General features: G+C 33.7%; 8 protein-coding genes and 3 pseudogenes across 16 annotated transcripts; 5 read left to right on the forward strand and 6 right to left on the reverse strand.

The window, feature by feature from the left end:
• Positions 1-6,534: 6,534 nt before the first annotated feature.
• Positions 6,535-10,361, forward strand: LOC143576392 (DNA N(6)-methyladenine demethylase ALKBH1A-like). The gene is made up of 7 exons (XM_077060494.1): positions 6,535-6,649; positions 6,771-6,922; positions 8,718-9,049; positions 9,594-9,732; positions 9,819-9,885; positions 9,984-10,105; positions 10,207-10,361. The coding sequence occupies exons 1-7, from the start codon at positions 6,552-6,554 to the stop codon at positions 10,344-10,346; spliced, it is 1,050 nt and encodes a 349-aa protein (XP_076916609.1). The 5' UTR covers positions 6,535-6,551; the 3' UTR covers positions 10,347-10,361.
• A 30,496-nt stretch (positions 10,362-40,857) lies between these two features.
• LOC143576393 (F-box protein At1g67340-like) lies at positions 40,858-42,797 on the forward strand (annotated as a pseudogene). The gene is made up of 3 exons (XR_013142938.1): positions 40,858-41,334; positions 41,434-41,596; positions 41,801-42,797. The product of XR_013142938.1 is annotated as an F-box protein At1g67340-like (transcript).
• Positions 42,798-57,010: 14,213 nt separating this feature from the next.
• Positions 57,011-68,186, reverse strand: LOC143576383 (uncharacterized). The gene is made up of 7 exons (XM_077060487.1): positions 68,094-68,186; positions 67,744-67,974; positions 63,828-64,248; positions 63,409-63,683; positions 60,755-60,985; positions 57,862-58,618; positions 57,011-57,579 (listed from the first exon to the last, which is right to left on the reverse strand). Exons 1-7 carry the CDS (start codon positions 68,106-68,108, stop codon positions 57,299-57,301), a joined length of 2,211 nt encoding a protein of 736 aa, XP_076916602.1. The 5' UTR covers positions 68,109-68,186; the 3' UTR covers positions 57,011-57,298.
• Positions 68,187-71,112: 2,926 nt separating this feature from the next.
• LOC143576384 (meiosis-specific protein ASY1-like) lies at positions 71,113-80,512 on the reverse strand. Its single transcript, XM_077060488.1, has 22 exons — positions 80,501-80,512; positions 78,697-78,753; positions 76,348-76,444; positions 76,189-76,257; positions 76,005-76,097; positions 75,768-75,894; positions 75,608-75,677; positions 75,472-75,513; positions 75,232-75,360; positions 75,006-75,098; positions 74,830-74,869; positions 74,699-74,740; positions 74,476-74,600; positions 74,357-74,369; positions 74,182-74,258; positions 73,990-74,094; positions 73,765-73,915; positions 73,587-73,663; positions 73,425-73,479; positions 72,680-72,849; positions 72,407-72,547; positions 71,113-71,309 (listed from the first exon to the last, which is right to left on the reverse strand). The coding sequence occupies exons 1-22, from the start codon at positions 80,510-80,512 to the stop codon at positions 71,262-71,264; spliced, it is 1,833 nt and encodes a 610-aa protein (XP_076916603.1). The 3' UTR covers positions 71,113-71,261.
• A 1,344-nt stretch (positions 80,513-81,856) lies between these two features.
• LOC143576375 (uncharacterized) lies at positions 81,857-87,931 on the reverse strand. 4 transcript variants are annotated; one of them, XM_077060472.1, is made up of 7 exons: positions 87,695-87,931; positions 86,058-86,300; positions 85,464-85,582; positions 85,138-85,231; positions 84,077-84,349; positions 83,117-83,454; positions 81,857-82,252 (listed from the first exon to the last, which is right to left on the reverse strand). In XM_077060472.1, exons 2-7 carry the CDS (start codon positions 86,212-86,214, stop codon positions 82,049-82,051), a joined length of 1,185 nt encoding a protein of 394 aa, XP_076916587.1. In that variant the 5' UTR covers positions 86,215-86,300; positions 87,695-87,931; the 3' UTR covers positions 81,857-82,048. The 4 variants fall into 4 exon arrangements, with proteins under 4 accessions (XP_076916587.1, XP_076916588.1, XP_076916589.1 ...); XM_077060473.1 differs by having other exon boundaries at positions 86,058-86,319; XM_077060474.1 differs by lacking the exon at positions 87,695-87,931 and adding an exon at positions 87,164-87,183 and having other exon boundaries at positions 86,058-86,319.
• Positions 87,932-88,920: 989 nt separating this feature from the next.
• LOC143576394 (putative arabinosyltransferase ARAD1) lies at positions 88,921-93,064 on the reverse strand. The gene is made up of 5 exons (XM_077060496.1): positions 92,712-93,064; positions 92,397-92,627; positions 90,100-90,396; positions 89,925-90,020; positions 88,921-89,599 (listed from the first exon to the last, which is right to left on the reverse strand). The coding sequence occupies exons 1-5, from the start codon at positions 92,994-92,996 to the stop codon at positions 89,183-89,185; spliced, it is 1,326 nt and encodes a 441-aa protein (XP_076916611.1). The 5' UTR covers positions 92,997-93,064; the 3' UTR covers positions 88,921-89,182.
• Positions 93,065-96,547: 3,483 nt separating this feature from the next.
• LOC143576385 (putative arabinosyltransferase ARAD1) lies at positions 96,548-102,273 on the reverse strand (annotated as a pseudogene). Its single transcript, XR_013142936.1, has 4 exons — positions 102,244-102,273; positions 97,865-98,182; positions 97,630-97,725; positions 96,548-96,974 (listed from the first exon to the last, which is right to left on the reverse strand). The product of XR_013142936.1 is annotated as a putative arabinosyltransferase ARAD1 (transcript).
• Positions 102,274-104,081: 1,808 nt separating this feature from the next.
• LOC143576376 (uncharacterized) lies at positions 104,082-116,239 on the forward strand. 4 transcript variants are annotated; one of them, XM_077060476.1, is made up of 21 exons: positions 104,082-104,424; positions 106,461-106,546; positions 106,658-106,759; positions 106,846-106,952; positions 107,040-107,140; positions 107,241-107,328; positions 107,734-107,822; positions 108,504-108,643; positions 108,748-108,901; positions 109,240-109,375; positions 109,476-109,572; positions 110,437-110,566; positions 110,653-110,712; positions 110,804-110,922; positions 111,515-111,639; positions 112,158-112,382; positions 112,710-112,870; positions 113,582-113,745; positions 114,581-114,663; positions 114,826-114,911; positions 116,016-116,239. In XM_077060476.1, the coding sequence occupies exons 1-21, from the start codon at positions 104,215-104,217 to the stop codon at positions 116,157-116,159; spliced, it is 2,607 nt and encodes an 868-aa protein (XP_076916591.1). In that variant the 5' UTR covers positions 104,082-104,214; the 3' UTR covers positions 116,160-116,239. The 4 variants fall into 4 exon arrangements, with proteins under 4 accessions (XP_076916591.1, XP_076916593.1, XP_076916592.1 ...); XM_077060478.1 differs by lacking the exon at positions 104,082-104,424 and having other exon boundaries at positions 106,711-106,759; XM_077060477.1 differs by lacking the exon at positions 104,082-104,424 and having other exon boundaries at positions 106,461-106,541.
• Positions 116,240-117,942: 1,703 nt separating this feature from the next.
• Positions 117,943-120,985, forward strand: LOC143576395 (large ribosomal subunit protein uL22y-like). Its single transcript, XM_077060497.1, has 7 exons — positions 117,943-118,009; positions 118,115-118,151; positions 119,013-119,053; positions 119,238-119,468; positions 119,972-120,074; positions 120,162-120,229; positions 120,806-120,985. The coding sequence occupies exons 1-7, from the start codon at positions 118,007-118,009 to the stop codon at positions 120,854-120,856; spliced, it is 534 nt and encodes a 177-aa protein (XP_076916612.1). The 5' UTR covers positions 117,943-118,006; the 3' UTR covers positions 120,857-120,985.
• A 4,003-nt stretch (positions 120,986-124,988) lies between these two features.
• LOC143576396 (signal peptidase complex subunit 1 pseudogene) lies at positions 124,989-125,430 on the forward strand (annotated as a pseudogene).
• Positions 125,431-126,405: 975 nt separating this feature from the next.
• On the reverse strand, positions 126,406-130,851 carry LOC143576386 (small ribosomal subunit biogenesis GTPase RsgA 1, mitochondrial-like; the record flags this gene model as incomplete). Its single annotated transcript, XM_077060489.1, has 5 exons — positions 126,406-126,800; positions 127,413-127,606; positions 128,346-128,540; positions 128,630-128,851; positions 130,531-130,851. Coding segments are annotated over 5 exons (1,125 nt in total), but the record flags the coding sequence as incomplete, so codon positions are not given.
• Between the last annotated feature and the right edge of the window lie 2,423 nt (positions 130,852-133,274).

Consider the following 133,274-nt stretch of genomic DNA (forward strand, 5'->3'; position numbering starts at 1 on the left):
CGCTTCGTTATTCGTACTTGGGAAATCCAGCCGAATAGCGTAAGTGTACTCTTGGCCTGCTGGGTTAGTTAGTTTCAACCCTGCGCCTGAACCCTCGTTGTTGGCTGCTCCATCACTATAGAGTCGCCAGACATCATCAATGTCCTGTGCTGGAGAGGGTTGAGCCTCTTCCTGGCACTATTTTTCCCGCGAAGCGGGGACTTCTGCGATAAAGTCGGCCAAGACCTGGCCTTTTATGGCTGGTCTTGGCTTGTACTTTATCGCGTATTCTCCCAATTCAATTGCCCATTTGGCTAGGCGCCCTGACAACTCGGGTTTGCCTAGAACGTTTGCAAGTTTGAAGTTGGTGAGAATGATGATTGGGTGGCCTTGGAAATATCGTCTTAGCCTGCGTGAAGCCTGTACAAGCGCCAAGACTAATTTTTCCAGGGTAGAGTACCGGGTTTCTACGTCTGTTAAAACGCGGCTAACATAGTAGATGGGCATCTGGATGCCTTTTCGTTCTACTAGTAAGACTGCCCCGTTGCTCTGTCTGTGGCGGAGAGGTAGAGAATTAATTCCTCCCCCACTTCTGGTGCTGTGAGTGTTGGGAGTTCGATCAAGCGTGACTGAATCTCTTGAAAAGCTGCTTCCGCTTCTGGTGTCCAGCGGAAGTGCGTTTTCTTTAAGCAGTTTCTAAATGTTGACACGAATGGGAACGACCTATCCGCATGGTTTGCCAAAAAGCGGTTAAGTGCGACTAGTCGTCCATTCAGTGTCTGAGCCTGTTTGATGGTAGTAGGTGATTCCATTTTCATAATGGCTTCGACCTTTTCAGGGTTCGCTCTGAAGCCATCTTTGGTGACGATGACTCCTAAGAACTTCCCTTCTTCCATCCCAAATGAACACTTGCTCGGGTTGAGCTTCATGTTTATCCGTCTGAGCGTGTTGAAAGTTTCTTCGATGTCTTTCAACATCGCTTCTGGCTCAAGGCTTTTAATGACCAAGTCATCCATGTAAACTTCTAAGTTCCTCCCGATTTGGGCATGGAACTCTTTGTCCATCAGGCGTTGGTATGTGGACCCGGCATTCTTAAGTCCGAATGGCATCATTTGATAACAAAATGTGCCATCGAGCGTCCGAAATGCGGTTTTGTCCTGATCGTCAACGGCCATGTGGATTTGATGGTATCCCTTATACGCATCAAGGAAGCATTTAAGGCGAAACAGTGCTAACGAATCTACCTTAAGGTCAATTTCGGGTAACGGGTAACAATCATTGGGGCATGCTTTGTTTAGGTCTTTGAAGTCTATGCACATGCGTCATTGTTTGTTGGATTTCGGTACCATGACGGGATTTGCAACCCATGTTTGATATTTACTAACGCGTACGATGCCTGCGTCAAGGAGTTCCTTGACTTGGGTTCTACACGCGTTAGCCTGTTCCGCACCCATTACGCGACGCTTTTGTATGACTGGCGTAAAAGCCGGGTCACATTTGAGCTTATGCTCCGCCTTACTTCGGGGTACACCAGTCATGTCAGCTGGTGTCCACGCGAAGATGTCAGCATTTTTTTGCAATAAGCGTTTGAGTAAGGTGCGTGTGGGATTAGTGATTGTTGGGCCAATGGTGACGGCCTGGTCAGGGTATTTGCCATTGAAGGCCCATTCTTCTGGCTCGGTAATGGTCGGTTTAGCCATCTTTGGTTTGGGTTTAGATGAGACAGATGCGATGCATACCTGGGGAATACCCGTGATCATCGCGACACCCTCAGCTGTTGGCCATCCCATCATGCCATGGACAGAAGACACCACGGCATTAAATCTTGCCATCCCATCTCTCCCGAAGAGAATGTCGTATGTGTGGTGTGGCTTCCTCATTACGACGAAGTCCACGTCTTCTGTGCGGGAGTATTTCTCGTCCATGAGAGTGACGGGGAAAGATAGGATACCCAAGGGGGTGTTTGTGCTGCCGTCAAACCCTTCCATCGAGGCGTAAACCGTTTCTAGGCGTTCTTTGTCTTCGCCGTCTAGCTTGTCGAAGAACTGCCTATACATGACCGTTGACGAAGCGCCGTTATCAGCAAGAGTGCGGGAGGTGATGTAGTACCCTAGCTGGCTTTTAATGACTATGGGGCCTTCTTTGTTGGGCCCCCCTGGCACACGCGGGAAGCGCACTTCAGCTTCCTTCCATGCACTCGGCTCTGTTGTTCGTCGTTTTCTTCCTCTGACGCTGCCATGAACCATGTGAATGCTGATGTCGACGGGCTTTCGTCCGTTGCCCTTGTACCGATTGTCGTTCCTCCCTCCGTTCTTGATCGACGCCACGAGGTGTGTAAGTTTTCCATCTTTGACAAATGTTTCGACAATATCCTTCAAAGATGTACATTCCTCTGTGGTGTGGCCTTTGGTCCCGTGGAAGTCACAGGATTTGCTCTGATCAGCGTTATGACGCTGTCGGATTATTGGAGCCTTTGGCCATGGGAGTTTCTCGGTGGCAAATATCTCGGTGACGCTTTTGGTGAGTGGCGTCCATCTGGGATTCCTGTTTGATGAGTGCGTGTTGTCCCTTCCGCCTAAGAGAGGGCGAGAGCTGGATGAGGTGTCAAAGTTTATCCTTGACTGCTAAATACCAAGCTTCCTCTTCTTATTTTGTCGGGCGGTACGGACGTTATTTTCTCTTGTCCTCTGCGTGTAGAGGTTTGTGCTCTGGGGAAGATTTCTACCCAGTTGCTTCTCCGTCTCGGCAAAGCGTTTAGCTGCCGTCATGATGGCATCCCACGTGGATGGCATGCCATCTTTACCCGTCAACGTGCGGATAAGCTCTGGGTACTCAGCGCCCTGGATGAAAGCGGCGCGAACAAGATCTTCACTGATGGTGCCCAGACTTAGCTTCTTTGAGTTGAAGCGAGTGATGAAGTCTAGCAAAGATTCGTCTTCCTCTCTGACGTAGTTGAGGATCGTCCACTGCTCTTCAGTATATTTTCTTTGTTGACTGAAGTGCTGGCTGAACTTGTGCTGGAAGTCTGCCCAATCATAGATGTGGTGGACCGGTAGACGATCAAACCACGCTCTGGATGCCCCGATGAGCGTCATCTGGAATATGTAGCACCATGTGGGTTCCGTCCAATTGCTGACGGTTGCCCCTGCTATAAATCTGTTCAAGTGATCGTCCGGGTCAGATACACCGTCGTAAGTGCCTATGTTGGACATCTGTTTGGCACTCTTTGGAGCGATTGCTTCCGCAATGTCTCTTGCAAACTTGGACGTTCCCGCATTTGCAACAGTCGGTCTGAAAGTTTTGGAGAAGTCACGTGGGTTTCCCCCCGTGCTCTTTGGCTTGAAAGTTTCTCCAAAACTTCTTTTCGAGCGGAAGTCTGCTTCTTTACGCTTCCCTTTCGCCTTATGACGAGGGTTTGCGTCACTGTCAGATTCTTCCCAATCGTCATCCGAATACTCGCAATCATTGCTTATGTTGAGCTGTTGTCGAGTGCTTCCGAATTCGTCGTTGGCCTGTTGGAGTGAACGTAAACGTTCATCCAACTCAGCTTGGAATTCTTTCTGACGTGCTTCCGCCCAAGCTTTAACTTGATATAGTGTTTGGCGGGGAAGCCTCGTTTGTTGCTTCTCCACCTGGGTATCAATGAATTCCAGGGGAGGATTGTTTACTGTACTTGCCCCGGCTTGGGTAGCTGGGGTAGTGTTCGTAAAAACCGTGTATTCACCGGTGTTCCCCCCAGTAGCTGGGGTTGTGGTTACCGGAGTTTCTTGGTCACTCGGTGGCCTTGGCATCGGAGTAACCTTAACCATCTTTCCAGAAGTTTGAAAAAACTGAGAAAAAGAATTAGTTCTAGCTTAATGCACGGATGGCGCCAATGAAGAAACACTAAATGTCCCCGGCAGATTACGGATAATCTTAGGGTTAAGTAGATGTTTCCCACGAGGGTTAGGTCTGGCAAAGATGGTTGTTCTTCTCGACCTGCAAAACAGACACCGTGAGCTCGTCACTGAGAAGGTCATTAAAAAAGTATGATAAGATTAAGAAAGTCATTAAAAAATATTAAATACCTTTAATGAACAAACAAACATAATGAACATATACGAACACATATCGAACAAACTTTCTTGTTCATGTTCGTTCACTTAATTAACTAACCAAACGAAATTCCTGGTTTATTAAACAAACATATATAAACAAACTTTTCACCTAACAGTTCGCTGAATGTTCAGTTCATTTACATCCCTATAACTATTGGTACCTTTTCATTAAGAGTGAGCCACTCACTGGTTGAACCATCAATCGCTGTACTTCCATACACCATGTTATTATTATTATTTGTGTCTGAAACAAAATATATGTATACATAAAATTAAGGAACAACAAACACAAACATTTGAGCAATCATATTAAAATTTAAACCTATGGTTAAAAACTTAAATGTCATGAGTCATGACCTGATATAGTCTTCATATTCTCTACATTTTTTTCACAAACACGGTTACTCGAATTATCAATTCGTCTTCCCGAACAGAAATATTTATTGTTGTTGATGATTCTGCGCCTACATGTCGAATTTAATATAGGTGTTTGAACAGACGTGCGATCAAGCGAGATTCGACATGTCTTGTTGAGAATTAGAGCTTCGATTAACGACCTACGCGCCATTTTACAATGGATTTTTTTTAGCAAAATTATGATATTTTGATCAATGTTTTTTCTAACGGTTGATGAACATTTTCGCGCCAAAGAATGGATAAGAGACTTTGCAGGAAGTTTATTAATTGACTTTGAATTAACAAGTTACCAAAATGTTTTTTTCCCTGAAATTGTTAGACCCGTCATGTTTGTATTGTAAGACGTTGTCTTTTTTTAAAAAGTTATATTATGTCACGTGGCACATAAACCGTCAATACTATTTGTTGTGAGATGATGTTACTATCTTGTGTCCGACAATATTTATTGTGAGGCGACATCATTATAAGTGAGATCTGTGATATATATCGTAAGATCTTCTAGTGCTAATTGTGAGATCTGGCGGTATAATATGTGAGAACACACATTATTATTTGTGAGATTCGACGATATTATATGTGAGATCCGACTGTACAATATGTGAGATTAGACGGTATTATTTGTGAGATCCACCAGGTTATATTATGAGATTTGACAATATATGTGAGATTCGACTGTACAATTTGTGAAATCCGACGATTTATCTGTGAGATTCGACATTGTTACCTGTGAGATCCGACAACATAATCTGTGAGATCTTACAGTTTTACCCGTGAAATCCGATGTTTATATGTGATATCTAATGATATTAATTGTGAGTAGGCAGTGATCACTAGTTCAATCCTTGACTTGAACAAATTTTATCACACCATACTCTCATGGCTTCGAGGAAGTAGTCACTGACGTCGACGGCTTAGATAATGGTTTTACCTTGTTAGAAAACAAGTGTATCCTGATGTAATGATTTTCGTCATTAACTCACTTTAAGGATTTGTTAGCCGTTAAAAAAATGATATAATATACATTTTGGAGATTTTCCCTTCATTTTATTATGAAAAGACAATTTTACCCTTCTAGTTTTAGTGATACATTTGGTAACATGAACACAAACCAAATTCCCAAAATCCAAATCATAAACCCTAATTCCTAAATCCCTGAAGAAACACTAAATGTCCCCGGCAGATTACGGATAATTTTAGGGTTAAGTAGATGTTTCCCACGAGGGTTAGGTCTGGCAAAGATGGTTGTTCTTCTCGACCTGCAAAACAGACACCGTGAGCTCGTCACTGAGAAGGGGGGGGGGGGTTCCTCCTTGTGACCACCCTCCGGCGTGAGAATCAGACTAGATTGCACTGAATATAAGTGTATATTGAGAGAAATAGCTAGAGAAGATAAGATGATGATACCGTTCCAAGGTGTTGGAGTATTTATAGCCGAAGGTAGGTTTCCAAGCAGGTACGGCCAGCTGTATATAATATTCCTTTTCCACCAACTACGGGCTACGTACGTGCCACGATGGGAGTTGGTGGGTAGGCAGCGGCTGATAGTGACATTTTGTACTGGAGCGTGCTCCTCCTCGTACTATTGTCGGTGAGTTGTCACCCTGTGATTAGTTCATGGGCTGCTTTTGTCAGATCTTGTCTATTTTGTCCATACCTTGGCAGGTATAGTACAAAAGATCTTCCAGAAGCGTACAGACTAGCTCTTTTAGGCGGGAATATTCCCGCCTTGCTCATTCTTTCCTCAGGTGACATTGCTGAAATATGAGTTAGTGCCTTATGCCTGTAGCCTTACTGTTAGTGCGGGTAGCCTTCCTTCTTGGCTTGTACCAACAGCTGCGGGAACAGGTAGGGTACTGTACCAAGGGAGGCTTTCCTGCGGGAACAGCTGGCTTACTGCGTGTAAGGTCTTCATCTCTGAGCATGGTGGGTCCTGCGGAACCAGCTGGTCTTTGCGCAGACGTACCTCTTCAAGGTGTGTCTTGCGGGTCCAACCGGGCTTTGCAGGACTTACCTCTTCAATCCCCAAATTATTATTAACTCAAATTCAAACCACTTCAAATGTACGGATCCGATACCGTACCCGACGATCCAGACCGAACTGCCTTCCGTAAAACCGAGAAGAAGTACAAATTATATTACGATTCCACTTCAAAAAAGTAAGCAATTACTTGTTTCTTATCCACTAATCATATTATTATTATTATTATTATTATTATTATTATATTGTTGTTGTTATTATTATTATTATTGTGTAATGATGTTTTAATTATATGTTAGGAAGAAGCTACCGAGACCGGTAGATCTATCGGAGGTGATCGATTTCAGATCGGTTTCGGATTCGTTTGCGAGAACCGGTGATATTCGTTCGGGAGTTTCGAAGGTGGAGAATCGGTTCGATAAGCCGGTTTTCGGCTTGGATGACTGTCCTGGTGTGTTGAGATGATTTTATTATTTAGTTTATGTTCGTGAACGTCTGTTTATGTTTATGTTAGCTCAGTAATGTTTCATTTTATAGTTATTAGATGCGTCAGGCGCAGCGCATAGGCGAATGAAAAATTGAAAATATAATATGTATATGAAGAATATAAATACTATTTAAAAAAAAATAATATATGACATTTAATTTCATCTAGTTAGTATAAAAAGTTCTAAAATAGTCAAGATTACTGTTCAAACAAGCCGGAGCTCTATTTTCAAAGTTCGAGTTTGGCACGTGAGTGGATTTTCAAGCTCGAGCTTGGCTCGGCTATTAGTTTTTATATGTTTATAATTACTTTTATGAATTTTTTTTTCAATTATAATTTATGTATAAAATTATATATATTATTTTGTTATTTTCTCATAACATTATATATATTAATTAATAGTTATTAAATATATATATTAAAAAGTTATATAAATGGTTTAGGCTCGCGAGGCGGCTTGAGCTCGATAAGTGAAGCTTGGGCTCGATTGAGCTTTTTCTCGAGCTGATCTTGAGTAGTTCGCGAGCAGCTCGGCTCGTTTGCACCCCTAGTCAAGATTCAAATGTAGTTTCAAAACTTGAATAACAAAATGTATCAATATAATGCCTTTGACTTCTCCTAGATCTAAGCTACAATAGCACCCCTTGTGTTTCTTTTGCTCGGCTTTTATGTTCTCATGTTCTTGGCATAGACATTGCCGAAGCTCTAGCCTAGGCATTAGAAGTGTATTTATGGAGCCTCACCTGAAAAATGGATCTAGGCGCAAGAAGTGAGGGCTTATAATAACTATGGTTCATTTACGTTCCTTAGTTTATGTTTGCTTAAGGTCTTTCAGAATCGTTTGCTACAAACGGTGATCTACTAATTATAATTTTAACCTGATTTTAAAATAATTGTTACTTTTTTTATGTTATATATAAAACTGTAACTTAGACATATATTTATAAAAAATTATGAGTAAACAAAAATTATTTAAAAATAAAAAAAAGAGTCAAGCCCATGCCGAGCTCGAGCTTGACAAACTACTTACGAGCCGAGCTCGGCCATTAGAAGTAGAGCTCGAAACGAACCGAGCTTGGGCAGTCGGGCTCTCAGATATTTCTGGTTTCGGATTACTTGCCTGCTAGAAGCTTATCTGCAGTACTTCATGGTAAGCTTTGTCAAGCTCGGCTTGGGCTTAACTCGTTTTTTATCTATTAAATAATATTTTTAAAATATATTTCAAGTTATAGTTTTATATATCACATAATATATTTTGTAGTTATTTTTCTCATAACTTTATATATAATAGTTATTAAAGATATGTATATTAAATAAAATTATATGCTCTCAAGCTCCTTAAGTAAACCCCAGTCTCGTTTATTAAACAAGCTTTCGAGCTTGTTTAAGCTCGGCTCAGTTAGGCATATTCATGAGCCGAACTCAGGAGCGTTTTGGCTCGTTTACACCTCTACACTCAGTTATATTTTCATGCTCTTTCATCTATGTTTATAGTATTGACGAACGAACATAAACAAACACAAACATAATCATTTTCTTAACAAATGAACGCAAACAAGTACACCCTGTTTGTTTAACTGTTTGTGTCCATAATTTGTTCGGTTAAAGTTAAATGAACGAACATGGACATGCTTCTTTCGTGTTCGTGCGATATATTTACAAGCCTAGATGAAATTGTTATATGCAGCAAACCGACCGGTGATGCGTTTGTAATGTGGAGTATTTGTGCTTATTACGTGGTCTAGAATCTCGATTGCAGGTTTTTATTTCATCCCTGCAGCATTGAGTATTGAGGAACAATGCAGATGGATCAAAGAGAGCTTAGTGAGTTTCCCGCAACCTCCAAACAGAACAAATCACAATGCTGTTTATGGAGGCATACATGATCTGTTCAATGCTGCAAAAAATGGACAAGTGTTAGTTAAAGAAGATTCAGTTGCTGATGATGCCACCTTTCATAATCATAAGTGGGCTAGTTCCGAAGAACTTGATTCATCGGATAATGGAGATAATTGTAAACCGGTTTCAGCATCTGTCTTGCTAAGGAAGTTAAGATGGAGCACTCTCGGTCTGCAGTTTGACTGGTCAAAGGTGAACTTTTGTGTACCATTGGTTCGTAACTGTTAAACGGGTCATATTCACGGGTTGGGGTCCAACATGTTCCAAACCCGAAAATCGTGTCATAGACGTAAACCCGTACATGACACGCATATTCTAAGGATAACCCGAACACGACGCGTTTTACCTGAATGCAATTTGTTTTATTTTTTGTTTTCACATATCAATACTTTAAATCTACATTTTTACCAAAAAAAATTGCTAATTTATGTAAAAATTTACATTCCAATTATAAAATCTAGTGTGAATTTTCTTTTTACCTTTAAATTTTGGTATAAAATACCCAACCAGTTTAATTTTAAATTTAATACACATTTAAAAAAAAAATAAAGTACAAAAATAAAAAGGGATAAATGGGTCCAACCCGAAACCGTTTATACCAAACCCAAACCCGTGAATTTCTTGTTAGGTTCTTGTCGTGTTTTTGGGTCGTGTAAGAATTTAACATCCCTAGTTTGTATTTGCTTATACTTTGTTGATTAACTTAAGTTTGCCGACATTTATATTTTTTTTGTAGAGGAGTTATAATGTTTCTCTCCCACACAACAAAATTCCGGACGCACTTTGTCAACTGGCTAAGAAAATGGCTGCACCTGCCATGGCAGTTGGAGAAGAATTTCAACCAGAAGCTGCAATTGTTAATTACTTCGGGTCAGGTACTATTATTCAATATCACATAATCACTTTGAGAATACGTATTCAAACACGTTATAAATACTATATTAATCTTCTAATATCTCAGGTGATATGCTCGGTGGTCACCTTGATGACATGGAGGCAGATTGGAGTAAACCTATCGTAAGCATGAGGTCGGTATCAGTGTATATTGAATAAAAAGATCAATAATTTTGTCATATAATATATGTTGGTTACCGACATTATGAATGTTAATTTTTTTTAAATCTAGTTTGGGATGCAAAGCTATTTTTCTTCTTGGAGGGAAATCCAGAAATGACGAACCGTTAGCAATGTTCCTCCGTAGTGGCGATATTGTGTTAATGTCTGGGGAAGCAAGGGGGCGTTTTCACGGTCGGTACATAATATTATTTTTATTTTTCTTTTTCTTTTTCCTTTTTATGGTTATTTTTATTTTCAACATTCTAAATTCCTTTTTTGATTTTGTTTTGCAGGCGTGCCTAGGATTTTCACGGATACAGAACACGCAGAGATCGGGTGTTTAGAAAAGCAGTTGTCAGATGAAGATGATATTTTTTACTTGGATTATATTAAAACTTCAAGAATAAACATCAATATAAGGCAAGTTTTCTGATTTATTATTTAGTTAAACCGATAAAAGTAGTTTAGAGAAGTCGCCATAGTTTCATGGTTTTTTTTGCTATTCATTACAGTTTATGATATAACTTAAATATTTTCATTTTTGACTCTTGCAATTTATGTATTTTGTTTTGTATTATGTTCTTTTATTTTCGTTCGTAGGAACAAAAGTTAGAAAAAATGGCTGTCAACAAAATCATGTATGTTATTTTTTCCGATTTAAATGATATCTTATTCGATATTAGATGTTTGGATGAAATTTTTAGGTATATGCAAAAAAAAACTTATTAACCGAATTGAAACCCAAGTAACTGAACCAACATAACAAATGACTTTTTTGTTTCTTAAATAGTTGAAAATTATGTTATGGTTCGTTATACCTCGTTCCACAACTGGAACCAAACCAAGCTGAGCCTAGGAGCTAAATCACACCGAACTTGTTTGAACGTTTGTGTATCAGATTTATATACCTAACTCATTATGCAGGCCAAAAAGTTTTAGGCCTAAATCTATTAATTAGTGGCTAACAAATACCGTGGCAGTGTGGCACAAAAGTTTTCGGGCCTAAATTCAATGCAGATGGCTATTTTTTTATCAGGCTCAAACATTTAAAAACCTAATGTAAAACCGAAAACCAAAGCATAAACAAACAGAAGATTTAAACCAAACGATTTCTTTAGGCTAAAATGCCGATTGTGGTTTGAACCCAAACCGACCCATGCACACCTTTATGTCAATGTGACTTAACGAATGAATAAATATTTATGAGAAGCCGAAGAGAAACTCAATATTGAATGAAATTACGCTAAAGCTTATAAATGTTTTAGTTGTTGATAGAGGATTTTGGCTAAAACAAGGTGTTATGTGGGGTTAGTGGGGTTTTTTTTGGCTGTCTATATAAGCTTGATATGGTAAAATACATGAAGTTAGTTAATAGAGTGAATTAATCTATAAGATTAAGTTGTATATTAAAGTTGGTCAAACAAGAGTCAAAGTCAACTATTCGTGAAAGTCAAAGTTGATCATGATAATATCAAACATGCAATTTCCTATTTTGATTGGAACTTGAATGGTTGCTTACTCCGAGATTGTTTTGTAAAAGTTTAATGATTCCATCAGAAGACTACCTTTGAATCGGTTAGCGTCAAAGTGTGCTTGGTTTACTAAAAGGAAAGCTTTGAATTAATCAGATTTATAACATGCTGAATTGAGCCTCAGCCCTCAGGTGGTGGTGGGTTCCAAACAACCTCTTAGTTTTATTTGTTAAATGTATTAGGTATTTTTTACTCGTTTATCATCAAATGTGAATTTTCAATGGACTGGGCTTGTTTATTGGGTTGGAAATTATCTGTAACATGTGGGCTGGGTCTAATATATTTTAACCAAATTTGATTTTACATGTTCTACTTTTCTAGTGATTACACAGGCCCACTAAAAGGCCTGAATTAGGCTTTTACCATAACATTTTGAGGTGTCAAAAACACCCAAAACCATTTCCTAAAACTGACCCATTGTGGGTGGCCTTAGTGGCTTAGTGTATATTTTGTAGTAAAAGGAAAAAATATACTTGGTATAACATAATAATATATACAGTTTGCAAAATCATGAAAACAAATACAGGTTTTTACATAATTTTTACATTTAAACCATTCTCTCAAAATTTGTAAGTTAGAAAGTAGAGTGTAAGGAGAGGCCAGAGACCAAAGTGGATAAAAATGACATTAAAGCTATTTTTAAGGGGATTATTTGACATTACGTTTTAGGGCTATGTATGAAACGGTCTCTTTATTCAACATGAGTATCTGGCGATAGCCTCTTTGTGTACTGACATCATGTATTTATCCCCATCAAAGTTGTGTTGGTTCAATTCCCATAAAGTGAGCATTCGGTGGATTTTATGAGTAGATTTTAGAGTGTGCGCTTGTGTGTGTGTGTTTGCCATTCATTTTATTTAACATGAGTATTTAACGTTGTCGTTTGTTTTGCAATTTCACATATATATGCTCTCTGCTTTGCGGCATTAGATTATGTATATCTACCAAAATGATGCAAATTCAAATCCCATAAAGTTAGCATGTGGTAGATTTTAGGGCGTGAATGTGTGTCTGCCGATCAAAAAATATATCAACTAACATGAGTGTCCAACGTTGTCGTTTTTTTGCAGTTTGACATCTTAGTTTATCACCAATATGTTAACTAAAGAAAATACACAAAAATCACCACTCCTGGTTAAGAAACTTTAGTTGAGTGACCATGACTAATAATTCCATCAAATTATTTGAACAAGAGCAATCTAGGCATATGATATTTGTATACTTTCTTACAACACAAGATTTGAGCTAAAAATAGAAAATGATGAGTGGAATCATTGAGGTTTTGAAATGAGTAGTAATAACTAATATCAACTTTTGATTATGTTTTCTTGACAGTTATAAGGTTGGAAATAATAAAAAGGTTACGGCACCAATAGGTTGCATAGATCTTGTCTCCCCTTTTTGAATATAGGCAACACAATAATTGTATATTGCAATAAATACATGTTTTCACACTTTAGATATCATTGTTTTTTTACAAACAAACAATATAATGTGTTACAAATCGGACTGTAAATAGTTTTTTTGATTGTGTATTAGCAAGTTAAACGGTTTACGTGGACGTGTTAAACGAGTCGTAACGGATATACACGGTTTTTTATGTAAATGTTGAATTGATACCAGTTTGTTTGAATAGTTTTCATTTTTTCATCGTGAATAGTCCTGGATTGTGATTGGTGGAGGTGAGCGTTGACCAATCAGATGTTATATCGCATTCACTAACTTTCAGTTTTTCGTAAGTTCAAATTTTCAATAAATAAAAGTTTATTTCGAGTTCATTCAGTTGTCTCTTAATAGAATGTGCATTCCTGATTTACTTATTTTTATCTATATTTCAAACCCGTAGCAATACGTAGAGTAAAAACTAGTTTATATAAATAGGAGGTGAGAAATCCCTAATATATTTTAGACAAAATTACAAATTTTGTCCTTTAAACAAAGCCAATTTACGGTTCGTGTCCTTTAGTTAGTTTCTTTGCAGGCGGTGTCCTTTAGACATTTTTTTCTACACGTTATGTCCTTTACGCTAACTGGGTTAGAAAAACTCAGTTAAATACCCTCACGTGAGACGCACGTGAGGCCTTTTTGCAATTACTAATGTTTGAGTTTGTTTAGGTTTGGTTGATTAATATTTAAACATATTTTATTTCCACATATTTGGTACTTCTCATATTTTTAAGAATCTATGATATCATTCACATTTTAAAACTAATTCAATCGATCTGACCAATTAGTCCGTAGGATCATCGGTTCCTGGTCAAGACTTTAAAACATATGTTAAACCTGATTTGCTTAAGTACTCTCCGTATAAAACGTGAATGGATGTACAATGTATATATTCAGTGTTAAAACAACACTTCTTAATGTGGGAAACATGTAAATAACTAGAGTAATTATGTTAAAACTAAACTAACAATTATTATTCCACGATTTTGAATTAAAGTGATTATTATTATTATTATACTTATTTTTTGTAGCGTAACTACTTTAGTTAAAAAATGTTGAGTAATACATAATAATTTAATTACGGTTGTTATATTTACAATTAGTAAGTTAATTTCATTTCTACCGTAACCCACCCCAATATATTCATATAATTAATCAATTTCTAAATTTTGAAATAAATATACATGAAGAAATAGTTTAAAGTAGAATAGAGAGCAGGTAAAGGAGTGCCATGATTTGGTAACATGTTGTTAAGGTTAGATGCCGACCAAACATGAACATGTTGGTTCTATCATAAGTTTAAATTTTATAGAATAAATCATTAATAATGATTAATGTAGTCCTTGCTTGAACTACCTAATCTATTACACCATGTATAGTCGTAAAGCTCCACATCCAGGGGTTATGCGCCACGTGGCGTCCAGTCAGAGTTATGGTTTTGTACAAAAACAGGCTGTGGTCATAACTCTCCACATCCAGGGGTTATGCGCCACGTGGCGCCCAGTCATTATAATTTTATTTGTTTTTTTTTAAATAATGATTCATTTAAAAAAATACATCAAATTAAAATAAAAAAACATAAATAATACTAATAAAACTAAAACTCATTTATATTTTTCTAAAATTTTCGCTCGTCGATTGGCTTTTAGAGATTGGAAACCGGGCACCGCATTTGGCATAGAGTTTTGTAGAAGTGCAAAGTACACGGCCATTTGCGGGTCATACATTTGTGAGACGGGTACGGTTGGCGTCGGGGCTGTAGATTGTTTCGGTTGTGGATTTTGATTGGCTTGACGGGCATATTGACCGAAACCGAGAATATTTTGGTTGTTGTTTGGAAACATGATGGTAGAAATATTAGTGTAAAAGATATAAATATTTGTGTAAATTGGTAGATTGGAAGGAATGTGTTAAAAAATATAAGTTTGGTTTGTTTATATAGTATAAATATAATTATTTTTTTTTTAAAACTCCAACGGCTCCAAACCAACGGTAACTTTTTTGATCCGCGTGCCATTCTCGCGTTTTAGATACAATGCGCAAAAAAAAAATTCAACATGACGCAGGAGGGCGGTGTACCCCCGCGTTATAGCCCATAACGTCCGGCACAACGTGCCACTACACCTGGTCTTATCTTCTAGCAAATAACAAGCCAAACATGTCACTCTTTTGGGCGGCTGTAATTCTACTATTTAATTACTATTGTTAGTTTATAAATTTTAACCAATAATCGTTTCTATTATTCAAAGAGCATATTAACACTTGATTTAACTATCATAAAGTTTTAGTTTATTATGACATATTGGTTGGTTGTGTAATAAGATGTTGAAACTTGAATACATTTGTCCAAATTTAGTAACTTTACAAATATTTCTTCGGGATTGAGTTTGTAAACAACTTACTAGCTTATTGATTTTTTTAAAAAGTAATAAGTTAAAAAAGTGTTTGGTAATCACAAAATATTTCTTATTTTAACTTTTTAAATGGTTAAAAAGTTGTTTTCTGTAAGACACAAATTCTAACCTTTTTAAAATGACTTTTTGGAAAAACCAATAAGTTAATAAGCTGTTTTGAAACTCAATCACAAACATTCTCTACATCTAACCTTGAATTTACGCGTGAACTTTTTACGCCACGTGAAAACATGAAAATATTTAGCTAAATGAGTTGTGTTAAATTTAATATGTCGGATTTAAGGTTTGATCGATATAACTTTATAATTTTCTTATACGTTTATGTGAGTTTAAAAGGGTTGGTTATTTATGGCCAAATGTAAAATACAAAAGAGAATTGGAAATTTAGTTTTATTGTTTAAATATAATTATGTTTTATATGGATTTATATTTTTCTTTATTGGAAGCTTGTAATTTAGAAAATTAACTTCTAAAAAAGAAAATTATATAAATCTGGCTGCAGCTTCATATGTCTGACACGATTTCAGAATCATATCAAAGTTTTTGATTTCGTGTTGGATTCACGAACACAACCCAGTTAACACCCCTAGTTATATATATGATTAAAAAAAGAACCTTTGGTTGTTTGTAAGAAACACATTTATTCTTTTATTATATTATAGATGGTATGTACTAATGGTAGTACTTAGCAAAAGCCCATAGTACTAAAGTTATATCAGTACATTATTAGTCACTTTTTTCAATTGTGAAGTAGGATGTTTACGTATATTAATACACTATAATATACAAATTAGATATCATTTGTCTTTTTAAAATTATATTCATCTCACCTATTAGAAACAAGATAAGGTTGAGGTCCTCAACAATACATGTAATTAATTTTAAGTCAATGAACAAGCCCACCTCATGTTATTCTTGCATTTTATAAGAAAGTCAACCATTAAACTATTGACTTTCAAGTTTTGAGTACTTACAACAATAACCCCTTACCTTACTTTAGGTTTTATTCAACGTTTTAAATGCCGGTTTGTATCGACCAGAATATCGAACCAATAGTTTTTTTTTCTAAAATACCGGTTTAAACCGGCAAAACGGTTTTATGCCCAAGATATTTTTGATATTTTGAGCCCCATATTTTCTGAAAATTACTTTTAATCTAGTGATTAACATTGAAACGAGTAAACTTTTGATTATTTTTTGAAAATCGAGTGCTTTTGTATATGGATTAACTTTTGGACTATATTTTATTACGGAATCATATACTTTTGGGTTATTTTTTAAGTTGAAGTCATATTTATATGAAATTACAATGTAAACTATATAACATGGTTAAACCTCGTGGTACAACTCGGTTCAACCGATTATACCATTTTATATTTCAATCCAGTACAAGCTAAAAACCGGTTTTTAAAATATTGGTCTGTCCATGTTGTACCATTTTATCTTCACTCTATAGCTCTGTCCATGTTGCATTTTGGTGACAATTTAAGCCAATGGACAAGCCTATGTCATGTTATTCTTGCATCTTATAAGAAAGTCAACCATTAAACTATTGACTTTCATGTTTTGTGTACCTACAACTATAGCCCTTTACATTACTTTAGGTTTCATATTCACTCTTTATAGTTCCTAGTTGGCTAAATGCAATGACACCTTGAGAAGTTAACAAATGGTCAAACGTTATTCACACAATCACATAGCAAATGTATATATTCATGTGTAAAGGTAGGTCTAATGGTTTAGAGAAAAAAACAACAAAAAGGGTGGGCTTTAGACTATACCAGGTCCTCATTTTTTTTATCTAGGGCAAGCTCGAGATCGTTTATCGCTGAGTTTTCTAAGAATCTATTGCAAATTTCAAAAAAATGTAAACTACAACAGTCCATTTTGCTTTATCTTGTTCACTTTCACATATCTGATTTAGTCATTCTATAGTATATGTGATCCGAGTTAGACTACTCTTCACACTTTTCTTCTATTGTTCCCATGCACAAATTGGATTTGCCCATTCTTTTAGTTTGCATTCCGATGCTCGTACACCTTCATCATCTCTAAAAACATCATATATAAGTTTCTTGATCATGTACAACTGCGCACACACACACATATATATATAGAAAAGGGTTAAAATAAAAATATGTGTTTGTTTATAATTGTGTCGTAGCTTCTTATTGAGTTATTTCAGGTGTATTAATTATTACGTTGGGTTGACTGACAATGTATTGAACTTATTATTAGAGTATAGATTGTTTGTAGGTTTCTGGCCATGCATATGAAGATTGCTATGTAAAATGATGAATTAGTTGTATCATGCTTTTCATTTAATCATAAAACTATTCTTTTCATTTTATGCCTAGTGGGCTAGTGGACTTATTAATCGTGTTTCCTTTATGCCCAAAATTAGGATTATTGTTTTCTACTTTTAGTTTTCTTAAATCAATTTTGACTTTTCAGTCAAAATGTCTCTTTTATTATTATTATTATTATTATTATTATTTAATATTTTTTATGCAGTAGGAATTTTTGAATCAATAGGACATGAATTTGATGATTTAGATACATGTTTAATGTGATTATTGTTTTGTGTATGATTTATACTTTTTGAAACACACTGATTGATTGTTTAGAATCTCGAATACAATAAACCAATTTGTTTTAGCCATATGCACGTATGAAAAGACCTTAATTTTAACTTTGCAACCTTTGGAAAGTCGAAGTCTCAGGGTTTTCTAGCCTTTAAAAAGAATGAATCGCCTCTGGTGTTTGCATATGTAAATACACGGGTAAAGGATGTTTCGTGTTAGTTGAAACTTGATATGTTATCTCTTGGTTACCTTTGTGTAGTACATTAACTACCCTTTCATTGTCACTCATATAGATGGCGACTAGCATATGCATTTTATACTCACATATTCAACTATGTTATATCTATAAGTTACAAGATGTCATACTTGTTGTCATTATGTAAATACTTTTAAAAGATATCAGTTTTAATAATGTGGATGACTTTAAACAACCAAACCTAAAGAGAGTTTACACACTAAAGTAAAAATGTTTCATAAACATTGTGTGCTTTTATTCTTCTAGGGTGCAAACAAGCCGAGCCCGAGCACGGTTTATTTAACTTATACAGAGTTTGAGATTGGCTCATTTCGATCTCTATTTCTAAAGCTCAAGCTCGGCTCTTGAGTAATTTTTAAAGCTCGAGCTCAGCTCGTTTACAATTTCTTAGTTAACTTTTATATATTTATATTATAAAGGTTCTAATTAAATCAACTAAACTCATGCAAAAATAAATTACTTGAAAAGATAACAAAATAAAAAATATGAAATGTGTTTGAACAATGTCACCATCATTTAGTTTCGACGACGTCAGATGAGAAAATAGGTGAGTAGGTGTAGGGTCGTCTCTAAGGATTTAAATATCTCGACCGAACCGAAATAAAAAGGCTCGTATGTCTTAACGAATAACGAAATATATAAGCTAGTTTTTATAAACGACGATTAATTTTATACAATAAATATAATAAAAATATAAAATGAATGTAATACTCATACGAGTTATTAATACAAAATTTATTAAAATTAATATAGTTATTTTAATATATACTCAATTTTTTAAATTTGTTTAAAGGATTTTAAACGGTATGTTAAAATAAAAGTTAAAGGTGAAGTATAAATAAAACAAAACTAAGAGGGGTGGGTATATAAATAATAAATTTAATTATAAAATAAAGTGCAATACTTTCTGGTAAAGTTATCCGACAAACCTATTTTTCATGTCACTTTTAAATGTCAAAATTAACGACCGATTCGACCAATTGACGATGTCATTTAACTCAAGATCTTTTATATATCAAACATATATATGTATAAAAAAGTTTGGACCCCCCAAAACTTACGTGTCACAGCCTGGGGGTGGCTTGCACACCCCTCGGACTGGCCCTGAGTAGGTGACGTTTGCTGGTTAGATTCTTGAACTGAACGGTTTTATCTCATTGCATCGTCGTCATGCTTTCGGGTAAGTGTTCACGGGCGTTGGCTTTAGGTGAAGATTTTTCCCGGATCGAAAGGCGAGTGTATCCCGATGTGGTGAATTTAGCCGATAACATATTTAGAGGAGTCGTTGGCCATTAATAATAATAATAATAATCTTATTATACTATTTAAACAATACAAAATATCCACATGGCCTTCAACTATCATGTTCACATAGACTTCCAAGTCATCCGATTTCCATTTATTGAATTGGCACATAATTCACTAATTAATGTTTTCTAGAATCATACTTTCACTAATTAATTTTTTCTATAATCATAACTAATCATTTCCTTTCAAATGATGTAAAAACCAATTTTGACCACAATGAATTATTTATAACTGATTTTGTGTACCTTTTTTATTATGAATATTATTTTAGCAATTCAATTATTTGTATAACATTTTCTCATTCCATTATTTTATATATATTTTTCTACATCTTGTGGTTTTACAGAGAATAAGATAAAGAATTTTTAAGATATCTAAATATATATAACGTTTGAAATATTTTCAACCCGTGTGTAACACGGGCCGAAATCCTAGTAGTAGTAGTAGTAATAATAATAATAATAATAATAATAATAAATGTTAAATGTGTTTGAACAATGTTCCAAGCATGCCATGCTCCCTTCGCTTGTCCCTAATTCCTCTTCATGATTCGTTACGCTAAATTCTCGCTAATCCCCATTTTTCTTAAATATCCACCTGCTATTTTGATTCTTTTTTAAGGAATGATTATCTATTCTCTTTATTTTACGTTACTTAATTGGGATTTCTATGATATTCTGAATATATAAATAGATATAAAAGTACATATTTTGCAAGAACATATTCAGCAAAAAATTTATCAATTTTGTGGATATTTAAATTGCTCTTTTTTACTATCTTCTGTTATATTTGGAAGATCCGTAACGAGACGGTTTTCGATAACAAAAACCTTCTCTAACTCACATCAATGAGGAGAGAAAAAAAAAATAAGCGGTTTCCTATTGTTATGTTTTGTTAGATTGAGGTGTGTTTCTTTAGTTAATGCTTAAATAAATTGTTTCACGACCTTGACCATATGTGCTTAAATTGTTATGGGATAAAAATGAGTAGTCCGTGAAATGGAGTTGTTTATGTAACAAAAGTAAGATCAAGTCAAATAGGTAAGATCAGTATATATGTTTTTGTTATTGTGTATATTATTTTATAGGTTTTTTATTTTTGTGTTTTACTTTTTTACGATTTAGGTTATTCGAATCACCTCGAATTCATATAGGGTTTTTTAGCGTTTTGTATTCGATTCTAGTTATTAAGTTTTCAAATTAAAATAACCTGATCCAAATAACTTAAAAACCAACGATAAACACCCTAAATACGCCGTTTTAAAATAAAATAAAAAAACTATACAATTTTATAACTTAAAACACATAAGGAAGTTAACACTTTGAAGATATCAATTCTACCTTTATTAATAGAGTATTATTATTATTATTATTATTATTTACTTTTTAAATAAAAACCAAGAGAAAGAGACAACAGTAGGCACCGCCACTACTTAATTTTGACCCCAAAGACTTGCTCATTGAAAGCCAAAAAAAACAGTTATTTTGTTCAATAATTGTTTTTGATGTCTCAACTTAGGGTTAGTAACCGCCCTTCCAATACAAACCAAACAAAGTCAAAGAAAACCAATAATATCAGTATATCATATGTCCTTTGGTTGTAACTTGTAAATCACTAGCAATCAATAAAGCATACAACCTTATATTGGATGGAGACATTGTTTGGGAATTGTTAATGAAAATTTAAGGATTAATATTGTAGGTACCGTACTTATTTATTTAAGGCGGGTTACGTGTTTAGCGTTTAGCTAATGTTTATCTAAAATATTTATTTGGTCAGTACGTAGTGGCAACATGGTTTAGTAGTGACGAATTGATTGTTAATTGTAATATTACTATCGAGTAGTAGACTTAGTTCAGTAATTACTAATTAGTATAATTGTGAAGTTAATTTAATTCTCTATGAAGGCTTCCTATATATATTTTAAATTTATTCAAGCATATGTTATTAATAATGAAAAAAAGGTATAAGGTGGAGTATAACAAGGGAAAAATAAATGTATTCAGTCATTATTTGATTTATGTCTTTCTGAATTCAGAAAGGCCAACATAAAGTTTAGGTTGAATTTGGTAATTGATTTAAGAAAATATCAATTCATGTCATGATAGATTTTCCTCTTTTAGCTTATTTTATCTACAATGCAAGCAATAATTTAGGGTTTCATTCAAATGAACATAAGTGAGAGTTTTAATTTTAAGCCGGTCTTTAGTTCACTCATTTCAGTAAGACTCGCGTAAGTTAAAAGAGCTAGATTCTAGAACTAAGCTTGTTCCAAACTCTATATCTTAAGATTAAGATAGACTCTTTAATAATTACCGTCCCAGTAATAGAAGTAAATTACCGGACAAGTCCTTGATTACTATCATATTTCCTCTTTTTTCTCTAGGTTTTATAATATACGGGTATGATCCCCATTATATAGATAGATAATCATAAATTCAAACACTTTTGGTCTCTTTGTTAGGACGGTCATTTGTATTTATTAGAAAAGGTTACCTACATGTTTTACATGTGTAGACATTTTAGTCTTTTCAGGTTATTTTTTTTCACATTTTATACATTATATTTTATGTAGTTATATGCATATGTGTACATCATATAAGATTCAAATTATCTAATGTATATGCATATTAATATGTTTATTTATATTCGTTAGTCTAGTCAAGCTCGACATGAAAATTCCGGGCTTGAGTTCGCTTGGTAAATGAGTTATAATTCAAGTTTGAGCTTATTTAAGCTCAAAACAATCATTTGTATATTTGTATTCTAAATAAATTAATATGATTTTTCATACAAAGTGTAAATGACAAAAATGAATAATATCTATGAGACAGAAATATTACTTAGTTTCTTTTCTTTTTTTATCAACTTATGAATTCTTTGGTCCACAAAGACCATATATTACGATATCAAGGAGCAAAAGATATGGATGCCACCCACTTATAATATCTGGATCTTACCTGGTTACTGGCCTCCCATTCACCTTTTAATAAAAAATGAAATTATAATGTAAAAAAAAGAAAAGCAGGGCTTCAAAATAATCCTTGATTCCAAGTGATGTACATAACATATCCGCTCAAGTCAGATATACATGTACATATACACAAATAACACATACATATACATATGCGCATACACATATGTATATGCATATACATAGATAACATATGCATATATAAATAAAAGTTCAAATTAGATATATTAAAAGGATAACAAGAAAGTTTTAGTGAGTTTCCCCCTCTTTCACATATATAAGAGATGAGAAAAATAGAGAAAGCGTGTACACATATCCAACATGTAAGTTTAATAGATACATATCGACATCGCATAAATTGTGGGAACCGTACTGTGAAAATATTGGCAAAACCGCACAACTTATATCGAACAATACATTACACCTTTATGTGTGTGTGGAATGAGGTTCATTACATAAACTAAATTATTGCAAGAACAATAAGAACAAGCTTAAATCGTTTTTTTTTATTAATTGTTCATATTATTAAAAACTTTTACTTCTTATATACAAAATTACAAATATGTATGCTATATAAATAATCAATTAAACTAATTTGTTCATATGTTTTTTCCTCATTTTTAAACGTATGTTTATTTACACATGTATAGGTTCTATAAATAAATAGATTGATAAAACTTTTAGCTATGAAAAATATTGCCTTTTAACCATTATATTGTATAAAAAATTACGTAATTTATTTTGTTAATTATTTTATTCAAAAAACTGTCTTTTGCAATAGAAATATACGTGTGTAATTTTTTTTTTTTTGCTAATTTGCTAAAAGTGATAAAACTATCGATTTTATGTTCTAGTTTTATTCATTTACATAACACAATGGGCAAATTCAATCTTTCTCTCTTTCAGTCATTACTAATTACGAATATTATGTCACAACATTGATCTTAATTAACAGCTAAATTAGTTTAGTTAAAAGGTCACAACAATTTTATCTTTTTTACACTTTTTTTATGAACACACTTTTTTTTATGTTGGATGTACCTTTTATATATTTAGATCGAAAAAACTTAAATTTGTTTTAGAGCAAAGAATGAAAGTGGGGTGAATGATATGCCTACTCCTTGAAGCTCACTTATCATGCAAGTAAAGGTAATTATTAATTATAATATACATGACATGCCTCGTACGTTGGAGCAACAATGCAACATTACTCTTTGCTTAAACGGCCAAACAGTCACAAACTTACTATTTTAACCTATTTCATTATACATCTAGTTTAAGGCAATCATACAATATACTTGTGAAACCATGATGGGGACCTTAATGTATACATCGTATTTGAACATACATCATACATGTGTACACACATTTTTGTCCCAACTTTTTTCATCATATCAATCTACTTTGATTACATAGTACTTGTCGAATGTCTACATTGCCTTTTACTCACTTTCACATTTTGAAGTATTTATTTTTCTTTTTATTTAATGGGTTTGCTTGGTTAAATGATTTAAACGAGACTGTGGCAAAGATTCGTTTGTTATCCGTCGGAGAAGGTAAGAATTGTAGATAATATGTCAGTGGATCGAGTTTCGTAGGGAAAGTAAGTGTGGATAAATACTTCATTGACGGATACAAGTACAGATATTATTGAAGGATCACACGAGGATGTTTCACTACCATATCACTGACAAGGCATACTCTAACGGAATTAACAATATTAACTACGAATCAAAAGCACGGTTTTTGCCACAAGATTACATTCATTTTATTCTGTTGGTGCGAGCTATTTTCAAACAAAAGTACTGACGGTTTCTCCTAGATTGAAATAACATGTTCCAACTCAATAAAAAAATTGTAAATAAAAAATATTTTTAAAGTTTGTAATAATATAACTTAGTCAAAACTCGTAACAATGCATGCATACAATAACTACGTATACGTAAATTTTTATGGAATTACGTGATAGATGCCACAATTATCATATCTGTAGACGCGTAGATAATATGTTGGGTATTCATAAAAGATTATCGAAGAATTTCAAAAGTACAATATTTTCCCACTTTCCGGTTTTGTTTTACCTGTCGATGATATGTGGTGGTCACTTAACAAATTCTATATATCTTTATCCGTAAGTGTTTTTTTTTTCTAGTGGTATTTGTTGTGCTAAATCAGCCTTGTTCCGACGAGCCCATGACCCAAGAAAAGACAAGAAGGTAGACCAACGTAAACAAAACAAGCGAACATGTTGGACAACGACGTTAAGTAGTGATTGCGGTTATTCTCCATCACATCATTTGGTGAAAGCAACACACCTATTGAATCTTGATATAAACATGATTAGAAACATGTAAATGAAAGAAAACACATTTACCGATTTTCATATATATGTAATATGATGATTGGTCTTGAGGTGATATTCGGACTCTTAATCTCTCTGATAATAGTATTTAGTTGGACATTGTTAGATTATTATTGTTGCCAAGATAACTAATAGGTGTGTTGAATCTTGATATAAACATGATTAAAGACGTGTTAGTAAAAAAAAAAGAAAAATTGGTTTTAAATAATTCTAACGGCAAATAAGAATCCCAACTTCGCTCTTGATTGGTGATGGTCCCAATTAATCGTGTATTTTTTACCAATGGTCTGCGACTAACGGAGTTAACTATCTGTTAGTCCGATGCTTACTTGACAATAATCAAATGTTTTTTTTTAAGAAAATTGGTTTTAGATAACCTTAATTATACGCTATTGACAAATACAGTCCCACATAAATGTGTTTTTTTCCCAACGGTCCGCTAGGCGTGCCTCACAAGCAACAAACTAACATAGTTAATCATCTGTTAGTCACAGACTGTTGGACAAAAAATACATTTTTAGTTGGGACCGCTAACAATTAAATATGAAGTTGAGACTGTTATTTACCAATAGAGTAAATTGAGTTTATTTAAAATTAATTTTCCCTAAATAAAAGAAAGAAAAAACTATTTTTGATGTATGATGTATACATAAAAGTTGTGGCTCATGTTGGATAAAATAAAAAAGAGAGGCAGGGTAGATAAACAAAAATATAAAAAAAATAAGTAAAAAAAACAGGCGTGCGGTGGATAGCGTGTGAATGAGAGAAGAAAAAATAAATAAAAAGGTAAAGTAAAGTTGCTTGCATGATAGCCTGCATCATCCATGGTAGCATGTCAAAGACTGGTCAACAACTTTTATTTTGGTCAACCCTTTTCAACTCTCCAAATATACTCACGTGTTACATTTCTTCTTTTTATACGTACTAATTTTTATACCAAAAATTAATAATATATAAGCCATAATTTATGTCTACATACATCTATCTAGGGTTGCAAAAGACAGAACGAGCACAAACAAAGTCTTGTTCATATCCATTTGTTAAGAGAATAATGTGTTTATTAACAGTTAATGAACACTTACCGAACGAGATTTTATGTTTGTGTTCGTTTATTAAGAAATGAATGTGTTCAGATAAATGGTTCACGAACACAAACAAACATAAATAAAATCAACAGTGCCTAAAGAGTGAGATCGATGTATTCATCAATGTAACTAATGAGAAATGAAATAGTAACAATGCAAAAACAATGTAAGAATATGGTTTCTTATTTTATGTTCGAGATAATAAATTAAAAAAATATAAAATGTTTAGATAAAATAAATAATGTACAAAAAACTTTCATGAACAAATATACAAACGAATATTAACGAACATTCATGAACAAAATTACCGAATGTTCACGAATACAATTGGACGAACGGGGGGTTCTGTTCATGTTCGTTTGTTTAACTAATCGAACGAAATTTTTGTTCATGTTTGTTCATTTATTAAACGAACTAACATAAACGAACTTCCCGTTGAATGGTTCACTGTTTAGTTCGTTTGCAGCCCTAAACAAACCATAACCCACAATAAAAAAATTCTAATATGAATATATGTAGGGATGAGCAAAATCGGGACCGGTACCGATTGGTACCGGTACCGAAATCGGTACCGATTCGGTACCGTCGGTACCGAATTGGTACCAAAGTTTTAAGTTTCGGGATCGGTACGGTACGGTACTGGTATTTCCCGGTTTTTTACCTCCGGTACCGGTACCGTACCGATCCCGAACCGAATATTTCGGTACCGGTACCGGTACCAAGAATTAAGGATTTTCGGGATCGGGATCGGGACCGGTCGGTACCATGCTTATCCCTAAATATATGATACATTAAAAATACAATTTCTGTGATTATGTGAGATTATCTAGATGTTTAATTGGTGTTTAATAAATTATTTATTGAGCACGTTATAAATAGATATAAATATATAAAAGTTCATTTCATATTCAATGTATGCTGAGATCGATTCGCGATAACCGTTTGAATAATTATATTGTTTAATTTATAAATTGAGTCATGTAAATTTTAATATGTTTAAAAAGTGACTGAAATATGATAATGACAACTCATTTGCATACATGCATATGTGCACATTACATTATTATAACTTTTTTTATAAAATAAACAAGAGAGGTGAGATAAAATCAAAGAAAAAGGGATCACATTGTGTAAAAAAATGTACCAAGCCAAAAACAAATACAACAAGAAGCCAAGAACCTTTAACAGTTTACATATTCAAAATTCATCAACTAAATCTTTAGATACCACTTAAAGCGTTCGAGAAAGTTTAGTTGTCCGAAATGAATTTCTAAACTCGCGTATTTATCGACATCTAGTTTGTAAAAAGAATCAAGTTCTTTTTGGTAATTATGATATACAAAAAGAAATTATAAAAGCCTTTTTTTATACTATTTTTCTATGAGATGCCGGTAATTTCTTTAACCATATTCCTAGCTATAGTATGTAGATTTTGAAGAAGACTGTATGTATGTACATCACAACAATGAACATTAAAATATATCAACCATACGAAGTAAGTTTTATCAAACGTAACGAAACCCTAAAAGGTCGAAGACGAACAAAAAAACAAGAGATATACCTTAACTCTTATGTTACATATTCACAGATCACAAACAAGAAGTTAGCAAGTTTATGTACTCAACACACTTTGATTAAACTCCACTAGTAGTCCTTAAATTTTCGTCAACTTTCATAACAAACCTTCAAGTTTTCAGTTCTTCAACATATCCAAAAGGTTTTCAAACTTTACGCATTTGACCCTCTACAAACATAATATATACCAGGTTAGACATCAACCACAAAATGCTTGCTATTGAATTAAATATTTTTAACACATTTGATAATTTTTCTTAGCCAGGTTCAAATGGTCATGCATTGTAATGTTATGAATATAAAATCAGTCAATGTAGCTTTTAAAAGATTGAATTTTGTAATTCAAAAAAGGGTAACGGTCGCAACTTGTTACATGCTTATCTTCTGTTTTAATGTAATCACTAATGGGTGTTTAACTAATGTAGGATGTAGGGTGGTAGTAGTAAATACTAAATAGGACACTATGACTTGGTATTTACACTTTGATAGGGTCTAGGTGAAGATATACATATAGTAGAAATATAAATAAATAAATAATCACGTGCTCCGGCGTGTGCCCGTATCCCACATTCCTAACCCTAAGGAACTCATGCAATACCCCTTAAGCAACATCCTCTGTCTCTTATTAATTAATTACTCTCTCTCTCACACACAACATATGTAAGTACATTGCTACATTGATACATATGTATATGGTTATTTACTTATTGACTTTGGGGTTTAAATGTTTAATGCCATGAGAATGATGGTTAGTGTTTGAGATTTTTACAATCATAAATTTGAAGTCTGACTTAATAGATTGATTTTCCCTGTAGTGATATGACCGATGTTATTGGGTGAGTCAGACTACAATACCTTTAAATTACTCTCTCTCTCTCTATCTCTCTCTCTCTCTATATATATATATATCAGCATATATAAATACATTAATATGTGTGGTTATTAACATATTGGCCTTCTGGTCTAATGTCAGAAGATGATGGTTAAGGTTTGAAATTTCTACGTTCTTAAATTCAAAATTGACTTAATAGGGTTTTCCCAGAGTGGTATGGTATTTCTGGGTGAATCGGACATTTGGTTTTCTGGCCCCAGAGGCTGTGAAATTTTTAGTAGGATTTAGCGCGTCGTATACGTAACCTCTTCAGCTTCTAGGTCCAAAAGCTTCGTTTTTAGCAGGATTGGATTTGTTATTCAAAAGGGGGGTTGCGGCGCAGCTTGTTGCCCGTTTGCCTACCACTTTATTGTAATCGTTTTATAGTATGGTTGATATTCCATCTGAAAGGCTCATTCGGGTATTAAAGACAATTTAAAACGGTTGTTAGAAAAACAATGGTTATCTTTAGAATATTATATAAAAGTAAATGAATAGGGTTGGAATTATATATTAATATAAAAGCAATATTTGATTTTGTAACAATATATACCCAACGAGTTACTGAAAAAAAAGGATATGGGTGGAGCTACGTATTTGGTAATGGGTTCAAACGACACCAATGATTTTTGTGTTTTATGTAGAGTATATATGTATTTAAATCTTACAAATATTACACAGAGTGAGTAGATTAACACGTTATTACAAATATACTTGGACCTTTTGACATATATTAACTGTTGAGTATACATTTTTAATTAACACTACTAAGTATTTGGATTGATTATTTAAACAACTTATATGGTGATCGTGTATGTTAAAAGAAGATACACATATTGTATTTTTAAAAAAGATGACCCTTTTGTGTGTGTGGATGAACTGATGAAGAACTGCACTTACATTAGCGACATTGCAACTTCCCTACATTTTTTTTATTAATGCCCAACCCTGTAAAACTAACTTAATATAAATATTGTGAGAAAAAAAAATCCTGACACCGTCACTAAAAAAGAATATAATTAAACAGAAAACTACTTATCATAGAAAGAAAACTAAGGTGATATGATGGAAGAAATTAAGGATACTCAATTATTGATGTGAATGTCTACAACTACATTACCAAAACATCAAACCTTCGAAGTCATTCGTTTCATCCACAATGTAACATTCTTCGCAAACACCCTTAAATGTAAAGTAATACAAGTCAAGGATGGACAGACCGATAATCTAGTAGAATCAAGTCGTACTCACGGGGTCACCACTAAAATGACGAAAGTTCAAATCCTGTAGTATACAAATTTGCTGATTTTAATTAATTGGTTTATTTGTATATATTAGGTGTCATTGAAAAAGAATTAGAATGAAGCTAGCTACCACATGCATTACAATTGTTTGTCAACGATTTATTTGACATACTAAAGAATACAAAAGTAATAACTTGAAGCTTCATGAACATTCTTCTTGCAAATTTGACAAAACTTATTCTTGATTTTCTAGATAGTTTGAGAGCAGTCATAGGCGAAATCAGTGGTAGTGCATATGCTTTTTGTTGTGTAATATTATTCTCACACAAGCAACATCTTAATTGAACGAATATTTCTTTTATTGTGTATGTTGTTACCCTAAAAGTATTTATATTGCTTTATATTGTTTTATTTAACTTATAGGAAATTAAGGTGTTAAAGGATTAAAAATTAAGGGTATACGTGACATCTATATGCTTCTCACAAATTTATCATTTTCATACTAAACAACTCTTTTTAAGTACAAAACTAAAAGTAAAATGCCCATACAAGTTATGTAGGGGGTCGTACGAGCCAGGAAGCCTATACGACACATATTCGAGACAATGAAACGGAACCTGACACTCGCCAACACCAACTGACATAATTGTGAACCTATTCGACCCAAGCGTTTCTAAAGTTACATGCGTGTTTTCCAACTGTTTGCAGACGTAATATAAATGCTCCTTAAACGGTATAGTCGTTATTTTTTGGGGTTAAGTTCATGTAAAGTGAACCCAAAAAAAAGTACCCATAATAATAATAATAAATAATAATAATAATAATAATAATTATAATATGCCACCCAAAAACTAACGTTCATATACTTCAAGGAACGTTTGTGTTACGTCTTATAAATAGTTTGAAAGGGTGAAAGAGGTACACATGATGAGAATATCCGGCAAAGGTGGTTGTGCCACCGTCAGCTGCCGTTCACCACCGCGTAAGACATGACGTGTCATTGTCAAGGCCGGCTAACAAATCCTACGTCACCATTTGACTTACATTATACCGTACGTACGCATGTTTCCAATATTACTTTCCCTTCACTACACTACTATGTCTGACGTGGCATGCGCATCAGGATGCCACATATATGACCCTTATGCTGAGTCAGCAAAAAACCATCCACGTGTCACGGCTGAAGATATACCCACCTGTCTCCTAAGTCCTAACATCCATACAAAATTTGGGGCCCCACACTTTTACTTTTTTTTGAACGGCGACTTACGACAACCCACAACCGACCAAGATGTGTTGTCTGAACCGGGCCCACATCTTGAACTCCGTATGGTGACGAAGCCACACCCCCAACTGGAGAAACTCGTCTCCTTAGCCGGCCAAAATGGCACCACAGCCTCGACAGTCGGTAAAACCGGGTCGGAATCAAGAATCAAGCCTGAGACATCCAGGTCTTCTATCATCTTCCTGGCCATTGGGGCAAGCCTCTCTGGTTCCCCACACTTTTACTGTTTAAGCCACTTTTGTATTTTCATTCATGTATTTTAAAAAAATAATTTGTAAATTTATAACCAGTATTTATATCCACGAGTTGCGACAGACAGTATTAAACGCATTACATGTTTGATTTCCCACCCGTGGCGAGTAGGAGATAAGAAGTCGGCCAGTATCGGTTTAATTAGTTACGATAAACTTTTGTGGTGAAAGTTGAAATCCTAAAAGTTTTTGGAAGTTTTTAAGTGTATTTTTTTTAACTAAAGTTGAAAGGTTAAAATTAGTGTTATGACTTCTAAAGTTGAAAGGTTAAAATTAGTGTTATGACAAAAGTTTGATGCCTAAGCTTGTAATGCTAAAAGTATTGTGACACAAGTTAGAGTGACAAAAGTTTCATTATCAAAGTAAATGAACCAAAAATAAAAATGTTAACTATAGTTGAGAATGGATTTTTAATAGGGGTGTGTCTAAAAATAATGATTTATTTGGGTAATTTAATTAAATTTAAAACAATGATAAAAATACCGTCACATGTTAGTACCTAAGTGTGTTACAAAAATAAATTATAGTACCCGAATCAATTACTTGAAAACCTTAACACCCATACATGTTACTTTTAAAACCCCCAATTAACTCTTTATCTTTTTAACGTATATTTACACTTTGCCTTTAATAAAACCTAAACATAGAGCGTTATTTGCGAAAGGTGCGATTGAAGATGTAATAGGTCATTTTCAAAACATAAAAGAAAGTCATAGGAACAACTTATTAAATTGTTTTTTTTGTCTTTCAAATGACATTGTATTTTGTTTGTGACTGGTTAATGATAATGTATTTTTATTATGATACGTATTGTCTTTTATTTTATGATCCGATTTAAGAATTATGACGTTAAATTGTTAAAAGTTAAAAGCATTGAAAATACTGGCTCATAGAAAATAATATTTGGATACTACTTACTCTACCCAAAGATATATACATATATATAAATTACATATATCTACACACCCTCAAGTAGTTTGAATTTATAGTGTACTCAATAAAATTGTTATAATCCACATAGTGATGAGAGAGAAAATTGCAAATAAAGCAACATACATTGGATTGAAAATTAATTTACCAAAGATTGAAGTCAAGGGGAGGTTAACTTGGTTGAATCACACGCTTTCACTTTGCCCACTTTTGAAAGCTTTCATGACTGTGAGACAAAGCCACCACGTACACATGCATCCATGCATACATTTTTCTTCTTTTTTACTCATCAACTCAAATTAAATAACAATCTAATTTACTATTTTTGTAGTATTATGATATCCTAAGTATTTTGAATAAAAAAGTAATTATTTGTAATTTTGTATGAATATACATTGCTAACAATAGCATTATGTGTATTTTTGTTTTTTATTTTAAAATACTTTTGAAAATATATATGTACAAAAAAGTTTACTTGACCGATTTTTCCTTTTCTTAATATGAAAACTAATATCTCTTTAATCGTAGTCGTTTATATGTCTAATGGATCAAAGAGGCTAGGAGAACGTCGAATGGTATGTGTGATCAATGTGTTTTGTCTATCTTATTGCGATTTATGACTGACTCAAGTGATAATGACGTAACCATAACTTTGTAACTAACAATTTATAGTTAAAAACATGTATAATATAACTTTGCAACTACAGATAATTTGAAAACTTGTAATAAAGTTTACATGACCGGTTTTTCCTATCCGAATTTGAAAACTAATGCCTTTTTAATTCTAAACCTTTAAATGTCATGGATCAAAGAGGTAGGAAACCGTTGAATGGTATATGTAATCAACGTACTTTGTCCATATTATAAAAATTTACAACTGACTGATATGATTATGATGAAACCATAAGTTTACAACTAACATATTACCATAGAAACTTCATGTTACATCCGTTTTAACTACTTTAATCATCGACTACTTTAGAGTAGAAACTAAAGAAATAGTTGCATTGACACTTCTATAAATAGAAAACTTGACGGACAACCGACTCTCAAAACTCTCGAAACTTCCTCTAGTTCCGTCATATGACACATAAATATAAAACTTAACAGACAGCTGACTCTCAAAACTCTCGAAACTTCCTCTAGTTCCTCACATATGACATAACATAATATATATGTATATATAGTTATTAAAACTTTAAACTATTTGAAAGTTGTTAGCTATATTACGTTAAAGGGGTTATAAATTATGAATAGTTTAAAGTAGATATTGGGAAATGCCAAAATGAAAGCTTGACTTGGTTTCTTTTTCTTGTGAAGACTACAAGTGTTTCAATGTTTGTAGCTTGCTTCTTCCATTCCCCCAAATCTTTGGTACTTCCCGCCATCTCCACTTTGGTGGGATGGTAAAGGCTTAGGCCTTTGGGTGAGAGGTCCAGGGTTCGATCCCTGGCAATGACGGTTTATTGTAAATAGTAGGAGGCAAACTTAAACATTCAAAAAAAAAATCTTTGGTACTTCCCATGCATGGTGGCACACATTTAAGAATCTCTTGGTAGTTACGTAAGTAACTTCAAATCTATGCTATATCATATCAAAACAATTCACAAAAATCTATATTTTTCTTCTTACAATTTAAAAAAAAAATGTTTTATCTTTTAGTTACTTAAATAACATTTCAAGAATAATATTTCAAGTGCACAGAAAAAGTCAGTATTTTATATTACAATCAAACCATGAACATGTGTGTGTACGTTTGTTTAGCTTTAACCGAATAAACGATCTTACATAAACAACTAAGTGAACTGGTTTTTCATGTTCGTGTTCGCTTGTAAAGAAAATGACGTGTTCATGATTGTTTATGTTCGTTCAATAAAAATATTAAGATGGTTGGACCTAAAAGTTTATTAAAACTAGTTTAAACTACGATACACCTAGGAAATTTTAATGAACGAATTAACAAACATAGACAAACAAGAAATATTTCAACAATCAAGAACATACCATTTAAAAGATAATAGAAGACACTAAAAGCGATTGGTTTCTTATGGGTGACTAATAGATCAACGGCTCATCTATAAACTGGTCCAATTGGTTATTTTTCATATCTAAACTCTTCGTGTAATATTGTTCTTTGTTTATATATTATATATTTATTGAAATTTGTCGTTAAAAAAGCATAGACAAATGAAATTAAACAAATGCAAACGAACGTGCATAAACAAATTTAACTGAATAGACGTTAGCGAACATAAATGAACGAATCAAGCATCTTCAATTTGTTTACACTTTAAGGTAAATTTAGGGTTATTTGTCCCAAAAAAAAAATAAACAAATAAAAAATGAAAATACACCTCGAGAGATGATAAAGGAGTGGTGGTGTGGTCTATCTTTATATTGGTGAAAGTAAAGGATATTACACGAATTAACCAACACTCTTCTTCACCCTTGCTTCCATATCCGACTACTCTTTTTATAACAAAAGTTTTGTCTTTTTCATGCTGACATGGACATATACAATTGTGCCACGTGGCATTATCTTGTTATCTAGAAAACTTATGTATCTTATACTTGAAGCAATCACCCCGTTGATCACGACTTTTCAAGCAAATACTCATGAAAGAAACCCTCAATGTTTTATAAAACCGAAATAAAATATGACGGTTTGATTTTCTGGTTATGTAAAAACTGAACTTACGTATTGTTTTGGTTTTACATGTAATAAAAATCCAACAAAATATATAAATTTTTATGTAATAATTTTACTATATATGTAACTCAGATATTTTAGCCCATATGTCTATGAATCATTTAGTTATTAGTTAATACATTGATAATCAGCAATCGAAAAGGGTGATACACGTACAACTGCGAGTTTCGTACCACGCATATGCAATTTACATACATATTCATGAAAAATGTAATTTACGAGTAGAAATTATTATTATATATAATAATTTAGAACTTTGGTGCCGCAAAGTCCCCTATTTTTTCGTAACGAACGTAACAAAAGTCGATCGAAAAACAACTTTGTTTAAGTTATGATATCGCAATAAACATGACGGAAAATGACCGGATTCACATAAACTCACAGCGTTTTATTTTAGTTCTAGTACCGCAATGAATGTAACGAAAACCAACAAATATTGAATTTTTTTGGTTATGATATCGTAACGAACGTGACGGAAACCGACCGAATTCGCGTAGACTGTCCGTCTCAATACTATTTTTTTAGTTCCGGTACAATATTACACATAACCGAAACCGATCAAATTCGTATCGACTTATCGTCTTAACGCTTAAGTTTTACCATCACCTAAATTTTACCAACGTGCCCGCACAACGTGCCGGGCAAAATACTAGCTATATACAAAACTCAAATCAATTATCTTTTGAAACACAATCATAAATTTATAATAATTAATAAACTCGTGGCTACTATTTTAACGATAATATGGATAAATCTAGCATTTTAGTAGACATATATTTTCAATATATATGAACTTTTAATAATATATTACCCACTCCAAAACATCCCCCATCAAATCATAAAACTCAGTCGGTCGCATAATCATAGTAGTAACAAGAAACATGATTTTGACATAAACTAGTAATTTAATCCTTAGTTTTTTTTTTTTTTTTTTTGAATGTTTAAGCTTGCCTTCTACTATTTAGGATAAACCGCCATTGCCAGGGATCAAACCCTGAAGCTCTCACTCAAAGGCCTAAGCCTTTACCATCCCACCAAAGTGGAGATGGCAATTTAATCCTTAGTGATTTTGCCATTTGAGACTAAACTAATGAAGTTTGACTAAAACCTATTATTGTTAATTATATTATTATTACTAGGTGCTCTAATTATTTGATGGTTAAACTTTGCTTAAAAGGATGGGAGTTTAGCTTCATGTTAACATGTCATTCTCTTGTATGAGTCAATAACGTACAAGTTCCTAACTTCTTTATTTATTTTCTTTATCCTTTTTCTTTTTAAATGTTTATTCTTTCGGTTTTTATGTGAATTTTCTAACCTGTCCCCAAAGAATATATTTTAAAAACATTTAACTAATATATAGGTTTGTGTATAATTCTTAATTAATATTAAGATGCCACTTTTTTTTATTCTATTAAACTTACCCTTAAATGGTATTAACATATATTTGTTATAATATAACTTTAATACAATAATACTTTAATAGTATTTGTTCAAAAAACTAGTACTTATAGTGTCTAAACATAATTGCATTCATCGTAATCATTAACGATTAAATAATATTTTCATCAATAAGCTTGAGCTCAACTGACTTTTAAACAGATCAAATATTCGAGAAGGAGGTCGCAGGTTTCTAGTTAAAAACTTAGAATCTGTTCTCTACCGGTTTTAAGATAGTGGGTTTTCGGCAGCGGGGTTTCCTTGTAACTGGAGATGGTGGGTTTTGGCTACTCAGGTAATTTGTGATCGTAAACGTATGAGATTGTATTTTACCGTTAGGTTACGCATACTAACCGAGTTTTTTTGTTGGTCATTCAGAAAAAGAATTTTGTCAGTTTATATAAAGTTACACTATACAATTCTTACGCTAATAACTATATCTATTTCGATTATAGTTTTCAAACGTCGTCAGGTTAAGCCTTGTGACTTTTACTCAAGACATAAAAAGCATACAACGCCGTCTTAAACCCCCCATACAAAACCACCAATATTCGTGTTTATCATTCGTTGTGTCTGCCACGTTAGTTTTTTCTATAGACGACAGAATCCTTTAAATTCCATAAATCCGTCTATAATACATGACCGTAAGATTCGATGATTAAAACATTAAAGTCAAAATGTGGATGATTAATATATATTTTATATTTTTGTTTGATTTTAATTATTTATAAGTATAGTCCGACATAAGGACCACATTAAAATCTATAAATGGTCGTAATCACGAACATGTTAGGCATCGGAGACGGCGGGCGGCTGTGGCATTTGCAGTTTAGGAATATTGATTAGTTGATTGCATTCACAAAATATAAATAAATAAATAAATAAATAAATATAATTTATTTGAATTTATTTAATTAGGGCTGAGCACGGATCTGTTCGGTTATTGGGTGAAAGCTAAACCAAAACCGAAGTCGTTGGTTATTTTATTCCTAAACGAGCGGTTTTCGGTTACTCGGTTTCGATTATTTTCGGTTTTGGTTTCAGTTAATTTCGGTTAATTGCGTGCGTTCAAAAAAAAATTCAAAATCAAATAAACTACAATAATTATTCACGTTCCAACTAATATAGAATAATAAGCCTAGTCATTATTATCCATGAATAAATTTCCAAATAGCAGAGATTAGAATAAAGATTACCTTAACAAAGAATGTAAAGTGATGAACTGACTGATGGATTTAAGTTTGTAGAATAAAGGAAAAGCATAATCGGATCGTATCTATTCAGGTTTTTTTCATAATGAATAACCTAACCGAAACCGAAAAATTGGTTTTTCAGAGAACAAAAAAAATTAACCTTCGGTTAATGCTTCGGTTGGTTTTTTGGTTAGACGGTATCGGTTCGGTTTATTTGGTTTTTGCTCACCCTTAAATTTCATGATAAATTGGAATAGTTGTTACTAAAGTTTATGTTTCGTAATTATTTATACTTTCTTTGTGGGCCAAAAATATATTTTAAGCTAATAAGCTTTTTTTAAAAGTACATTAATTAACTAAAAATAGAAAAAATTGCACTAATGATCAATTTGGTCTGACCATTTTGCTAATTTAGCCCTCACATTTTAAAAACTACAAAATTAGTTTAAGTATTTGGTAGAGGGTTGCATGTTTATTTCTCATCGTTAATCTTAGTTAGTTTTTAATAAAAAAGTGATGAATAAATGTTTAGACTAAGTTTGCAATTTTAAAATATGAAGACCAAATTTTCGAAATGATTAAACTATAGGGACCATTTGTGTAGTTTTTATCTAAAAAATGTATATTGAGGAAATATATTTCTCATAGTTTAAAAATACCTTGACATTTAAAGTGGTGCTTAATTTGAGTTTGATATGTGAATAATATGAAGCTGGTCCAAAAGATAACGAATTCGTAGTTGGGGGAGCTATTTCTCGAATTCTAAAAACACCCTAGTGATGTTAGTGAAGTTCGAGCACGGGTTTGTTTATTAAAAGAGATTCAATTTCTGTTCGAGCTAGTTTAAGTTCATATGTGTTCAAGCTTTTCCACAACCTTAGTGACGTGTTATGAGGTGGATTAGATTCGGTTTATTCTTTACGGCCACTAACATAAAAACAATCACCATGAACAAATATATAGTTTTCTTATAACACTTTGGACTATCTGATGTTTGATTTCTCTTTAAAGTTGATACCAACAAAAGATACCCCCAATATAATATTGTTAGGTCAATAGATGTGACAAAACATATAAATTGATGTCCAACAATGTTGTCAAGTAGGCCTTTCTATCTTAGATACCATTCAACCTAGCTTAGGAATCAAGATATTGTGATGCTTGGTTGAATTATTTTTAACCTCTTAAGCCTCAAAACAACAAGGAGAACTTGACAATAGTAATCAAACTTGACTTCTTTTTGGTGTTTATATTGGGTTATAATTATTCCATGCCCAATAATTAACATGTTTTGCTTGGGTTTACTATGAAGGTTGTAGCGGCTTTATGTTGGTAGGTGACGTGAGTGACCTCCAATGTGTGGTGGTACATAACGAGTGTAGGTGAACATGAGTGATCGCTAATGAGTTGGACGTGACAAGCACATCCAATGATAGTGCTAGCGGTGGTGTAAATGATGAGTTGGAAATATATAAATCTGAAAAAATGTTATCCGTTATATAGAAATAGTATAAAAAATAAACTTATAAAGCATGAAAATGAGTTTTTAAACTTTTGATGTTTCTTTAAAAAAAATATTTTCTGATTTTTATTTTGTGTATAAGTTTCTCAGCCATCTTCAACTTTTGTAACTAAATATACTCATTAAAAATTTTGATGTGCTATTTATGAAACATTTAAAAGAGATATTATTGCGTTACAAAATGTGTGAATATAATATATTCTACCTTAACTTTCTTACCATTTTATTATAAAATTATGAATCATGATCGTATATATAACATTGAATGTAAACAAAATAATGCATAATGCACTAAATACTATATTTTTTTATATTAAAATATATTTCAATTAAAACATCTTCAGAAAGAATAAAATCCGAAACTCTTTCATCTTATTTACTTGAAATAACCAAAATCTACGAAATGGAACCGAAACCCAATACTCTAAGGCAAGTGCGAGCAATAGCCGAACCGAAAACCTATGAAACCGAACAGAAATTAACCATAAATCAAATTAACAAAAAACTTTTTTTTGTACACTCAGTTAATCAAAATTAACCGAAGCAACCGAATCATTCATATTTTCGTATATTTCTAGCTTTTATACTTCTTTTTAATATAGTTTATGTTTTAATTTCCACTTCACGTACACTTTATATCTCAATTTCATGCATTTTAACCCAAAATTTTAACATAAGTTCCGTTTTGATCATTAATTGAACTTTTATCCTAAGTTTTGGCTATTGGTTTCAATGGATGACTTTTACAAAAACCGAATTACGGTTTTTGTTTTAAGTGAGCCGAATAACAGAACCGAAACCAAATTGATATACGCTCATATTTACCCAGATGAATAAACAATTATTCTTAATATATATATATATATATTTATTACTTTTACCTTTCCTATCCGATAATAAATCTCGTACGGACTGGCAGACAAAGCGTGCAATAGCAAACGAGGAGTAAAACGAACGAACGGATCTGGTCTACGCCGTTTGACCACATGTTTTGCTTCTTTAAATCCCTCTTACAAACCAGATAAGGACAAACAGTTGTTGAAGTAAATGGCATTTTCGTAATTAAATCCCACTTTTCGGGGCCATATTATATTAATATTACAAAATAATAAGGAAATTTAAAACACCATTCAAAATTGTTATAAAAAATATGGTATACGGATAACAAGCTACGGTATAACCCTTTTCGAATAACAAAATTAGTCATTCTAAAAATAACTCTTTGGGTTCTTATGTGAGTGATAACCGAATAGAACTGAAAACTGACGAAATTGACATAAATTAAGCGAAAACTGGTTATCGGTTATCTTTTTTATCCTCGGTTAAACCAAACTATTCATATTTTCCTATATTTTTTGCTTTTATATCTTCTTTTCATGTTATACATTATCATTTCATGTATTTATACTTTCATTTCATTTATTTATACTTTTATATTTCATGTATTAGTTTCATGTATTTCTCTGTAAAAAAGTAGCAAGAATTTGATTTTAGTCATTAACTGAACCAAAAATCGAAAAGTTAACCGAATACACCGATCCGATTAAACCAAAAACCAATTGGTTAATTTAAACGAAACTAATGGCCGAATTGATCCGAGCGAACCATGCATACCCGTAATGTTAGCGGGCCAACAAAATGAGTAAAAATTTGATTTTGGTCATTAACCGAGCCAAGAACCGAAAAATTAACCAAATAAACCAATCCGATTAACAAAAACCAATTAGTTAATTTAAACGAAACTAATAACCAAACCGAATCATGCACACCCGTACTGCTAGCCGGCCAAAAAAAGTTAGTACAAATTAGTATAAATTTAATTTTGGTTATTAATCGAACCGTAAACCAAAAATTTAACCGAATAAACCGATTCAATTAAACAAAAACCGATTCACTAATTTAATTGAGACTAATAAGTAATAACCGAATCAAATCGAACTGAACTATGTACACCTTGTAATATTAGCGGACCCAAAAAATTATTATTTTAATTGTCAAATCTTCATTTTAATGTTCGGCGGCGTCGTTTTCGTTGTTGTGTTTCATCTCACCCCTCTTGCTTCCTATATATATATATGAGGCCTCAGTTTTCCCTTCATATTAATATCACACAACCTATACGTACACTTTCTCTATATCTATATATATCTATAGCTCTAGTGCTTTTACACACAAGGAAATGAGAACAAGAAGAGGTGGTTGTTATCCAAAGCCTAATAATAATATTACCGACATGTGTTGTGACAAAAGATGAAAAATCAGTGATTTTCAGTGTAATTAGATAACACCGTGCCTGAACGTGTAAAGTCGTGCCTAACGACTGTTTCGGGCCAGTGTGATTTATTCGATTCGCTTCCCGACGATATCGTTTTGTTTATTTTAGCTAAACTCGGGTCATCGGCTCGTTGTCCGGCGGATTTTGTTAATATTTTGTCCACGTAAGCGTTCGCGAAATAACCGAAATAATAAAGTTTGTTAAATTTTATTATTATTATTATTAATTGATTTATGTATTGTGTTTGTGGTTTTTTTTTCAAATGTAAGAGATTAAACGAGTTAGGTGTAAATTCACTCATGTTGTCGAAAGCGTCCCCAAAGACGTTTTCGGTCAAGGCGAAGAATTGGTCCGAATTGGCTCATCGGTTTCTGAAACGGTGCTCGGATGCTGGAAATGTTGAGGCGTGTTACACGCTAGGCATGGTTAGTGCTATTTTATTTCTGCCTCGCTTAAATTCGTTTTTTTAGTATTCAACATTCTGTTTCTGGGTATGGGTATTTAGTTATTTACTGACGGAAGGATTTTATTTCTGCGTCGCTCATATTCGTTTTTTAATACTCAAACATTCTGTTTCTGGGTTTTACTGACGGAAGAATTTTGTTCAATTTTATTCATGTGTAGTTCAGATTCGTTTTTACTGTTTGCAAAACCGAGGAAGCGGCGCGTCTTTAATGGCGAAAGCGGCGATAAATTCCCACGCACCGTCGATATACTCGCTAGCGGTAATTCAGTTCAACGGCAGCGGCGGAACGAAAACCGACAAGGATTTATGCGCTGGAGTGGCGTTATGCGCCCGTGCAGCGTTTCTCGGCCACATCGACGCGCTCCGGGAGCTCGGACATTGTCTCCAGGACGGCACGGCGTTCGCCAGAACATCGCCGAAGGGCGGCGGTTTTTAGTTCAAGCGAACGCGCGTGAGCTTGCTGCGGTACTATACGCAACGCCCATGTCATTAGTATCTGGTAACTGGCTTACGTGGAATCCGTTACCCCATCTCCGTAACGGACAACCAGTCCCTAATATAGTGGGATCAGGTTGTCCGTTGCTGAGTGATTTTGGGTGTAATGTACCACCGCCGGAGCCTCATCCGGCAAACCAATTTTTGTCTGATTGGTTTGCCGATAAGGTACTGGGATCTGGTCCCGGTTATGCTCACACGCGGGGTGTGGTAAGCCGGAGACCAGACTCCATGAGTTCCGGCGGTGTTCCGTTTGCGGAACAGTAATTTACTGTTCCCGGGCGTGTCAAGCGCGTGACTGGAAGTTGCGGCATAAAATGGAGTGTACACAACCTGGTGAAGATAACGGAAATGTGGATGAAGATGACGGAATGTTTGTGGAGAGTTAAAAGTTGGTGTTAACGGTAACGGCGAGGTTACGGTAGTTGAGGATGCTTTCTTTTGACGTACGCCGGAATATAGACGTTAGTAAGAAAAGTTATTTATTTTTATTTTATTTTTTTTATAGGTAGCAAATTTTGTACAATATAAGTAGCTGCCTTTTTTTATAAAAGAAAAGCTAGTAATTTAAATTCTAGAAGTATAAATAGAAAATTAAAAGTTATGTTAATGTAGTTCTATCAGGAAGTTTTTTTAGAACTTCTTTTGATATAACGAATTATCTTGAGACTTGTGTATTAGACATAATTATCTTTGAGAATCTATTACAATTCAGGGCTCAAACAAGTAAAAAATGTGCCTATAAATTAATTTTTTTTAATTATTTGATAATAGTTTGGCAATTTTATTTCCAAAGCAAAATAATAATAATAATAATAATAATAATAAATAAATAAGTACTAAAATTGCTAATATAAAATGCAAAGTAAAGTTTTACTTATCAAAAAAGGAAAACAAAGTATATCCTATTAAAAAGAAAATAACACATGTGAGAAGAATTGAACTCATGGCCTTTCGTTTCATAGACGGATACTTTTTTCATTGTGTCAAAGAGTAATTTATAAATTTACAGGTTTAAAGCACAATTATATATAAAAAAAATCTATATATAATTTCTTTTTTACAATTATGGGTCTCTTGAAAATTTGGGCCTAGGTCGGTAGTCTTCCTGGACTCCCTTTCGGGCCGGGCTAATTACATGGATTTTTTTAACAAAAGATAACATATAATAATTAAGTATTTAAAAGTTATACACGAACAATCATAAACATATAGAATACTTAAATCTAGTATAAAGATAACTTAATAGTCAGCACCTGTTTAAAAATATCTCTTATTGCCTTGAAAAGTTCGTTGGTGATGTGTAGAAGAAATTCGTAGGAATAGCGTTCTAAGTTGGAAACAATATAAGGAAAAAAAAAGATTAAGAGAGAGAGTGATTCTCGTAAGAGCGGTCAACATTGAGGCGTCATGCCCCACCCGCGTTTAACATGATTTAGGGAGTCGCAAGTAAAAGTCATATGTAGAAAATATACAAATAAATACAAAACAAAGTATTGTGTAGCATTTTTAATGTCTAACATTGATTTAATTAAAGTTTTCAAGGTTGATCTTTTCGTCTTATTGTTAGGATGTAAATAAGTTGAATTAACATTGAGGCGTCGTGCTCCACCCGCACTTAACGGGGTCAAAAGTAAAAGTCATGCGTAGAAAATATACTAATAAATACAAAACAAAGTATTGTATAACCTTGTTCAATAAGTAAGTGTTGATTTAAAGTTTCTGATGGTGATCCTCTTGTCTTATGGCTAGGATGTTAATAAGTTGAATCGGTTGTTATCTACTTGAATTCGGATCGGTAACTAGTTGAAGACAGATTACCAAAACGAAATGTTTATGGAACGTAATCTTTTGTCTACTAAAAAAATTAAATATAAAAACTATTAAGCGGTAATCAAGTTTTATAATTGTAACATTCAGCACGGACCTAATGAGTTATATAAATTTTCAACATATTAAAACAAGTGATTCAAGTTAAACAAAAAGGTAATTTTAATAAATCAATAAAACAGTTTTAATAAAATTAAGTAAATTTTAATAAGACGATAAATCAAATTAGATTACCCTTAGCAAGTAGTAAATTGTATGTGTATTTATAATTAGATTTACAACTAAGAGATTATACTTAACATTGTCTGATTTATCAAGATAAACTTATAAAGATACGTTTTATTATTCTGGTAAAGACTTTGCAAAAGGTTATACCGTTTACATCCGGTTCATCTATATATGAGTTTTCTTTTACCCAACATCAATGTTGATGATATTTAAGACGGGGTGTACATTATGTCCCTTGTACCTCTAGTAGGAAAACAACGATATGATGTTACGATGTACATATATCACTAAACTTATGGTTGGTATACGATGCTTAATTACTATTACATATCCCTTTTTAACCATCTCATTTTCACAAAATAATGTGACATCATGAAGGCTTGGAGTTATGTAAAATGATTGATGGCTTGGAGTTTTGTAAAATGTGATGGTTCAAATAATCTTTTCTTGAATTGAATATAGAAGGGTCTTAATTCAATGGGACCAAATGCTTGCCAAAATGACTAGGTGTTGTACATTATTTTGTTCAAGACTTGTAACATGATTAATGTGATGGGGAAGGCATAGTGGTAAGGGGAAAATGTATGCCACCACACAATAATAAGTTGAAAAATTGATGTGTGGTTCATGGTTTGTTTATCTTCTCACGTTATATCGAGAGGTTGGTCTAAAGAAAAGATGTGTTTTAATGCTCCATATTTTTTTCGGTTGTAAGTCAATCATATGTTATACTCTTGTCGATTTGATTTGACAATATGTATATATATGAATTAATTATACAGTTAGCATTATGAGAAGGTCGATTGCAGTTTTGATCTTTACTTTTAAAAATCGCATTTAAAGTCTCATTTTCCACCCAATTGTCATACATTTGGTTTTCAAAATAAATAGTCCTTTGTTTATTATGTTACCTTTTGAAATGACAAGTATATGTTTTACTTTAAAAGCAACAAGATAAAACATATCAAAGTTTTTTTTGACTTTCAGTCGTTGCACCATCAAGGTTCAATTAAACGTTGTTGGAGTTATTTGTCACTTAAAAGAAGCCTCGACGACTCCCTTCTATATTTGCCCAAGCCCTCAAACTTAGGTCACGAGCGAAGAGAAGATGATGTTCGTGGGGTGGGTGTGAGAAGCGATGAAAATGAAGATGAGAAAGAGTCTTAGGGTTTTTAGTTTTTAAAAGGAGAGTCAATTAGTCAATTTACATGTGTTTAGTATAATCTTTTAACATAAGTTAGTGAAAAGAAACAAATATATCACAAGTGAAAAACAGGAATTCTGGATTAATTTCAAGAAGTAAAGGCCAAAACTATAAACGGGCATTACCTTAAGACCGCGTTTGTAACTAATTCTTTCATATTTATGCTTTTAATAACTTCACTAAATTGATACCTATTATAACTCTAATTATCAAACTAGTTATTATCTTATTCTCAAAGCAAACTAGGGGTTAGAATGTTTCATTAAGCATTCTATAGGTAAAAATATTATTTCAAGTATAGATTTAATTCACATATGATCCATGTGGTAAGGCACTAAGGTTATATTGTGGTTTCATAATGTAGTTTAGTTAAATTAATAAAAAAAAATGGTTAGATTTATTATTTTCTCCATGCTACAATCATATGCATATTTAACATTGAAATCAAATCAAATTGTATCACTTTTGGATTCACTAAACATCCAAACTAGAATTAAAGTTCATAGTTTGAACTATTTAGCTCAAATACAAACCAAGTACTACCATTATCAAACTTGGTTTTTTGCACCTACACAACTATCACAAGCAATTAACTTGGTTGTAAGGCTGCTTTTTTGTTGTTTTCTTTTAAGTGTGAAAAGCAAACAAGAGTGGTTATGGCAGTAAAAGGGATACTAGGTCATTTATATATGATTACCACCATTCCACCACTTCATTCCATGATACATGGCCCCTTTGCCTTCTTGTTTTAGCCTTTTTGGTCATAAAGGCCAACCAACCATTAAGGATTTGACCAAAACATCAAACATGAAAAAACATAAGGAAATTCAACAAAATGACTATTGTATTTGTGACTAATTTTTCAAAAGAAAAAAAAGCGTGCACCGGGATTAAATGGGAAGCGTATCGTGATTTAATTTGTTTGTTGTAAAAATTTTGCAAAATCAAAATGGTTAAATATATAGGTTTTGATTAAAAGATTATTTTCTTGATGATATTCATTATGAACAACACCATTAATCCATTCGACGTTGGCATTTGCTATATAAGAAACTATAACACACAAATGTTCGAAAAATGGATTGCGAACATAACGTTAAAACTCATAAAAATAGTAGAATACTCTTAATTAGTTATAGTTCTTATATAGTTTAAAATTATCAAGCCCTAAAAAAATTTGAAGAAAATTCTATTTTTTAACATATTTGGGATTGTAGTTTTGGTTTTTCTTTCTCTATGTATTTAAGCTTCTTGGTTCAAAACAATTGTTTTTTTTTCTTTTGTTTTCTTAATATTATTGGCCTTTAAAAAGAAAAAAAAATATACACATCATATATTGAAGACACATTGGTAAATTCAAAAGGAATCCACAAGTGATGGTTGGATATTGATGAGGTATTGCTTCTTTGTTTACTTTATAACTAATTTTAAAAAAGATATTTTGTTAGTCGAGGAGAATTTTGATGTTCCTATAGTTGTATGTGCTTTATGCTTCAAGGGAACCCATTATGTAATTTCTTTTTCAACAAAAGATAGTTAGATAATCCCACATAACAAAGCATCCACCCCTTTAAACATTTAATTAATATTAATATGTTTTGGTAGTTATATATCCTTACATATTATATTTTATATATAAGGAAGATAAAAAGTTAATATTACTAAGTTAAATAATTATAACTTTTAAAACATCTATAATATATATGAACGAAAACCCAAAAATCATATGTGTCGTGATGTGGTCGCTCCCACATTTTTTGGAGTAATCAGATTTGCTTAATTTTTAAATGAAGGTTTCTCATGTACTTGACCCAAATTCATGGATATGGGTCTTATCAAACCCAAATATTTTTTTAAACAGGTTATAACATCTCATTAAATTAAAAACTAATCTCACCAAATATTTGATTTAAAAATCCTATAAAGTTGGGATATACCCAAAATTAATATATGATTTATTTAAACAAAGTTATATATTATTTATAATTACAAAAACCAATTTTATAGTAAAAACAATAAATGGGTCTTGGGTCTCATCAAACCCATATAGCTTTTAAACCGGGTTATAACATCTCATTTATTAACTTTCATACAATAAAAAAATAAACAAATATTATAAACAAATAAGATAAAATAACCCCCGTAATACGAGGGATAAAAACTAGTAAAACATAGGGTACAATTTTTAAACTTATAGTTATGATTTTGAAAACGACACATTTCCTCGTGATTTATAAGTGGCCATATTTTTTTATACCATAGTATTTTATTAAAATAAAAATAGACATTAAAAACGAACATTTTATTGCCTTTAATTTAAGTATAAATTACATATATGTGTATCAATTTAAAAAGGTTTAACATGCTCTGTAAAATTACCAGTGTCAGTGTTTCACGACACATCGAGCTGACACTTTTTAGTTATCTGAATCACTAACAAATACGTCTTTTACCTAATGATAATAAATAGGTTTGGTAGCGGTGATTTTAACGGGATAGGTCATGTATTAATTTTGTTGAAAATAAAAAATAAAACTTGATAATTAACGTAGAGCTATGTAAGGCTATGTGTACTAGGCGGGAATATTGGGCGAAAATGGGCGATAAAGAGGTGAAACATCCCCCCCCCCCCCCCCCGGCGATAATTGGGAGAAAATGGGCGGAGGCGAGGTATAATTGTCGCCCGTTGAAGAAGAAAATAATAATAATTTAATAAAATGACCGTTGTGAAACGGTCAAATTTAAAAAAAAAATAAAAAATTAAACAATATATATATATAAAAACATACACCCTTCTTCTCCATTTTATATCCATTTTATACACAAATCATACCCAATTTCTTACAAAAAATAAACAAAATGAATCCTAGAAACAACCCGAACCAACCGAACTACCAATTCCTTGGTTTTGGTCAAACGTATGGTTCGCAATCGAGCCAACCGAACCAACCGAACTACCAATTCCCTGGTTTCGGTCAAACGTATGGTTCGCAATCAAGCCAACCGAACCAACCGAACTTACAATGGAACTAATCGAGCCAACCGAACCAACCGAGCTATCCGTATCAACTTTCCGACCCGAACCTAAACATGTACGCCAACTTTCTCAGCCCCCAAAACACAATGCCGGCGTTCGGGTCTACACCACCGGAGTCGGAGCCAGTGACGGTATCGGATACGCAAACGTCACGGGCCTCCTGTAACATCCCGAAATTTCTAAGAATATTATAATTAAATAAATTAATATCAGTGGGAAAGTTTACTCGGGTTAGTCGGAAAAAATTAATAGAGTAGAAGCTAGTATGGGTCGGGCTAGTGTTGGGTAATGGATATGGGTTATGGACTTGGGAAGGAAGGAAGAGGCCATGGGCTTAAGCCCATGATCCATAATTATATAAACCTTAATCCCCATTTTCCATTCATTTCACACATAATCCATACACCACCAAAACACACACTTAGCTCTCTATCATCCTACTCTCTCTCTCTCTAGCCGAAATCAAGAGGAAGAAGAAGGATAATCGATTTCCGACCCGAGGTAATGATAGTTTAATATTGTACGAGCCTAAAACGTTAGTTATAGTCGCGTAACGACGAGCCGGCACCGTTAAACCGTTTAAATCACAAGATCTGGGTGGAATCGAGTATAAACTGGACCTAAGATGAGTTTAGGGATCACCCTAGCTCAAATCTGGATCAAACGGGACGAAAAACGATGAAAACGGTGGAAGAACGAGTGAGATCTCGTTTTTCCGGCGAAAACGCGGTTTTCCGGCGATGACGGCGCCGGAAAGGTGGCGCCGGAAAAGATAAAGGTGTCAGGGAATGTTCCCTGACCTAACCCTAGTTCTCTAAGGAAACTTAGCGAATCAGATGGTGATTCTTTAGCTAGTTCGCTAAGAAAACTTAGAGAACTAGAGGGTGATTCGCTAGCTAGTTCGCTAAGGAAACTTAGAGAACTAGAGGGTGATTCGCTAGCTAGTTCGCTAAGGAAACTTAGAGAACTAGAGGGTGATTCGCTAGCTAGTTCGCTAAGGAAACCTAGAGAACTAGAGGGTGATTCGCTAGCTAGTTCGCTAAGGAAACCTAGAGAACTAGAGGGTGATTCGCTAGCTAGTTCGCTAAGGAAACTTAGAGAACTAGAGGGTGATTCGCTAGCTAGTTCGCTAAGAAAACTTAGAGAACTAGAGGGTGATTCGTTAGCTAGTTCGTTATGGGAGCTTAGCGAATCAGAGGGTGATTCGTTAGCTAGTTCGTTATGGGAGCTTAGCGAATCAGAGGGTGATTCGTTAGCTAGTTCGTTATGGGAGCTTAGCGAATCAGAGGATGATTCTTTACCCAATTCGTTAAGGGCAAAGTAAAGAACTAGGAGTTTAATATAAAGACAGAATGGTCCCTGGACTTAGAAAGGAATGAGATAATTACATAGTAGCCCTTGGACTTTGATAATTTATGAAAGATGCCCTTAAAGGATTAACGAGTAACGATTAACTAACCGGGTAATGATTCAATGAAGTAAAATCGGCTTAGACACGTAAGACTAATTAAGTAGTAATGAGGATGGCTAGAGTAGTATTTGATATTCAATTATTAAACAGTTAGACGCGCACAGCTCGAGAAGGAATAATCAGTAGCCGAAGAAGTAACCAAGTTCAGGTGAGTTTCTAGCCCCATTCCTTGTTATGTTTTCAGGGCTGTGTGCATACTCGATGTGTTGTTAATACATTTATCCTAAGTGATAAGTGTATGCCATATGTGATATATGTGATGGATATTAATGATTGCTTGTCGGTACGCGAACGATCTTCGGATATTGCGCGTACTGTCAGGTTAAAAATAAATGTACGAATATTATATATCGAAGATGTATGAACATTACAAATGAACACTTGTCGGGGCGTGAACGATCTTCGGCTATTGCACGTACCGACAAGGGGTATGGTTGTTAAATGATTGATGTAAAGAACGCCTAGAGTGTTCTTATGCTATAATGTAATTATTGTATATGTGAAGTATGTGTGTACAGGTACACTAATGGTATGTGAGTCCTACGTTCGACATAGTAAGTTAGGATGGCGAATCCCTCTAACTTCTGTTGGACATAGACTTGGCAGGTGATGGCGTAGTTAAGGACTGCGGACCTTATACGTGATGTAGATGATAGATGTAAACGTAGATAGGGACGGTGGCCCTTTTCCGTGTTATAGGAGATAGACGCCAACGTAGATAAGGACTGCGGACCTTATACGTAATGTAGATAGGCGTCAGCACAAGAAAGGACTGTGGACCTTATACGTGCTATATTTGTGTTGTGGTAGCATAGGAGAAGACTGCGGACTTCGTACGTGCTATGGTTATAGGTGATAGACACCAACGTAGATAAGGACTGCGGACCTTATACGTATTATAGATAGGCGTCAGCACAGGAAAGGACTGTGGACCTTATACGTGCTATACTTGTGTTCTGGTAACATAGGGGAAGACTGCGGACTTCGCATGTGCTATGGGTTAGGTTGCAACATAGGGAAGGACTGAGGACCTTGTACGTGTTGTCAATATAGGATGGTACAGGGAAGGACTGCGGACCTTGCACGTACCATAACTGGTGAACATAGGTAAGGACTGCGGACCTTTTACGTATTCACGATCTTGAGTACAGGTATAGACAGCGGACTATGAACGTACTCTCGGTAGACTGAGGTTAGTGATTGTAGATATGTATGCATGTATGGTAGTAGGGTAACAGATTAAGTATGGATATGTATCTTCGGATATGTATGTATGTGTATGTATTGTATGGCGTCTGATTAACTAGAACTCACTCAGCGTAGCTGACTTTTAGTATGCACGCAGGTGAGCTGATTATAGAGTTATCATGAGGACGGCACATGGCATGGATTGAACGGCTGGCATCTGAAGATGGAAGAAACGATGTTTTAAATATGATATTTTATGTTATGGTTTTAAAGAAAAGATTAATTGTTTTGTAATAAACGGTTAAAGTTTTATATTCCGCGAAAGTTTAATAAACTCTTATTTGTAGAACTGTGTTTATGAGTAAATCCGACGCTAAAGTAGGGCTACCGGGTTCGGGGCCTTACACCTCCGGTTCAAGCAAAAAGCCGACCCATAAACAAAAAAAAAACAACCGGGGGAGACGATGGCGCAACGTGATCCATACAAGCATTGGAACGAGGAGGAGGAGGTGGCCCTTGCAAGGGCTTGGATCGTGATTTCGGAGGATCCCGACGTCGGTAAGTTTTTTAATATTAAGTATTTATTAAAAATGTATTTAGTGTTTATTAAAATATATACTAATTGTTACAAATAAAATTAATTTATAGCTAACTTTCAAGCCACCGGGGTGTTTTGGAAGAAAGTATTTGAAGCTTGGCTCGCGATAACATGTAAACCCGAAGACTACCGGGGAAAAGAAGCGGTTCAAGCCCACTGGAATGGGCTTAACGCCGATTGTCAAAAATTTGCCGGGATAATTAACCGGTTGAAGGGGTCCGGCTGGCGTAGCCGGCATAACGACGTCGACATTGTAGGTCAAGCCTTGAGCGACTTTCGAGCTCAGGGTCACATTGTTGAGCGGCCCGGGAAACCGTTCAAGTATTTGAGTTGTTGGGAAAAACTACATCGTTGCTCGAAATGAAATGTGGTACCAACCGTTCCGGCCGCCCGACGAGCCGGCTCATCCCGGCCTTCAAAAAGGTCGAAGACATCGTCGTCGACAAATCCGAGCACACCAAACACACCCTTCGATGCTCGTAGCTTCTTCCTCGACGACACGGTCAATTTAACCGATGATTTGAATATACCCGACGAAGATGAGGTAGAGGAGTTGCCTCGACCACGCGGGAGATCGAGGAAAAATAAGGGGGAAGGTTCGTCGTCAACACGATTCAATACCGAGCCCGTTGAAATAAACGAGTTGGTCGGTCGTTTTGAAAACAAATGCCACCGTAATTGGAGCCGGCCTTCGAGCATCCAACAAACAACAAGAAAAGCTGAACCAGACGTTCGAATTAAAACAAATGAAAGACGACTACGAATCTCTCAAAGTGGAGGGGTTTCACGAGGATGCCGCATTATTGATGCAACGCCGACGTGAAAAAATGCGCGAATATTACAAATATTAGTTTCTTTTTTTTATCTATGTTTTTTTTATTTTTTTCTTTAGTTATGTTTTTTAATATTTTTAGTTATGTATTTTTTTTAGGTATGTTTTTTTTGTATTTCTTTTTAATTTTAATGCATATTTATTTAATTATTTAAATAAATTGGTTTTTATTTAATTAGTTTAATTATAAAAAGAAAATAATAAAAAACACACTGTGGGCCCAACTTGTAGCCCCTACACCATTACACCCCAAAAACAAATTTTCACTCCATGCTGACTGGGGGCCATGTGTTACAATTCGTCCCAAATTGTAGCCCCTCCACTACACATAACCTAATGAAATGGTCCAACACCACTATATTCAAAAAGGCCAATAAATTCTTGTGTTGAGCATATGCGATATTGCGTCCACTATGACTAAAATGCTTGGTGGTACCAAAACACCACCAAGCATAGTGCAATATTTGTGACTCCAGTATATTTACACCAAATACTTATCATATATTTTGGATATCTAAACATCATATCATAAAAGCATTATTGTGATTAGAAGGGGGAAAATATTGAAAAAAACTTATCAAATTGACATGTTTAACACATTTTTGTAGAAAAGTAAGTCGGTTTAGAGATTGATTCATGTTCTTTTATCCGCGTATTAAAAAAATTCAGACTAGGACCGACCTTAGGGAGAGGCAAGTTGGGCGATCGCCCAGGGTCCAATTTCCATGAGGATACAGAAGTTCTTAAAAGTGATATATATTTATCTGATCTATTTAGATTATACATTCATTTATTATGAGCCAACCTTTTGTTAGTGCAATTGGAAAAACCATCTCAAGACAATGAGGAGGTCATTAGTTTAAGACCCGACAACAATGCCTTTTATTTTTCACGCGTCATATTTCTTTCTTTTATTTTCTTTCTTTAAAAGGTTGTCCTAACGCATGTGCAAGAAACTTAGGGGGTGTTTGGAATTGCTTATTTTCACCAACTTATAACCTATAAACTTTTTGAAAAGTAATAAAGTGTTTGAGATTGCTTATATTGTGAGAGGAAAAGTTCCAAAGTTACACTTTTGTAACTTATTAACTTAATGAAAAGTTATAAGAATGCAAAATAAGGAATCCCAAACACCCCCTTAGTCTTTTCACACTCCCTATAAATAATAATTTTAAGTATTTTTCAAGTAAATTCTATAGGCTCTATCCATCGAGAGAATTCGAGCCGTGATAACTTATTTTGTAGATGAGCCGAGCTCAAGCTATACGTTTCAGCCCGAGCTATTTGTTATAGATATCATACATAGAAGAAAATTAAGCAATAAGACATCTCAACTTATCATATGACATACTTATGATTTTTTTTTTTTTTTGCTTTATCAATGTAGCTTTCAGTCTTTCACTTGGTCAATAAATTAATAAACATGGAGTTACTAGGCATGTGGCTATATTACCATAAATTAAATGAGATTACCACTTTTACATAAATCAACAATGACATGTCGTAGAAGTCCTAGACCTTCACTTAAAACTTCTTTGACACACAATCTTAACTCGCGAGTCCTTTATTTATTTTAATTTAAAAATATAACACTCATCAAGTATTTAACGTGACACTTTATGTCCTTGTGTTAAATTCAAAAGTAGCGGCCTTGGTCATAAATGATTGATTTTTTTTATGTGATTACACTGAAATGATAGAGAAATATGTATTTAAATTTGTGTATTGCGTTTTACAAATTTCGGATGTGTGTTAGATGATCACATGAGTACTTTTAAGGCGTATACAATATGGTCCATTAAACTCAAATTTTGATAAGACTGCTAACCAGATTTTAATACTCTTATATTTGTAAGCGTATTTTTAATATAATCAATCACAACAAACCAACGGTCAATATGTTTCTAGTCGAAATATGTGATTCATCAAGTCCTAAAAAGAGGAAATGCTATGTCTGATTAGGCACATATATCGCATCAAACCAAAATTACGGATATTTATAACCAATAGGCATGCCTGAATTGAAGCATTGAACCAAACACTATAAGCATTCAACGAACACATGACACACTTAGCTTTTCATGCTAACAAGTTCATGTCGGGTTAAAACCCTTAACGTGTATATCGTCACACTTAACACGTGCCATTAAAAACCTTGGTGATATCGTGCTGATATTAATCAACCGTATCGAGCTTCGTTTAATAGAACATTAGGCATATAAGTGTAATAGCTCATGTAGAAGATTATTTTAGTGATGTTATGGTACCAAAGATGTCATTCCTAACACATGCAAATGTAGAACCTTTATAGATGATGCAATTACACAAAAAAGACTAAAAAGTGCTGTTAATATGGGCTAATAAATAATGTGGACCAAGGAATGAATAAAGGCACATAAGTGGTCCAAGACTCCAAGGGGTAAGTGGGCACGGAATAAATTTGGGCCCTACAAAAATTCTCTCTTGTCTAATTACAATAACACCATTATAGTTTTGATATATATATATATATATATATATATAGTTTGTAAAAAAAAAATTCGGTCCTACCTGTATGATCGGGCTATGAGCCCATAGCCCTTCCCGCCCCGCTACCCCTGAAATAATTAGGTTTATTTGAATCAACCTGGATTTGAAGTTTAAAAATAAAAATTAATGCTTTTTAAATATAAAAAAATCAAATTAATCGGGATACCCAAAATCAGTCCGGTTAAAGGTAGCGTTTCACAAAACCCGAATTTGGGTCAAACTTAATCGATTTAAAACTAGTTGAGATTAAAAACTGGTATTAAAAAACCAATCTGGTATTAAAACTGGTTTTAACTGATTTCCAACGGATATATCTCTCTCTCTTGTCTAATTACAATAACACCATTATAGTTTTGATATATATATATATATATAGTTTGTAAAAAAAAAATTCGGTCCTACCTGTATGATCGGGCTATGAGCCCATAGCCCTTCCCGCCCCGCTACCCCTGAAATAATTAGGTTTATTTGAATCAACCTGGATTTGAAGTTTAAAAATAAAAATTAATGCTTTTTAAATATAAAAAAATCAAATTAATCGGGATACCCAAAATCAGTCCGGTTAAAGGTAGCGTTTCACAAAACCCGAATTTGGGTCAAACTTAATCGATTTAAAACTAGTTGAGATTAAAAACTGGTATTAAAAAACCAATCTGGTATTAAAAACTGGTTTTAACTGATTTCCAACGGATATATCTCAAACCAGTTTCAAACTGATAGATAGAATCATATTGAATCGGGGCCGGTTTCATCCAACTGATTTCAAGTAGAGGCTTACAAAAAAAAAAAAAAAAAACCAGCTTGGCCCACCAACCTGGTTTATAATCCAACGCTACACTAAAACACCCGGTTTGGACCTGGCCCAATCCGCTAGTTCGTATACCGGTCCGTACTATCGATCCCTCAAATCGGTTAAAAAACATGCAAAAAAAAGAGTTCTTTTACAATAATAATAATAATAATAAAAATAAAAAAATAAACGACTTCTTTTACGAATTTGGTTCGGTTTGGTTTGTTTTTTTTTCGGTTTTTATTACATTCAAAACCAAAACTGAACCATAAGTTCAGTTTTTAAGAAAACTCAAAACCAAACCATTAATTTTTGTTTCAGTTTGGTTTTTTGGGTAATGTTTTTTTTTTTCGATTTCTTGCACACCCTACTTACTATGATTATTAATGTTTTGATAAATTGATAAAATTAATTGTAGCCGATTCCAATATTTTTCATGACTAGATGGTAGTTTTTGCCCCGTGTCTAATCGGGTATTACAAGAGTAATATAGGCATATGGGCACTAGAAAACTTCATATCTTATTATTGCTACATCATTTTCGTGTATCATATGAACTGTTGTTTAATTTTTTCTCTTTAGATATTTGAATCAATGAATGCTATAATAACATAACTTTATCGAACTAAACAGTGGATAATCTGTTTGACTTGACACATTATAGTTCAACAAAAATGTCAAGTTGTTTTGACATGGTATGATAAGGAAAATCATTGTACTAGAAACCGACCGGTTAACATGTAACATGTTTATCACATTTTTACACGGTTGGAGCTGCGTGTCTTCCAAACCGAAGTAGATGTTTCATATCTTGACGATGAGGGTAATTTCTTTTGGTAATTTGAAAAAAAAACACATTACTTGAATATTTTCATCTCGTATTTTTCATCTATTAGTTGTATCAAATACCATTGTGATCTCAGCTAAACTTATTAAATGTAACGTGTCTTGTACTCTCGTGTTAAATAAAAACTCTTATCAAGTGATAGGTAATAAGTCGACAGTGGCATGTGTGCTTAGGGTCCAAAACGTATTGCACTTATCTTTTGATTGTAATACACAAAAGATAAGCGTAAGTACTGAGATAGAAACAGAAGTGGTTACATAACCGCTTTATGTGTTACATTCAATGCGACAGGGTTAATTGCATTATGTGGTTTTCATGAATTTCGACATATAATTGTTTTTAAAACAAATACCACTTTGGTAAGTTAACAATTGTCTTTTTACATCCATCTTCTACGTATCGAGCTCCAAGTCGAAAACAAGGGCCTTTGCAGAAACACTTAACAATTATAAATTAATTAACATAGTCCAATTTAGCCGAATAATAATACCATCATTTTTCTCATTTATTACACATAAAGATTTAAGATTTTGACGCGTGTACATTACACACATTACATTATGGTAAACGGAACTTAATATCATCATTCTTAAAGTCACAACCTTCTGCTACTTAATGTTTTTTGCCTCCAAATAGACCTCCGACAGCTGACAAACCTCCCGTTACAGCTGACAAACCTGCCCCTGCTACATTCTCAACAGCTGACAAACCTTCCCCTGCTACATCACCAACAGCTGACACACCTTCACTAACCCCACTTGCTACATTCCCAACAGCTGACAAACCTTCACCGGCCCCACCTGCTACACTCCCAACCGTTGACAAACCTGCACCTACCACAGCCGACAAACCTTCACTGACCCCACCTGCTACATTCCCAACAGTTGACAAACCTTCCCCTACTACAGCCGACAAACCTTCACTGACCCCACCTGCTACATTCCCAACATTTGACAAACCTGCCCCTGCTACATCCCCAACAGCTGACAAACCTCCTCCTGCTACATTACCAACAGTCGACAAACCTGCAGTGACCTCCCCGGCTACATTTCCAACAGCTGACAACCCTCCACTAACACCCCCTGCTACATCCCCAACAGCTGACAAACCCCCTCCTAGCACATTCCCAGCGGTTGACAAGTCCCCTCCTAGTATATTCCCAGTCGTTAACAAACCCCCTCCAACTATATTCCCAGCAGCTGACAAACCCCCTCCCATTACATCTCCAACGGCTGACAAACCATCGCCAGCAGTTTTCACCAACTTGTATGAAGCTTCCATTTCATCAACAGGAATTAGCGGCAAATAACCAGATATGGTAAAACCCCTTTCATCTGTGAATTCAACCGTTTTATTGTACAACTTAGCCACAGCCTCCACCACTGGCAACACAAATTCTGAAAACTCAGCAAATGTAGGGTGCTCCTTATTGACTTGATACCAAACCTGAGCTATAACTGGGATCGCCGCCACCTCTATTGTCTTGTAAGCCGTTTGTAATAATGCTTTCGTAGCAGTGGAGGATCCAGAGTTCCCTACAACGTTTTGGGTAGCCGAGCTAACCGTCCCAGTGACTAAACCGGCTGTGTTTGAGGTTATACCTTGTGTTATATTACCAAAGAGTCCCCCTGCTTGGCTGGCTAAGCCGGTACCCGTCTGGAGGATGGAGCTTATGCCCGAGGATGTGGTGGTGTTAGTTGCTGGTGTCGACTCGACATGTGTTGTAGTGGTGGTGGAACCTTTTTGAAACGGGGTGATGCTTTGAATGAAGTATTTGGTGGTTTGAAGGAAGAAAATGGTGGCGGTGATTGGCGGTATAGTGATGGCTTGGGTGGTGGTTACTATTCTTTTGGCTAAAGGTTTAGCTTCGTAGATTAGATTATTGAATTCAATGGCAAGCTTCTTGATGAAAGATGGAGCATATGTGTCAAACTGATGTCAAGAAAAATGTATGTTAGTACCTTTAGTCTTCACATAGTAAAACATATATCAAATTATTTATGTAAGAATAAGTTGAAATGATCAAGTAAATTTTGATGTATGAAGAGTTTTTAGGTTTGTGATTTATTATTTTCTAAGTACTAAATATTTTGTGTTGCTTGATATACATATAAAGTGTAGGAAGACTTAAAATAAAGAGTTTTGTAAATATGACACTATGCAACTTAAATATGACACAATACAGTTAATATTTAATAATACATTATATATTTAAACTATTAACTACTTTGATCCAAAGGCCCGTATTTATTTCTAAACTTTTTAGGAAACTATGTATTCTTATAACAACCATACTCTACATGGCTGTTTCAGAGAATGGTTATTTTATTTTTAGGCGAATGCTAAAAAAATAATGGATCTTAAGTAAAGTGGTTATTTTAAATGGACTTACTTGTTATGATTTGGGTTGTGTAAAGTTAAGCTTATAAAAATGGGCTTAAATAAATTGAGTAATTTAGTTTAAACATTAAGAATACATACTTTTTATAAAAAAAGAAAATATAATTTAAAAAAAGGTCTGCCGAGCTAATCATGCCAGAGACGATCAACAAAAACAAAGCACCACCGGATTACCTTCTGGATCGACCGACAACTCGTCTAAGACTACCGCAAAAAGAAATAGCTCTACACGAATCCTTGGTGCATGCCAACCTTCACAGTGAGTTGTTTTTACTTCTTAGTACTATTTGTTATTTATATTATAGTTATTCGAATAATAAGATTGTTTAGATTAGTAAGCTTGTATAATGTCGGAGCTTCTTATTGAAGTAAGCAAGTAGCTTCTAAGATCTAACACGGTGGGTTTTTTTTTTTTGTTTTTTTCACATATAAGAAAATATAGCCCTTCAACTCTAGTTCTAAATTTTATTTTTCTTTTAAAAAGAAAGAAAGAAAAATATATTTTATAAGACATAACGTTTGTTTCTTTAATATAAAAATAAAATCTAGAAGGTTTTGTACGGCTTTATTTTAACAACAGGATTTTTCCCATATGACATTTATGTAACAACCCACAATTACCACTACAATTTATTTTAATGAAACGATTAAATCTTTAGTTATCTATATTATTTTTTTTGGACACGTCTTTTTATGTTTAGACTACCGTACTTCCTAAATTGAATAGTCTTATTGTCTCACTATGGCCATTCTAGTTGTCTAAATCAGGCTCACGCTGACTTTAGAGTTTGGCTTGGACGCTCCCCGGAAAACATATCGTCGGTTTCCACTTGACAGTCGTGTCGTCAAAAGAACTGAATCCTTTGGTGTAACTCACGGTGGGACGGAAACCCAGGTGGGCTTCGGCCAATATTCTTGTTTTTGGGTGGGTAGAGAGGAAAAACGCTTGTGTCGACCTCACAGGAGTGTCCCCTCTTGTTGGGCTTAGGGACAATGGGTTTGTAGCAGGCCAAGCAGCATTGAAGGCGGCATCGGGCGAGGTTGCTAAATATGAGAGAGCCTGTTTGGAGAATCAACACGTGTTTATCTTCTTTGCTTTTGACACTTTTGGTTTCTTAGCTCCGGATGTCGTGGACCTTTTGAATAAGGTTCAGAAAGTTGTGCATAGTAACATATCGGCCCATAAGAACCGAAACTTTGTTTTTAGTATGATTGAGTTTGCTATCCAAAAGGGGGTTGCGGCGCAGCTTGTTGCCCGCTTACCTGACACTTCATTGTAAATCGTTTGAATGTTTCTATAATATTAACACTAAAGTGACACAAGTGAAAATCAAACTAGAATCTTCACTTAACAAAACCCCAAGCCACTAATTACCACTAAACCACAAGTGGTGATTTATCTATACTACTCATAATAATGTATCTATATTATTTATAGTAATATATTATTTATAATAATATATCTACTCTCATTTTATTTTATTTACTCTCATTATCTTACATATTATTATAAACTATGTAATACACTACAATCCTACAATGCATTTATTTTTATTTTAAGTAAAGATGAGGACCAAAAACGAAAGAATGCATCCCAGATAACACATAATGAATTAAACAATAACAACACATTCTTCAATGTCATAATGTGTATGTATATATCTGTACCTTGTCATCAACAAACACGAAAGTCTGTTCAACCAACTCCTTAAGGTTCTTGTATATTGGTCCAAACATTGGGACGACTTTGTTTTCTATGGAAACAATAGTCGTTCTGTAGTCACCAGAGTTATTCTTTGCGAAATCATATACATTTGACAGTATCGCCACAAATCTCACGACAATATTCTTCCAAAGCCCTAGGTATTTGAGATCCGCCGTGCTTTGCTCAGTCTTAACCTGCGCCACAAAACATAAATATAGTTCTTCAACTAATAAAACTTATGATTTTGATCGACAATCCTGAGCATGGATGAAGAATTAACTGTAAATCAGACTGGTGAGAAAGGATTAATTTACCCACCTCGTTTGAAGCCATAGTTCGTTAACGAGCTTGGGCGTTGAGTTAATAGAATATATCTCAAGAATGCATATGATATGATATAAGGTTTAGATCTACCATTACTATGTGTATAGTTATATACCATTTTCCTTTTTGCCCTCGAGTTTTTTGGTCCATTTAGTTCACTAAAACAACTTATTTTATTCAAATGTTGAATATAAAGTATTAATAATTTTATTAATCCTCATGGCTCTTTAAAAACTTGTAACAATTATTCAAATTGTAAAAAATCTAATCATAATAGTAGACCACATGTTTCTTATCACAAGCCCAATAAAATTAGGTTGTTGCCTATAAATAATAATACCATCATTTTACTCATTTATTACACAATAAATTTTTAAGATATTGACTTGTGTACATTAGAATATCCTAAAGGAAACTTAATATCACCATTCTTAAATTCAGAACCTTATGCTACTTAATGTTTTTTTCTTCCAAATAGATCTCCAACCGCCGACAAACCTTCGGTTACAACTGACAAACCTCCCCTTACTACATTCTCAACAGCTAACAAACCTTATGTGTATTGCTTTGAACGTAATACACAAAAGATAAGCATAAGTAGTGAGAAAGAAAAAAAGGTGGTTAAATAATCGCTTTGTGACTAACATCCAATGCAATAGGTATAAATGTGTTATGCAGTTTTCTTAAATTTCGACATATTATTGTTTTTTTTTAAATTTGTAAACAAACAAACATTTGATGTTGGTTTTCATGAACTCAACATATTATTACTGGTTTTCATCATTTCATCAATCAGACATTTGAGATTACTTTTTTTTTTATTTTGTAATCATTTGCAAATCTCAAAACATTTTCTAAAATATTCCATCTTGACCCGTATAACTGTTGTCAAAACCATCATGACTCGTTACACTGCCTGACCTGAGCTGTCCGTTTTGCTAGATATTACCTTTACTTGATTTGAAGATAACCAACTCTTCAACACCTAAGACAAAGCATAGTTGCTTTTAAAAGGCAAGAGGCACATCAAGGCCACAATGTCTAAAAACAAGACGCAAAGCGCAACGTTTTTCGTACGCTAGTGAAAGTTCTTTATATAACTTTTAATATATCTCATAGGTTTTAGCATCCCTTACACATAATTTAGCTATAATAAGCGTAAAAGCCATTAGTATGCACCGATATTGCAGTCTACATTGTTGCGAAGAGCACAAAACCGTATGGAGATTCGTATAGTGCAACAAGGTTTATAGGACCATATGCCACGTGTCACAACTGTTTAAAACATTCCTTGATAAAAAGGCATCTCTGCTAGATATAAGTAGAGGGCACTTATAAGCTAGTAAAAAGTATAATTATATGTTACGGTCCGGTTACATACGGTCGGTTTTTGGTATGAAGCTTAAATCAAATTGTTTGATACGATTTGCAAATTTTGAAATCGACCGAAAGGTAAAGAAAAAAACCGTTTGTGAAACTAAACCAATGATTGGTTTGGATGGTTTATGATTTAAAACCGAACCATGAACACCTCTACTATTGTTTAATTCTAATGCTTATTTTCACGATATGCCCCTCACTATGATGAGACTTAAAAATTGACTTTTTTGCTTCCATTTTATCCTGTATTGTTATCAAGCTCCAAGTCCAACACAAGAATCATTGTAGAAATATTTAACAACCCAAAGTTAACTAACAGTCCAATTTAGCCAAATAATAATAGTATGATACCATCAATTTTTTTCATTTATTACACATAAAGTTTTAAGATTTTGACCTTGTGTACATTACACACATTACAATATGCTAAACGAAACTTAATATCACCATTCTTAAAGTAAGAACCTTCAACTTATTGTTTTTTGCCTCCAAATAGACCTCCAACAGCCGACAAACCTCCCGTTACAGCTGACAAACCTCCCCCTACTACATTTCCAACAGCTGACAAACCTTCCTCTGCAACATTCCCAACAGTTGACAAACCTGCCCCTGCTACATCCGACAAACCTTCACTGACACCCCCTACGACATTCCCAACAGTTGACAAACCTTCCCCTGCTACATCCGACAAACCTTCAGTGACCCCTCCTACAACATTCCCAACTGTTGACAAACCTTCCCCTGCTACATCCGACAAACCTTCAGTGACCCCTCCTACGACATTCCCAACAGTTGACAAACCTTCCCCTGCCGCAGCCGACAAACCTTCACTGACACCCCCCGCTACATCCCCGACAGTTGACAAACCCCCTTCTACTACATCCCCAACAACTGACGCGCCCCCTCCTAGTACATTCCCAGCAGCTGACAAACCCCCTCCTACTACATTCCCAACAGTTGACAAACCCCCTCCTACAACATTCCCAACATTTGACACGCCTCCTAGTACATTCTCAGCAGTTGACAAACCCCCTCCTAGTATATTCCCAGTCGTTGACAACCCCCCTCCTACTATATTCCCAGCAGCTGACAAACCATCGCCCGCCGTCTTCACTAACTTGTATGCAGCTCTCATTTCATCAACAGGAATTAACGGCAAATAACCGGATATGAAAAAATCCCTTTCATCTGTGAATTCAACAGTTTTATTGTACAACTTAGCCACAGCCTCCACCACCGGCAAAACAAATTCTGAAAATATAGGGTGATCCTTGGTGACTTGATACCACACTTGAGCTACTACCGGGATGGCTGCAAGCTGTATTGTCTTTTAAGCCGTTTGCAATAATACTTTCGTAGCCGTGGAGGATCCAGAGCTAACCGCCCTAGTGACTGCTGAGGTTGCTGTGTTGGCTAAACCGGCTGTGTTGGAGGTTATACCTTGTGTTACATTACCAAAGAGCCCCCCTGCTTGGCTGGCTAAGCCGGTACCCGTCTGGAGGATAGAGCCTATGCCCGAGGATGTGGTGGTGTCAGATGTTGGTGTCGTCTCGACAGGTGTTTTAGTGGTGGTGGAACCTTTTTGAAGCGGGGTGATGCTTTGAATGAAATATTTCGTGGTGGCGGTGATTGGCGGTATAGTGATGGCTTGGGTGGTGGTTACTATTCTTTTGGCTAAAGGTTTAGCTTCGTAGATTAGATTATTGAATTCAATGGCAAGCTTCTTGATGAAAGATGGAGCGTATGTGTCAAACTGATGTCAAGAAAAATGTGTGTTAGTACTTTTAGTCTTCATATAGTAAAACATATGTCAAGTTGTTTATGCTATAGTAATTAACTAAGGAGGTAAAGGCAAAATAAGTTGAAATGATGTACAAAGAGTTACTAAATTTTTAAGTATTTACTTTGAATTCATTCAACTTTCATTTTCATTAGATATTCAACATTTACAAGATGTTATAATTTTATATATTTTTAAGTGTTGTAAAATTTAATATAAAGTGGGGCATTGGAAACATATATGAATCTTCATTGCTATAGAATTTTTTTTTTCAAATGCATTTGATAAACAAGATAATAGTGAAGAAACAAGTATACATTAACTAGTAACAAGGTTTTTTCTCACTGGATTTTAAAAAGGTATAATATAAAAAATATTTAATGGAGTTAAGTTTTATATAACAATTTTACAATGGCTTTATTGGCAATTTAGTTACTATTATGTAAAATTACCTTATTAAAAACTGTTAAATTAGTTGTGGGGCCCACTTGAACACCAAAACCACCGACCAAGTACCAACCTCATTTCTTCCTTCACTCTTATTCCAGTGACCTCCTCATCGACCAAACCCTGTTAAAATCTAGAGTACTTGTCTATATATATAAGGCTTCTTAGATTCAACACTCCTACAATAGTCTATAACCCTAATACAATGTTTATAAGGACTTTTATCCCCAACCATGTTCTCTGAGAGGTGCAAATCAAGCAAATCTTGCTTTATCCGCTCATCTTGTACCAATTTAGGCCTGTCTATGTTTATTCTTGCATCCACAATGAGGTTTTCCACGGTTCTCATCGGGGACAACATTTATCTCCCCTTCACATGTTCAAACCATCTCAAACTCCCTTTCCGTATCTAAGATACATGCCACCCTCAAATTTCTCTTGAAAAACTTCATTTATTATCTTGTCCGGTCTTGTATGCCCGCACATCTACCTCAACATAAATCTCTTCTATCTCCAGCTTCCGAGCTTGTATCCTCTCGATAGCCTTGCAATTAGTCTGTATAACATGGTTGGTTGGACTGCAACCTTATCTTTGTCCAACTTGTATTGTTTTGGTGGCTACCTCCAAGTTTCGCGCTTATATCATCTTGTAACACCAAACTTTTGCGGTCAATCTCCACATGCACCATCCTGCCTTAACGCGATAAGCTACATCGCTATCTATGTCCCTGTCACTCTAGACAAATGATTCTAAAATTAAGTACATGAATTTGGTTGACTACGAAACAAAAAGGCTTTTAACAAGAATTTGGGTTATGGGAAAGAGTATATTACAACATCTCTAATAATTGAATTTCTAATGATCATTGTGTTTCTTCTCATCGTTGCACCACTGAAGTTACCTTAAAGATACTCAGTCCTAGAACGATTTATCTTTGTCATTTGCACTCTAAACTTGCTCACAACTCCTCTAATAAGTTATTCAGCCTCGTTCCCCAATTAACACACTATCATCAGAAAAAAATAATGCTCCACCGGACTGCATTCTAGATCAACTGACAACTCATCCAAAACTACCGTAAAAAGAAATAGGCTCACATGAATCCTTGGTGCAAGCCCATCTCCAGAGGCTAAAAGTCAGTATCTCTCACATGCATTAGACACTTGTTTTAGCTGCATTATACATGTCCCTAATTAACTCTATATGCCTCCCATGAATCCCTCTCTCCTCAAGATTATACCAAATCATTTGACGTGACACACTATTCTTAATATCTCACTACTTCTCTATAATTTTCAATTAATACCCTTATAATGTGCATCCCCTTTGTGGACCTCGTGGTAAACCACCCTAGCATGAATCCAAAATGGTTTACTATAACCTGAGTTTCCTGCCTAATTAAGTCCTAGCGGTACCAAAACATCACTAAAAAATGTAAACAACCCAACCTACCGAACCGAAAAAATTTGTGAGCCCGGTTCTTAATCCTACGATCGGTGGGTCCATATCATGAAAACCCCTCATTTGCAAGCAATGACAAATTATAGCGGCCATGTCCTATTTGTGTGCCCAACAACATTTTAAATTTGCACAACTTAAAATGTCTTCATGTTATCCCGTATTTAATACGTGAATCACATATTCATATGTATATATTTGCGTAAAACATGACTTGTGGACTATTATTAGGAAAATGACTATTTCTGTAAGATATTCTTATTATTTGTTATTTTTATTAAATTTATATGATTAATAACAAATACAATTGTTGGAGCTCTTTAATTTTGAAGTAGCTTATAAGATCTATATCTTTTTCATTTTTTTCATATTTTTTGTATATATTTTAACATATAAAGAAAATATAAGTGTAAAGTGCTTCAACTTTAGTTTCAAAATTTTCTATAAAAACGTTTTCTTGTTAAGTTTTAAGAATTAACACATGCTTTTTCTAATATAAAAATAACAGGGTTTTTCCCACATGTCATTTTTGTAACAACACACATTTACTACAATAATCCATTTTAATGAAACGATAAAATTTTAAATTATTCATATTATTTATAATGAAAGTGAAATTAGATGGAGCACATAACACGTGTCAGATGGAGAACAAACGTTTTGATGAATAGTTAAAATTGTGAGTGCACCGACATTTGCATTTTAATATATATATAATAGATGTACTCTAATTTTATTTTACATGCGTTTCTCTAGTGTATTATAAAACTCTACTAAATAATATATTATTATAAACTAGAAGCGAAAGAAAATTATCCGAGATACGAATCAAACAGTAAAATACATTGTTCATACTTGTAATGTGTATCTCGTAACCTTACATGTAACATATGAATTGTTATAATGTATCTTTGATCTTAAGACTATAAAATATGAGTTAATTATAAATTTCAAACGCTTGTAAATAAATAAAAATGTAAATATTAAATTAGTAGTTATAAAAGGGCTGACATTTAACGTGAAAGTAACGAGCGACAAAACTTATAGGTTTTATTATGGTGTATAGATAGATATATATTTATGTTTGATGTAATATTGTAATTGCATATATTGTAGTTAATTTTTAATAAAGAACATTTTCCTTAGATATAAGAGTAAAGACTTAACATATTTTTAAATATAAAATAATATTAAAAATAAAATCTAGAAGCTTTTGTACGGTTTTATTTTTAAAACATGGGTTTTCCCGACATGTCAATTTTATGACAATCCACATTTACTACCATAATTAAGTTTAATGGAACGATTTAATTTTTAATTATTCATATTATTTATGATATTATCTACTCTCATTTTATTTTTAATTTTACTTGTATTTTTTATATTTTTTACTCTCATTTTTTAACATAATATAATAAACTATGTTATACATTATAATCCTACAATGAATTTAAAGTAAAGATGAAAAATCGGAAACGAAGGAACACATCCAAGATAACATATAAATAATTAAACAGTAAGTACATTCTTCAGTCTTATAAAGTGTATGTATATGTGTTTACCTTGTCATCAACAAACACAAGAGTCTGTTCAACCAAGCCCTTAATGTTCTTGTAAATTGGCCCGAATATGGGGACGACTTTGTTTTCTATGGAAACAACTGTTGTTTTGAAGTCGCCAGAGTTTTCCTTTGCGAAATCATATACATTTGAAAGTACTACCACGAATCTCACCACAATCTTCTTCCAAAGCCCTAGGTATTTGAACTCCGTCGTGCTTTGCTTGACCTCAGCCTATGTCACAAAACATAAATCCGGTTCTTTAACAGATAAAATATATTATTTTAATTGATAATCATAAACATGAATGAAAAATCAACTGAAATCCGGTAAGAAAAGATTAATTTACCGACCTCTTTTGAAGCCATAGTTCGTTAACGAGCTTGAGTGTTGTATTAATAGAAGATACCCAAAAAATGCAAATGATGATATGATATGATATGATATGATATGATATGATATGATATATATGGTTTTGATCTACCGTTACCGCATGTATAGTTATATACCATTTTATTTTTGTCCTTGAGTTTTTTGGTCCATTTAGTTCACTAATCAACTTTACTATTTTCAAATATTGAATATAAATTATTAATACTTTTATTAACCCTCATGGCTCTTAAAAAACTTATAACAATGATTCAAATTGTAAAATCTAACAAATCATAAACAGTAGACCACATGTTTCTTATCACAAGCCCAATAAATTTATTAGGTTGTTACCTATAAATCTACCACATGTAACAACATAAAGTTAATCACACGAGCATAGTTACTTTTGTTGTTTATGTTACCATGATTGTGTTTTACCTTAACAAATCTATGGATATGTCATGGATCCACCACTCATCTTATATATATTTTGTTATGGTTTTGTTGGAACAATTTCTAGTTACTTTTTGCTATACAGGAGTAAAGTGGGTATACTTGGCAATACGGCAGCGGCAGGTCCAGGAAGTATTCTCACCAGGATCGGAGAGGGTCATTATCAAAGTTGCATCCGCGAACAAGGTGGTTTGAGCGTATCCTATCGTGTTTACCTGGCGAATCATGTTTTATCGTGTTTAACAAGATAGAGACAACGCAATTAACACAAGCCTCAAACATGAAAATGACTCGTTTAACACTTGGCTTTTGTAATTTGAGTTTGACAATTATACATTTTATGTATCAAGAATAAGAAATGATGAACTTTAGCCTCCTAAATTTAATTATTATTTTTAAAAAAGAGTAAAATTACACGGTGTACATTTTTGTTAAACAAGTATTATCATGTTTAAGCAGGTACTCAATTTACCAGCCCTCTATTAGCACCCGAAAAACACTCAAATCATTTAATATTTTATAAAAGAAAATTTGTCACATGACTTGGCATATGTATTATTTTCCAATTTCTGAATGTTTGAAAGATGATATTCGAGAATCCATGTTGTATCCTTTTGAACAAATGTGACATTATTATACACGCAAACACTAACTTTGTTAGTGTTCTTATAGAAGAATATATGAACATGCTATGGTACACTTCATTTGGTTTTTTATGTTAAAAAAAACGATTTTGTATAATATTTTAATTGTAGTACATTTGTTATACTATAACTGTATATAGTTTTTAGCAATTGAATTTGTTTGCTTTATTGGTTTGTACAAAATCAAATTATTCATAAGTTTTATGGATTTTTATGAAAACAAGATTAAGCTATATAGACTTAAATATTCTGGTTTTTGTCTTTATTTTGTCACTCATACCACACTCTTAATTATAAAAACTAGTTTGTTCATTAAACCAGTTATTTTAGTTATGAGTTACTAGTAGAATAAATGAGTTTCTACTAAAAAAAATATGTGAACAATTAGAGGTGGGCAAATAAACCGGTTAACCGAACCGATTTAAAACCCAACCGAAACTGAACCGGTTTGAAATCGATTATGTAGAAACCGGTTTGGAACCGATTGAAACCGTAGGTTTGGAACCGGTTTGTACTTTTCTCCACCAAAACCGGTTCCAAACCGGTTAACGAACCGAAACTGGTCAAAACCGGCCAAAACCCGAACCGAAACCGATCAAAAACTGCACCGAAACCGATCAAAAAACCGAACCAAAACCGATCGTCACTGTTCATGAAACCGGTTTCAACCCGAACCGAAACCGATCATTAACCGGTTTTGACTTTTATTGATCAACCCGAACCAGTTTTAACCCGAATCGGTTAAGTTTAAACCGGTTTGTGCACCTCTATGAACAATACATCACAAGTAAAAAAATTTCTCAAAAAAGGATGGCCGGAAGAAAGTCAACAGGTATTTTTTTAATAACGTATGAAATTATTCTAAATACCCGAGTGAGTTTTTCTAAGACGATATGTCATATAGAAACACCATCAATAAGAAAACCCAATCACAAAATAAATACCCTTGAATTAGGTTTCAAACATGTTATTCCAGAAGGTGAATTGCAAAGTCAACATGCTTTGGGGCTCTACTTTTCGTTTCATTTTATAAAGTCAACTTATGATCACAGTTTTATAGTATCTATTATTACCACTTTTTAACATATATTATTTAGAGGACACCCAAAAAATAAACCTTTGTAAAAAAGCATGTTCTCATATTGGGTTGACCACTTAAAGGCTGGCCCAATAGGGTTGTCACCTCCTATATTAATGGATTCGGGTTTTGATCAATAACACATGTTTAAACAAAACTAATTGGGATGATTTGACATCACATATTCACATCAAATGTTTTTTTTTTATAATTTTTATCCAAAATTATATAGGATCTGATTATAGGTATGCATGGGTCGTTCACGTTCGGTTTTGGGCTAAAACCGAACAAAAATCAAAATATCGGTTTTTGAGTTTTTAAAACTGTTTGGTTTCGGTCATTTCAGATTTTGGGTTCGATTCGGTTTTGGCTTTTTTGGTTTTGCTATTTGGGCTCGAAAATTTGGACCGAAACGAAAAAAAGTTGCAGAAAATAACGAATTTGGGCATAATTTTTTTGTTAATTAATATTTTATTGATTATTATACATTTGGTGGTAAAAATATATAATTTGTATTAAACTATCATCAATTACTTAAGAATTAAAAAAAAATCTATAATTCAATTCGGTTCGTTTTTTTCGGTTTTAGTTTTTACAAAACCGAAACTAAAATATAGTCAAACCATCGGTTTTGTTTAGGTTCGCTAATTTAGGTTTCATGCACACATCACATCCCTAATATAATACTAAAGACATATATGCATCCACAAATTCCATCTTTATTAACTACCAGCAAGATATAATAATATTCAATAGTAAAGCAAAAGCAACATATAGCCTATTTGGTACGAAAATAAGAACAATACTTAAAATCAAAATATGTGGATGCATCGTGCCACAATATTCAATAGTGGGCAAAGTAACATAACAAGTAAAGGTTTAAGTTCAATTATATAATATCTCTCAATTTATTTTCTCTAAAATATGACGTGGAAATAACTAAAAATTGCATCATGTTTTTTTCACCTTTAACTTCACTCGGCTTTCTGGCGTTTTGAGTACTGGAGGATTGGCTCTTTCACCTATAATAAATAAAAACATTTAGTTTATGAAAAAAAATTCTAATCATTTTTATTAAAGGGTTTATTTATATTTTTAGTTTAGATTAGTTCAGCAAAAAATGTTAAAATAATATTGAGATTTGTTTTATTAGAAAAAGGTATGATGTCATATTAATCATTTTAAGTTTTTAACATATTGATTAGTGAAAAAATCAAGGAAATCAATGAAAAAGAACGTGTTTGCGGGTCAATCCGTGTTTTAATAATTTTTAACATGTCGGATTTGTAAAAAAAAAGTTAAAAAAAAAACGCTTAAAGGCTCGTAAATTGCTTTATAAGAAAAGTAAGTTTATAATTATTATGATATCATTTTTTTTGAATTTTGACACAGTTAGTTATAATTTTTAACAAGTCAAATCTGCAAGAAAAAAAAAGTTCAAAAACGCTTAAAGCCTCGTAAAATGCTTTATAAGAAAAGTAAGTTTATATAATTATTATAATATCATTTTTTTAAAAATTAACACAGTTAGTTTTTTTTTTTGAAAGGTAAAAATTTTTTTTTGAAAGGAACACAGTTAGTTATAATTTTAAGGAAATGGATAAGAAAAAAGTGTTTGTGGTTTTCACAGCCTAATCCAATACAACCCATTTTGACCCATAACCCAACTCACCCAACCCGATCCGACCCGACCGAACTGACTCATTGAATTAGAAGAGAGATATTTAACTCATTTTCCATAGACGGCTCGGTTCTGTTTTTCTTGATTTTTAACAGGTCAAATGTGTGCAGCCAAAAAAAAGTGTTTGTGTGGATCATCCTAATCCAATGATCCAACACATTATGACCCATAACCCAACTCATCCGACCCGACCCGGCCCGGCCCATTGAATTAGAAGAGATAAATTCATCTCATTTTCAATAGATGGTCAAAATGTGTGCAGCAAAAAATAAGTTATATTATTAATATAAATATGAATTTTTGATGAATAAAAAAGATGTTTGTGGGTTGACCCAATCCAATCCACTTTAACCCGCAACCTAACCCGTTCGGCTCAACCCATTCGGGCCCACCTTTACGATGAACCAGTTTTATCATTAGTAGGATGTATATACGTACCGTGCTTGCCTTTCGGGAACGCTTGTCAAGGGTGGACTGACCACTACAAATCACAGTATCCATTTTATCATCCTGGTTGACATTTCCATTTCTACCCTTGTCAACTCCTGCTGCCACATGGCTCTCTATTGAAGCTATTGGCTGCAAAATATATATACTTTATAAAAAAACTATATAATAGTTAATTAATTAAGAAAAGTAACAATAAATATTAAATAACAAAATAATAATAATAATAATAATAATAATAATAATAAAATAAATAACAAGGACCTGAATGTTGCTTGTGGGAGTGTTGTGTCCATTTTCTCTCAACCGAGTGACTGTCGCATCGCTAAAGGTGGAACCATTTTGGTGCATGTCGGATCGACCCTTGGTGCGTGTGAGATCTGATCCGATGGAATGCAGTCCACCCAATGTAGATGTGTCCCAACAGTTAGCCCCTGATCAAGTTGTTGTCCAATAAGTTAGATCATTAATTTTCTGTAACGGGATTTTCGTTTAAATTTTCATGAATTTGTCAGTTTCCATCAGTTTATTTTAACGGTCGGGTATAGTAAAAAATTTAGCGAAAATTAAAACAGGTTAAGTAAGTGTCTTTAATTCAAAAACCTCCTAAATCAGAGTGTTAACAAAATAACAAGTGTAAACAAGCCGAGCCCACTCGTGAGCTACAAGGATCGGCTTACTAGAATCTCAAATCGAGCCATGTTTCACATATCGAGCTTAAACAAAATTTACATAAATACAATAATTGGTATTTAATGTATTAGATATAACTTACATAATAACTATTACATATAAAAGTATGTTAAAATAACAAAATAATACATAATGTTATATATAAAAATATAATAAAATAATTATGTGTACATAAATAAAATAATTAACTAAAATAACAAACAAATCAAGCTCGGGTTTTACAAGAGCTCAAGGCCGCCCCGGCTTGTTTACAATTTACATTGGCACTAATCGTTTATAAAATAATAATCTAAATTGGGAAAGAAAGTATATGCACCTGCTTGGTTTACCGAAAGGTTGGATTTGTTATGAACTTCATTAGTGTCCTCCACCTGGTTAAATTGATAACATATACATAAACAGATTAAGACTTGAAAAATTAATAAAAAAACAGTTAAAAAGACAATATATGATTATATATAATTTGTTTAGTAGTTACCATAGCATCCATGTTCAAGGCCTTCTGGACTTCAGCAAGTTTTTTCTTGGTTTTATCAGAATGAACCACACGCTTTCCTGCATATGATTATAAATGATAATAAATATATAAAATGATCTAATATAGTTCATTATAATCATAATTCATAACTTAAAACTTTTATATTATATACACGTACCTAGCCTACGATTGTTTGTGGATTCAATATAACCTTCTTTGGTCATTTTATCCATTAACTTGCGCACAGCAACTTGGTTAGCTTCACCACCAAGCTTGCTTTGAAGCTTGGAAACAGTAATGTAGTTCATTGGAAGAGCATGATAGAGTGCCTGAAATTAAACGAGCTTCGATTCAATGACATTGTTGTAAAATATAAATTATTGAATGTTGTGAAAAAGCTTACTTTCATGTACATATGATCTTCACCAGTAGTGGGTAGACTTTTCTTTCCAGGCGCCAAACGCGCGTCAGCTTCCTCTTTCACAGCATCAAATTCATACTCCAAATTCTATAATTAAAAGTTGTAAAATAATTACATTTGACTAGTGGTTATAAAGGTATTGGAAAATGAAGAGATATAAGTAGACTAAATTACCCTCGGCTTCGTGATGGTGAAGCTTTCGATTCCAGTCTTCACTAGTACGCCTTCGGTTACAAGCTTGTCCATAATTTCTGGAAGAAAAAAAAATAAAAAATATAGAATAGTATTTATTAATCATGAAAACAGAACTTAACTTTATTATTGATTTACAGTCAGATTCCCGGGGTACCTTCGAGCAAAACCTACAAATGCATTACAGAATATTATGTCATTGTTGCATGATTAATATTAATTAAGAAAAAAATGGTTGATATTAGTAATTACTAATTAATGCCACAAGAAATTTACCAATGAGATGTCAGGGAAATTAGAGAGAACGTCAGTGACATCAACATTTTCTTGATGATAGGATTTGATCCAATCCTTCACACGGTTTAGTTGTTGTTCATCTTCAGCAGGATCCTGAGTATCATCTGCTTATTTGAAATGACATAATTGGCCTCAGTTTATCTTGTAATTAAATCACACAATATTTGTAAATATGTGTAACAAGGTTGATCATAGTAAGCACCTTCATCAGCCATGGTATCATCTTGTTTCTCTTTTTGCTTATCTGGCATCAAAATTGTAGTCATTAAAAGTTTATTTCTATAGATGAAAGAATAAGTAGTGTCGGTTAAATTTTATTGACGTGTAAATTACCTATAGGTGCGACTATGTATTCATCATCAGATATGCTGGCCTGAAATCACATGTTATAAGTTAAACAAAAATGTATAAAGCTTGTCAAAGTAAGCATGCATACATACATATATTTGGTGTGTGTAAAGGTTAAAATGAAATTGTAATGAAAATTAATACTGTATTTGGTGTTTCACCTCACTATCAGCATCACTGTCTCCATCTTCCTGCATTGAGTCACCTCCCAAACTGACATTATCATCCTCACAAGGATCAAGAACACTTTTAACCTGTAAAGATCAAGGAAATAACAAATTAACTTGTTATTCTGCATCAGAAAGTTTGATATTTAACACTTTTTATTCTGCATCAGAAAGTTTGATTGGGTCATCTAAAAAAAAATATTTAGCATATAATGCTTACCTTCAGAGATAATACAAAATGTTTGCTGTTGACATTTCCAACCTCCATTCTTAAAGGGTTTTTGGTCCATGCATGATGGGCTTCTTCCTCTGTGCAGCCTCTGAAGAATGGGGGCTCATAATCAGCAGGCTGCAAGACAAAAACACATATTTACGGTTATTTTACTTTTCTTAAATTAACAACACTCATGGTTATAAGTTGTTTATGTAAACATTAAGTGCAGAGGTTATTAGGGTGTACCGTGACATCATCATAATAGTGGAGTTTCATCACAATGGTGCGCTGAAACAGTAGTCAAAGTAGTCAAACTAAGATAGGAAACTATTTTAATGTGTCACTACAATAGAAAAAATGTGTTGACCCGCGTTGTACTTACCTCTTCTGGCATCTTATCTAGTGTTCTCATCAGTTGAATGAGTGTGCGAACCATTTTACAAGCAGAACTCCTGAGATATAGTTTTGTATTAAATATTAATAAACAAAGATCACAATGCGCATATGCTACTTTAGCTTATTCATCCGGGAATGGTACTTACTTCATTTGAGTAGGGGTAATCTCTGTTGTGGAGTTAGACTTAAATGTTTCCCCTCGCTTTTTGTTTCCAACTCGATTGACATTCATAGAAACCTCTTGGCTGTCAGAATTTGAGTAACTGAAAGAAACTGCAAGACAATATATATACAGATCATGAATTGCATTCAATCAGGAAGACTAAAATATTAATCAAAATTTATATAATATAATCATATTGCAATAGTTCGTGGAATCTTACAGGAATATTCTTCAATCATAGGCCCATCTACAGACTCACACACACAGAACATCAGTGTCCTGAGATATTTCTTCTGCAAAGCATCATATACACCTGCAAAAAACAATAAGCGTATTATCACCAAACAGAAGTTACAGGAAGTAAAAAAAGTAAAGCTCAAAAGCACATAAATATTTCATTATGCCTTTTTCCATCCAGTCAATTAGTCTTCTAGACTCTGCATCCATAGGCATAAGCTTTTTGATCTTCATCTCTGTTGAAACAATAGAAACAAAGTCATTATATAAGGTCAAATCTATCAGCTAAACAATAGATTTTAGCCAGAAAGCACGGTGGCATTTACCTAACGCTGGCACGCCCTTATCACTGAAGTATTTCTCTGGAAAAAGACCTCTGATATAACTGATATTGAATATTGCTATGCGTAGTAGGTTCCGTGTCTGTGTTGAAGCAAATAAATCATAAGATACCATAAGTGATAATAACACACAAAAACCGTATCTCTCCTAAATGCAGGGAGTACTAAACATCTTGCTAATATGCACTTAACTACGTACATGTATATTCCATCTGTGCAACAACTATGGTGCTAGTGAAATGATTCTATCAGAATTAATAATCACACACAAATACAGTAAACTAATGGTTCCACATTTAGCCTCCAATGCTTCAGCATTAATCTATAATCAAAATGTTACACTTAAATTCTAAAATATCACAAAACTTTCCCGTGTTTTGACAATTAAGATAATTAGTTGAGCTTTGCTTTAAATTTCATACAAGCATTCTCTACGTTGTAGCATCATTTAGGACTTGTAATGTAACCGTTTAAAATAATAAGTCACACTATGTCTCTCCTAAATGCAGGGAGTACTAAACATCTTGCTAATCTGCACTTAACTACAAATATACTCCATACTGTACAACAACAAAGGTGCTAGCTTATAATAAACAGTCATCATCATCATCATCATCATCGTACTCAGTATATCCCACCAATAGCAATGCTATGGTAGGGTCTGAGGAGGGTAAGATGTAGACAGCCTTACCTCTATCCCATAGGGATATAGAGACTGCTTCCGGTGAGACCCCCGGCTCGATAGTAGTTTTGCATCAAGCCTTGGACATAAGGCACATAGCACTCAATCATCGGGACACCGGCTGATTGGTGCATGTGCCCTTGTCTTTCGGCTATCAATGCCACCACATGATGCCTGATTAACCTTCCGCCACTTTTAACGTTATTTTCATGAGATTAGTAAAATAATGTCAAAATTAGTGCAATTTTACTTTTGCCCACCTGAGGGTTCACGCATATATACATTATATGCGCGCACCGCAAGCAGGGCGTAGCTTATAATAAACAGTAAGGAAAGGAAAAAACCTAAAGGAAATTGGATAAAATTACCATCTACCATTAAATCTCATGTTCATAACTTCAAATTAAGCTGAAATAGACCTAAATCATCCTTAACTAATCGCACATCAAACAGAAACTTGTAGTGAGTCTATTTCACTGTCCATTTTAGTTTGCATATATCAGTTCTAGCAAAATTATAACTACAACTGCTGGAAATTAGGTAATCACCAAATTCGAAAAACTCAATGACTACCGATTCAATATAATCGCTTAAGGATGAGCATGCGGACTTGATTAAAATAAATATACATGAACAACAACAGATGAATGCAATACAACTAGCAATGATCAGAATTCAGAAAACTACAAATAGCACGTGCGAGGAATGAATTTAACAGCATAATCATCACGAAACGTGTCAGAAACTTTGATTGTATGGAAACAAAATCATTACAAGTAAGTTAGGGCAAAATATTAACAGCAACTGCCGGAAATCACATAATCAACGAATTTGAGAACTCAACAACTACCGATTCAATATCATCACTCAAGGACAAGCACGTGAACTTCATGACTAGACGAAATATAAACAGACCAGAACAGATCAATTCAAATCGATTACCAAATCTGCATCGTAGCTACACAAACAAAAGCTATCTAACTCACAATGATCAGAAACATTAATAATACTAGCATTCGAGCTGAACAGCACTAGCGATGAATGAATTCAACAGCATAAATGATAAATCATCACGAAACGTATCAGAAACTATAATTTTATCAAAACAAAATCACTACAAGTAAGTTAAGGCACAAATCGAAGCAAAACGATTACCGGAAGAACAGAATTCTGCTCGGTGATCTCCGTATCAATTTTATAGCTTACGGAAAGAGTATATGAACTTAATTAAACAGAACACACACGATTACCAGAAGAGCATAATCCTGCTCCGATTCAGTTTATAACTTATGGATTCGTATACGAACTTAATTAAACCGAAGATACACAAACGAGTACATATTAATGCAATACGAACGGAACATACACGAACGAGTATAGTAACACAAACGATTAATGAATTAAACAGCGTAAATCATCACAAAACATAACATAAACTTATAATTCTACGCAAACGAAAGCATTACAACTACGTTAGGACAATATACGATGCAAATAATAATAATAATAATAACATTCGAGCTGAACAGCACTAGAGATGAACAAATTAAACAGCATAGTTTATCACAAAACGTATCAGCATAATAATAATAATAATAATAATAATAATAATAATAATAATAATAACATTGGAGCTGAAGCAAAACGAATACCAGAAGAAGTGAATCCTGCTCAGTAATCTCAGATTCCTTCAGTTTCTGTGCAACAACCTGCAAATCGAACCGTAGAACAAGTTAGTTAGTTATCAGCTAGTGAATAATAATCGATATACGTAACGTAATTATAATAGATCTAAGTGTTAATTAGAGATCGATGAAGATATTATTATTATTATTATTATTATTATTATTATTATTATTATTATTATTATTATTATTATTATTATTATTATTATTATTATTATTATTATTATTATTATTATTACCATTTTCAGAGAGTATTTTTGAAGGTGTGAAGAGTGAAGAATGAATGAGTGACGTGGCGGGAAAGGTGGTGGTGAGGTATTTATAGTGAGGTGTTAACTATGGTTAAATGAGGTGGTGACTAGGGTTAGTTGTTAGTGGTTAGTGGTGCATGCAGAAGACGTGTTGTTGGAAACCGTTAGATGACGCCGTTAAGAAGTTAACGGCGTGACCACGTTACATGTAGATGGTAATAACTAATAAGCTATTGAATACGACTAGTTACTTATTTAATAAGTAATATCATGAATATTATTTGGGAAAACTTTTAAAGTAGACAAATTGATAAAAATTAATTTTCAAAATAGGCATTGAATTATTTCCGGTTTAAAATAGGAATGATTGAGCATGTCTTGACATATAAATCGTTTAAGCGTCACTAAACATCAATTGAGGAATATCATGTAAAGAAGACTTAGCAAAACGAAATTCTGGCATGTGTCATGATTGGGCTATGAGGGAGCCTAAACAACAATGAAGGCTACGAAAGTGTCGGGTCTACCAAGCTACGTATTAGCCTAGTCTTCAGCGTGTGAGATAAAAATGAATCTAGCTAATCGCACTACTTTTCAAACGTTTATGGAAACTGTCAAGACTTAGTGAGTGTCGTATTATCAACGTGGGATGCAAAGGAGACTGACTGTGCGACTTTAGGCGTCTTTGAAAGCTGTCTAGACTAAGCGGGTGCTCTCTCGTTAGCATGTGGTACCCAAAAGAGCCTAACCACATGTCTTTTTAGGTGTCATGTTGATTTATAACTTGTAACGAAGTACTAATTTTAAGTTGGGAATTGTTATAACTTATTAGCAAATGGGTTACTTTAAAGTTATATGCAACTTTAAATCAAAAATAAATTTGGAAAATATGATAATCAAGAAGCATGAATATTTTGGGCTAGAATTTATAGTCCGGCTTAAGATTTTATTATTATTAGTTTTATTTGAGATACGGGTGAAATATGCGAAAAACAAAATTAGTTGTTAAAGAGAAACTAAATATTTGGGGCTACTTATTCATAGTGATTTCTTGTCAAGTCGACTCATTAAAGAAAGAGAGCAAAAAGTTTACTAGATTAGACTAAAACAAAAACGAATATTTATCATATAATAAACAGCCAAGTTATAATCCATTTAATTAAAAAGGAGCGAAGGAATAAGGGCATATGTAACGGGACATGTCCCCGTAACACCTCACCATCAAGAAGCCTTCAACGCCACTACACCTAAGGAATAAAGGGGGTTGTCGAGACAACGTTTTGCAAAACGTTAGGAGAATCTCATCCGTTTTCAATCAATCACCATCACCCATTTTTTAAATTATTCATTTTATTTTGATATGATTTAAATATTATTTTGATTATATGGGATGAGTGAAACCATTATGCATATTTTTAGTAGGACTTTTTTTTACCTACGTGACAGCGACGTGGCTATGCATTTTTTTATATTTTTTGTAAAGCCACTATGAATGCCTTAATACAAGAATCATACCATACATGACTGGTCATTTAGTTTTGAGTTGAGTTTTACACAACTCTAATAATATAGGTTTAGACCACATAAAAAGGTAAACAAATAAAATGATTTGATGGAGCCTGGGGTGTGCATGGTCCATATGGTAGGTTTTGATATAAACCATAACCGTAATTATAACCAAGTTAATGGATAAGTGAGCATTATTCGGGCCTAGAAGATTGGGTTTAATATTTTTTGACCATAGAAGATAAGTGTCAAGATTTTCTTTTTTATTCATCTCATTATAAATGTTCATTTTCAAAATTTATTGGCTAATTTTCAAGTTTACCCTTAAACACACACCTAGAATTAATAAACAATATTGATTGACCCAAGTTTTAAGGGCATTATTGTCATTTGGTAAACAAAAAGAGTCGTAAGGCTTGCTTGGATAAATTCGGAGAGCATGCGGTTCATTGCAAGGAGATGCCTGGGTTCAAATACCGACATGATTGGGTGCGGGACGTTCTTTGGGACATCTTAAGGCTAGCTGGGATATCAGCTAAAAAGGAAGCCCCCGTAAACTTCCTTACAGACCCCACGAAAGGGAGATCCACTCTACGACCGGCAGATTTGCTCGTCTTTGGTTGGGCCGGGGGAAAACACGCTTGTGTTGACCTCACAGGGGTATCTCCCTTAGCTGGTTTGAGGGATAATGGGTTTGTAGCTGGGCAAGCAATGAAAAGGGCTGAAACGAAGAAGGTGGAGAAACATGCTAAAGCCTGCGAAGAGAACCAACATGTTTTTGTCCCTCTGGCTTTTGATACATTTGGCTCCTTGGCACCGGAAGCTATCCGTTTTTTAACCAGGGTCCAACAGGTTGTGCATAGCAATGTGTCGACTCCAAAAGGGCAGGGGTATGTGTTTAGTAGGTTAGGATTTGCAATTCAGAAATGGGTGGCGGCGCAGCTTGTTGCCCGCCTACCTGCTATATTGATGTAATATTTATGTTTCTATATATTGTAGTTGAACATCAAAAATATATATATATATATATAACTAAAGAATTATGTTCTGTAATTCATTTCAGTCATCAAGATCCTATAACTCTTTAGTAAACAAAACTAAAGAATTATGTTTAAACCAAAACTCTTTGCTTAACGTTTTCTTAACTTATTCTAACCAGTACCACTTCGTCACGAGTCGTGCCCAAATTGATGGCCTTAACTAGAGGTACACAAAATTGGCTACCGGTTTCAATGGAGAAGTTCTCAAACCAATTACAACCCAATACTAAAAAAAGCTAGAACGGATTCTTTACGGTTGGAAAATGCTCCAACGGTAAGTTATTTAGTTCTTACGGTAATTTTAAAGTATAGCCAAATATAAAATTGGCTTATAAATACATTGTTATTCAAAAAAATTAAATTAAAACATTCAACACAAATCCAAACCTACAAGTTATCACTTGCCACGATAAGCGAACTTAATAAAAAATAAAAATCAAAGTAGAAGTAAAAAAAACAAACTCTATTGCATGATACTCTTCATTATTAATTCATTCTTCATGATATTTGAACGTGTTCAGTTCACCGTTCAAATTGTTCGGCTAAAGGACAGTTTGCTGCAGCTATTCTCTCTCGGAGGTTAAATTTCTTGGCGATTAGTGGCCGGACATCTTCGACTCCGACTAAACTTTCCAAAAATGGGATTATGGAAAGAAGCTCTTGATCTGAACGGTCATCGAACCAGCTCTCTATTGGAATGCCATTGTCGACTTGAAAGCCGAATGCCTGAAACAAAAGTGTTTAGCAACTTATATTAGTCAGTAGAGGTGGCAATCTGTGTCGGGTTCAAACGGGTTAAAAAAGAAAAAAATATTACCAAGTTGCTACTCTCGTAAGCCATACCTACTCAAAACCAGCTCGCTAAAAACTCAAACCGAGCCAAGCTTAAACGAGCATGATACCGAGCTCAAGCTTAAAGTTAACCTTATTTGATAAACAAGCCCAAGCTTCACTTATCAAGCTCAAGCTGGCTCATGAGCTTAAACAAACTTATTATTTATATAACTTTCTAACAGATTTTATATATATATATATATATATATATATATATATATATATATAATTATTATTATGTGTAAATTTATGAAAAAAAATAAATATCAATAATGTTAGAAATAATAATTATTATTATAATTAAAAATATATACAATAATTATAAATGTATATAAACACACTAATAAATAATATATGAGCCGAGCATAAGCTCTAGTGTGTTAAACGAGTAGAACTCGGGCTCGGCTCGGCTTGTTTACACCCCTTCGTGCCTAGTTAACTGGTTAACAGATTTCAAAGCAGATTACTAAGTTAAGTAGTTTGACCAATTTGACCCGAGTCAGGTTATCTTAAATCAGAAAATTTGAAAGTTTATATTTAAAAACATTGGAAGATGATTAACTTTTATAGATAAATATAACGATTACCCAAACAAAAATCAGACCAAAGCCGCTACTTTTTTATGCAATTTACGCTTATTCAGAAATACTTCGAATATGCAACTGTCAAAACCATTTTACTTAAAACAATAATTCACAAAATATTTTTGAAATTTTACAAAATAAAGGCCATGATATAACTTAAAAGCTTACATACCTGTGGAGAGTTGTCAATCATGACAACACGTGCCAAATCACGACCAAGAACTGATAAATCTTTGAGATAATTTCCTTCTAGATAGACACAAGACTCACGATACACACGGTGCCTAAATACTTTTCTCTTGGGATCCAAAACATTCAGAAGTTGTTCCGCATAAATGCTTTGACTAGCAGTAAATATAATTATTTCAAAAAGTCCAGCCACCCTTTCCATGAATTCTTTAAGGTAAGGACGACAACAAACATAGACTTTATGGTCCTCAAGATTAAAGTTGACAGTAAATGTGAAGTCAGCGTCTTCGCAAGGTTCAAGTGTCGAGTGCACCAAAGTCTCTGCCAAATAAAAAAGTCAACTCAAGGGATTGCACAATAAAGAAAGAACTAATTTCATGGTAGCCGGTAGGTACATGTGGTTTACCCATATAAAGGGTATATTTGTCATTTCACACCCACTTAACAGTAAAAAATAACTTCATCCTAGGCAAGAGACCAACCATGTTACCAGCGTGAAAATCACTGAACTAAACGTATAACTATTAGAAACAATGTAGTAGTGTGCATGATTCGTTTTGGACCCAAACTAAAGCATCGGTTTTTGAGTTTCGGAAACTGTTCGGTTTTGGTGTTTTAGGTTTCGGTTTTTCAGGGATTTTTATAACATTTGATGCATTAAACATGACTAAAAATAAATATAAATATATTGTTAGGATAATAAATAACTACTTTACAACAAACGTATGCCATTGTAAGGATTTGGAAACATGTTAAGCAACTTTTCACGAGTTTGAGTGGTGAGGAAGAGCATCGCCACATAGGCGCCACATAAGCAGTAAAGTCACTCACTCAGCATGTGTTATAAGTTAAGCCAAAATTGTTACCTCTAATACGTTTTTTTTCTTGTTAAAAATTAATAACACAAATTTAGTACAATCAAAAGATTTTAAAAAATACTAACCGTCCAAGTCTAAAACAAGAGTAGTTGGTGGGCAACTCCGTGTCTGTTTGGGAAGTAACACGGGCCTAAAAGAGGGGACCACCGATGCTAATTCTGGCAAGTTTTTTATGAAAAAGTAAGGATCAAATTCATCAAAGTCTTCATATTCTTCTTCATCCATTTGAACATCAGATGGCGTATGATCGTGATCATGTTCATCAACACATTCTAACTTTGAGTCTTTCATGCATTGGTATATGGCTGAAACTTCACTAGATAGACCACATCCTAAATCTGCATCAAAACAATGGATAGTAATATAAAATATGACAGAATAAATACATACACATTTTCTTTAATGAAACAATTCATATTCATTCATTTATATATATATACAGGATGAGAATCCTAAGAGAACTCTTTGGAAATTGAGAATTTTGAAAACCATTTTACGCCACAAAAAAACCTCTTTAAAAAATTATAAAAAAAAGTTATTAAACAAAAAAACGAAAATTTTAAAAATGTAAAAAAACCAAAAATTTTAAATTTTTCATCCAGATTTCATTAAATAAAAAAAAAACCTTTAATTATACACATATGTATAATTTTATTTAATTTTGATTTACATAATGTACACATATGTACATTATCATTTATCTTAATTGTACATATGTGTATAAAGAATAAACTTGTATAAAATTAAAAAATATGTATTATACATATATGTATAATTTTGCTAAACCGATATTTTGTTTTAAATTTTTTTATGAAACCAAGATGAAAAATAAAAAAATTTGGTTTTTTTTACTTTTTTTATTTTCGTTTTCTTTTTTGTTTTATATATATTTTTTGTTTTTTTATAAAAAGAATTTTTTTGTGGTCCAAAGTGGTTGTCAAAGTTCTCAATTTCAAAATGGTTCTCACATGATCCTAATCCTATATATATATATTTATAAGCAGCTTATAAAACATTTGTTAAATTGCATATTAATTGCATTAAGCAAACAGAATTCCCATGCTAGTATTAAAATAAATAAAACTTATTATAAACGTATAATCACAATAGCAGTGTAATAATTTACCTCCGTCTGCGATTTCTCCATCTACAGCTCTGGAAATATGGAAAGTAGGAGAAAATATGGTTCCGTTCACAAAAGTTTCAGTAGCATTACATCCCTGCAGCATATCAAAAAAGCACTAGTGAGAACCATAAATTCAATAAACTGGTCTTAAAAATTCAATAATAACTATTAGTCTAACGCAGATTAAAAAATGTATATCAATAAATGAGAGTCCAAAACTAACTATAATCAACTTAAAAGAACTAGAGCCTTCAACGATAGTCAAGATACAATTTTTACAACGTTAATAAAATAAAAGTATAAAAACCATGGAAAATATAAATTACCTCAGAATCCACGGACATGTTGTTGATTGCAAGATAAGAATCATCTTCTGAGCATATATTAGCGTTTATATTAGTCACGTCAACATTCTCTTTGCTGTTCCTTGTACGGGTGACTGCTGCTAATTACAATAGAAACTAGACGTCACACGGCATTCACATTTATAATCACCAAAGTTCAAGAAAAAAAATAAACTAGTGTCATGAAAAAACAAGTCTATGAATACAAAATTTTTTTTTTTTTTTGAAAGGCGCCTACAAGATTATCTAATTCACATCATATGAACACTTTTACAATCATTTAAGACTTAAGAGACAAAAAAAACACATTTTTAAAGAGTCAATCACACAGCAGCTCTTATAATGTATCGTTGACAATGAAAATACGGGTGAACCGGTGAACAAGATGGAGTAATCTAGTTCTTAAATAGTCAACTATACCGCAGTAGGTATGTAACTGCTTATTTAACCACTATTTGATAGGATCATCCAAATCAGAATCACTTTATACAAACACCAAAAGATTATCATAACAACTTGATTTAAAAATGTCAAAAAAAACGTTTTTATAGCGTGCATTAAAGATAACCAACTTACCAGGTTTTTGTTTTCTAGCAGAAGATGTAATCATCTGAGAAACCTTGTTCTCTTGGTTGTTGACATCTTCCGGAACCTTGTTCTGATTTCGTGATACTTTTGGACTACCGACTGCTTTAGAAGAATTTCTTCCAGTTGATACTTTCTTGGTTTGCATCTCAAACTTTAGGAAGATCCAACTTTAGGCGTTTATCAATTTCAATTAATTGAAATGTTTACAAGTTCTGGTCTCCTTCAAATTGTCTGCACATCATAAAGTTTCCTACATTAAGTTTTTGAGATAAAATAGCTGTCAATATTATACATAAGATTAAAACCTTATGTTGGTGGCAGCGCAAAAATTCCATTAAGCCACGTGGCAAGTTCTAGTAATGCCATGTCAGCAAAATATTTCATTTTTCCTAAATTTTATTACACTTAAAAAAACACGTTGACTTTTTTGGCCGTTTACTAACTTATTATTTGGGTTTATGATGTCACCATAGCGCGCAATAATTCCATTGAGCCACATGACAAGCTCTAGTTATGCCACGTCAGCAAAAAATTCATGTTTTTTAAATTTTGTTATACTTTTATAAAAACATGTTGATTACCCTTTTGCCATTTACTAATTCATTTTTCGAGTTTATGCCGGCAGGCACCATAACGAACTTAACCAATAACCAAATTCACATCGATTCGTTTCCACATCGCACGGGTTTCGTTATACTAAATATTTAGTGTCGGTACCGTAACGAACTTAACCAATACCAACCGAATTCGCGAGCTACGCCCCCCGCAGCGTGAGGGTTTTGATAACTAGTTAAATTAAAACTCTAATTCTGCAACAGTGTTGCAAACTACTTAATCCATACTATATGAAACCAGAACCTAAACTCCAAAACCATTAAGCCAGCTTCTAAACTTTGGTTAGGACTGCCACGTAGGCTCTAAAACTAGTTAAGCTAGTTGCTCGTTTTAGTCCTATTAGGACCGCCACATAGGCACCACATCAGCGTTTATATATGCCAACATTATTACCTCTAATAGTGTTATTTTCTTGTAATCACTCCAACACACAAACACAACAGCTAATTAAACCCATTTACATTAACAAATCAGCATACCTGATTCCAACTGGACCAATCTTGCAGCTGAATAACACTACAAACAGTAGCTATGCAACAAGACAGTTGATCCAGACAACAGTAAAAACAACACGAAATATGTGATAAATTAATAAATCCAAAAATTTCGGCCAACTTTTTTTTACGTTCCAAAATTTTCAAACCCAAATGGCGAAACCGAACCAAAACCCAACACCGAAACCAAACAGTATTTAAAACAAAAAATCAATACTTCGATTTTTGGTTCGATTTTAGCACAAAACCAAACCGACCCATGCACACCCCTAATTGGAATCATGAACATAAATAAAAACAAATCAAATTACTGAACCCATATATATTTAACATAAATCATAACTAAAAAACCATTAAAAAAAACTACTAAAGATCAAATCTTTAACATAGCATATAACCAAATAACCCTAATTTAACAACCAACAAAACCCTAAAAAACCCTAATTACACCAAACCAAATTTAACCCACAAACAAAACAGCTAATTAAACTTATTTGCGTTAACAAATTAGCATACCTGATTCCAGTATGATCAATCTTGCAGCTGGATTACACTTCAAACAGTAGCTGAAAGTGAACCCAGACAACGGTCAAAAGAAACGCGAAATATGCGACGGATCTAAAATATAAGCTAATGGGAAGTGAAATTATTTGAATATGAAGCAAAAAGCTTCGAAATTTACGAGTTTTCCCTCCAAAACAAAGAGAGGGAAAACCTAAAAAGATGTTGAAAGAAATATTTGGGGCTGATGATAATAAATATTTCGTTATTATTATTCTTAATATAATAATAATAATAATAATAATATTAACAATATTAACCAATGAGTTGGTGGTAAGAGAATTGGTACTTCATGTGATTCAAATTTGATTCTTAAATTGAATGGGTGTATTTTCGTGTCTTCGAGCGAATGTTCACGGCCATTGGTCTTAGGTGTGGTGGTTTTCTCCGGATCAAAAGACGAATGTATCCCGATGCGATGAATTTAATCAGCGGTGAATTTTAGTCAGTAGCTCATGTAGAGGATTCGTTGGCTGTTCAAAAAAAAGAAAATTTCTAGAGTAGTAAATTATTACTTGAATATCTCTTCTCGATACTCGATGGGGATGACGTCGGTTTCGATCAAATGACGATGGAGAAAGGTGGGCTAATTTGTATGGGTGGTTTATCTCCTAATCCACGAGTTTGTTATTTGTTCTAACTATATGTCTTCTGCATGATTCTACGCGACAACCTTTTGGTTTAAAATCCATTTTTGTCTTAATTAAAGTGAGTGTTTGACCGATTTTCAACTTATCAAGCTATATCCTTTCGACAAACTTAATCCCTAGTTCACCCCAAAAACTTTCGTTTTACATGTACTTTAGCTCAGCCGTTTTTTTAGATAAGGAGTTTTTTTTAACTAATTCAAACAAAGAATACCGGGCGTTACCAAAAAAAACATTTTTGTTTTCCATTTAGTTCAATAAAAAAAATGCAACCGCTTAGTATTTTGGTATATATATGGTCGCGATACCTAAAGTAGATTTAATATCATTTATATTTAAAAAAAATGATATTTGGTGAAATGTATAAATGTATAATCTCGTGTATTATTAACGTGTTATAGGCGCTTTACTTGTAAACTAGATATAAGCTAGATGAGAGAACTTGAATACGAAAACAATATTACATTCTAAAAGGTCACACGTCCTGAAATTACTCACACAAGCATGCTTGACTACGAAAACCAAGTCTGTTAACGCCAATGCGTCCGAAACACAAACCAAACTCAAGACCAAGATAAATGACACTGATTACTCTTAAAACAAACTGAGGCTGAGATTCATTTAAATTAAAGATTTATGTATCTTCAACCAAAAAAAACTATACTTTTTTCCCATCAAGGGAAGCAATGTACCTATGACTCATGAATAACAAACAATAAAACATAAAAATCCTTTTAAAAAATAATAACAAACAGGGTCGGCTGGGCCTGCCTAGTATGACTCAACGGGTCAACATTCACCGCCACCAATCGGGCACTTTTAATCTCCGGGCTCTATTTACAGCAAGTCTCTCAAAAGGAACCTTATTCCGTACCTGTCTCCATATCATATTAACAGCGTCGTCTTTTTTTGGCGGATATTGGTATTCAAAATGATGTGATACTTCTTTAAGTTGTTTCCACATTTCGAGCCATCTTTCTTTTGGAATTTTTCTGAGTTGTTGGACCATGTAACCGGGAGTTAACGCTTCTTCAACAGAGAAAAATATTGAAAATTTGTTGTAGTCTAGTTCATCTTCGAATGGCAGTTCGATTCGGTCACTCACGATTACGGGTACACAGTGGCTCACGATAGCGTCAAACAGTCGGTTTGAGGATGGAGTGTCGCCAGCTGGATTTAGACAGAATTTGGATGAACGCATACCCTGAGAAGACTGGTGCAACAAAAACCATATTAATATTATATAATCTGAAAACTTGCATAATAAACATGTCAAATAAATTCATTCAAAATACTTAAGTTTCATATTTACTCAATATGCATTTCATTAAATTAAATTTGTAGTAAGACGATTATACCCTTCTCTTTACATGTACGCTCATATACTAAGGCAAGTTTTAAGACAAGGATACAAACGTCAAAATTTTGAAAATGGATATATTTGATATTATAATTTTATTTCGGGAATATATAAAATATCCTATATTAAACATCCAAAATGTGATCAAGAACTTGAACATTATATAAAAGTAACTTACAGCTTTTATGCTTTCTCCTGTTGCATAGCTAGACTCGTAATGAACATCATCGTATCCTTTTAATATTTTCTCCAATTTAGCGCGTACCACGCCTTCCTGCACATCACATTATTTACTATTTAATTCGACTATATACAATTACTGAAATATATGTTCAAGTTTATTGGTTACGTACAGATTTTCTCACGGTTCTTCCTCGAAAGAAAAGAAGCGTAGTTCGTGAGTTGTAAGGGTCCACAGAATTATCATCTACGAAAGACTCCATTACATGCATATAAGGGGCAACGACGTCTTTTTGCAGATTTGACATGACTTTGGAGTAACGCCCAAAATCTGCAACGATTAGAATTGATGCGTTCACTTCTTCTCGAAGAAATCTGAAAGCATTGGGATGGTGCATTGGGATTACATGGTCTCTTCCTTCGGTCCGTTGCCAACATTTGGATTGCCTCAAGAACTTAAGTATGTCAACCTATAAAATTACAAACATATAATCAATAATTTTGAACAAAACACACACACACACAACCAACTTGACCCATTTTCAAAAATGTGGTTGAACTTGTCACCTCTAATGACACTCAAAAGTATGGTGAAAATCACATGCTACTTACATTGAATAATATGATATTCATGTGCAACCATAAAGTTCTCCAAATATATGTTTAGTTGTTTTATTGTATAACTTAACTGATTAACACATAACCATCCAGCATTTATAAGGTTTATCGGTTACATTAAGTGAGATCCATGTCTTCTTATTATCTAGATTCTAGAATCTTTAATGAAGCAGAAACTTGAATAAAAATATTGTCTTGAAGATTGATTATAACAATATAAGGGGAAAAAATGCAAAAAAAACTACCAGTAAAAAAAGACTAGTCACGCCTTATTATATGTTGTTACAAATTATCATCTTAGTTTGTGAACCATCAACATATATTCAGAGTAATTCTTAATTTACACATTATTAACCTTTAAGCAAGAGTCACACATAACAACATATATCTGCAAGTTCTTTGCTTGTGAATACATATAACAGCATTGAAATTTCCCAGCTTTATGCAGGGAAAATATTAAAATTTTAACTGCATCATCCTACTAATTAACAAATCATACTTAAGGGCTGTTTGGTAGACTCTTAATGATTCCATTAAGAGGCTACTTCTGAATCGGTGAAAGGTAGAGTGTGTTTGTTTCACTTAAAAGACACCTTGTAATAGTTCATGGAGCCTCTTAATGGGGTAAGCTTTAGAAACATTTTGACCAATTCAGACTTCAGAGGCTTACTCTTAATCGCTCATGCCTCCTAATGGCTTAGCACAAGATTGCCAAACGGGCCTTAAGATCTAACAATTACCGTGTTCAAGGCTTCTACAATCCAACCATGAAATCGAAATCATTATATACCCTTTTATCTGATAACTTTTTTTCTTTACTTCTTTTTCAGAACCGAAAATGAGTAAATGATAACTTTTTTTCTTTACCATACTATTCGCCTACTCGCAGGTTATGAATGATGCATCATAACAAAGAAGGATTCCGATAGAACAAAGAAGGATTCCTTAGCTCATAATCTCATATTCCGTAGTATAGCTGCAAATTCTAATTTAAATTTGTTGCTATAAATAGTTAATTCCTGATGAAACTAAGTCATAATGCGCGCGATATTAAGTCAGTGATTCACCATAAACGATCAAAACAGTATGATACAAACCTATATCTACTACAAGTCTACAATTAAACTCCTTAACTAATTCATTTTAACCTGACCCATTTCGACCCAACCCGTCCCAACCCAAACCAAATTAACCAGGTCCTAACCGTTCTGACCCGAACCCGCCCAACCAACCCGTTTACCAGTCCTATAACAACTTCTTAACCAACTCATACCTGCAATTGCCTATCAATCTCCCGTATCCAGATCCGTCATATTCCTCCCATGTGTATTAAAACTCAACGAACTAGAACAATACCTAACTTATGCTTAAGTCGCGTGTAACTGGCATTAAACACGTGTAATCAACTATGCACAAGCAGAGTTCGGTTACGCATGTGGAGCTCTGGTTAGGCGCATTATCCTGCCCCGGTACACATATCCAGCACCGAAACACATATAACCGACACTTAAACCAACTATGCATGCATAAACAGTAATAAATAAACCTAGCTGACGTCGGTTACACATGTAGAGCTCTAGTTAGGCATGTTATGTGTGTAGCTCTGGTAAGGCGCATTTTCTGACCCCGAAATGCACGTAACCGGCATTTAAATACACATAACCTACGCTGCACACGTAACCAGTGCCAAAAACCAGAAGCAAGCCATTTTGACCCCAACCCGTCCCGACCTAAACCAAAACAACTCTTTCTTAATCAACCCGACCCATTCGCCAATTCTATACAATACAATTACAAACCTACATCTAACAATCCAACTAAACACCTTCTTAAAAGTTAAACCAATTCATACCTGCAATTGTCTATCAATCTCCGTATCCGGATCCGTCATATTCCTCCCGTGCGTATTAAAACTCAACGAACTAAAAAACGGCACGAAGAACACCTCCGCCTCTTCCCCGTCCCAAACCCTAACCACCTCACTAACACCACCACACTCCCCACACAACAATGACTTCATCATCCAATACTCCACACTATGCTGCTGCTTCAACCCCGAATTCCTCGGCCACGCTGGCATATTCTTCTCCGTCACCACCACATCATCACTATCACTATTATTATTATTATATCCTGGATTGCTCGGCCACGGTGGCATATTCTTCACCGTCACCGGAATATCCTTATTATTATTATTATTATTAAACTTCCGGTTCAGCATACCAACATTAAACCGGTTCGGTAAGTCGTACATGTAAACACGGAGCGGTGATCCGGTGCGGCACGGTACAGAGTCATTTCTGGTGGACGACAGGAAGGATAACTGAGAGAAATGAGATCTGAGATCAACGGCTCCGATTGGACCGGATCCAAAGGCGTTAATTGAGATTAAGTAAGTGGTGATGGTGATAATTAGGAATGTAATGAGTGTGATTATTGATTTACTAATCATTTTTGTGTGTAAAGAGGTTTAGAATTTAGAACGAGTGTGTGTTTGTGTGTATTCATAATAATAATAATAATAATGATAATAATAATAATAATAATAATATGGTTAGTTTGTAAAGTGGTGTGAGTTTGAAGGTAACGGAGGATTGGTGCATAAGGTATTGAAAAAGTGAAAGTGAAGGTGAAGGGTTGACTGGTGGTGTGTTGACGAAGATGAAGTTGTAAGTGGTGTGCGGATCCGTTATTAACGCAAGGGATATTGTTAAGTAAGTTTGTGTAACTAAGAGGTAACCAATTAGATTTCAGGAGCTTAGAAGAGAGATGGCACCGGGAGTCGATACGGTGTCGTTTAGGATTATTATTATTATTATTATTACTTTATCTTGATACTTCAATACTTCAGTTTAGCACCGTTGCCGTCGTCAAGAGGAGGTACCAATGTTATAAAAGCCGGCATTTTAATTGTATTAGATTGGACTAAAAAATGGTGTAATCGACCATTCGTAGTGGCAACGTGGCCACCTGCGTTTTTGGAGGATAACGTGGGGAGTTACATATCTGGGACCGTTCCCGTCGCTTCGTTTTGGGCTAACGATAACTTCTACCATCATGGGTACTATCTGGGTGATGGAATATATCCAGAGTTCGCGATAATCGTTAAAACATTCAGAGACCCGATGGATTAAAAAAGACAGTATTTTATGAAAGTGCAAGAGTCTGCGATAAAAGATATCGAGAGGTGTTTTGGTGTTCTTTAACAACGATGACATTATGTTAAAAATCATTGTCGTCTGTGGTCTTTAGAAAGAATGAGATGTGTTATGTATGCGTGTATCATAATGCATAACATGATCATCGAGGACGAGGAAAGAGCAATATGTCCAACTTTTATACCGGGCCCGGATCCACCACGGACTCCGGCAAGTATGGAGCAACGACTGGAAAACTCGGATTCCGTGCGGTCAAGAGAGATACATAACGCACTAAAGGAGGATTTGGTCCAACATATTTGGATGTATCGGCCTCTGCCTGGTGAAAACGATGATCAAAACGAGGGCAATAATGAAGACGATGATGAAGACAACGACGACGATGGTGAAGACGATGAAAATGACGAGGACGACAACGATGACGAAGAGGGCGAAGACGACGACAACAACAACGACGAATAGTTTTTTTTTTATTTTCATGTAATATTTATTTAATAAAATATTATTGTTATTTTATTATTCTTATTAAAAAATTAAAAAAAAAAACACAAAGTGTAAAAGTGGTTGGGCGCCACGTGGCGCATAATGCCTCGGGGTGGAGAGTTATGACTACAACCTATTTTTGTAAAAAACCATAACTCTGACCGGACGCCACGTGATGCATAACGCCTGGATGTGAAGAGTTATGACTACAGATGATCTAAGTGGTGTGCGGATTCGTTATTAACGCAAGGGATGTTGCTAAGTTTGTGTAAGAGGTAGCCAATTAGATTTCAGGACTTTTGAAGAGAGATAGCGGATTATTATTATTATTATGATTATTATTATTATTACTTTCTCTAGATACTTCAAGACTTCAGTTTAGCACCGTTGCCGTCGTCAAGAGTAGGTACCAATGTTATAAAAGCCTGCATTTTAATTGTATTAGATTGGACTAAAAAATGGTGTAATCAGGCTGTATCGGAATGTTCAACCGGGTTGTATAATTTACCTTATAATTACATATAAATATAACTTTTAACTAAAAAAAAAATACATGATTGCATAATAAAATATCGTTCAAAAGTTAATCCATGTTCAAAAAACAATACAAAGCACTTGATTTTCAAATAAAGTTGTTTTAAAATGAAGGCGCGCAATAGATTTATGTCATCGGAGTGTTGCATGCATCGAGTTTACGATCACTTAAAGGATTATATTCACTCTCAATGTCATTCTTATCAACAAGAGTATAAATACTTTCATTTTCAACATTAATAAATATGAAGTTTTGGTTACCTATAATCATAATATACAAAAATAATATAAAATAAGTAACATTTTAAAAAAATGAGCCAGAAACATAAAAAATATGGTGGGCTTTTAAACCGATTTTTTATGAAAACCGGCCGATTTGATGTTCAATAAACCGCTCAAATATATACCGGGTATAAAATATTGGGTTGCTCACCGAAATCCGGTTCAACCAGTTGAACCGACCATTTTAAACCGGTTTTTAAAACACTGATTAAGGAGTTTTTCTTATAATGATGGGTTTTCTTTTTTAATGGTCTTTCTCGGTGAGTCATGTCACAAACAAAACACTCGAAGTCGACCAGAGTCCGCGCTCCCCTCTACCGCGATGGTTTTTTTGTTTTTTTGATAATAGTAAAATTTACCTCTTAGTTTTACTCCATTGTATTATTCAATACATGTTAAATAAAGATTATTGAAATTTACTTATTTATTTTTAACATATTTTTTTCTTACACTTAACCCTCTCTATTGCGACATAGTTGGCTATTGGTCGATCGGATTTCTTGTATTACCGTCGTCGTCGACTAGAGTTTCCATGTCGTTGGATTGTATTTGAGGTACCCGTCGTTGTGAGAAAACCCCCTTAATCAGTTCTCGAACCCGAGACCTTTAAAATCCCAAATCTTTAACCATTACCATTTACCGAAAGGTCATTGACAAAATAATGTACGGTGCGTTTTTGACGATCTTGGTGCTCAAAGCATATGGGAGTTCTTCAATCGGTGTTCGCGGTTGCTTCATAATGTATGGATCACCTACTCAAATGAGTGGTGGTGTTAAATGTTTTTAACTTATTACATATGAACGGTTTATCTAAAACACCATCCTTTAGTTATGGCCCGTTACACGTTTAAATCAAACAAGTGAAGTGATGACAATGTACAAAAATCTTAAATAACCGGATTACGAAAAAGACAACCTAACTAATATCATAATGGACACGTGATATTAGAGTTTAATAGTATAAATCGTGAATGTTGTTCCTTTTTTTTTCATTAGGAGCTTACAATGTCCAGTCATCCATTCTACAACTACTCACACAAGCATGTTTGACTGTAAAGGTGTCCTCTCATTTACTACCAACGTGTTCAAAACACATTTGTGATGAGGTCACGCATCCATTACAAACCCAACTGATGTGAAACTTGCCTAGGATATTTGCATATGACATCACGTTACATTTTAAAAGGGTCACTCTTGCGATCACACAAGCATGCTTGACTACGATAACCAACTCTTATTTAATTACACGCATCCGAAACACAAATCAAACTTAAGAGCAAGATAAAGACAGATGACACACGGTACTTTTAAACCAAAGTTGAGTTTAAATTCATTTAAATTAAAGACCTATAGGCTATATATCTTTAAAAAAACAAAAAAAAAACTATACTTTTTCCCATCAAGGGAAACAATGCACCTATGTCCTATGATTCATGAAAAACAATAATAATATAAAAATCTTTAAACAAAAAATAAAGAGAGCCGACCGGGCCTGTCTAGACCACGTAAGACCATACAGGCCCAGCTTGAGTCAATGGCTCGATACTCACCGCCACCAATCGGGCAGTTTTAATCTATGGGCTCTATTTACATTAAGTCTCTCAAAAGGAACCTTATTCCATACCTGTCTCCATATCATCTCCATATCATATTAACAACGTCGTCTTTCTTTGGCGGATATTGATATTCAAAATGATGTGATACTTCTTTCAGTCGTTTCCACATTTCAACCCATCTTTCTTTCAGGATTTTTCTAAGTTGTTGGACCATGTAACCGGGAGTTAACACCTCTTCAACCGAGAAAAAACTGAAAACTTGTTATAGTCTAGTTCATCTTCAAACGGTAGTTCAATTTTGTCACTCACTATCACGGGTACACAATGGCTCATGATAGCATCAAACAGTCGGTTTGAGGATGGAGTGTCGCCAGCTGGATTTAGACAGAATTTGGACGAACGCATACCCTGAGAAGACTGGTTCACCAAAGACCATATTAATATTATATGGTCAAAACTACGTGGTTTTCGTTTGAACCCTCCCCTATAAAATCATCCCATATTTTATATTTAAGCATCTTGGTCAAAAACTATGTGTTTAACATCCTAAAATGTAGGGGTGCATGTGGTGCGGTTTTTGGCTAAAACCAAACCGAAAACTAAAACTTCGGTTTTTGGAGTTTTTCAAACCGTTCGGTTTCGGTTTTTTCGGTTTTAGTTGTGGTTTCGGTTTTGTCATTTAAGCTTGAAAATTTTAGGCCGAAAAAAAAGTTGGCAAAAAATAATGAATTTAGGTATAAATAATTTTGTTAATTGTAAAATAATAGACTGTTATACATTTTATCAAAAATATTGGAGTTACATATTTATTAAATTCTTATAAATTACTTAATATAAAATATAAAAAAAATTAGGAATTCGGTTCGGTTTTTTCGGTTTTTTTTACATGCAAAACCAAAACCGAACCGTTAGTGCGGTTTTTCCAAAAACATAAAACCGAACCGTCGGTTTTTGTTTCGGTTTGTTTTTTCGGTTTTTTTTTGTTTTGGATAGGTTTTTTCGGTTTCAGGCACACCCCTACTAAAATGTGGTCAACAACTTGACCATTTTATGAAAGTAACTTACAACTTACAGCTTTTATGCTTTCTCCTGTTGCATAGCTAGCTTCATAGTGAACATCATCGTATTCGTTTAATATTTTCTCCAACTTTGCGCGTACCACGCCTTCCTGCGCATCACATTATTTAATCTTTAATTCAATAATATATATATATATATATATATATATATGAGTGGGATCCGGTACAAATAAAATTAACAAAAATATTCAAATAACTAGAGTAATTATGCTATAAAAAATAACATACAGATTTTCTCACGATTCCTCCTCGAAAGAAAAGAAGGGTGGTTCGTGAGCCGAAAGGGTCAAGAGCATTATCATCCAAGAAAGACTCCATTACGTGCATATAAGGCGCCACGACGTCTTTTTGCAGATTTGACATGACTTTGGAGTAACGCCCGAAATCTGCAACGATTAGAATTGATGCATTCACTTCCTCTCAAAGAAATCTGAAGGCGTTGGGATGGTGCATTGGGATTACATGGTCTCTTCCTTCGGTTCTTTGCCAGTATTTGGATTGCCTCAAGAACTTAAGGATGTCAACCTGTAATTGTACAAATATATACTCATTAATATGTACATAATATTACATAACATATATAGGCCTGTAAACGAGCAAACGAACACTTAATCGAACAAGTATTTGTTGTTCATGTTCATTTGTTTAAAAAATGAACGTGTTCGTGTTCACTTATGTTCTTTTAATTAAAATCTAAACGAACAGTTCATAAACATAAATGAACATAATTGAACAAAGATAAACAAACATAATTGAACATATACGAACCTACTTAAATGAACATAGACAAACATAAATGAACATATGCGAACGTTCATGAACATAAGTGAGCAAACGAAGCATGTGTTCATGTTCGTTCATTTGACTAAACGAACACGAACTTTTTTGGTTAAGTTCGTTCGTTCACGAACAATTCACCGAACGTTCGGTTTGTTTACAAGCCTAGTCCAAATATATGTTTAGTTGTTTTAATTTATAACTTCACTAATTAACACATAACCATCCAATACTTATATGAACCATCTATGATTTACAGTCTTCATTGAAACAGAAACTTGACGAAAAGTCTTGTCTTGGAGATTAATTATAGTAATATGAAAAAGAAACCAAATGAAAAATAACTAAAAGAAGTATAAAAAGGATTTACCGCGCCTTCTTTTATGTTTTGCTACAAATTATCATCTTAGTTTGTTAACCGTCAACATCGTTATGCATATCAACAATTCGACATATATGCATCTATCAACAATGGAAAATACATCTGCAAGTTCCTTGCTTGTGGAATACAAACAAACCATTAATTTATACGCATTTACAGAAGTAGACAATGAAATGTTGCACTCTCTTTATGCAGGAAAAGGTGTTAACATCACTAAACATATAAGCATTTATAATTTTAATATGAAAGTGAGTTATGCAATAATCTAAAACATTGAAGAATCCTTAGTTCATGTTCATGTTCATGTTCATGTTCATGTTCATGTTCATGTTCATGTTCATGTTCATATTCCCTCTGTTTCAGCAAAACAGCTGCAGTATCTTATATCAATTGAACTACTTTTCAAATTTACAATTTGATGTAGATTTGGTTTCTTAGCCCCAGAGGTCGTGGACTTCCTGAACAGGGTTCAACGGGTCGTGAATAGTAATTTTTCGGCCACCATCCTTCATTTATGAGTTGTTTGATTTGATGTGAAGTTGTGAACAACATATTACACGTTCGAATCGAAAATCATACAAGTGAACTGACAATTTAAAAGTATCTTAGATAACCGAATTACATAAAAAGACAACCTAAATAGTTTGCTCTAATCCCAGCCTTCGTGATTGGTGGCACAGTGACAGAGAAAAAGTCTCTTAAACATCTAAATGTTCTGGCTCAAGTTTCATGAAATTCGTCTCGGAGGCTAACATTCTTGCAATATTACATTTAAACACGACATGAGCTAAAAATATGATCCTTTCATTTCCCGGCACAACTCCTTTTTGAATGACAAAACCATACTGAAAATAAAGTTATGGTTATTCGGAGTCGATGAGTTACTGTGCACAACCCAGTGAACTATTTTCAGAAAAGTAAAATCTTCGGGGGCAGAGAATTCAAATGCATTAAAAACAAGGGGAATGAAAACACGTTGAGGCTTATAACCGCAAGGCTAATAAGATATTAGCAATACTAGAGGCTTTTAATACGTAAACAATAGATCTAGAGTTCTAATAATTTTTTGGGCTTGGGTGTAAAAAATCGATCTCGACTTTAAATACATAAATCAAATCGGTTTAAATTATCATAAATAAAGTAATCGAATTATAAAAGTATAATCTAATCAAGTTGCTTTGATTTAGTTATTGCATAATTACCTCACAATACTAGAGATTAACAATAAGTCAATAACACTATCATGTTTAAGAAGACATGGATTGAAGAAACACTAAGTGACCCAGGGCAGATTACGGATAATCTGTGGGTTAAGTAATGTTTCCCACGAGGATGAGGTCCAGCAGAGAAGGTTGTTCTTCAGATGACCTGCAAAACAGACACCGTAAGCTCGTCACTGAGAAGGGGGGGGGTTCCTCCTTGTGACCACCCTCCGGCGTGAGAATCAGACTAGATTGCTCTGAATATAAGTGTATATTAAGAGATTGCTAGATAGGATAAGATAATGAGATATCAGATGATGTCCCTACCATTCCAAGGTGTTGGAGTATTTATAGCCGAAGGTAGGTTTCCTAGAAGGTACAGCCGGCTGAATAGTATTCCTGTTCTACCAACAGTGGGCTACGCTCAAGCCATGCTGGTTGGTGGATAGGCTGCGGCCTACAGTGACAAGGTCGGATGTATACTGTTCCTTTACTGCCGGCTATGCACTGTTCCACCAACTGTAGGTTGCGCACGTCCCACATAAAGGGTTGGTGAGTAGGCAGCGGCTAATAGTGACAATCAGTACTAGAGGGTGCTCCTCCTCGTACTGTTGTCGGTGAGCTGTCACCCTGTGATTGGTTCATGGGCGTCTCTGGTCAGATCGTCTGTTTTGCCCATACCTTGGTAGGTATAGTACAAAAGATCTTCCAGAAGCATACGGACTGGCTCATTTGGGCGGGAGTATTCCCTCCTTGCTCATTCCTTCAGGTGACTACTGAAGTAGCAATAGTGCCTTGTGCGTGTAGCCTTGCTATCAGTGCGGGTAGCCTTCCCTGATGGCTTGTATCCGCAACTGCGGGAACAAGCGGGGTACTTCACCATTGGGAGGCTTTCCCTGCGGGTACAGCTGGCGTACTGCGCGTAAGGTCTTCTCTGAGCATGGTAGGTCCAGCGGAAGCAGTTGGTCGTTGCGCAGACGTCCCTGTTCAAGGTGAGTCTTGCGGGTCCAACTGGGCTCTGCTGGGACCTACCTCTTCATGGATCAAAACACAATCCTTCATTTTTGGTATTTTTGCTCAACCATTTGATTTCAACTTTTAACACATATAGCAAATCATTAATAAGCAATAACTAATCATCGAATTATAAAAGGTAACCTAATCAATGCATTTTAATTTCACCAACCTCTCTACTTTTTAACTAATCATGTACACGGTACACATGTGAAGACTAGAGATGTGTATGAAACCGAAAACCCAATTAGAATTCATGAGCTGAAATAAAAACCGACGGTTTTGTTATATATTTTCGTAAAAACCAAACTTTTTTTTCATGTTCGGTTTTGCGTGTAATTAAAACTGAGCTGAACAAAATTTATAGACTTTCAAATTTTTATTTATCCCAAACTATAAGTAATTTATAATAATTTAAATACATAGTAGTCCGATATTTTGGCTAACTTTTTTTTATGATCCTAAATTCTCAAGGACATATGGAAAAACCAGGCAATCGAAATCGAACAAATCCAAACAATAAAAAAAGCAGATCCGAAAAAACTGAAAGGTTATAAGAAACTCTAAAACATAAAAACCCACATATCGGTTTTTGGTTCTTGTAAGCCCAAAACCTATCCGAACCAACCCATACACACCTCTAGTAAAGGATAGGAGTAGGGATGCAAACGAGCCCGAGCAAGCTACTCGAGCCCAAATCGTTTAAAAGCTCGAAACAAGCTAAGTTTTTTACAGCGAGTCCAAGCCTCAAATAATGCTCGTTTATTTATTGAGTCCGAGCTCAAGCTTTGTATGGGAAACCCGTTTAGGCTTATTGAGCCATAACATATTTTATCTCTTCTTACTTCTATGTATTGATTCCACACTGTACAACCGAACTATGACTTGTTTAAGGCTTTTCTCAAATTGTACAAAAATATGTAAACACTTAAATGAAGCTCTTGTAAAACAAGCCGAGCTCAAGCCTAGTCGAGATCGGGATCGGCTCAGCTCGTTTACATCCTTATTAGGAGCTAAGGATGAACAAATGGTATTGAATCGATACAGTACCGGTACCGGCACCGAATCCTGTATTTTCGGTACCATTTCGTGCCAACCTTTTGAGGTTCTCATAATTGGTATTTTCGGTACCAGCATCATACATATTTTCTCCTTCAAATACCATATACTACTAGTACGTAACTTTTCGATCACTTTCAATATCAATATGTATTTTTAACGGTTTTTATAACCTGCACATTAGGTGTCGATACTGAACCCATCTCTAGTAGGAGCATTTCGCACGATTAAAACAAATATAGAGTCCTAGTAGCCGACGACTCCTAGAATAATCACATAACCAAGTAGTTAGTTACCAATGTCGTGCTGAAATTAAGGACCCTAGGGTCAAATATGCATGACTCTTATTTTATAATTTTAAAACGTCACATCACATCAATCACCTAATTTCTAGACTTATAATATTGTCTATTTTTAAAAAAATAGAGTTTTCTAGTTTTGTCTCGAGATTCATTTAAATTGTTAAATGTGTATCATAATTTAATTGGGACGAGTAAAAGATAGCCCCTTACGAGTATTTTCGTCGGTAATTTAAGAGAAGACACGTGACATCAGACTGTAAGGACGAGTAGTTTAGGAAAAGAAAAATGACGGGCCAAATAATTTAAAGATCAAATTGTAAGGGACGAGTAGATTTGAAAGAAAAGATAATTAATTTTATTTAGTCAACTTTTTTGAATATTATAATAATTATTTTTACTCGTATTATTCGTCCCAACATTTGCTCCCCCCCAAAAAAAAAGTAGTCCTAAGTAGTTTAGTGCTATAAAATAACCATTTCGATAATTTTTCTTATTCTGAAACAGTCATCCCGACTATTCCTGTTCCACATATAATTTTTTTTATTAGGGTTTTAGTCGTCACAAGTAGATTTAGGAGACTTCAAAGCATGAGTGTAAACGAGCCAAGCCCGAGCTCGACAAGGCTCGTTTTGCTTACATAAATATCGAGCTCGACTCGTTTCAATCTTTATTTCTAAAGCTCAAGTACGATTGGTTAGTAGTTGTTTCAAGCTTGAGCACGACTCATTTACTATTTATTAATGAATTTATATATATATTTTTCAAATATAGGTTTATATATAACATAATATATATAATTTGTTTTTGAATTCTCAATGAAACGGATTATAATTAAGTGGCAGGTAAGCGGGCAACAAGTTGCGTCGCAATCTCTTTTGAATAACAAACCCAATCATACTAAAAACAAAATTTCAGTTCAAAATATATATGTATATATTAAAAATTATATAAATGACAAGTTTGCTTAGGCTCGTGAGCCGGCTCAAACTTGGTAAGTGAAGCTCAAAATTGAGCTCGTTTATTAAACAAACTTATTTTTAGGTTCAAGCTTAACTCAGGGTCATCTAAATTTCACTCGTATATTAAGAGGGTGTTTGAGATTCCTTATTTTTACATTCTTATAACTTATAACTTAATTAAAAGTTAAAAAGATGTTTGGGTTTGCTTAACATGTGAAATGAAAAGTTTCATAAGTCATAAGGTTGCAACTTATGACTTTTTCATAAGTCATAAGGAGGTAAAAATAAGGAATTCCGAACACCACCTAAGTTTTTTCACGAGCTAATCTCAAATAGGGCTGTTCAAAAAACTCGAGGCTCGAGCCCGGGCTCGCTTGATAAAGCTCGAATAAAATTAGCTAAAAAAACTTGATTTGAAACATCCGAGCTGAGTTGGCTCACTTTTGTAACCGAGCCAAAACCCACTTAGGCTCGGCTCGATCATGGCTTGACCTTAATCTCGTTTAACTTCAAAATCGAGCCAGAGCCTTAGCTAAGTTGCCTCGTTTAATTTCGAGCCCGAGCTCAAAACCACACTGACTCGACTCGTGAACAACCCTAATCTCAAATAACTCGTGAGCAGCTCGACTAGATTGCACTTTCTAAACCGGTACAAAAGTCGAAACTCACCTTGCATTCTCAGAATTGTCCCACTATAAATACCCGACCATCGATTATCACTTAACACACACAGTTACACTCTTTCATTTCAAATCCCGCCGGCTTCTTCTTCTTCTTCTTCTTACTTACACTCTCTCGATCTAAATCTCAAATCAATAATAATAATAATAATAATACTTAGGGTTTTAATTTATAATAATAATTATTATTACAATTATTATTAATGTTTAGGTTAAGCTCCGGCGATGTAGCCGGATTCAAGCTACTATTAGCCCTAGCGGTTACGTACGGAGCGTTATCAATGGTGGCGTATTACGTTATGCAGATGAAGCTTATAACGCCGTTAGGTTTTGATGCTCCGGTGGATCGGTTTTCGGAAGCTAGAGCCGTTGAGCATATTCGTGTGCTGGCGCATGAAATTGACGGCCGTCAGGTATATATTATTATTATTATTATTGTTATATTATCACTCGAATTTGATTAATTGTTTATGTATTATTAATGTAGTGTAGATGTGAATTGTTTAGTTATAGGATTGAAGTTGTGTGTTTGGTTGTGGTGGTGTTGAGTTGAAACGGTAGTGTGATTTGATTTACGGTAAGCTCGAGCTCGGCTCGTTTTGATTTACGAGAGCTCGAGTTTGGCTCGGTTTTTCAAGTTTGACCTTGGCTAAGTTTGTTTTATTTATTAATTGATTTCTATACATTTTTAATTATTTATATATATATATATATATATATTTTGAAGTTATGTGTTTGTTTGTGGTGTTGTTTAGTTGAATTGGTTGCGTGATTTGATTTACAATAAGCTCAAGTTTGGCTTGTTTTATGCTCTTTTTCTAAGCTCGAGTTTGGCTCGTGAGTCGTTTTTCAAGTTTGACCTTGGCTAGGTTTATTTTATTTATTAATAAATTTCTATAAATTTTTAATTAATTTTATTTTTATATAAATATAATTAATTGTAACTTTTTTATATAGCGCAATATATACTATCTAGTTATTTTTATCGTAATTTTATTGTATATTATATTTAATATAACTTTTTATATATTTTGTACTCGAATTTGGTTGATTAAACAATGTTATTGTACTGTAGATGTGAATTATATATATTATATTTAGGTGACCGATAGTGTGATTTGATTTGATTAAGTTTTGGAAGTTATATTAAGGAATGCATATGCTCGAGCTCAGCTTGTTTTGATTTATGAGTGGTCGAGAGCTCGAGCTTGAGCTTGGCTAGTTTCGAGCTCCTTCTATAAAGGTCTATCTCGGCTCGTTACTCGTTTTTTCATGTTTGAGTTCAGCTCGGGCTCGACTCGTTATTTTTTTTTATTAAATAATTTATATATATTTTTAACTTTTAACTAATATCATGTATTTTAATTATATATTTAAACATATATATACTATTATAATTTTATATATAGTAAATATTATAATATAAACATATATATTTAACACATTAAATAAAAAATTGTAAATAATAGGCACATTTAGGTTCACGAGCTAGATCAAACTCGATAAGTGAAGCTCCTGGCTTGAGAACGTTTATCAAACAAACTTATTTTTAAGGTTCGAGCTCTTTAAGCCTGGCTCAATTTAAGCTTTTAACGAGCCGATCTCAAGAAGCTCACGAGTCTGATCGGCTTGTTTACACCCCTAATGGTTACTGCATTTGATATTAACTGACGGGGCTGTTAGTTGACCTCCTCTGGAGTTTAGGTACATGTGTGTAAACTTGCCATCATTATTCTAGTTTTGGAACTTTTTGTGTTTTCAAGTCATCAACTTTGTGTTTTTCTTTCTTTTTTGTTGATAATGATTTTGATTTAAATTGAGAGTGTGTGTGCGTTAGCCTTTCAAAAAAATAAAAAGAAAAAGGATATTCTACATATGATTTCACTTGTGAGTAGAGAATGTGTATGTCAGCATATAGGAAGCATAATTTTCACTATTTGACCAATTTATGTCACTGGCCTTGTACAGCTGTCCATAGTCTAAGAATATTAAGTGATGTATTTTGATGTGAATCCCAGCTGCAAAATCACCAACCACCATAGTCTTTTATCATGCTCATTTAGTATATCTAGTTGATGATGTCATACCATATGCTGGGCTACCTCAAATTCATTTAATAAAAAAGAAGAAGAAAAGAAGTCCAGGTTTTAATGCTGAAAGTAAAGAAAGTTTATGTTTTACACCGGTCACGTCAAATCTTTTTGTTTACGTTTAATACTCAAAACTTATATTCTGAAATAATTTATTACAAAATTTTTGGTCCCCACTGGTGCACATGTGGTTTTAGTTGTTATGAGTGATGGAACCAGCTCACCTAGTAACAGTTAACATCCTATGAACATGTAACGTGGGTAGGTAACAATACACCAACCTAAAAGACATTTTAATTGTATAAAAAATTACGTAATTTATTTGTTTTTAATAGATCTTTTTATGTGATTCATGATAGGAAGGGCGTCAAGGGTTACATGATGCTGCTAAATATATTAGGACACAATTGGAAATGTTGAAGGATCGCGCTGGATCTAATGTAAGGTTGGTATACAAAGTTACAAACACATGTTTTTTGTTTATTTTTTCTAGAACAGAACATACAAGTATACATACAACTAATAAATGATTACTTTTTTGTTTTGATTGTTACAGGATTGAAATTGAGGAAAGTATAGTTAACGGGTCTTTCAATATGATGTTTTTAGGTCACAGCTTATCTCTTGGATACAGGAATCATACAAACATAGTAATGAGGTACTTCAATGTAATGTTTTTTTGGTAATTGCATTAGTTAGTGATTTAGTTAGCAATACATGGATTTAACTTTAGCTAATTTGCAGGGTTTCATCATTAGAGTCTAAAGATACAGACCCTGCCATTTTATTGAATGCACATTTTGATAGCCCACCTGGTTCACCAGGTGCCAGCGACTGTGGTTCATGTGTTGGTAGGCTTTATTTTCTTACACTTTTTCTTGTTTTCTATTCATTTTAAATATCTTATATGATTTCATTATTTTCTCTATTTCTTGCAGCATCGATACTGGAGGTAGCAAGGATGACAATTGATTCAGGTTGGGTGCCTCCTAAACCTCTTATATTTCTGTTCAATGGTGCAGAAGAACTTTTTATGCTTGTAAGTGATTTATCACTTCACATTTCACTCAATTCTATGTTCTTTATTATTTTAATTATCATTTTCCCTTTTGGTAACTATTAATTTGCTCTTTTCCCAGGGTTCACATGGCTTTATAACAACACATAAATGGCGTAATACAATCGGAGCTTTCATAAATTTGGAAGCTTCTGGAGCTGGAGGGCTTGGTAAGTAGCTGAAGTCTATTTAGCTTCTAATATGAATATATAAATGGTTTGTGTGTCTTCTAACAATGTCAACCTTTAAAACTAATAGTACTTTCTTTATATGTCCATGAGAAGTATTCTCCATTTGCATTACATCTTGTACCAAGCAAATGCTATCCGCTTTTTTCCTTTTAACCTGAATAACTTCATATAACAAATTAAAGTTGGAAAATATATGGATTATATAGCTATTTGGTCTTTTTTAGTGTTAATTTAAATCTGATTTGATTATTTAAATTAAGTGAGAAATATTAAAATTTTATCTATTGTTTAACTAAGTTTTCTTAATATAATCCCTTTCCGTACAACTATGTTTTGGTGTAATTATGTTTTCTAGAAATTATAATTATTCTGTTGAAATTACAGATTTTGTCTGCCAATCTGGACCTGGGTCCTGGCCTTCACAAGTCTATGCTCAATCAGCTATACATCCTATGGGCAATAGTGCAGCACAGGTTATTTTCAGTTCTCTACTGCTTTAATAATAGTTTCAGTTATTTATGTAGATAAAAATTTTTGTTTTGATTTTTAAATATTTATTATATATTATTTTTTTTAGTTTTGAACTGGTTATGTTAATAATTTTAGTTAAAATAGTTGCAAAAGATAGTGAAATTGTAATAATCTGATAATCAAACTACATGAGTGTTTTACAAATTCTGACAGAAGAGTTCATTCTTATGTATGGTTATTTTTTTTAAAAACTTAATATATAACAAATGATATCGTCTAGTTATCCACAATGATGTAATTAATGATTTCAGCAGTTATTGTTTTTCCTGATGTTATTCTTAACAATGAGAAAGGTAGGCAAAAAGTTTCTAAAATAAAGTTTCATACTTAAGGGTAAGTAAGCCATTTTACTTTTTTGCTTATATAATAAGTTTGGTTGCAACTGACTATCCAAAATTGATTATACGACACCTTAATAATCAGATAATCGGGCTCAGAATCACTTTATCAAAACTCGAAAAAATCCCGATTATTGCCGTTTAAATCACAATGATCAGATATTAAGTTTCATAACACACCTTATTGTCAGGATTTTCACTTCCCATAGGCCATATTCAGTATCTATGAAGTTGTTCTTATTTATTAAGTGAACTTATCTTTACTGTTATTTGTCTTGCATGCAGGATATTTTTGGCATTGTTCCTGGGGATACTGATTACAGAATGTTTGCCACTGATTTTGGGAGCATTCCTGGACTAGATATTATCTTTGTGCAACGGGGTTATTTTTACCATACGTCTACTGATTCGGTAGAAAGATTATTGTATGAATTACCACTGCTACTTTGGTACAGTTCACTAATTTACAATATTATGACCACTTTATTCATGTAACTTTTCTAATTCATGCACTTTTTTTATTAACTAGACCTGGAAGCATTCAAGCCCGTGGGGATAACTTATTTAGTGTGGTTAAAGCCTTCACTAACTCATCAAAGCTTCAAAATGCTCACGATCGTGGACTTGCTGAAGAACATGATGATGGACATCCTATGTTTTTTGATTATTTGTCATGGTTCCTGGTATGTTACAACTAAAACTTTGAGTTGTGCTTTTATCTCTAACATGTCAAATGCTTTCGTTTTTTAAATGGACATACGTTTTATACTATTATATTCATATATCTAGATTCTTATTGTAATAATGCTGTTTCTTTGATCAACAAATGAACAACTCATAATTAATGCACTCATTGTTTGTTAAAGAATTGGACAAAATTTGTTGGCACGCCAATCCTAACTGACCTGTTTTAAAAATAACCCAGTTAAAAACAAAACCTTTTTGAAATGTTAGTCTACACACCCATCTTACTTATTATTAAAAATCTGTTGATTTTCTAAAGATTGTTATTTAAAATCAGGTTTACTATTCTAGAAGTCAAGGGATGATATTTCATACTATACCTGTAGCCATGTATCTACTTATTCCATTTATTCTGCGGTTTCCAAAGCACGGTCTGCTATGCTCGTTTGCTGCATTATTTGACTTCATTAAAGGTAGTGACTTCTACATGTTTAAGCAGTTATTATTTTCAGATCTACACAAACATATAAGATTGTCAGTTGATCAATTGTATATTTGATCTGGGCATTGCAGGAACTTTGTTTCATGTTATTGGGTTCATTCTCGGAATTATATTCCCGATTATATTTTCTATCTTGAGATTGTTGTTTGCTGGACAGTCAATGAATTGGTGAGGCAGATAATTTCTTGAAGTTACTAGTTGGTAGAGGTGGCAAAATAGGTGGTTCGTGTAAGGGGGTCAAAACAGGTTGGGTACAGTGCTTGGGTTATTAATCTTTTATGTCAGTATTTTCTTTCTTTAGTTTTATATAATTACCGTGTCAAACATGATTACAAAATTTAAAGTTTGTCTGTAATACTATAACCTTTCTAGGGTGTGAATTTCTGACACAACAATGTAACACGAAGTTTGCGAATTTGGGCTTGGAATAAATGTGGTCGGGTCAGTTTTGGATCAAATCTGTGTATTCGTGTTTGGGTTAACTAAGGTTCATGGGTTGACCTGTTTAACCATTTATTTTTTTGTTATATTTTCTTTATATGTGTTTATGTTATAAATTAAATCGCCTGGGTATCATTTGCCAAAATTTAGAACTAAAAGGTAATTGATTTATATGTTTTTTTGTTGTAAAATTGTAAATTTAAGGTACCGTATGTGAACAATAAATAATAATAAACATTTTGGGTTAAACGGGCCGTGTTGGGGTCAACCCGTGAATCGACTTGTTTCACTTTTTCTAATAAAACGGTTTAGGGGAATAGGAGATTCTATGCGTTGAAAGTAAACTTTGGCCAGCTTTCAACTCGTTTCACGCACCCGTTCGACCTTTTTAGTCCATTTATAAAGCTATTTTTTACTCATTGGTCCTTTCAAAACCTGATCTGAATTAACCCATTCTTTAGTAACTAGGATGAAATTGCCACCTCTACTAATGGGATCTTAGTTTAGAAGTTTTAAATGTTCATCAACGCTTATCTATTTCTGTTTTCATATCTGATTTATTTTAGTTATTTAATCTGTTCCTAAATGTAGGTTTGCTCATCCTTACTTGGCGTATTTGATGTTTATTCCATGCTCACTTGCTGGGATGTTATTTCCAAGAGTTTGTTGGAATTTCTTTCATCTCTCTCAAGATCGTTATATTCTCAAATCATCAAAAGAGGTTCGCTTTTTATTATTTTTCAATTTATTTATTTTATTATGTTTCTTTCATGAATTATGGTTTACTTATTTAATATTGTTTCACAGGGACTTGTGGAGGAAGCTCGGTATTGGGGTGCATTTGGCTTATATGTTTCTATCAGTATGGTGTGTATTAATATATTATTACAATTCGTTTTATTCTATGGCATGATTATTTTTTTCAGATTGGTAAAGCTAATACAACCTTTTAAAATAGGCTTACTTCTCTTTTGGATTAAGTGGAGGTTTCTTGACTTTGTCATTAGCTGCTTTTATGGTTCCTGCATGGATTTTGTATCGTTTATCTGTCAAGTATTATGGTACTGAATCACTAAGGTAATACACAGGCTTCTGAATTTCATTTCTGTACTTGTTTTTAAAGGTGGCAATTTTGACCCATTTCTTTATGCATTGGCCACTTTGGGTTATTTCTTCGCTGTAGATTGTAATATGGAAACAAATTAACGTTAAAAGGAACTGGTCAATCATCCTGACCATCACCCAATTTGTATTTTTAAAACACTTGTGAAAAAAAGTTTTCCTAACTTTCAACATAAGTCCTCGAACCTTATTTTCGCAGCATTAAATCTCTAGACAGACTTAACAAAAAATCCCCTTAAAAAACTTCTGTGACTTAATCATGCAAAAAAGGAATTTTATGTTAATCGTAATGTTTTTCAAAGTTGGGGTGCTTAATAATGCACAAATGAAGTCTAAGGACTTACACATGCATCAAGTCAACCCAACTGGACTTGTATCAAAAGTTACATGCTCGTTTTTTCTTTAAGTCAGCCATCTATTATCAACTTGAATAAACTCAAATGACAGTTGATTTATAGTATTTTTCTACTATATAGTTTAGTAATATTTAGTGCTGGTGTTATGTAGGTTTTATGACTTTGATGTCTAACTTGAGTTTGTTTGACAGGTCAGCAGCATTATTAGTTGTACCTTCAATACCTTGCCTTCTGCATTCTGTCTATTTTTCTGGGTTTTTAGCTCAGTTTTTAATTGAGAAAATGGGTATGATGGGCTCGCTTCCACCTCCTCATGGTTAGTACCAAACAGCCGGCAAATTTATTTTTAATCGTGTACGAACCTGGTTTCTGCTATATCTGATTCTACTGTTATTTCTCAAAACTAAATTTCATAACTTTGAAACGTTTTTAGGGTAAAAGTATATCTGCTTTTATATATGCCAATTGTGGGCTGATCAAAACTTGTATATTTATAGCTATTAGTGTTTCAATTGTTACCACAATTTTTTTTAGAGACGCAAAACTTTTATAAAAAAGGTTTCTTAGTTTGACCAACTTATTTCCATAGTTACAAATCACCTTATAGAAATAAACTAACTTGTTTAAATAAATTCTTTTTTACAAAAATGTTAAAAAAATAATCTTAATCTTCTGCAGTTGTTAACTACTGTCTAATCCTTTTGGCCCATTCGCCCAGTTTTTTTGCCAACGCAGACCTTTTTGAGATACAACGCATACAATTCTACCATTTAACATGTTAAGCATTTATCCGGAGATTACTGAGATATTGTATTGTTTCAACGTTGGTTACAGGGTATTACATTCCTGATGTTATAGTGGCAGCAACTATTGGAGCAGTGACTGGTGTGTGTGTGGGACCCATTTTACCAGTTATTGGTAACTGGTTAGCCAGATCATCTATTGTGCAGTTTTTACTGCATACCAGTGTGATTGCGTTGGCCCTCACATCACAATTTTTTCCATACAGCTACGATGCACCAAAACGTGTCATTCTACAGCATACTGTTGTTACAGCAGGTATATAATATATCTTTACTTTAAGAGCTGTCTTTTATTTGTTCTATATGCTGTCTTTCTTTTGTTCTATACTTCGATATGCCCGTTTTACTTCTATATCGATGCAAACAATAATATTTAAAATTGCACGGGGAAAGTTTCTGTTGGATTTTATTGTTAAAAGATTACTTGGGTTTTGTATATTATTCGCATATATAAGATTATATAATATGCTTGATGTTGGTTGCTTGGTTATTGTGAAATAATATTATAAACTAAGTACATTTAAATTTGATTACCATTGTATGTTCTGTTCTTATAACCACTTTTAATTTCTCTGATTAACAGATTCAGGAAATATTAAAGATACCAGCTATGATTTGTCTGTAGTGGACTCCAATGGATTACCTTACCTTTTCAAACATGCTCCTGAAGTTGCAAAAGAGCTGCATGTGGATTCAGATTTTTCATTTGAAACGGCTAATCTGTCTGATCGAGAAGATTGGATGGTAAAAAACTTTAAACAGTAATTTTACTTTTTCAAATTAGTAGTGAAAAAATCGGAAGGTTGAATTTACAATTTTCGGTATGGTAATGGGTTGGGTCAGGTTGCGAATTTTATATCTTTTAATAATAATCTAATTATTTAAATAAACTCGATTAGAAGATTTTTTTCATTTAAAAATAATTAATGTGCTATACTTGGCAAATTTGTAAAAGTTTACTTATTAAGTTAGAAAAACTGGCAATTTTAACCCGTTTGACCCGTTATAGATAAAACATAACATGGTCCAGTTATTGTTTACGTGAATCACTTTTTAATCTTGTATTCGTTTGCTTCTTTAATTTAACCTGTTTTGACCCATTAGATATTAAAACTAAGCTGGAAATGTTTTTTTAAATGTAAAAATGGCCCAAATCACTCAAATTGGTTGACTATTATAATTCATTTCTTTTTAGCTCTTTTCCTTAAATTTTATAAGAACATAACCTGAATAGTCGAAAGCACTATCGACAAGAAAGGTTGATTAAAACAATCTAAATCTTTTTGACTTTTTTACCCAAAACATAACCCAAAACATCTTTTCTCCAAATGGCCCGTACTTCTTTTTTAATTGTCAAACGAGCTTGTTATTTTACCCATTTAAACTGTTAGATATTAAAAAAACATAACCTGCAACACCTACTGATCAAGGTTGTTCATGACTTCATTCTGTCAGGCAATATATCCGTTGTCATCCTTGTTCTCAAGAAGCTTAAAGTTCCCTGCAAGTAAAGACGAAATCACGAGACATTACAAATATTTTCCTCACATATCAACCACTAAGCACGAGACCATCTCAGCTGATGGGTCCCGCAGAGTTCACTTGGAATTTTCTTTAGGGTAAGTGAAAGTAACAAATGGGTGGGGTCTGGCTAGGGCTGTCATAACATGTCGGACACGACACGATAAGACACGATGACCTGTTGTACTAAACACGAATACGACACGATAACTAATCGTGTCATTTTTTCCAAACACGAACACGAACACGAACCTGTTTAGTAACAGGTTAACCTGTTAAGACGTGTTAAGGGACCTGTTTATATATACAATGAATAATACATGTGTAATGAAACAAAAGTTTTCAAAACAAGCATAAAAGTCTTAATTAATACATAATCCGTAACATATTTGAAACAAAAAAACCACAATCCTTAATATATGAAACAAAAAATCAAAAATCCATAACATACTTGAAACAAAAACCATAGAAGCAAATCGTAACATCAATTAAAAGTATAATAGCGGGTTCTGACGAACATGGGTGAAATGCTGTATATATATTTTTCTTATTCAGGTTTAGGACTTTAAGAGTGTATATTTATTTATTATTTTAAATTAAAAATCTACACAGGTTACTAACATGTTAATGTTAACAGGTCTTTAACCTGTTAAGACACGAATTGTAACATGTCTTAAACAGGTCGACCTGTTTAAGACACGAAACCTGTTAAGCTAAAACCCAAACCTGTTAAAACCCGTGTCGTGTCGTGTCGTGTCGTGTTAACAGGTCTGTGTCATAAATTGACAGCCCTAGGTCCGGCAAGTCAAAACTAGTATATTTTAACTAATTTGTTTGACTTGGAACTGCATGACCTGTTTTATAGATAAAGAAAACTCAAATTATTTAATAGAATGATTAAATGATGATTTTCTGTTATTTGTTTATGTTCAGTTCCTTGAAGGAGGTATGGGTTTCCGTTCTCAACATAACGGGCTCCATTTCTGGTTGGTCGTTTGCAAACAGTACCCTTCCAGGTGAATAACTGTCATCATATTGAAAACTTTGGTCCGTTATCTAGTTTTATATGGAATTGTTTGACTATTAGTCGAATTATTTGATTGGTGCATAGATAATAATCGAAAATAATAGCTCAAACCGAGTTAATTGCCGATTCTAATTTTTTACGTTTTTTGCAGCCCCTGAAATTGTTAAAGGTGCTCCTCCGTCATATATATGTAGACTAAGCGGTGTAGCTAACGAAAATTGGACCTTTTGGTTGGAGGTAAAAATTTATATAGCTGTATTGTTGGCATTTTAAGCTGTTAATCATAATAAATAGGGGGGTGCAAGAAACCGAAAAATCCAAACCGAAAAAACCAAACCGAGACAAAAACCGACGGTTTGGTTTTATGTTTTTATAAAAACCGAACCGAATTCCTATTTTTTTATTATTATTTTAAGTAATTTATAAGAATTTAATAAATTTTGGTCAAATATATAATAGTCTATTAGTTAACTTTTTATTTATACTTAAATTAATTATTTTTTGCTAACTTTTTTTTTCAACCTCAAATTTTCAAGCTCAAATGACAAAAACCGAAACCGAACTGAAACCTAAATGAAAACCGAAAACCGTAACTAAAATAACCGAAACTGAACGGTTTCAAAAAATCCAAAAATCGAAGTTTTGGTTTTCAGTTTGGTTTTAGTCTAAAACCGCACTGAACTGCACCACGCACACCCCTAATAATAATCATCGGGCATGGGATTGGTTTTAAAAAACAAATCCATGTTTATGATGGGTAATTTATTAAGTAATATCCACTCGATTACACGAACCAGTTTACCTGAATATATTTAATATACTATATTATCTTATAAAACATTATGAGTAATAAGTTAAGTGATATCCACTCGACTACCCTAACCAGTTCACCTGAATCAAAAACTGAATATATTTATAATATAACAAATTGGAATAATCTCACTTTTTGTGTATAGGCTGATAATAATCCCATCTTAAAAAATGTCTGCCAACGGTCTAACCTTTCGACTATTTTTTTTCTCAATGGACCTCCGTTAAAAAACACTTAACGTTGTTAAGTGTTTTTCTGAATTTCAAACCGATGTTTTAGGGATTCTATCTTATAGAACATTGTAAGTAATAAGTTGAAGATCGGATTTTGGGTAATAGTCACATCACGCCGGGTAATCTTAAACACATAAATTTTTTGTCAAATTATATTATTCTTGAAATAGCATAAGTTTTGTAAGCATAAAACAGTGAAACAAAGGGACAAGAAGCAATTTTGGGTCGACCCGACCATGTTTTAGCTTATTAGTTATTACCCAACAGCCCGATTAATTTATATCCTTTAATTTGCAGACCGATGGTCCAGGAGATGTTCGTATTGATGTCGGTGTTGTAGAACAGTATTTAATGGACTCCATGAAGACCTTAAGAGGCCGATTCCCCGAGTGGGTGGATATCATCGCGTTTTCAAGTTTTTTGTCGACGTATATCTTCTAGTTTAAATACAGTACTTTGATTTATTCAGATTACAGACATTGTATTACTGCACTCTTTAATGTTTTCATGATTAGTGTTCTTTATATGAACATGCAAAATTAACCGCTTGATTAGTTAAATGATAAAACTGGTGGTTTTTAGATATGTGCTGATTAACACAAATGTGAGAAGAAAATACATAAAATATCAATGTTTCATTGCTCACTAAAATTTTATATCATCTTAAAATGTAGCTAATTCGTTGGAGATTTAGAGGTGCTTGTGGCCAAAACTAGTATATTTTAAGTATCTTGTAACTAAAACTAGTGGTGTTCCCCGCGCGTTGCTCGGGAAACTCGGCAACGAACGCAAACATTGTAACACCATTATACAAACACATCGTGACGACTGTCACTTCGACATAAAATTTTTTTTTATCTAAATTAAAAGAGCTTTGTTCTCGGTATCACTTTGACAAATCGAACGACTATCACTTTGACATAAGTTTTTTTATATAAATATTAAAAGAACTTGGTTGGTATTGGTTCGGCTAATTACGGTACCAAGGCGATGCCATTGCCAACATTCGTTATATAGCTTACAATAAAAAAAATACTCTATTGTGTATACAACTCCGTTTTTAACAAACCTTATACACTTTACTGCAAATACAAGTAAGTCTTAAGAGCACGGCGTGAATGTTTTAGCGGACAAATTAAAACAATAAAAATTGTAGTGGTTAATATGTGTAAACAAATTTCGGAAAAGATTCAGAAACACATTAAAAGCATTAAAACTCTGGGGCTAAAGTGCAAACCAAAGAAATTTATTATAGCAATCGAGATTGATTACTTTTCTTTCAACTGAAATTACAACATCGTCCTCGCTATTAAAGCTAAATTACGAAGATGTTCATGTTACTGTAGCTTTAGATTTTTAATTATATATAGTACAATAATATTGTCTTCTTATTTTCAAGTTTCTTATAGAAATAATACCATGGCCAACGCATGACATTTATCTTGCATTTGAGTGATGTGGCACGTGTATTTAGAAGAAGACGAGATACATTTAAGGGTGATGTTTGTTTGTAGTAAAGGGTATTATTTTTAGAGGGAAAGAGGACATAATTAGTAGAAGAGAGAGAGAGAGAGAGAGAGAGAGGAGAAAAAGATGATGGGCAGGAAGAATTAACTGCTCGAATGCTGCCTGCGAGTTGGGAGAAGCATATTTTATAAATTTGATCATCCTCAAAAGTTACAGCTTTAGTCTTTCTCAAATTATTGTGTGTTTGTATTGTTGATCCCATTGGTTAATTCTATTGAGACTAATAAATGAACCGTGCACACCGCTACCCATCAAAAGTAAATAAAGGTGTACGAAACTAGCTTTTTCCCAAACCAAACCGGGTTGGTCAAAATCGGTTTGACCCAAACCGGTTTAGAAACAATAGAGGCCGACCTGGTCCAGGTCGGTTCGGTCCGGTTTAGATTCTGTTTAACCGGTTTTCCTCTAACCGGTTCAGTTTTAAAACAAGTTTGGTTGTTCAAAAGGGGATCCGGTACCAAAACTGGCGGTTCGGGTCAGTTTCCATGACCAAATCCCAAACCGGTTTTTTTTACATCTCTAAAATAAAATAAATTTAAAAAAGAAAAAAGAAAAGCCCAAAGAAATTCCAAATAGCCCATTAACGACCCAATTCCAAAACTAGCCCAATAACTGATATCCATCCCACTATCGTTATATTATATTATATTATATTATATTATATTATATTATATTATATTATAACCACCACCTAGGGTTTCATCTCAAAGCTTTCAGACACCATATCATCCTTCATTGAAACACTAGCAGCAGCCGCAGCAATGGTACATCTCGTGTTACACTTTATATATATAATATATATATGTTTATCTTCTAATTTGATAATAATTAACAATATTTTGTAATTGATTATGTTGTTAATTATTTAGGTGAAATACTCCAAGGAGCCTGATAATCCTACAAAGTGTAAGCTCTCGATATTTATTTATTTATTTATTTATTACATATTCGATTCGTGTTTGTATAAATTGTTACGATACGTTGAATACTCGTGTAGTCGTGTTGTATATCGTGCTTTAAAAGCAGTGATTTGAGCATTTTAAATAATAATAATAATGATAAGTTTTAAGTAATTGATTTTATATGCTTGAAAACGTTATAATATCTAGGGATGAGCTCGGCTCGTTTAACTCACACAGAGCTTGAGCTCGGCTCATTTCGAGCTTAGACCGGGGGTAGTTTTTTGTACATTTACATTTTTGTGCGCGCGAATAATTTTATAACTTTATATATATATTAATTAAAAATTATAGTAATAGGCTTGTTTAGGCTTGCTAGTCGGCTCGAGCTTGATAAGTGAAGTTCGGCATCGTTTATTAAGCAAGCTTAGTTTTAGGCTTGAGCCTACTCGTACATTAAGCGAGCTTAGTTTTAGGCTTGAGCGTGGGCTCGATTGACCTTTCTATCGAGTTGATCTCGAGTAGCTTGCTAGCAGCTGAACTTGTATGCACCCTTAATATCTCTTAGTTATACATCACTAATTTATTTTACATGCCTTTTAAATTAATAAGTTAAATAATTGACCGTTTTACATTGTTGTTATTTTTATTAATTGATTGAATTTTGAGGTGTTATGCTAGCTTTTATTGTGTAATGTTACGAATAGCGGTTTAGTTGTGTAGTGTAGCAATCATTTACTCTGGTACGGGCATTCGTTTTATTTTAGATTTATTTTGTCAAGATTTATATGAAACATATTTATTTTTCGCAATCATATATTTTGGTCGGTTTGCTTGGTTTTGATTTTTTTTTTCTTTTGTTTTACAGCCTGCAAAGCCAGGGGTTCGGATCTCAGATGTCATTTTAAGGTACTTCCTCAATTATTCCTCAATTTTATTAGTATAATGTTTTATATAAATGCCTCTTTATCATTTTTTTTTAAATAGTGTTATATATGTCTGTGCGTGTATAAGTCCATGTTTCTTTCAACTGCTTGAAAATTAGTTGAGGCAAGTGTTAATTAACTTAATAAAATGGTTTGCCATTTTGCAGAACACGAGAGAAACCGCACATGCCATAAGAAAGTTGCCTTTGATCAAGGCTAAAAGATACCTGGAGGATGTTTTGGCTCACAAGCAGGCTATACCTTTCACCCGTTTTTGCAGGGGTGTTGGACGTACCGCTCAGGCAAAAAACAGGCACTCTAATGGTCAAGGTCGGTGGCCCGCCAAGTCAGCTAAATTCATCTTGGATTTGCTTAAAAATGCTGAAAGCAATGCTGAGGTATGCTAATTTGTAAATCTTTATTCTCTTTATTCTTGAAGCAAATGTATGCGTTCTAAATAATATTTATGGTGGATAAAGTTATGGTTGTAGTCGGGCTAGTTTGGTAACCGGTCAAAACTTGTGATATTTTATGTGTTGCTACGGTTGACCTTAAACAAGTTGTCTGGTTTTATAAGTTTTTAATTGCTAATTATGATTGCAAAAGGTATATTATGTTAAAAATGACTAGTTTCTAATGTTTTTGTGCGTTATAAAAATTGAATAGTTAAGTTTATTGGTTTGTCCATTTTGCTCACTTGGTATTCCGTTAATTTCGAGCTGCACTTAAATAAACATATCCTAAAGTATGTATTTTTTCCTCTGGATTTTGATTGTGTTTAATGAGTTTAGTCATGTGAGACCATTTGGGATAGAATATAACATGTAACCACAAGATTATTCTTTATTTGAATTTTTACATTAGTTTCTAAACATTAGAATTGTTGTGGTTTTGGATGAAGGTTAAAGGGTTGGATGTTGATGCCCTTTTCATTTCTCACATTCAAGTAAACCAAGCTCAGAAACAAAGGCGTAGAACATACCGAGCTCATGGAAGAATCAACCGTAAGTATTTGTGATTTTATTTTCAGGAAATTTAGTTTAGATGTGTTGCATAGATATATATTTAACTGGTTGGAAAATTTTTTTCAGCTTATATGTCATCTCCCTGCCACATCGAATTGACTTTGTCTGAAAAGGAAGAGCCTGTGAAGAAAGAGGTAATCTCGTAACCTGTCGTACCGATTTTCACATTTTTAGTGTGCATTAAATTTCTGTTTCTGTTATTAAAGTTTTAATATTATGATTTACATGATTTGAGTCTTAGGGGGTGTTTGGGATTCCTTATTTTACTTCCTTATAATTTTCAATAAGTTAACAAGTTACAAAAGTGTAACTTATGGAACTTTTCCTCTCACAGCATAAGCAATCCCGAACACCTTATTACTTTTTCAAAAAGTTAACAAGTCATAAGTTGATGAAAATAAGCAATCCCAAACACCCCCTTAGAACAGCAAAAAAACTTGTCTTATGACATTGTTTCATTTTTTCTATATAATAGTTCATAAACGAAACTCCAGTCAGTTTATATAAATATTTTGTCCATTCGGTAAATCTTAGAATGAATTTTTAATTTCTGGTAAATACTCGAATCCTGGAGTTGGTTTGGTTTCACATTTATTATCATTTTTAGTTACCTTTTTTAATCTCCGACTATTTTTGTTATAGTAGTATTTTTTTTATTCGTGTTTATGTAAGATGAATATCTTAACACTTCTTTGTTAAATCTTCTGCAGGCCGAATCTCAACTGGCAACGAGTGGAAAGTCAAAGAAGTCCCAAGCTTAGTTCATGTCATAGTAACATGTAGGTTTTGACCAGAAACAGTTTTGAACTACTTTTGTCATTTGTGTTTTGAAGACTATCTTTGTCGGACACTTTTGTTTTTGCGGCAAGTATAATCGATTGTTGGATGTTTTCTTTTGTTTTCAAATGAATGATGGTTCTTATGATTCTCGACTGCTTTGTTCACTAAGACGTGATATTTGATTAATTTGTGGTAATATTGGCTCTAATGTTCATGTAAGCGGGCCAGGATTGATCTGTTGGTTCTATCTGCATGTTGTAAGATTCTAACACAAAACCTTAACTTCATTGAATTGAGTTTGGGTTAATTGAATCAGGTTTCTTAAATCTAAAAGTTATTGAGTTTAATTTAACCTCCAAATGTACACCAATATTACTGTTTTGTGTAGGCGGAAATATTTTTTAAGATGATTTTGCAAGCTCAAGCAAATGCATGTTGGTATTTGACACGCAATAATGATAAAGTTTTTGGGGTTGTTTTTCAAATCTTTACTAATTAATTAAGCAAGTTTAATTCGCATTTACCTGTTTAAAATAAATGGTCGTAGGTTGTGTTTAGTTTTAGTTGACGTCAATCCGTTTAATATAGTCACTCAATAACATGTCTACTTAAACATTTTAACGTGCTAACTTGTTTAACCTATTTTTTTTCGCAACCCATCAACTTGATTAACATATTTATAACTTGATTAGAGACAATACAGAATATTAATGTATGCGGATTGGAAATGATAAATTTTACACAAGTAAAAGTAAAAATTATGTTTAGATTAATTCCTTTAGCTGATGTGTCAAGTAAAAACAGGGAAAACTAGCACAACATGTTCATTATTAGCGGAAACTTAAATAAAAAGCTAACGTTACGCTGGTATGGACATTAGAGTTGTACAAAAAATCTGAATCCAGAATCGTACACGAAAAAAAAAACCTGGAACCGGGTTTTTATTACCCGAACTCGTACCCCACTCTACCGTAGGGTACGGATAGGGTATGCGTTTTAATACCAAAACCCATACCGTGAACCGAACCCAATTTGTACCCGGTACCCGAAAACTGGAACCCGTTTTAGCAATACTCGAAACCAAGTTTTTCAAATACACGATCTATACTCCAAATTACATGAAAAATAACCCAAAAAAATGCAGTCATTTAAAAAAAATCCAATATATACTCGAAAGTTATCCCAAAAATAGTGTTTTTCCTATACCCAAAAATAGGAAATTCAAATAACCGTTTTTAGATTACCGCTTATATACCGACTTGAACCCGATGCATAAGGTATGGTTTTTAAAGACAATATTCGGACCCGAACCTAACATGGATATAACCAACACCCGATCATACCCCGAACATGATTTCATACCCGGAATCAAGAGAAAAACCCGATTTGTGCACCTTTATTAATGACATACGAGCATTGTTGCAAAAATTCCGACTAGACACCGATTAATCCTCGATTAATCGCTAGTCCACACTTCACTGACTAAATCCGACCAAAATCAGCGCTTTTCAGCGAGATTTTAGTCAATATCCGGCCAAAATATGTTTGTGTATGTATATAACTGAAAATTATATATAAAAATGTGTGCATGCATATATAAAACTAAAAAATATACATTAAAGTTCGATCCAATTAACAATTAATTATGATTAATCTCTAGCTTTAACCCACCGTCCTACTATCGACTAGTGATTTTTAATACGAATCATTTTTCTATTTACATCAAGTCTAGGGGTATTTAGTGTGACTCATTTCTCACATATTAATAATATTCCCCCAAATTTTCTCTCTCGCCGTCGACTTTCACAGTGAGTCTTCTTATTCAGATCTTAATTTTATTTCAATTCAATATTGTTCCTATACGATTATCACTTACTGTTCGTTATAGATCTAATTTTATTATTATTTGCCGGTACTCGTAGTGCATAATTTAACCTAAAACGTAACAGTTTACTGATAAATTAGTTTTTCATTTGATTAATTGCTAATCGGATCATATTTAGCACCAATTGTTCGTTGTAGATCTATAATTTAGCCTTAAACGTAACGATGTGCTGATTAGTTACGTAATCGTTCGATTAATTGCTAATCGGATTGTAATTAGCACTTGTTGTTCGTTGTAGATTGCAGTTTATTATCATTTGCCGGTACTGGTGGTGTATAATTCAACCTAAAACGTAACAGTTTGTTAATTAATTAGGTATTCGTTCGATTAATTGCTAATCGGATCATAATTAGCACCTGTTGTTCGTTGTGGATCTGAATTTGTTAGTTTGGATTTAATTTAACTTAAAACGTAACGATTTGCTGATAAATTAGGTATTCGTTCGATTAATTGCTAATCGGATTGTAATTAGTGCAGTTTATTATCATTTGCCGTACTCGTAGTGTCTAATTTGACCTAAAACGTAACGATTTGGTGATTAATAATGTAGTATCGCTAATCGGATCATAATTAGCTGTTGTTTTTCGTTGTAGATATAAGTTAGCTGACATTTCTGGTATAATTAATAATTCTACATAAAATGGAATGATTTGGTGATAAATTAGGTCATTGTTCGTTTAGTTTTTAGTCGGATCATAATTAGTACTTGATGTTTGTTGTAGATTAGGTTTGTTGAGTTTTCTGATACTTGTTGTGCATAATTTTACCTAAATTTGACAGACTTGTTGATTAATTAATATGTGTTTTGTACGATTAATATCTAATCGGTAGTCGATTAAGTTTACTGCTTTTGATTTTGCATTATACGTTGACCTAATGATTTATTGTTTCGTTTATCGGTTCGTTATGTTTCTGTTTGTTGTTTCTGATGTTAATTGCATATACAGGAGAAACTGAAATTAGTGTGAAGATTGAAATTGAAATCAAACGATATATGTTTTGATAATTTATAGCTCGGTGTCGTTGAATCGATAATTTATACAGTTTGTTATGTTTCAGTTTTGGTCAACATGAGTTTATATAACTTGGTTAGATTTAAGTGTCCATTAATTATATGAAAAATGCAAAAGTTTTTGTTTATTTCGTTTGGAAAAAATCAATATTTGATTAGTTATGTTTTCGACGATTAATCTCTAATCGGATCGTAATTAGGATAATCGGTAGTCGATTGCGTTTACTGTGTCTGTGTTTGATTTGACATTATATGTTGACTGCTTGCTTCGTTACCGGTTTGTTGTCTCTGATCTTAATTGTGTATACAGAACTGGTGAATCTGAAATCAGTGTTGAAGATTGAGATAGAAGGATATACAATTTGATAACGAATTAAAATTATGTTTTGTGGTTACGACTAAGTGTTGTTGAATTGGGATTCATTAGGGCTAGTGGTGCTTCAGTTAGGTGTTCATTAATTATAAGAAACTGCAACACTTTTCATTATTTGGTTTAGAATAATTCAGTATTTGATTGATAGCTACATAGAGGATTACTCCATACATAGCAAGAACCATATAACCGTTTGTTATCATTGATTTAAAAAGTAATACACAAGGCGGTTATGTTAGCATCGCGTACAAGTGAATTATGTCTCTCGCTACATATTGGCAAAAGATTATTAGTGTAACCACCATAGGAAATCTTTCATCTTTTTTGCTTGTTGCATGTGTCTATTTTTAATAGTCTAAGGTCAAAGTTTATAGCCAAAGTATACATATCAAATTGTGTAAGCTTCTCTGCTAAATTTCATTAGTTTTTTAATCCAAGTATTTGGACTATTTTGTAGAATAACTCATTGACTTTATTCGTTTGCGAGTATGAAGACCGTTGATTATATAAGTTTTACTTTAAAATAGGTTGATTTAAGCTGTACTATATTTGTATATCCAGTGGGTCAAACATTTGAAATTTTAAACTTTTGCTCAAATGAAACGGGTCAAACACGACCAAGATGCACCCTCATGCTTAGAACTTCCTAAATCACTTTCCTTTAGAAGTTAACTTGCGTTTTTACTAGTATGGCTTTTATTTTGTATCTATTAAATTAATTTTTTCATTGTATATGTTTTTACCATTGCGATATGCATGGCGTCAATTAAGTTTCCTTTTGTCATGCTCAACTCTTAAAAAGTCGACTTATTGTAGAACCTGTCACTTAAAATGTGCTAAACCGATGATACTAATTACAATTCTGCCCTTTGTTTAACAGATGGATTGGCAAGGACAAAAGGTAGCAGAGCAGCTGATGCAAATAATGCTGGTAGTATTCGCAATTGCAGCATTCATCACAGGCTATGTCGTTGGTTCATTTGAATTAATGATATACGTGTACGCTGGTGGAGTCGTGTTGACTATCTTGACCACAATTCCCAACTGGCCGTTCTTCAACCGTCATCCACTCAAATGGTTGGACCCGAGCGAGGCCGAAAAGCATCCTAAACCACAGGTTACTGCTCCAGTTTCAAAGAAGAAAACCGGCAAGAAGTAGACGTCGTTTGGTTGGTTATATCAGAACTGATGTTTTTCGGTTTTTAAAAATGTTTAGCTGGATAAAACCATTTATAACCAGGATTAGATTTTTATTGATGGTGAGAAATGAAATGTCTTGATGTCATTAGCTGATTTTTGGTGGTGCATGGTTTTTAGTAAACGCGTCGATGGAATAATTAATCTTCGTTTGCGAAGCTAATGATTCGGTTTGAAACTGATTAAAACAATTTGAACCAAAACCGATTAAAGTCGAACTTAAAAAAAGGGTAAACAAGAACTTAAATTTATGTGGTTCAAGAGTCTTGAATGGAGACTTTGCATACATGTGTTAAAATTGGTCAGATAATTTAAGTTCTAACTCACCTAAGGGTAAATGTGTACAAACCAGGGTTTTTACAAAACCAGTTCTGTATGGTTTGACCAAAGTTTAACCGGTTTTTGTCTTAACTAGTTTTCAAGTGGAAAAAGAACGATTTGGTTCCAAACTGATTATGGCTTTTTACTGGTTTCAACGAAGGGTTTCTAACCCGATCACTAATCAGCGGGTTCGGTTAGGTTCAGTTCCGAACCGTTTTTTTGCCTAACTGGTTTCAATTCTAAATTACCAACAGGTTCTGGTTCCTCAACCGGTTTATTGCGCACACAAAAGGAGCGTAATGACTAGAAAACATCTCTGAAAGTTTTGACGTGACACATAAACGTATGGGTCAAAAGTTTGGTCGATATAAGAACTGAAATAGATATAAACACGCATGAGCACAAGAAAATTGCAAAAACACCTCAACGTCTTTAGGAGACGCGCTTTGTTCACTCGGTCAAAATTAGTCGAATATAAGGTCTAGAGAAGACTGATGTGTAAAGATATCAGAGATGCATTTCTTTTAGTTATACGAAAAGCTTATTTGGTCGTACTAGATCAACACCTCGTGTAAGTGAAGCTCTCGTCCGTGCCTCGGAACCTAAACGTCTCGAATAGTTTTTAAAAGAAAAGTTTACCTTTTTACGATAAAAAAGAATAGTTTCAAAATACTCCCAATAAGAGATTTGATATTTAACCATTAAGATTCAAGAAGCAGTCATTTTTTACTGCGGTCTGCAGAAGATCTAGTTTCTACATTAGCCTTTACAAAGAGTGTTTACTGTAGAAACACAACAAAAGAGAATATCACAGTCCACCGAGTCAGCTTCTCACACAATCGGCTACTTACGCCACGTCACCATCCGAGACACCAAAAGCATACTAACCACGATAAAACCTAGTATTTACGACTTACTATGTGGTTGAGCAAGTGTGGCATGTTTTACTGTTTCTCATTCTCCATAGCCCGAATGATCGGATCATCATCTAGATAGCTTTCATCATCTTCATCTTCAAGTTCGTTCTCCAAGTCATGTAGTATAGATTGATTAGTCGTCTTACGAGATTGTCTCCTGTGTTTCTTAGGCTCCAGTCGGGGCTCAGCTTGCTTGACTCCCATATCTCCCATTTTGAATCTGCATTAGTCAAACGGTCACGAGTCAAAATGAGCAAGTCAAACTCATTTTTTTTTTCCTTTATTTTTTTTTAATTTAAGAGTAAAATATCTAGAAGGAGTATATAATATATTATGTTATAACAAAAATAACTAAACAATATATCTGGTTTATATATAAAACTTATTACTATGAACGTATATAAATTAATTAATATATAACAATCAAGCCAAGTCAAAGCCGAGCTTGAGCATGGAAAACTACTCACGAGCAGAGCTCGAGCTTTAGAAACAGAGCAAGAAACGAGTTAAGCTCTAGCTCGGCTAAACTTGGTTCACCACTAGTTTGTGTACAAGTAAGATTACAAACAATGTATTTCAGTAAAAATATAATCATTTTAGTACATAAAAATGATTGCAGAGGTTTTATGCATTAAAGATACTGTTTAAACAATCAATGCTCGAGCCCGGCTAAACTTTTTCGAGTTTACCCGTTTGAGCATCTAAAATGTAATCTGGTGATCTGATTTGACTCGTTAATAAGAAAACAGGTCATAAGACTATATAACAAGATATCTTTATAGAATGAATATAGATGAAGCTAAATATTTATGTAAGAATATTATGAGCACACCTGACATCACCCTCTCGTTTGGTTCCTACGGTTCGCATCGGGAATTCTTCTTTGATTTTGATCTCGTCAAGCAACTGGAAATAGTACTGATATCTTTCCCACTCAGTTTTCACAAGGCAGTCAGGTTCGCCAATATGCAAACAATTACTGAATGCACATTTCAAAGGTTGACTTTCTGAAAGAATTTTGCGAACCTGATAGTAACAGAAGTTCAACGAGTCGATAAAGAATAATAAATCATTATCAATATAATTGTAAAAGCAAAAAAAATTAGATCCCAAAAAGAAAAGGTGGCAAACAAGTTGGGTTGACCATTCTAAACACTTTGTCCAGAAAATATTACATAGTTGACTTTTCAGCAACATTTTACTTGTTTGACCCATCTGATGTGTTTTCTACTAAGCTACTATTTTCATTGTACCCATTCAATATACAAAACAAGACTCAAATCAACCCATTCATAGATGATGGGTAGGACTGTAAACGAACCGACCATTCTGTTAAATGTTCGACACGAAGCCCGTTCATGTTTGTTTATTTAATTAAAGAACAGATAAGAGATAAACTTTTTGCTCATTTAGTTATAACGAACATGAACGCTCGTTCACTTATGCTCGTGAATGTTCTTTTATGTTTGTTCGTTATAGTTTGTTTAAGTTTATGTATTCATTTATATTGTTAGGCCATTACACTTTAGTCCAGTCTTATTAGATTCATATATCATCCACTACAATCAAGCATAGTTCTTTTTAACAGTTTGTGTTCGATCATTTGTTCAGTTAAAGTTAAACGACTGAACACGAACATGCCCCTGTCTCGTTGTCATTCGGTTTGTTTACAGGCCTATTAATGGGTCAAAATAGCCACCTTTACGAACAAGCTTGGTATGAGAACTCAAACCGAGAGTTTGCTAGCAAGTTTCATAAGACCAACCTCTGGGAAGCCAAGTGCAAGGGACTGTTTAGTAACTTTTGTCAAACTCGGTTGATTAAAACCAGGAGTGTCTGCAACATATCCTCCACCAGATAACGGAAGCAAAGACACATGGCGAGTAGTGTGTTTTCCTCTGCCACTTCTTGCTGACACTTCACCAACACGTTGATCTTCAAGCCACTTGCTTCCTGAAATCTGTTACATGTGAAATGCAGCAGAATTAATTACAATTTGGACATTTAAATCAACGAACTACAAACAGGGTTGAGATCTTAGTATCTTACAGAGTTGGGCCAGTCATCCAATTCTGCAGGTCCAAAGCCAAAGTGATTGCTTCTCAACGCGTTAATTAAACTAGACTTTCCAACACCACTTGGACCCACAATTACAGAGGTCTGATCTCTCAAGTTGAACTGCAGGGTATCAAGTCTGGTTTTGGTCTCGACACTGCATATAACCGGTTCATAACCCCAGCTGCGAAGCTTGGATTTCCATGAAATCACAGTCTGCAATAAGATAAAGGAAACTTTGAGTCATGTTCAAAATAATATACACCTTGTTAGCGGGTAATGAGCCTAATTGTATATCTAGTGACCCTTGCCATCCGAGAAGTAATGCAGACTTCTTATGAAACCAAAAATATTATGCAGAAACATACATAAATGGCAGATTATTGCATTATTTCAAATGAATAAAAACTTGACCTAATTATATGTGATAATCAGATTACAAGAGTTACCGATAATATGCTACTACAATCCATGGAATCAAAATTATTATGAAGAAACTAACAGAAATGGCAGATCATTGCATTATCTTAAATGAATATAGAACCCGGCCTAATTATATATGACAATCAGATGGTGTCTAGTACTAGAAGCTGATATACCTATAAACATCATGAAATGGCATATATTACAGATAACTAACAGAAATGGCAGATTATTGCATTATCTTAAATTAATACAGAACTTGACCTAACTATATATGATAATCAGATAGCGTGTAATGCTAGAAGCTAATATACCATAAATGATAAAACATCAACGAAACAGGATAGAAGCAGCTAACAGAAATGGCAGATTATTGCATTATCTTAAATTAAAACAGAAATTGGCCTAATTATATATGATTATAAGAGTGTCTACTACTATAAGCTAATATACCTGGAAACATCCATGAAACTGGATATATTTTGAAGGAACTAACAGAAATGACAGATTATTGCATTATTATCTTAAATGAACACAAAAATTGACCTAATTATATGTGATAATCACATAGTGTCTTAACTCTAGAAGCTAGTATACCTAATAACATCCAGGAATCGAGATAAATTAGAACTAACAGAAATGGCATATTATTGCATTATCTTAAACGAATACAGAACTTGACCTTATTATTTATATGATAATCAGATGTGTCTAATACTAAAAGGCTAAAAGCTAATATACCTAGAAACATACATGACGCAGGAAAGACGGAACTAACAGAAATGGAATAATTATCACGTTATCTCAAATGAAAACAGATTTGACCTAACTATATGTGATAATCAGATAGTGTCAAATTCTAGAAGCTAATATACCTGGAAACATCCATGAAACATGATATATTATGAAGGAACTAACAGAAATGGCAGATTGCTCTCGTTATCTTAAATGAATACATAACTTGACCGAATTATATCTAATAAATCATATAGTTTCTAACTCTATAGTCTAGAAGCTAATATACCTAGAAACATCCATGAAACAAGATATATTATAAGTAACTAACAGAAATGGCAGATTATTACATTAGCTTAAATGAACATGGAATTTGACCTAGTTATATATCATAATCAAATTGTGTCTACCGCCTAATTCTAGAATCTAATATACCTAAAAACATCCACAAAACAGGATACATTACAAGTAACTAACATAAACAACAAATTATTAATGTAACAACATCATATATACAGAATTTGACCTAGTTATTTATATGATAAACAGACATGTCTAAAGCTAAAAGCTAATATACATACAAGCATACTACATACATGAAACAGGATAGAAGTAACTAACAGGAATGGAATAATCATATATCCTAATCCGACAGTGTCTACTCTCTAATTCTATAAGCTAATATACCTACAAACATCCACAAAAACATACTATTAACACATCAACATCATATATACCTCTTCATCTACAAGCTCCGCCTTGTTCAACGCAAGCGTAACCGGCATCCTCGTCGACTCCGCCTCAACTAAAAACCTAGTAAGCGAAAACTCCTCCGGCTTCGGCTGATCCAACGAGAACAACACCAGCAGATGATCCACATTAGCCACCGGCGGATCGAGTATCTCACTCCTCCTCTCAAACACATTCTCTATCATTCCTCTTCGATCAACCCAATCGATCGAACCGACTAGCACCGTATCACCTACTAATACTCTCCTCTTAATCTTCTTCAACAAATTCCTCACTACACATAACAATTTCACTCCACTACCTTCCGATTAAACAATTAAACGTGAAACAATCTATGATATATAATCTCCTTGAAAGTATTCACTTGACAACTAAAAACAAATTTATAAGTTTATCATGAGTAAAACACTAAAACACAGGATATTGATAATATCTATAATATATATAAACGAAGACCCTACGTGCCGCGATGTGGTCGTTCCCCATTTTTTTGGAGTCACCAGATTTGCTTGATTTTTAAATGGAGGCTTCTCATGCATTTTACCCGAATTCATGGGTACGAGTCTTACCAAACCTAGATATTCCTTAAACCGGGTTATAACATCTCATTAAATTAAAAATTATTCTCATCAAATTATTTATGTAAAAATCCTATAAAATATGATATACTAAAAATTAATATCTTATTTATTTTAAAAAAGATATATATATTATTTAACTTAAAAAACCTATTTTATAGTAAAAGAAATAAACGGGTCTTGGGTCTCATCAAACCATAAGTATATTATTAACTTTCATAAATATTATTTATAGTTAAAAAAAACAATTTTATAGTAAAAAAAATAAACTGGTCGGGTCTCATCAAAACCATATAGCTTTTAAACCGGGTTATAACATCTCATTTATTTGTGAAATAATTTATCATCAAACGATAACTATATTATTAACTTTCATACAATAAAAAAATATAAATTCAAAAAATAAATAAATATTAGAATAAACAATATAAAACAACCCCCGTAATACGGGGGGATAAAAACTAGTAATAATATATAAGGAAAAATACTATGTGCTATATAACATGATATTAGTTGTACCAATAAAAGAAAGAATGGTATTGTTATAATATATATAAACAAAGACATAAAAATCCTACGTGTCGTGATGGGTCGCTCTCCATTTTCTTGGAGTCACCAGATTTGCTTGATTTTTAAATGGAGGCTTCTCGTGCATTTGACCCGAATTCATGGGTATGGGTCTTACCAAACCCATATATTCCTTAAACGAGTTATATCTTATTAAATAAAAAATTATTCTTACCAAATTATTGATGTAAAAATACTATAAAATAGGATATACTAAAAATTAATATCTTATTTATTTTAAAAAAGATATATATTATTTAAATTAAAAAACCAATTTTGTAGTAAAAAATATAAAGGGGTCTCGAGTCTCATCAAACCATAAGCATATTATTAACTTCATAAATAATTTTATAGTAAAAAAATAAACGGGTCTTGATAGCTTTTAAACCGGGTTATAACATCTCATTTATTTGTAAAACAATTTATCATCAAACCGTAAGTATATTATTAACTTTCATACAATAAAAAAAATATAAATTTAAAAAATAAATAAATATTAGAACAAATAATATAAAACAACCCCGTAATACAAGAGATAAAAACTAGTTGTCAATATTTATCGATATCCGCAATATTTAGTAAATGGCTACAAAATAAAGAGAGTCTGACAAATGAGTTGAACCATCGAAACAATAAGTGGATGTTATTTCATCCTTTAGTATAGGATAGAAATACAACTTATTACTCAAACCTTCTATATTTTATACATGCTATTCACATGTATGTATATATATTTGTTTGTTAACGTTAACACGTATGCTAAGACAGTATCATATATATATATATATATATATATATATATATATATCATCATCATCATCGTACTCAGTATATCCCACCAATAGCAATGCTATGGTAGGGTCTGAGGAGGGTAAGATGTAGACAACCTTACCTCTACCCCATAGGGATAGAGAGGCTGCTTCCGATGAGACCCCCGGCTCGATAGTAGTTTTGCATCAAGCCTTGGACATAAGGCACATAGCACTCAATCATCGGGACACCGGCTGATTGGTGCATGTGCCCTTGTCTTTCGGCTATCAACGCCACCACATGATGCCTGAATAACCTTCCCCCACTTTTAACGTTATTTTCACGAGATTAGTAAAATAACGTCAAAATTAGTGCAATTTTACTTTTGCCCACCCGAGAGTTCACACATATATACATTATATGCGTGCACCGCCAGCAGGGCAAATATATATATATATATATATATATATATATATATATATATATTTTAAGTTTGGATTCTGTTGTGAAATACCTAATACTAAATAGGTTAAGCAATTTATGTTTGGAGTATACAATTTTTAAATGCTGAGTTAATATATTTTATAAACAATAATACGAACCGGGTTCATATTAAACATTTCGATCTGTCGCCATGCGACCCAACAACTCATCAACCCGACACACTATTAACACTCTAAGTTATAAGCAAACATGTTAAAATGATAGGAAACCAGTGGGAAAATATCGATACTTTGAATCCCTAAACTACCATCTATTGGATTTTGAAACCAACTTGAGTAGTTAAACCACCGATTCAACTATCAATCCTTTTGTGCTTAATTGAAAGGTATGCA

Source organism: Bidens hawaiensis, unplaced genomic scaffold (assembly GCF_021521415.1).
Source record: "Bidens hawaiensis isolate Kalapana, Puna unplaced genomic scaffold, B.hawaiensis_p1.1 tig00028088_1, whole genome shotgun sequence".
In the NCBI taxonomy this organism is placed as follows: domain Eukaryota; kingdom Viridiplantae; phylum Streptophyta; class Magnoliopsida; order Asterales; family Asteraceae; genus Bidens; species Bidens hawaiensis.

Excerpts from the sequence above, each read along its gene's own strand:
- LOC143576376 (XM_077060476.1), top strand. The coding sequence starts at position 104,215 with ATGTTTAGGTTAAGCTCCGGCGATGTAGCCGGATTCAAGCTACTATTA. Across the intron at positions 110,923-111,514 it reads TATGGTACTGAATCACTAAG|GTCAGCAGCATTATTAGTTG; the intron begins GTAATACACAGG and ends TTTGTTTGACAG. Across the intron at positions 114,664-114,825 it reads TGCAAACAGTACCCTTCCAG|CCCCTGAAATTGTTAAAGGT; the intron begins GTGAATAACTGT and ends CGTTTTTTGCAG.
- LOC143576384 (XM_077060488.1), bottom strand. Across the intron at positions 76,445-78,696 it reads AGCAGGATTCACTTCTTCTG|ACACGGAACCTACTACGCAT; the intron begins GTATTCGTTTTG and ends GCTTCAACACAG. Across the intron at positions 72,548-72,679 it reads CTCCCACAAGCAACATTCAG|CCAATAGCTTCAATAGAGAG; the intron begins GTCCTTGTTATT and ends TATATTTTGCAG.
- LOC143576375 (XM_077060472.1), bottom strand. The coding sequence starts at position 86,214 with ATGCAAACCAAGAAAGTATCAACTGGAAGAAATTCTTCTAAAGCAGTC. Across the intron at positions 85,583-86,057 it reads TGCTAGAAAACAAAAACCTG|CAGCAGTCACCCGTACAAGG; the intron begins GTAAGTTGGTTA and ends TATTGTAATTAG. Across the intron at positions 84,350-85,137 it reads TGGAGAAATCGCAGACGGAG|ATTTAGGATGTGGTCTATCT; the intron begins GTAAATTATTAC and ends GTTTTGATGCAG.
- LOC143576392 (XM_077060494.1), top strand. The coding sequence starts at position 6,552 with ATGTACGGATCCGATACCGTACCCGACGATCCAGACCGAACTGCCTTC. Across the intron at positions 9,886-9,983 it reads AAACCTATCGTAAGCATGAG|TTTGGGATGCAAAGCTATTT; the intron begins GTCGGTATCAGT and ends TTTTAAATCTAG. Across the intron at positions 10,106-10,206 it reads AGCAAGGGGGCGTTTTCACG|GCGTGCCTAGGATTTTCACG; the intron begins GTCGGTACATAA and ends TTTGTTTTGCAG.
- LOC143576395 (XM_077060497.1), top strand. Across the intron at positions 118,152-119,012 it reads GCCTGATAATCCTACAAAGT|CCTGCAAAGCCAGGGGTTCG; the intron begins GTAAGCTCTCGA and ends TTTGTTTTACAG. Across the intron at positions 120,075-120,161 it reads AGCTCATGGAAGAATCAACC|CTTATATGTCATCTCCCTGC; the intron begins GTAAGTATTTGT and ends AATTTTTTTCAG.
- LOC143576383 (XM_077060487.1), bottom strand. Across the intron at positions 60,986-63,408 it reads GTTTGTCAGCTGCTGGGAAT|GTTAAGACTGAGCAAAGCAC; the intron begins GTACTAGGAGGG and ends TTTGTGGCGCAG. Across the intron at positions 57,580-57,861 it reads TGGGAATATAGTTGGAGGGG|GTTTGTCAACTGTTGGGAAT; the intron begins GTTTGTTAACGA and ends TAGTAGGGGAAG.
- LOC143576394 (XM_077060496.1), bottom strand. The coding sequence starts at position 92,996 with ATGATTAGTAAATCAATAATCACACTCATTACATTCCTAATTATCACC. Across the intron at positions 90,397-92,396 it reads AGATTGATAGACAATTGCAG|GTTGACATACTTAAGTTCTT; the intron begins GTATGAATTGGT and ends GTAATTTTATAG. Across the intron at positions 90,021-90,099 it reads GAAGAACCGTGAGAAAATCT|GAAGGCGTGGTACGCGCTAA; the intron begins GTACGTAACCAA and ends TGTGATGTGCAG.